This window comes from Nyctereutes procyonoides, unplaced genomic scaffold, assembly GCF_905146905.1.
Source record: "Nyctereutes procyonoides isolate TBG_1078 unplaced genomic scaffold, NYPRO_anot_genome, whole genome shotgun sequence".
NCBI lineage: Eukaryota > Metazoa > Chordata > Mammalia > Carnivora > Canidae > Nyctereutes > Nyctereutes procyonoides.
The window spans coordinates 18,962,644-19,106,822 of NW_026575142.1; the positions used below are offsets into that span (position 1 = coordinate 18,962,644).

The 144,179-nt window shown below is 37.3% G+C and overlaps 1 protein-coding gene and 1 pseudogene across 2 annotated transcripts; both read right to left on the bottom strand.

Annotated features, from left to right (window-relative positions):
- Positions 1–38,922: 38,922 nt before the first annotated feature.
- On the bottom strand, positions 38,923–113,358 carry XIRP2 (xin actin binding repeat containing 2). 2 transcript variants are annotated; one of them, XM_055308361.1, is made up of 9 exons: positions 113,224–113,358; positions 88,546–88,706; positions 83,285–83,422; positions 60,788–60,898; positions 60,337–60,409; positions 59,283–59,413; positions 49,408–58,645; positions 47,342–47,475; positions 40,903–41,038 (listed from the first exon to the last, which is right to left on the bottom strand). In XM_055308361.1, the coding sequence occupies exons 2-8, from the start codon at positions 88,600–88,602 to the stop codon at positions 47,381–47,383; spliced, it is 9,843 nt and encodes a 3,280-aa protein (XP_055164336.1). In that variant the 5' UTR covers positions 88,603–88,706; positions 113,224–113,358; the 3' UTR covers positions 40,903–41,038; positions 47,342–47,380. The 2 variants fall into 2 exon arrangements, with proteins under 2 accessions (XP_055164337.1, XP_055164336.1); XM_055308362.1 differs by lacking the exons at positions 49,408–58,645; positions 113,224–113,358 and having other exon boundaries at positions 38,923–41,038; positions 88,546–88,702.
- Positions 113,359–134,681: 21,323 nt separating this feature from the next.
- On the bottom strand, positions 134,682–135,253 carry LOC129498815 (cell division control protein 42 homolog; annotated as a pseudogene).
- Positions 135,254–144,179: the final 8,926 nt, after the last annotated feature.

Below are 144,179 nucleotides of genomic sequence, written 5' to 3' on the forward strand. Positions count from 1 at the left end.
TGCACTTCAATAAAGAGAGATAATGCCACCACATTCATTTTCCAAAGAGCTAGTGGGGGAAAAAAACATATTTCACATTATCCCTTCCTACTTCACTTCAACTTAACAAATTAACTCATATGCAAAAAAAAAAGGGGAGGCGGGATATTTTTCTCCTATTTTAGTTATTTGCTTTTTCTTAAAGATATACAACTGTTATGGGCAATATTATCTAGTGCCCATCTATTCCACAGGGTATGCCTATATGTCTGATATATTTGTTATGTCATTAATTTTTCCTGCATATATTTTAATGAAGAATGTAGAATTTAATAAAGAATTAGGAGACAGTCTGATTTGGCTTACAGTGTTTGAGAAGGAGAAAGACTGGCATGATAGAAGCTTGGTGAGCAGAGGGAAGAATGTTAGGAGATTAAGTCTAAGATGTAGGCAAAAGGCATGTTCAGGACTGTCCAAATTATCTGAATTTTTCTTCCAAAGAGAAAAAATATCTATCACAAAGAATGAGATTGAAAGGAAGTTCAGTGATTAAGGTATCTTTTGATATATAGAAGGGAGAGAGCACTTGTAAAGAAAACATGTATTGCACTGCACACTCCAGGATAAACTCACCTGTATATAAAAGATTAAAAATCTCACATCACTGAATAGTGGTAAAGAAGTTAGCCATCAAAAGCTATGATTTATATACAGTGCAAAACATCAAAGACAAAAGGGGAAAACTATGTTTTTTTTTTTCATTTAAAACGTAAAATATTCTAGAAAACTGAGGATAAAAAGGGAAAGACTACCTATTTTTCCACCATTTTATAACATTTATAATTTCAGTGTTGTTATATGTAGGTTTTATATAGCTATAGAACTAGTATGTAATTTTGTACCATGTTTTCCCCAAGAAACATTATAGCATATGTATTTTTATTTTATTATAATTCTCATATCTACTCTTAATTGTTGTATGTTATCCTCAACTGTACATGCCTAAATGTATTATTGGCCATTTGAGTTGCTTTTGATTTTATACTTTACATAATACATCCATCAACATCTTCAAACATAAGACCTTTTCCATATTTTGTACTATTTCCTTAGGATAGATTCCCAGAAGGAATATTAATGGATCAGACAGTATGAATATTTTTGTAGTTTTTTCCCTATATGCTGCCAAATTGCTTTTCAAAAGGGCTGTGCCAATTTTAATTGCAACGAATGATTTCTGAAAGCACCAGATTCACTGCATCCTTGCCAACATGGGACATGATTATTTTTAATATTGTCATTTAGTAGATGAATAGCAAGTGCTCATATTGCTCATATAATTTATTAGTCTAGTAGGCCAGAGGATAGGAAAAGAGAATTTTTGAAATTAAGGAACAATTTGACAAAAATCTCCCTATTTTAGTAGCTATCTTTGTGGTCAAGATGGTTAAGCAGATGCTGGAAGATCACCAAACAAGATTAGTTCACAATAAATTGCATACCTACAAAGCATGCCGATAGGTAAGTGTAAACCTGGGCAGGAGTCTCTAGGGAAAAGTCATGAATTGAAATCTTTGGTCCAGTCTAATTCAGCAGTATTAATCATGCAACTGAAGACAAGGAAAGCAAGATAATTAAATGAAAACAAATACACATACACTTTCAAAGGGAACAAACACATATATCTGAATCCAGTGACTCCATGTCTAGGACCTAACAGATTCTTGTACATGTGATATAAATACAAGAGTATTTATGACATTGGTTGTGTTGGCCAGAATATTTGAAAAAAATAAAATTGTTCCTTAGGAGGCCACTGTTTAATAATAAATAAATTATGGTAGTTTCAAGAAATGCAATATCAAGGAGCTTAAAAATGAATGAGGACACTCTTTATGTATCTACTTTGACAGTCATTCAAGGTTGTTGAGTTTAAAAAGTAGGAAGCAAAGTATGTATATAAAATGTCACCATTTGTATAAAAATTGAGAAAAGGAAAAAGCCTTTAAAAGGTTAGTGTTTGCATATGCTTGGCAATCCCTGAAAAGATACTAAGAAACAAATAAAAGAGATTATCTATTTGCGGGGGATGAGGACTAGGGGAGATAGAAATAAGGGAGAGAGAATTTTTACTGTGTATTTTTTGAACCATGTGTATATTATCCATTTGAAAATCCTATACATTATTCTAACAAAAGAAAATAATAACAACAGAATTGGCTCTAATCTACACCCTGGAATGGAACTAGCTATCAGATCGTACATTCCATGAACCACAGGAAGGCTATGGCTGTTAGAGGGAACCAATGATCAGCCAATTTTCTTTTTCCTTTTCTGTTCTTTCCCAGTTATTGTATTATTTATTAAAGTATAATTCATGAGATCATCAAAATCATTCTGTACAGAACTCAGTCAATATGCCAGAGTAAACTGTGACCCCAAAATGTATTATAATAATAACTTACTTATGCTTTTAGGAAAATTCCACTCATTGCTATCCCTAGACCCCTCTGTTCCTTAGCATGTATAATTTCTGAGCTGTAGGTATGAACCAAAAAGAAAAAAATTCAGACATTCGACTACATTTGCTTTCCAGTTTATATAAGGAAGCATGGTTTTCTGTCCTATGATAATGAAATTTAACAGAATCTTGAATTGTACTTAATAAATAACTAGACCAGGCTATCATTTATCTTCTTCTTCTTTTTTTTTTTGTAGTTTAAATGAGTTTTTTTTATAAATTTATTTTTTATTGGTGTTCAATTTGCCAACATATAGAATAACACCCAGTGTTCATCCCATCAAGTGCCCCCCTCAGTGCCCGTCACCCAGTCATTTATCTTAAGATACACTAGCGCATATTACCTCAATTTAAGCATGAGTTAATGAGAATTAGCAAGGAAACTGATGGGATAGACACACATATCTATATATGTAATCATTTATTTTTTTTTACTTCTTATGCCAATAAAAATTCTTCATTTGAACCATAAAATGCAAATACATTCCCAATACTATTATACTGAGATTAAGATTTGAAAAGCAAAGTCCAAAATGACTCCTGACTTTCAAAGTAGGAAACTTGGCTGAACCTTACTTACAATAACTTACAACGTGGAAAAAGGAATATTGTACAATTAGCTCTTTTCCTTTCAAAATTAAGAGTATCAGTCCAATGTTTTACTTCTAACATAGTTGCCTGGAAGCCCAAAGCTACTATCATTTCTCTAATTATTCTTTTGTTTATTTTAGTATAGATTTTTGTGTGATTATTAAAGCAGTGCCTGCTCCTGGCAAAAACATATTTTTCTATGCTTAAAAGTAAAACTCCCATAATCCCAGTATCCCCCCCAAAACAAATGTTAGTATCTTACTCAAGCTTTTTCATATACGTAAATGTCAGTTCTTCCTGCATAATAAATTTTGCATTCTGTGGTTTTTCACTATTATTTCATCTACATTTTTCCAAAGTTACTACCAACCTTTCAAAATCATCATTCAATGGCATAAACCATAATTTAATCATTCTTCTCTTTATGGGCCAAATAGATTATTTTTACCATCAATCTTTACAAATGGCATTTAAAGAACACTGTATTTCTGATTAATGATATGGCATTAATTCCTAGAAGTGGTATTACTAAAACAAAGGGAATATTTTTAAGGTTTTGATACATACACTGGAAATCTGTTGCTTTTCACCTGTCCAGTATCCCTTTTCCCTTCTACTGGTAACAATGCCTTGATTTTCCTTTGAATGTGTTCTTGATAGGACTCCCTAGTGATTCACTGACTAAACTGTAGGCATGAAATGTGAGCTAGGTCATACTTCTCATTCCAGGAATTTCATTCTGGAGCAAAGTGACACACGGACAGGAAAGAATTGATGCTGATTCATCCCAGGGATGGTACCCGGGATTCCATCACCTTCTTCCATGACCTCTGTAGCTATTCCATTTCCTCTCCTTTTCTTTTGATTTTATAAGCTACAAAATACCTTCCCTTGTTTTCGATCTTATTCCTTAAGTTAGTCACAGGTAATTTCTGTAGCATGTAACAAGAATTCTGTAAACACTAAATGGATAGCCTTACCAGAAATTTAGGAGAATCTGCAGTTTACCTTCATCTTCATCATCTACATCAACTTTTTTTTTAAATCAATCAATTTCTCTTGTAATCTTTGCTATTTTGATGAGCTAAAAAGTACTGCCATTTAAAAAATGTGTTCCTTTTCTTTTTATCCTTAGTTAAAACTAGAGATGCTTATTACCCTTATATATTTCTGGGTTTTGTAGATTATTTTTCCCATTTTCTACTGGTATACTTTTAAGTTTTTACTAGCCACTAACAATACCTATTGCTCCCTAATTATTGTTCAAGACACTGGGAAGAATGATGAATAAAAACCTCTTTTTCAAGAAGTTTTCAGGTATGAAGGGAATGGATATAAACTGGGAATCACATTTTGAGATAAGTCCACTAGCAGAAGAAAATACTGAAAGGTTTCTGTAACAGTGAATATGAAACTGCTATTAGCAATTTCTGGTGAAAATATTTCCTTGATTTACTTTTGGCATTCCTGACTTAAAACGGTCAAATTTTATAAGGTCATATCTTCATATGTGTCCCATTATATTTGTGTTTATAAAGTATCTATTTTCTTCTAACTTGATTCAGAGTTTCTATCAACTCTTTGTTTCATCTGACATTTATTTTGGAATACATTATGAAATAGGGAGTGTATATTCTTGACAAATAATTACTCAGTTTCCCCAGCACCATATATTTTCCCACAGACTTGTAATTATTACATATTATACTTTATTCTCATATATCTTAGAGTTTGTGTCTAGGGTTCTCTCACTTTCTTATTTGTCTATATATTCATATACTGTGTTAATTACTGACATTTTTAATATTTTTATTTGATAGCTCAACTTTATCTCAATGCTTTATTTATTTAAACAGTTTTTTGGCTATTATAACCTATTTGATATTCCATAGGAGCTTTAGAATCTCTAAATTTTGCAACACTCTCTTTGGACCCTAATTTGGATTGTCTAGATATGTGAAAGTCTATATATGTGTACGCATGTACGTAATGCTATCACCATTTTACCTGACACAGAAAACTAAAGTAGTGATGGGCTAGGGTGGGAACTCACCAGCCCTCTGACTGGCATAGACAGATGTACAGTGGAATCTATTAGTTCATATACCCTATTCATAAAGCCTACCCACATAGCACTGTGTACATCTAGTGTAATTTTTCTCGTGTACTAGCATTTAAATTACAGCTTATTGTTTACAATCAAACTCTCCCTCTGGCAATTGTTTCTGACTAAGTGCTAAGGGCCCTGAGGAAATCACCCACAAATGTTACTGTCCCACAAGGAATTGAATTGGCTCTGACGTCACCTATATATGCCATGAAAATATTTCATTGTCTAAAATCAAACAAAATGCTAACTGCCATAACTCAAAACCAAGTACAGTTTTATAACTACATGATTTATACCATCTCTTCAGTTGCAAATTTGCATTTTAGGATAATGAAGTATCTCTTCCAACCACTGTGGGAGCTGTTTTCTGATGGAATCTAGCAGGAGGGTTTTCTTATTCTTTTTCTTCTTGGATCAGAAAAGTACTAGTTCTTTAAGGTCTCCTCACTATCCATACAGGTTCCTCTTTCTGCCTGCTTTTTGTGTTTTATATATTTACGTATTTTTAAAGATTTGTTTATTCGAGAGAGAGAGAGAGAGAGAGAGAGAGAGAGAGAGGCAGAGACATAGGCAAAGGGAGAAGCAGGCTCCCTGCAGGGAGCCCAATGCAGGACTCAATCCCAGGACCCCAGGATCACAACCTGAGCTGAAGGCAGACACTCAACCACTGAGCCACCCAGGTGCCCCTGGGTTTTTGTTTTAATCTAACTTAAAGCAGTAGCTTTTAAGCTTAACAATTTTTTTCCTTACTATGGAATATTCAAAAATGAAAAAGCTTGCAAACAATTTGGTATTTCTTGGAGTCCCTAAAGCTCACCTATTGATCACTTTGAAGCCAACAGACCTTTGGAAATGAAAAAAAAAATCCTGTTAGAGACATAAATATTTAAAAGGAATTCAATAGACACAACAGCTGAATTGAGTACAAATATTTTACATGCAAACTTACCCCCAGCCCTATAAATCTTAGATGACATCTCTAAATGCATCCCAATTTATCATTTTCTTGATCCTAACGTAATATTAATACAATTGCAGTATCATGTCAGATATTAAAATACTTCGATATACAAATTGGTAGATGTAGTCATTCTTCTTAACATTACTATTTCACAAAACGTAGAGCTGTTTAATGGGCAACTGGCACGGAGTTAACTTACACGCTTAGTAGTTGACACACAGTGTTTCTAGATCTGGCTCTACTTTCAACGGACTTTGGGCAATTATCAACTTCTGGAGTAAAGTTCTTCCTTTCTCATAGGAGAGGTTGGGTTAATAACCTGGATTCTTCCCAGGTCTAAATATCTAATTCCTACTTAGCTCTCATCCAACATTTTCATAATCAGCCAGAGCTGACTTTGTATGCAAGGTATGATTACTACTGGTTGGTTTACTTGCTTTTTTAACACACTATTTCCCTAAAGTCTTGCATTTTGAGAAGAAAGAAAAACCAGGCAGAAAAGGTAAAGGCTTAAACTGGTAGTATATACATTTTTGAATCTAGATAAATAAAATATTGAGATAGTATTATCAGAAGAGTTTTCCCCATCTCCTAAAGCTAGACTGTATAGCAGCAATCTTGAAGATTTTTCTTAAATGATGGAAATCCACTCAGAAATGACTGTTAGCCTTGTGTTAGTACTAATATCTTGTTATAACAGAACTTGTGAATAAGTTGGCAGTAGTTCATTACGTAGTAGGGCTTCTTGCGTATACAATTTCATCCTTCCTCTAATATGAAAATATTGTTCACTTTTGTGAACAATAAGGAATCAAGTAAGATTCCTGACTTTCTTCACATGAGGGTAAAAATAAAAATAACAAACCCTTGGAGCTGTAAGCTCAAGACCCTGAAGAAAATAATTACATGGAAAGCACTGAAAGTGAAACTGGAATTATAATTACACACTTTTATGCATAAAATAACCTGGGAAAACATCACAAAGTTTTATCTGTAATTGGGCTTACTGGATAACCAAATTGATTTTGAATTAAAGACAAAGTTATTTTGAAATTTTTGAAATATTTCGGCATTTTTTCATTAGAGAGTCGGATCATGAATCTTTTTTCTGATGCATCAACTTTAGGGAAATTTTGACCTCAGATGCTAGGATTTTTGATCAACTTTCACAGTTGTACATGAACATGTCACTCTCGATTTGGAAGAAGCAGAAGGTTTCTCATTAAAATTATGCTTTTGGATCTTTCCTTACTACTTCTAATTCACTCATCTCCTTTAAATGAGGTTATGTAGATTTGACCTTGATAGTCACAAATGCCTTTTAAGATGTTGTTAATTTGAAACAAATTTGTTAAAGGATAATATTTCCCATTTTAGTTCCACAAAAAAAAAAAAGTTTGATTTTAAAGAATTTTTAAAAGGCAGATATTCTGTTATTTTATTGCTTAATCATCTTTGAATCCCTCTCTTACCTTCAACCCTTATCTTAGTGCTGTTATTGTTCATATATATATTGCCTCAGGAGTGACATGTATTAGATTATCAACATGATTACTTTCCAGTTCTTAGATTAATTTGAGTATATTTGTGTGGGTGTGTGGCTAGGTGTATATTTACTGGAAAGAAAATGAGATGCAAAGAGACCGGGCCATTGCACGGAGATTTAGAAAACAAAGGTCAGTTGGAGAGATTCTATACACTTTTCACATACGTTTTTTGTTTATGATCTATTTCACCCCTATAGAATATAAGCTTCATAGGGGCAAGGGTCTTTGATTTAATCTCTGATATAGTCAAAACAACTACAACAGTGTCTTTGCACATGGCAGGGACCCGCATAATTTGTTAAATTTTATGTGAATAAACCAGTATCATAATTAATTAGTAATGGATTATTTAGGCAGACGAGCTTTGCCTTATAAAGTACCTTCATCATTCAGGATAGGTGGCTGAACTTGTTTCTAATGCAGGGTGGTTGCATTCCTCTTGAGAGACTTTCCAGTATACGGGTGTATATGCGACACAGAGAGATAAAGCAATGAATTTCTGACGTACTAAACTGGCTGAGGTTTCTCATTCTCCTAAATGTGCTAGTTTCCAATTAAAAACTGGCTCTGTCATTACTTAAATGAAAACAAATTGCTATTAATAAAATTAAATAAGCCTCACCATCTTACCTAACAACGCAGAAACTCTAATCATGACTATTTGAGAAATTAAATGTTTATTTAATAAGGTCATAGTATTTTTGCACTGCTATTTATAGTAAACGTGATCTTTTTAGAAAAGTTATTCAGTGTTGAAATGAAAATCTGGCCCAGGTCAAAAAGTGGATTTAGTGGCCTAGAGTCTTGACAAGTTGACATTTACTTGAGTTACTAAAATCCGTGTAGAAAATATGGCAGTCTGAGCCCATGGGCTGCCCTGCAGCAAAACAAGTCAAAACTGAAGTGAATTTGCAGAACTGGCAAAACTTCAATTGCTTGTGTGAACTAAGTGGCTAGCACTATCTATTACCTCCTTTAAGCCTCTGCTCTTCCACCACACACATACACACACCCTGCATCATTTCTGCTTTTACTCAAACACAGACTTTGCTGCTTTATCCTAATATTTATGTTCTTTGATGCATTTCTCTGCATTTGATTATATTATGCCCTGATGGTTTTACAAATGTATTTAATTATTTTTTTTAAACCCTCCCCAAATAAAAGATCCACAGGCTAAAAATACCCACACTCTCCTTAAAATGAGTACAAAAGCTGTGTTTCTGTCTAAAGACTTGTGGCTTTCCCCAGTACCTAACGCAGTGGCTTTACAAGATGTTACTTGACAGCAATGTGAAAAACCACTTTCTTAGCTAAGTGGTTAAAATCTTCTGTAAAAGTTCCAGTTTTGGGGATCCCTGGGTGGCGCAGCAGTTTAGCGCCTGCCTTTGGCCCAGGGCGCGATCCTGGAGATCCGGGATCGAATCCCACGTCAGGCTCCCGGTGCACGGAGCTTGCTTCTCCCTCTGCCTGTGTCTCTGCCTCTCTCTCTCTCTCTCTCTCTCTGTGCCTATCATAAATAAATAAAAATTAAAAAAAAAAAGTTCCAGTTTTGTTACCGATAACTTGATTTTAACTTAATTTTAAGATGATTCATAATTCATAGTCCTATTTCCTCCATACCAACCTATAAAGGAAAATGATTTTTACCAACTCGTAGCATTGCATAAACGGAACACAAAACTAAAATCAACTGCTTAACGTGTTTAGTAATAACACGTTAGTAATAAACTTAATAAAATCCCAAAAGTTACAATGACTAAAACATAGCAATGTCAAAAAAAAATATAGCACCTGGCAACAGGTAAATTTTATATTGAAACATAACAATCGCAAGCTATGCTCTCTTTAATCGTATCAGAAAATTGGACTTTTAAGCCACATGTGATGACTACTAGGGGGAAAACAAAAACAAAAAAAAATAAACATTTACTACCGATTTTCTACTAGTCCAACTGCACAGTATAAGCATTCGGCTGTATAAGAGCATTAAAAATTCCATTTACCCGTTCATGAATCAAGCGATGAAAAATGTGCAACCATCGTCGGACACAAAACTAACATCACTGCTAGCTGACCAGTAAGTTCCTCATCTGCCCCAGAATAATTCACATTGCGAAGCTGGGAGAAAATGGAGCTTTTACAATTAAAAACGTGAAAGATGCTGACATTTTGGACAGCTCCCTCCTGATTTTTTTTTTCCCCCCCAACTGGCTTTCTGGATGAGGTGTCTCAGTTTCATTTCTCCTGCTTTCCCAAATCAGGAACGAGCCCGGCCAACGTGGTTCCTGCTGTCTGGGTTTCATCTGTCGTGCAGCGCGTGCGGGAGGAAGACGGCTCCGGGGGAAGAGCTCAAGAAGCCGCCGGGCAGGGAAGGGCAGGGCAGGGCAGGGAAGGGAAGGGAAGGGCTGCTCTCGGCTCGGGGTCCGGCCCCCCGACCTGAGCGGGGGTCCCGGTTCCCCGGAGCCCGGCGGGCAGGCTGGGAGCGGCCCCTCCGGCGGCGCCGCAGGTCCCGAGCACGGTCCCACCGAGGCCCCGGGGGCTCCGGCCGCGCCCGCAGCGCCCGCGACACCAAGTTTGCGCGCCCGGGAGAGGGATGGAGACGCCGGCCGGCGGGGCTCCGCGGGCCCGGCCGCACCGCAGCCCCGGCGCTCCCGGCAGCGCAGAAACCCGCCTCGGCAGGGGGGTGCGCGGCGCGGGTCCCCCTCCCCGCGGCTACACCGGGAAAACGATCCAACAAAAAAGAAAAGCAGCGTCGGCACTGGAGGAAGCCGGGCGCGTAACCCGGCCGCACTTTGCGCCCCGCGCGCCCCGGGTCGGTGGCCCCGACCGCAGCCCGACGAACTTTCCCGGAGCCCCGGGCCTCCTGCGGGGCAGCCGCAGGCCGGGTCCCGACCCCGGGGGGGGGGGCGGCGGGGGACCGCACCCGCACCCGCACCCGCGCGCGCCCCGCCCCCCGCCCCGCGAGCCGGCCCCTCTCCAGCCCCACGTCCGCGCGCCCCAAAAGCGGAGCGAGCCTCCCAGCAGGAGCGACGGACAGGACGGAACGCCGCCCCCGCTCGCGCCCCCGCGCCGCGCCGTCCCTCTGCTCCCGCCCTCCGGCCGCCACTTTCCTCCTTCCTCAAGTCCCCGCGCGCGGCGGGACTTTGGGGAGCCCCGGGGGACGCGCCCGGCCCCCCGCGCGCCGGGTGCGCGGCGCCTCCTTCCCCTCGCGGCGGGAAAGTTGCGCCCGCGCGGCCCCCGGCGAGCCTCGGCGGACCTCCGGGGGCGCCTCCGCGGGGCTGCCCCGCCGGCCGCCCCGGCCCCCGCGGCCCCGCGCTCGCCTCCGCGCACACAATGCCGTCCCCGCGCCGGCAAAGTCCGGGGACCCGGGGGCCGACGCGCCAGCCGGAGCCGGAGCCGGAGCCGGAGCCGGGTCCCGAGCACCGCGGCCAGGGCGCCCCCCGCCGCCCCCGGGGGGCGGATCTTACCCGCGGGACGCGCCGGCTCCCGCCGCTCAGCTGGCCCGCGGGCCACGGGGACGCCGCAGCCGGGGTCCCGGAGACGCTGCTGCTCCGCTGCCGCTGCCCGGATCCCCGGCGCCAGCATCACTTCTCCGCCGCCTCCGCCTCCCCGAGCTCCGCTCCCGGCCGCGCGCAGGACCCGCAGCCCCGGCGGCGCGGCGGGCTGGGCAGCAGCGGAGGCGGCGGCGCCCGCACGAGCTCGCCCGGCTGCACCGGCTCGAGCAGCCGCCGCGGCAGCCGGAGCCCCCGAGCCCGGCAGCGCTTCCCCGGCGAAGGCTCGGGCCTCGGAGACTGACGGCGCCCGGCAGCCAATCGGCGCGCCGCCCCGCGCGGCGGGGGAGGCCAATCAGGGCGCAAGGCCCAAGGCCCGCCTCCGCCCTCGCTCCGCGGGCTGGTTTCCGGGAGCGGCGGCGCTGCCGCGGGGTCTGGGCGGGGGGCGCGCGGGGCGGGCGGGCGCGCGGGGCGGCGGGGGAAGGACGCGCCCCGGGGCGGCGGCCGCGTGCAGGACCCCCGCGCGCCCCGGACCGCGCCCGCCCCGCCCTTCGGCGGCTCCGGGGCCGCCGCGCCTCGCCCGCCCCAAAGTTGCAGGTGCACGGCCCCCCCGGCTCTCCCACCTGCACCCCGCGCCGGGCGCACTCCGGGAGCTACGGCTCCAGAAGCCACGCGGAAAGATGCTTTAAGCGTAAGGCCATGTAGCTGCTTGGGGCGTCTTTTTCTTTTTCTTTTTTTCCCCCTTTTTCTTTGGAAAACCACTGCCGAGCGATCCGGTAGAGGGGTGGGTGTGTGTGTGTGTGTGTGAGCGACACAGACACCGGGTAAGTGATGTCATTTACGTTCAGCCACGAAACAGAAAAAGAACACGGAGGAGGCAAACTTTGCGCATCACTCTCTGCCCCCCCCCCCCCACCACCAGCCCCAAAGCTGCAAGGATCTGCCTTTGTGAAGAAGCATTTCAGTGCCCTCCGTGCAAATGCATCAGAATGGTCCAGGGCCCTCAGTCTGTAAAGCTATGTTGCGGTTTAAAAGAAAAAAAGAAAAGAAAAAAAAAAAAAAGGTAACTTAAGTTCTACAAGAAGACTTTAGTATGCGTGGGTCTTTCCCCAGGTGACCGGTTCTGTCCTCTGCTCTCTCACAAGGTTGCTGTGAAGGTCAAAAACCAAGTGTGTGAATCGGCTACATGATTGACAAATCGTTGGAATCAGTATGTATTAGCTATGCTGCTGCTGCTGCTGCTGTTTCGAATTATATTTTAAGTGATCCCTTTTTTTTTTTTTTTGGTAATAATCACTCCCATTCTTCATCTACCTTCTTTTTAAGATAACTCAATGAGTCCTGTGATCCCCAAAGTAAACCCTGCCTAAATTTTATGAGCCCTGGAAGCAAAATTTCATTGCAGAGTAGAGTGGTGCATTGCCATCTCGTAGTAAACCAAAACGTGCGCACATCAGCACCATTCTCCCCAACTTTCCTGTGCCCCTTCCTCCCACCTTCAGTCATTTGACCCATCTAGTTTGGGGGCTAGACCATTTCTTCTTAAGGAACCAACTATGCTGAAAGAAGTAGCGATAAGTTTATTTTTTAGGCTAAAACCAGAAATATGTACCACATCACTTTGAATTTTTAATCAAGAGAAGGTTTTTAGTTGCCATTATTAGGATTTTTATAATTATTTGTTGTTTAGTATTTCTGCTGTTGTGTAACTTACAATCAATCCCTTCAACAACTACATGAGGTGATTAATAATGCAATGAAGTTTAACTCTGGTAGAAAAAGAAAAAAAACAAATGTTTTATTTAAGCTTCATGGGGAAAAGAGTGGATATTTGAAAAAAGTACGAATATTGGGACGACTGGGTGGCTCAGTGGTTGAGCATCTGCCTTTGGCTCAGGGCATAATCCTAGAGTCCCGGGGATGGAGTCCCACACCAGGCTTCTTGCAGGGAGCCTGCTTCTCCCTCTGCCTATGTCTCTGTCTCTGTGTGTGTGTATGTATGTCTCTCATGAATAAACAAATAAAATCTTAGAAATATTAAAAATTATTAAAATTGGAAACTGTAATGACAATTTAGATCTCTGATAGAAGATAAGTTTAGGATTATCAGAAAAAACCATATGATAATTGTCTTTCTCCGATTGACTTATTTCACTCATCATAATACCCTCCAGTTCCATCCACATTGAAACAAATGGTAAGTATTCGTCCTTTCTGATGACTGAGTAATATTCTATTGTGTGTGTGTATATATATATATATATGATATCAGTCATATATATATCAATCTATATATATATCTCACATCTTCTTTATCCATTCATCTGTCAAAGGTCATCGTGATTCCTTCCTCAGTTTGGCTATTGTGGACATTGCTGCTCTGAACATTGAGGTGCAAGTGGAATATGTGGAATATAAAAAATAGTGAAGGGACTATAAGGGAAAGGAGGGAAACCCAGTGGGAAAAAATTAGAGAGGAAAACAAACCATGAGAGACTCCTAACCCTGGGAAACAAACAAAGGGTTTTACAGAAGGGGAGGTAGTTGGGGGAATGGAGTAACTGAGTGACGGGGACTAAGGAGGACACTTGATGGAATGAGCACTAGATGTTACATGTTGGCAAATTGAATTTAAATAAAATATTTTTAAAATGATAAAGAAATGACTATCTTACAGAAGCAAAAAAGTTAAAATGAACAGCCTACAGATATAAAAGTAATATCTCATAACACTAGTGCTATAAATAAGCAGCTCTGAGCAAAACAGACCTGCACAATTAACAACCTACTATCATTGAAAAGCATGAAATATTTCAAATGAATAAAGATAAAAAAATAAGAAAAACTTATTAAAGTAGCTAAAAGATTGATTGCATGCTGATGCCAGTTTATGTATTACTATGAATTTCATGGGATGTATTGGTTAGAAAGTCTAGTGTTGGGCAGCCCGGGTGGCTCAGTGGTTTAGCGCCGCTTTCAGCCCAGGGCCTGATCCTGGAGACCTGGGATCAAGTCCCACGTCGGGCTCCCTGCATGGAGCCTGCTTCTCCCTCTGCCTGTGTCTCTGCCTGTCTCTCTCTCTGTCTCTGTGTGTCTTTCATTTAAATAAATAAAATCTTAAAAAAAAAGTCTAGTGTTATTTAATTACATGACTAATAGCTAATTATGTTGAATTAAATGATGTTTCCTTTTTGGGGGGCCTGCTTACGTATATCAGTTTTTCTCCCCATAATGGGAGAACTCACTCATCTTGTTAGTGGAGGAGGAGAAATTTGTGTGGGCACTCCTTAAGTCAATAACTACTTGCCTAATTTTGGAAAATACATAAAATAATTTTATATTAATTGGTGCTAAAACCTATGTTTATCAATAATAGAAACTACTTCATTGGAGTGAGTTCTGACAAGACTTAGATCTAGCATGCAGAGAACTGAATAAAAAGGAAAGAAATCAGTCTAGTTCCAGTTCTGATTATGACTGGGTGAGTGATTGCAAGTCACTTAAACTTCCCCAGCATTCCATATCTGTAAAATAGAGATTAACAACAAAATCAGACCTATAGCTGCTTTTCTAGATGTGAGGATTAATTTATAATTGGAACTTCAAACCACAATGTAGCTTGTTGCAGAAAAGCCCTTCCCAAAGGTAGAGCACTGGACTTTAAAGATGCTATTATCCTCTCTCCAATGGGACTGAGTTTGATTCTCATGATGGCCTGTTTGTCGTGGATATATGATACCTTTTTCTACAATAAACATATTAAGTTCCAAAGAGGTTCTTTTACCAATTTTGTGATAAATTGACTATCAGGTACATTCATTTATTTGTTAATGTTGTCCAGCAGGAATGTTTTTCCCATGGTTCCTTCACTATGCCGCTTCCAATATGGTTGGAAGTTTAAAGGCTGGCCACTTAATTTAAATGAAGGACAACCCATTTCATTTAATATTAGTGAAGGACAACCCATTTCATTTAATATTAGAGGTCAGTTGAGCCTGGGATAAAATCTATTTCCCCAAATAATATCATTAATTAGGTAACTTAAGCCACATAAAGCCTGTTATCATATTTAAAATTCTAAAACATCTATAACAATAGATATTGCTCATGTTTATGTTAAAAGATTACTATTTAAGTGTTTGGTGTTAAAAGATTGAAGCAAAATTAAGATACAAAAACCACTAGAATGGAACTGAATTCTATTTAGCTCATCACAACTAGTATTTTGTTTTAAAAATACTTTATACCAGGACCATTGTGTTCACTCTCTCTCACATGCACACACATATGCATACATAAATGGAATAAAGTCACTCATCAAAATTTTATAGGGAACAAGACTCCAAGCAAATGTTCCGATTCCTAACCCAATACTCTTCTCACTGTATAATACCTTTCTCCTGAGATTTGAGAATTATCAGTAGAGAGGGTGTCTTTGAAACTAAGAGAATGTAAAAAGATATTTGAGGTAAAATGTAGACAAAGCAGCAAGCGTAGAAGACCATTAATAATTATGAGAAAGTGTTTCGTTGTTATTGTTGCTGTTTTCATTGGGAGCGATGGCAAAATTTAATCTGAAATCTAGGAAGATAATTAAAAGTAATTTGGTATCATGGAATCCAAGAAAAGATAAATTTGCTAAAAGAATGAAAGTTGAGGGATCCCTCGGTGGCTCAGTGGTTTGGCGCCTGCCTTGGCCCAGGGTGGGATCCTGGAGCCCCAGGATTGAATCCCACATCGGGCTCCCGGCATGGAGCCTGCTTTTCCCTCTGCCTGAGTCTCTGGCTCTCTCTCGCTCTCTCGCTCTCTCTTTCTTTTCTGTCTTTCATGAATAAATAAATAAATAAAATTTTTTTTAAAAGACTGAATGTTGAATATATCAACCTAAGTACTGAAAACACATCATGGATTAATTGAAATCTTTGGTTTCTTTTATTTTTATTTTTTTAAAATTTATTTATGATAGTCACAGAGAGAGAGAGAGAGAGAGAGAGAGAGAGAGAGAGAGAGAGAGAGAGGCAGAGACATAGGCAGAGGCAGGCTCTATGCACCGGGAGCCCAACGTGGGATTTGATCCCGGGTCTCCAGGATCGCGCCCTGGGCCAAAGGCAGGCGCCAAACCGCTGCGCCACCCAGGGATCCCTCTTTGGTTTCTTTTAAAAGGACAGTTCCGGCAGAGTGATCAGGATGAAAACCATTTGATCCACACAGAATGAGGAAAGGGTAGTTCCAGTGGGTATATTTCTAATATATTAGGAAAAATTATGTGATTTTAAGTTCAGTATTCTGAAATAGAGGTAGAGTCCATTTATACAAAAGGTTGTGTAAAGAAGTGTGATCGACAAAATCTTAAATTATTGAGCCTGTATTGTTATTATTAAAATAATTTGCAAATATGCAGCCCTTTCGTGGGTACATATGTTGTAGAAATCAAACCATTACCAAAATTGAAGAAAAGATATTTAAATACCCTATAGATTCCATCTTCAATTATTAGGATTTTAAAGTAAATTATTTGCCTGAATAAGAGAATCCAACCTCTTTTAATAATGAGTTTTAGCCTTAATCATTAAAGAGCCCTGTATATTACACTGGTCTATTATGCAATAGAAAAGTGGAAAGGAGACTGGTGTGTGTGTGTGTATTGGGTAGGAGAGGAGCAGTAGGAGCTGAGAAGAATAAAAAGGAGAGGGGGAATAGAGTTTTGAAGCATTTGTGTAGCACTTCTCCCTGGCTTCGTTAATCGATGCTTCTTTCAGAAGCCACTTAAAGCAGAGGATGGTAAAAAATTAATTTTAAAAAATTAATGGCTCCTACATTACCACAACACAATGCTATTTAGGTGCCTAGTATAGTGCAAGGAGCTCAATAAATGTTTGATCAAGGAAAAAATGAATGTATAAATGTTGCATGGGGATTTTTTGGGGGAGGAAGGGAGGGGTTGCTGAAACAAACTGGTAACACTTATCTTGGTTCTTGTAATTATGACTATTTTAAGTTTACACAAATGAAATCTTAACATGTCATTTTATTTTGCAGGATTTCCAGGGCTTCTGGTCAGATTACACAATAGAATGTGTCCTCTCCTTACACTGAATCTTCATTTTCCCTTAGCATCCCAGTCCCTCCCCATCAGGCTTTTAACTAATTCTCCAGGTGTTTTAAGGTGATTAGGAAGTGTGCCTGGAGAAGGATCCTATCTGCTTGGGAGAAGAGTGCTAATAAAAGGTCAAAGCTGAGTTCCTAGGGACTGTGACTGCTGAAGCTAATAGCATGAATCATCATTAGCTCTTACTGATGCCAAGTCATGCAAGTCTGTGAAGTTCATACAGAAAGAGAAATTTCGATCAATAGGACTTTATGCTACCATGCAGCTTGATAATTACTTTCTAGAAATTAAGTTTGTAAAGCTTTTTTCTTTCTTAAAAAATATTCTTTGTTCTGAAAGCCTGCCTTAGTCTTTGTAACTACAGTGCAAGATAAACCAAAGTGTCTTCCTTTAGCAACCTTTTTTTTAAAAAATGTTGCATTACTATGGAGGTTGGCTGCATGCATACTTTATATTCAGTAACCTTTGGTGTGTATTTGACAGTGGGATAATAGCTCATACCAGGACTGATATTTTAAATCCACTTCTCTGCGTGTCTGTCTACAATGCTAAGTCACAAGCATATTTCAATATTCTGTTTGCAGTCTGTTAGTATACTGGCTGTTGACCTGGTAATTCTAGGGGTAGGTAGGCTACGTTGTTATGTTGGTAAGTGAAGCGTGCAAACCATCCCTACTTCTGTTCTACTGTATGTTGATAACACAGAGACCCATGAGCACAATGGAACACCTTTGCATTCACTGGGAAAAACATAATACACTTGCACATCTCAGTGTCAAAGTCCTTATATAAAATACCCAAGAAAAGGGCAGCCCAGGTGGTTCAGTGGTTTAGTGCTGCCTTCAGCCCAGGGTCTGATGCTGGAGACCTGGGATCGAGTCCCACGTCAGGCTCCCTGCATGGAGCCTGCTTCTCCCTCTGCCTGTGTCTCTGCCTCTCTCTGTGTCTTTCATGAATAAATAAATAAAATATTTAAAAATAATACCCAAGAAAATATTTTATGCCTTACTATGTCAAGAATCTTTAAGGCTTTAAAATGAACCAGGGAGGTGAGAGCATGTTTATGAGCCTAACACCACAGAATGTAAGTTACTTTGCATATAGCTGCAGTCATGCCCATTTGCCTTTAGCTACCAGCAGAAAGGACTTTAACCTGTGATGAAAGAAAGAAGCGGATGTAAATTTAAGTGATAGAAAAATCTAATTTCCTTATTAGCATTCATTTAATCATGAAGTGAAACTCTGCTTTCGCATTTCAAAACTTTCTTAAAATCTAGCTTACATATATACTAGAAATCTTATAGTCTAGATTTTTATGTCCCAGTCTTACAATCCTTTCTAAAATACTTACAGCTCTATTCCTCTATAGATGATTTTTCTCAATCAAAGAACCTGAATCCTTAACAATTTATGTGAATGTCTCTGAATAAAAAACTCAATTTAAAAAACATAATAATGGCTTCTATTTTTGTATCCTTCAGTGCTTTAACCGAGATTTTACGTGTATACTCTGTATTCAATTTTTTTCTTCATTACACTCACCAGTTAGACCTATCTAGTACTTGACTTGAGGACTTCATTCTTAGAGAAGCAATTCTGATTATATATCAAGGACTTTTCAACTGAGACATTAATTATAAATATTTATACCCTGGACATTGCAAAACATGGCTGCACAGGGTAAGAGACTTCAGATTCCCAACATGATATACATTTGTAACATCTCTTTTAGGCTTTAGGTACTCTAGAAATATGTTATATTAGATATAATGTTAATACAACTAAGAAAGATAGATGACAACATATTTTTACTTTACTTGTATTTAACTATCTCCCCCTACTGCCTCCTGGGTGGTCAACTCTCATAAAGCCACTGACCTGTGATTTTTAAGTCTGTAGTGTAAATCTCCCTGAATAAATCCAGTGCTAAGCCACATGCCACCTTAAACCCTTCTAACAGCACCCAGGGTTACATCCTCTGGTCAAGTATACTAAGGATACTGTAACAGGACAGCCCATTAGATGCTATATAAAGTCCCAAGCATTTGTAGCAACTTGGAGATCCCTTAACAGAACATTTAAGTCAAGTACTTTAATGTAACTGATTAGCGTCTTTTTAGTCCTTGAAAGAAATGTTATGTCTGAGAATTAAACAGGAGACCCTGGAATCTAAAAGCAACAGATCGAATTTGAACAGGAAGATAATTTCCAACAGCTGGTATTGGCACTAGACCATAGATCCTTTTTGTTGGACTTTAGCCTCTGGGGGAAGAACATCATGATTTTCTGAAGAGTAATAGGATAATTGCATGAAACACAATTTTAGATCAGCTAAAGAAGAAAAGAAAGACCAGAAAATGTGCAAGTATCATTCTTTGCTTGACTTTTAAAGAGAAACTAATGAAAATTAACCATAAATTCATTACTCTGTTATATCTATATTCACTGGGAGTGGCTAGTATACAATGATATAAACACAAATAAGATATAGATTTTTATGGGGTTTTTTGGACATTAACGGTGGTATGAGAAGACAAATGCTAGTTTTGGTTAACAAAGGAAAATGTATTTAACAAAAGCACAGTTTGGATCATTTTGGAAAACTAAACCACAAAACCTCATCCATCCCATGCATGCTTTCATTTATATCAAGTGGGTAATGGCAGGGAAGTTTAGAGTGTTTTGCTTTCTAAGAAATAGAATGAAGTAATTAAGAATGGGGAATTTTAGGGGTGCAACAACTAACAGAAAGTTGAAATTCTAGGTCTTCTTATGGGATGTGTGACCTGGACACATTATTCATATCTTTGTGCCTTAGTTTCCTCACTTATGTAAAATAGGGATAATAGTAATATCTTATTCTTAGAGCGACTTTGAAATTTAAATGAGATAATAGATTCTGAGAGCTTAGTATCTGAAAGATAACTGATCGATATATATTAGCTACATAAATTGTCATTGTTGTTAATCAGATCCCCAACATGATACATTTGTAACATCTTTTTTATTGTCAAACCAGCATTATTATTATAAAATTGTGGTGATTGACTTGCCTCAACTTCCAACCATTCTTTCAAAGATCGATCTAGTCTTACAGCTTTTGCTCATGCTTTTCCCATTAAAGCCCATAAGTTTCTACATTGCATGTGAATTTCAGGAGCTGTTTCAATTTCTTTCTTTCTTTTTTTCTTCTGGGAAGTCTTTCCTAAAGTATTTGTTAGGATAGCTATCCTGCAACAGATAAACCTCAATATATCAAAAGTTTACTATAATAGAAATTTATTTCTTACTCATTCTCATTCTATTGGTATTAGGAAGAGAAGAAACAAAGGGATTTGCTCCACACAGTGCCTTTCATTTTCAACACATAGTTTTCAAAAGCTATCTATGATTCTGGGAGTCAACATGCAGATTAAAGTTGTAATATGAGGTAGGAAGGATTATTCAGGTGTAGCACCTGCCATTTCCATAAACATTTTATTGGACAAAATTTAATGGCATAGCCATATCAATTGCAAGGGAGCCTGAGAAAGGCAATCTAACTATGTACCCAGAGGAAAAATAAATGCTTTTATTAAACAGTTCATCAGTTTCTCCCACAGGTTGCCCCTTTTATAGTTTTACTCAAGCCTCACTATGATCAGAAAAACTAATTCCCAACCCGATACTATGTCTGGCTCAAAAGCAAGTTATATGTGTGCTGCATGTTCTTCTCATAAACTATCAACCAGAAGACTAGTTATCTACTGTCCCCAAACCCAGTGAACAAGGGCACGCTTAAAAACTACTTTAGAAATGAGAATAATGGGAGATACTGAGGGGACATTCATTGACACCAATCAAGAAAACTTTATTGTAGGTTTTGTGAAGGTCTACATATTACAATGGCTAAAATCCCCAAACCAACAGCTGGTGAGAATCTGGTATAACAGGAGCTCTCATTCATTACTGGTGGGAATATGGAATGGTTCAACTACTTTGGAAGACAGTTTGGTGAGTTTCTTACAAAGGTAAACATTGCTATGCTTTGTTAGATGATATTTGTAAACCACATCATCAACAGTTATGCTCATTGGTATCTACCCAACAATTTTGAAAAGTTATGCTCACACATGTTTAGGCCTACATACAAATGTTGATAGTAACTTTACTTATAATCACAAAAATTGAAAGCAACCAAGATGTCCTTCAATTGGTGAATGAATAAGCAAACTACAGTAACCCATATAATGGAATATTATTTAGAGAGGAAAAGTAAAAGTAATGAGCTATCAAGATATACAAAGACACGGATGAATCTTTAATGCATAATGCCAAGGGAAAGAAGCCAATCTTGAAAAGTTAAAATACAGTGTTATTTCATTTACATGATATCCTAGAAAAGACAAAATGATGGAGATATTAAACAGACAGATAAGTGCTTGCCAGAGGTTCAAGGTGGGCGGTGCAGTAAAGGGAAGTGCAGGGAAATTTTAGGTTGGTGAAACTATTTTATGTGACATTACAATGGTGGATACATGACAGGATGATTATTAAAACTCATAGAATTTTTTAAGGTTTAATTTAAATTCTAGTTAGCTAATATACAGTGTAATATTAGTTTCAAATGTACAACATAGTGATTCAACACTAATCTAGTGCTCATTGCAAGTGCCCTCCTTACTCCCCATCACCCTTAAAAGGTGCTCCTATCTCCTATCTCCATACCTACCTACCCTCTGGTAACCATTAATCTGTTCTCTTAAAACTTATAGAACTTTATAGCAGAAAGAGCCAAACTTAGTATATTAAACTAGAAGGAAATAATTTAGGGGGGTGATGAATCCCAGGATGAAAGTTATATAAATATATACTTGGAAATAGCAATTACCTCTTGATTATGAAATTACATTGACTTTTAAAGAAAGTTATTTTAATTATATCAAAATGGGGGTAATGGGCACCATTATATAAATTCCAAATCTTGTTCAAGGCTTTTCTTGACTTATACAACTTCCACTACTCAAAATTCAGGCTTGCAGAGACTTCTTCCAACCTCATCATTACTAAAGTATAATGCCTTGAACACCTTCCTCACCAAGATCAACACTCTCAAAGTAAGTTTCCACGATTAGAGCCACTGCACACCTCTCTCACTTCTGTCTATGCCTTCAAAAATCACAAATCAGGAAATGGTGTTCTTCCTACAAGTTGTTCCTTCCAACTGTCACCACTTAAGGCCATCATCACTTAGCTACCAAGTAAATTCGTACCAGGCTCCTAGCTTGCTTTTGGTGCAGAGCAGCAAATAGCTGTTGCCAAGGTCATCCACGCTTTCCTTGGCACCGGAGCTGCTGGATGTCTCCCTGCTCTGATCCACCCGGACTGCCCCGCAGTTTGGACAGGAAGGATCCTCACTTCATTTTATTTTTTTTCTCACTTCATTTTAAATGCCCTCTCAGCTTAGAGTATAGAATTCACTTTATTTCTCTTTTATTTTGCTCTTATATCTTAAAAATGATGCCAATTTTTGGATTGAAATATTACAACACATCCCTATTCTACTAAGGGATTTATTGCTCCAGAGTTGTTTGTCAAACACATCTTCAAGACCAAAATATTTTTAATTCTTTCATTTTTTTATGAGTTTATTTTTAGAAAACTATCAAGAAAAAAAGATCTGCCTTACTGGTGTACCTACATCCTTTTCTTTTGTTAGTTTTGTTTTGAAGTGATTATGAATACTACCATCAGGGTTTCCATCAGAAAATCTAGAAAAGGAGATATGAAGGAGGTGCCATCTTTTTGGAATGTGAAAAGGGCAATCTATAGAATATTCCATTTTCTACTCTCCTAGCAAGCACTCAATGCTTTCACATCCTTTCATTTCCAAACATTTTTTTGGCACATAAGTCTAGTACTATCACTGTCCTTAGGCTACAGCTGAAACTAGAAACCCACGATGGACTCTCTCTGGTTTCCATACATGTTTGCTTGTTCAGTATCTTAAAACCCTTTAAATGCTGACCCCTAACATTTGGGAGATTTAACATAGAAATTCCAATTTCTGGCTTATCTGTTTTTTTAAAGAGGGCTGTCTGTCCACACTGTCCACATTCTCCAAAACAACAGTAGCCTTGTACTAAGAAGCAGCTGCCCCTTCTGATAAGCTAAGCACACTCCAGTTTGACACAGGGTTTGCTGCTCCCTTTTGCTAGTCATGGAAGGTGAATGTTAGTTAGTTACTACTCATTACTGAGCTTACATTTTCAAATCAGCCCTCATCATATTTAGAAGTCCTGCTTGATCTCATGGGCATTTGTGTTTGCTACCCCTGACTTTACATTTTCAGACCTATTGGAGACAAGCAGTGCACCAAGTCTATACCAAGTTTCTATGTCCTGTGTCTCCTAGGCTAGTCTGAGCTTCACTTGTAAATCCAAAATCTGAAAGGGATAGAAATGTGTTCAACCTCTGCAGTTTCATCTAAAATGAGAAATGTATTTAGGAAAAATATAATGATGGACCAACCACCTAAATTACCTTTTTTTTTTTCTGCAAAATGAGAAATGTCTGGTGAATCCGGGAACTTTTCTTTCTTTCTTTCTTTCTTTTTTTTTACTCACAAGGAAAAGTTATAGAGTAGTGGAAAAAATACTAGATTTATACTTAGAAAACAAGCAAGTGGTATTCACTAGCTGTGTATCTTTGGGCAAGTCACTAAACACATGTATGAACTTATCTATAAAATGCATACAATATCTTCCCTATCTCTCAAAGAATTCTTTCAAGGCTCAGGTAGGATTATAAGGGTGAACAGGCCTTAAAAACATGAAGCTCTTAATGTAAAGCATTGTTTTAAAATGAAAAACAGACTCTCAAATGTAAATGAATGAATGAAATTTAGGCATTTGTCTATTTTTTATTGCTTTTTGACTGCATTAGGCAGAATAATGTCCTCCCCAGAGATAAACACGTTATCCTCAACCCCTGTGACATGGCTAAAAGGACTTTGCACATGTGAGATGTTGAGATGGTGTGATTATCCTGGATTGCTATTATGCTGACCTACATGAGCCAAGGATTGTATGAGGCTTCTAAAAGCTGGAAAGGGCAAGGAAACAGATTCTATCCTAGAACCGCTAGAAGGAACTCTCTCCTGTAGGTATCTTCATCTGGGGATTTCTGACCTCCAGAAATGTAAGAATATAAGTTTGTCTTGTTTTAAGCCACTAAGTTTGTGGTTATTTATTAGACAAGCAATAGAAAACTAATGCATCTTCACAATATTCGGAGTCTAAATATTTAAAATGAAAGGGAAGCATGCCACAAGCAATATCGTATTTCCTGTATTATATTATTTGGAAATTTGATTACTCTTGCTTTAATCCTGGTCCCACATGCCTTGGGCACATTTACCTCCGCATACTTGTTCTTTATCCGATTATCCTATTCCAATTTTCACGATCAACATGTTCCAGAGGCATTATTTTCCCTCTCCAGTATCTTATCTAACTCTCCTCTTCTTGGTATCTAAATATTTCCCAAAATATTGCTTCTTATTTTGTTAAAGTGAAACTAGAACAATAATCTCTGAAAGCTTTTGGGTTACTCATATTCTTTTTGACTTATGCTACTTGTTGAACATTTATTTCCATGGTTCTCTTCTATATAGTTGTGGTTGTTTATTAGTTTGTCAGCATCAAACATTGTCTTAAATCCTGAGCTCATAGGTACTACATTCAAAATTCAATCATTTAATTTGAAAACTAAACGCACTGTCATGCTCATGCACAATTCTGATGTTTTCAATTCATCAGTCTTCATATATTCTGTGTAAGCAATTTCAGCCATATCCATATCTATTTTGTGTGGTTGAAACCCAAGTCAGTGCCTCTGGTCTTCTAGCCTTTAGCTGCTTATATTCTTATAACTGAGAATACAGACATGATAAAGACACATTTTCACAGCCTCAAGATGTTCGACAATTTGTAGTGTTTCCAAGCACAAAGGAAATAGGAAGTATAGGCACCTGAGTCAGTCTAGGCTACTGAGAAGGATGTTTTCAAAATGACATATGGTGATTGAATTGATCTTGAGAGTCACACATGAGATATGAGTTAATCTACAGAAAGGGTCTTCAGGGAGAAAAGATGGCAATAGGAAAAGAGAGATAGAGAATGAGGGAGAAGGAGTGAGATATGAAACAGGGAAACAATAATAGAGAACAAAATTAAGGATGATCATGAGATTGCTGAATTGAGTCTGTGGCCATCCCACTCATTTAACACATCTCAATATGTAGACATACAAACATACACAAAAGGGCAATGTTTGTGGAGAACCTCAGCCTGCTGTATTTAAGGTCTTTGTGGAAGAGCAAAGAGCAAACAAATTAAAAACAAATAGCCAGAGCTCAAGAGGAAGGTCCAGACTCTAGAGCTAGGGACATAGCAATGGGATTATTCACATGAGGTGAATATATGGAATATATAATGACAGAAGGAAAGAGGGCTAAAAAGAAAAGTCTAAATTCCAAAGAAAGATACTGGTGAAGCTGCCATGGCAAATGCAAAGAATGAACCACTAGAGTTGGAAAAGAACCAGGAAAGATGTGTATCAGTGAAGCTAAGGTAGAAGATGGTTTCAAGGAGGGTGTAGTCAACAGTGTCAGATATTGCAGCAAATTGAAGTGAATTGAGCCAGCCCTCCTATTTCAGGGGCTATTTTTGAAGTAACCAGATCTGGGAAGAGTTTGAAGGTCCCCAGTTGGGGGACCAGGTCAGTGACCCCTGGGTGAAGGAAAGGATCTCCAACACAAAACAGGAGGTAAAAACCAAAGACCATGAAAAGCACCAAGATTCCAAATACTGGAAACAATGAAAAACATTATCACGTCCAGGAAGGTCAATAAAGGGTATGAAAATATAGTCATAGAGCCAGGAGGACAAAGAAAAGTGCTCTTAGGACCTGGAGACAGAGCGGTATTGAAGTGTCAAGGATCAGAGACAGATTGAAAGTGGTCTTTAGGCTCCATAATGAAGATGTCACTAGTAAGAATTGAATGATTCCAGGTTATAGTTGGCTGAGCAATCTATCAAAGATGAGAATCAACTGCAACTAAAAATTGTTTTCAGGAAGCTTCATTGTGAAAGAGAGGAGACACATTGGAGCTAATGGAGTGTGCATAATTAGAAAGTGTGGTTTTGGGATCCCTGGGTAGCACAGCAGTTTAGTGCCTGCCTTTGGTCCAGGGCACGATCCTGGAGACCCGGGATCGAATCCCACGTTGGGCTCCTGGTGCGTGGAGCCTGCTTCTCCCTCTGCCTATGTCTCTGCCTCTCTCTCTCTGTGTGTGACTATCATAAATAAATAAATAAATAAATAAATAAATAAATAAATAAATAAATAAATGAAAGAAAGAAAGAAAGAAAGAAAGAAAGAAAGAAAGAAAGAAAGAAAGAAAAAGAAAGTGTGGTTTTTCTTGAAGACAGTAGTGTTCAGGATATGGAAAAACAGGTAGAAGTTCTGGGAAATAGGAAATATAATTATGGCGTAAGATCTCTGAAGAGGAGGAGGCAAAAGGATGAAATCCAGAAGAGGGGAGGCAAGTTCAACAATAATTTAGTTTCTGAGATTTCTGATATTGGGGAAAAAAGAAAAAGAGAAACTTGTAGTTCCCGTATTTTGTCCACAATAATGATGAAATGAAGTAAAATTTAAGTGTAGTATGAAAGCCGTGTTGCACCATTTAGAGACGTTTATGCACAACACATTTATACCTATACAAATAGTTCAACACATTTTTCAAAAGTCTAAGCTCATTTAGGATGACAGATCAACAGTTTATTTTTAAAATCAGCTTAGAAAAAGTCAACTCTATAATAAGGTGACACCTGAGTCTATTAATTATATATCCTATTTAGTGCATCGTAAGTCACTTATTTATTTGATGGGGAAAAATAAACAGCTCCTCTTTCATAGGCAGAATTTGTTCCTTTGTGTTACCTAAATTCTTTCACCCTATTACTCAGTGGGTGCTAGTAATTTCATATCCAATAGAATTGAATTAACTTGTTAGTTAATATGTTTGAAGTGTAGTTCAACAATTAGAATTCAAATAGGCTTTAGAAAACACCTGTGTCTGATTAAACATCTAAGCCAGGTTTTCCTATAAATATAATTGCATTTCAACACTTGAAAGAAAAAATAATTTATCCATTTATATATTAACACTATCTATATTCTGCTCCACGCACCCAGGTTCTAAGGGACCACTTTCTTGTTCTCTTATCAAGAACAGAATATGAACCATCTTTTGACACAGAGGAAGGCCTGGATTGAAAGTAAAGACCACACCGGCCAAAGCATCCCTAGATTTTTGCATCCATAAGCTTAAATAGGCACCCGATTTGAGTAAATGTGAGAAAAAAATAGGGAACACACAAAACAGAGAGAGAAAACTGTAGGGCTAAATTAACTTGTCTTAGATGGCCAGGTACCAAGAAGTATTTTTGCAAGAGGTGGGGGCAGAGCCATAGCATTTGGTGGCAACTGCAGTAACACGTTATGTGATCCATGGCTGTGTCATATACCACAGCCTGCCTCCAAAAATGTGGAGTTTCCCATAATCTTCTCCAGCAAAAAAGCAGAGGTCACAGCTAATACAAAGTAGTAGATACTGCCAATACCAAACCATTTGTGTTTGGATTTAGAATGCTTTTTGCCCAGCACATTTATCTAAAAACACTAATGATCCACTTGTGGAAATTGTCCCTTTTTCCCTCAGAATCTGGAGCTAGAGCTATAGCTTTGCCAATCCATTGGTAATCTGTAGTCTTACCATTTTTCTGCTTTCCACAATTCTTGTAGATTTAGCAGCAATTAATTCTCCAGTCTCTGGCGTGGCATCTTGAAAAACTTCCACAAGTAACTCTGAGAATAGTAACCAAGTCAGTCGTATCCGCAGAGCTCTCACCTAGGCTTTCAGCTTGTCCTAAATTCTCAAAGCTGAATCCTGTTAGTGTAGCCTCTCGCCCACCTTGAGTCTCCCACCTGGGCAGCCTCCTTATCCTTCTATGGTTGAGGGCTGCTTTGAGCTCTCAGGTGTTGCATGGGTCTTCAAGGTTGATTGAAATCCACCAGCCTACATTCCTAAGTTCTGTGATGTAAGGTGCCTGCCTGCTTTGTCTCCATTTTGCCTGATGCTAACTCCTGAGTCTGAGTACTGCTGTACTTTTGGGAGTTCCTTGAGCTAATTGTTCAATCTCCCAGGTATTGCCTACAAGTTGGCTTTAACTTAGATTCATTAATACATATAAAAATATCTATGGAGACTTTCTAAATGAAAGGCTTAAGCCATATAAGTACAAATCTTAAAGAATAATATTTTTAAAAAAAGAATAATAAAAAGATACCAAAAACCAGATGTGGTTGGGTGCCTGAAAGTCTTGATTTTTTTAAAAAGATTATTTATTTATGAGAGACACAGAGAGAGAGAGGCAGAGACATAGGCAGAGGGAGAAGCAGGCTCCATGCAGGGAGCCTGATGTGGGACTTAATCCTGGGTCTCTAGGATCACACCCTGGGCTAAAGGCGGTGGTAAACCACTGAGCCACCCAGGCTTTTCTTTTGCCCTTGATTTTCTTTTCTTAAGATGTATTTACTTATTTTGGAGAGAGGGCATGAGTGATACAATGGGTGGGGCAGAGGGAGAGAGAGAGAGAATCTCAAGCGGACTCCACACTGAGCCCCCAGGGCTCGATCTCACGACCGACAGTGCTATCATGACCCAAGCCAAAACCAAGAGTCGGACACTAAACCACCTAAGCCAGCTCCCCAGTTGTCCCAGGTCTGGATTTCCTTTTATCTCATTGTGGCAGAAGTTCAGTTATATGCATATTTTATTTTTCCTCCTGGGCCTCAGATTGGCTCCATTTCGCAGGCTCCTTTACAGGTAGGTGTGGCCATGCCACTAGTTCTGGACACTGAAGTAGAGGTGAAAGTGACATACCCCAATGACAGGCCCAGTCCACAGAAACCTCCCTCTTGTGAGCCTCATTCCCTTCTCCCTCCCTGCCCACCAGTCAAGGGGATTCCAGGGCCTCAGAGGAACACAGAACCACCACTTGGAAGGACTGAATTTTTGAAGGAGTTTATGGAGCAGAGTCCTCACCAACCCACTATGGATTGTGATATAGCAGGAGTTAAAAATTTCTTGTCTTAAACTATTGAGATTTCAGGGTTTATCAGTTACACCTGGGGTTACTGACTGTTACCATTATATCTAAGGCCTTTCTTTGCTTCTAAGTTTTCAGTGCTAGAATCTAAACCAATCCATTTACTGATCCTCACTGATGGAGCACCAGTTCTGCTGTTAAACCCTTTACTTTTCCTCCATCTCTTCATTATCACCTTCATTTAAATGAAAAACAAACAAACAAACAAAAAATATCCTTTAAGCTGTTTCTCTGGATAATTTTCTCCCTACTACTTCCCACATATCTCTACTTCTCAAATCTCCCAGATTAATTTAGGCACACTGATTTTTGGCCAGGGTCCCCATGGTGTCTCACAGCTTACTGTGATCTGCCACTTTCTAAGTGGGTAACCATGGGAAAGTAGTTAAAGCCTTTCAAGACGTAAGTTCTTGGGACGCCTGGGTGGCTCAGTAGTTGAGCATCTGCCTTTGGCTCAGGTAGTGATCCTGGGGTCCTGGGATCGAGTTCTGTATCGGGCTCCCTGCATGGAGTCTGCTTCTCCCTCTATCTATGTCTCTGCCTCTCTCTCTCTGTCCCTCATGAATAAATAAATAATATTTAAGACATGAGTTCTTTACCTAGAGATGACGACATCTCAGAACTGTTTTCAAACCAAATGAACATCAGTTACCTTGATTATAAAATCAGGGTAGTAAGAGGCATTTCATATACTTTAATATGAGTAAGTATCAAATAGATATCAATATTTTGAAAACCTGAACTTTGGCAAAATACAGGCATTCTTTATAAGTTTTTCTTTCCTTCTTTTTTATCCCCTTGCCCTATATTATTACCAATGTTTGGGGACAAAGGACTGAAGATGTTTCTGCAAAGTGCTGTCATTTGCTGCCCACAGGAACCTCTGACATTCACTCATTCCTTCATTTGTCAAGTATTCATCAAGTACCCATCAGTTACTCCCCTAAGGAAGACAGAAGCAGGACGCCAGAGCTAATGAAAAAAAAAAAAAAAAAAAAGCTGGAAAAACTGATGGGGGAGTAAGTGGCTACATACCCTGAGGGCAGGAGGGAGATGAAAGGGAGGACCTTGGGGGAAAATCTTCCGCTGGATCTTAGTTGAAGATTGCATTGAAAGCAGAAGCTGCCCAAATCCAGGGTATGCCATTTACACTCACAACTCTCTTCCTCCTGCCTTGGAATAAAAATATCAGTGGAAATTATTCTGTAAATGTGGCCATTATGTTTTACTTCTGCTGATATTGAAGTTCGTTCCTATTCCCCGAGGACACAGGGAAAGGTAGAAGGGAGGCAGTGGTCTGGGCAGGTTGGAGACGCCTGCCTGGAATTTAATATTTTCTGTAGGCAATCTCTTCATGGGTAATTGAAAGTGGGCTCTTTGAAATGCTAGTGATTTAATACTTTTCTTATGAATTAAAAAGTAGGCACATGCTCTGCCTTTATTCTTTATAAAGTAGCCATTTAAACATCTTCCAGTGTTGGAAGTATTTCTAGCTTCAATATTTCAGAACTTTGAAAATTAAAAGGTTTAGTATTTAGGGCAAATAGTCCTTGTCCTGTTTCACATAACCAGGGCTGAACCACTAAAGTCCTGACATTTCCTGGCACAGGCACAAATGCTGCCCTGTTTTACAGCCACACGGAGAGTGAGGTAATCACTAGCAGCAGAGGCATTGATGTCTCTCTCTAAGTTATTCACAATCTTCAGGTCCCACATGTGCGGATCCTACCTGACGTCTCCTCTCTGCCACATTCAATTGCTTTTGTTAATTTCATCGATTTTAAAAAGAGCAGTTCTGCTTTCTGCTTGCCTTTAAGGTAGGCGGCCGGATTGATGTATTTCCTTCACTTCCATTCCCTGCGGTTGGTGACACTTTCAATAAATAATCTTATTTTTTTGTTCTCTACTTTGCATTATAAATGTCTTTGGAATGTACAGGCGTAGGCACCTGGCTGCACTCATGGTGTAATATATACGTGCACCTGTGTGTCCATGTACAAACATACATATACACGTAGATACACTCACACAGAAAAAATACAATGTGCACATACCTTATAAATATGTAACTTCGGTATGATATAAAAATTCATATAGTCAGGCACATTACTGGCTCATACTTATATGTACAGATGTGAACATTTCATGTACATATTTTTACAATCACAGTGAAGTGTTGGGAAGCCAGAAGGATGTAGAAAAGCCATATTTGATGAGTCTTTTGGTCAATTAGGACTAATATCAGTCCCTGTCTCCTCACTTAAAAGCTGGGAAACTTGGTAAACTCAGTCAAATAATTTAACTCCCTAAGGACAAACTTTATATGGTCTCATTCATTTGGGGAATATAAAAAATAGTGAAAGGGAATAAAGGGGAAAGGAGAAAAAATGAGTGGGAAATATCAGAAAGGGAGACAGAACATGAGAGACTCCTAACTCTGGGAAAAGAAAAAGTGGTGGTGGAAAGGGAGGTGGGCGGGGAGTGGGGGTGACTGGGTGACGGGCACTGAGGGGGGCACTTGATGGGATGAGCACTAGGTGTTATTCTATATGTTGGCAAATTGAACATCAATACAAATTAATTTATAAAAAAAAATAATAATAATAATCTGCATATTCTTCACCAGGGTTAATAAAATCTTACCTCTTATCATACCCCTGAGGTATTTGTAAGTATTAAATAAGATCAAGGACCACAGTGTTCATCCTTGCTGTGAGCTTGAAACGCAGAAAAAGAATGTTACCTGCTACTGGTTTATATTATTTTTGTACAGACATGCATAGCCATTCTCTAATTAATGGTAATTGGTTCCCTGCCTGTCTATAATTTCTGGTTAATTAATGGTTAATCCAGACCTCTGTGTTTTAAAAATTCTTGCTAAAAATCTTCCCAAACCAGTGGACTCTACAGGTTTTCTAAGTTTATTAAAATGATCAACATGTTAAGTTTCTAAATATACCGAAATTGTTTTATGCACAAAATCTAATAAATTATGATTTTTTTCAGCCAAATCATGAGTAGAACCTTAATTAATAGATGTTTCATGTGGTCATAGGACATATACATGTCTATGCATGCACATAAATGTACATATATGCTGAAGATGTATGCATGTACATAGTACAATCATATACAATGATAAATGCAAAAGCATAAAGATAAACCAGAGAATAATAATTAAATGCATGATAGCAATATCATGATACTTTCATAGAGACTGCTTGGGTGGAGGATAGCATATGGGACTTCAAATAATAACTCCTTTTCATGTCTTTGTGTCATAATACTTGAACCTGTAATCTTGGGCAACTCAGTATCTACAAATCTTGCTTCTACCTACTCAGCCTACATGTTCTATAAAAATGATTATACATTATGTCATATATATAACATATTATATATATATTATTATATAAAATTATTATTATATATATATATTATTATTATATAAAATTTAACTTCTAATACATGGGAAAATGTACATTTTAAGACTAATAGAGACTTCATGTCTATGTATCTGTATGTGTGTACTTATATGAATGAATTTGTATAACCTTAGATACTGGATTCATTTCCATAAACTTTAAGATAATAAACATATTTTCCTGTAACATCTGCCTAACCCTATTTGTAACAAATGAAATCTACCCATGCAGCCATTGTTCTAGACTTCTACCCAGGGGTGTCATTGGCACCTAGACATGCAATTTGGAAGCATAACTGCAGCTCTTTTGAAAGTATTATTTTTACATGTTATAAACATTATCTGTGTTTGATACTTAGCATATACTCAAAAATCACTCCAGAAGATATCCTTATCAATTTTCACATGTGATTCCATGTACAATGGCTCAAATTTTAGATTTGTACAGTGATTGACTCTTCAAATAAAATTTACCAAATGCCTACCATATCCTAAACTTTTTGCTAGGAATAGGATTAATCTGGAAGATAGAATCAGATCCAGTTTCTATCTTTATAAAATTCCCAGTCAGTAGGCGGGGTGGTGTGGGCACTGATCAAATAACTTAACAAAAACATGTACAATTGCAAATGTGTTATGTTTTAAGAAGAAAAGATGAGAGGAAATATTTAAGTAGTAAAAATCAGCTGGACTTCGTGAAACATTTTAATTGTGAATGGATGAAAGAAATAAGGATATAAACTATGACTCTTCATTTTATGGTTTTAGTAACTGGATGGATAATGGTGTCTGAGATATGTACTACTAGAAGAGTACCAAGGTTGAGGTTGAAGGTGAGGAGCGAGTGATGCTCTGATTTTGATGTGTTGGATTTAAGGTGCCATTGAAACATGCAAGTGAAACTATCAAGTAGGCAGTTATCTATATGATTCTAACATTTAGAGAACTCAGGGAAGGTGGCATACGTTTGGAGTCATTGGTATTATGAAGATAATTGAAGCCTTGGGCATGTATAAAATTACTAGGAATAGTATAGATGAGGAAATAAAAGAGATTAGCAAAACATTTTGAGAAACTGTAAATGGTTATAAGAAATTATGTAAATGGATGTGCATTTGTTCATACATTATATCAACAACAAAAAAAATCAATGCAGGTATTATGAATATCACAACTGGTAACATAAATGTTATCCATTTGATAATAAATATTTATCCAACTAATGTTATTAACTTATGACAAATATGTATTCAGAGTTGATGATTTTGATGGCATTAAAATTGAATATGTTGGTTTGCTAAAATCAGCCTGAATAGCACTGAAAACTGCTGATATTAATGTTTTCATAATTTGGACATTAACTATTAAACACATACACACTAACATTCACACATACAAACATATGCACTTAGAGTATGAAATGTAGAAATTAAGACTTAAAGAGATCAATTAATGAGCTAAGGCAGAGCACTTAATAATTTTTTTTCAGTATTTGTCCTTAGACATTGCCAGCATTAATTGTGTTTTATATATCATCTCAGTTACAAAGTCACTGAAATTTTTATTGAACATAAATATTTTCGGTTAGATGAATTCAGGAAATAAACTAATTTGAAATTGGCTTTTTAATTAATTTGTTTGAGGAGATTTCTATATAGGCAAATAATGATAATATAGAAAGGTATGTTCAACAGAAATATCCTTTCACCAGTCTGTCCTTCTCCTAAAGGAAATGGTTTAATGGGGATGAAAGGAACATCATGATAATTAATAAATAAACATCTGCCGCCATCTTATAAAACACGCAGTAAATTAGAGGGTGGACGCAGTAGTAGTCATTACCAATTACTTCCTCTTTGAACCTTTTAAATCATCATTCATCAAAAACAGTTTAACTTAAAATGATAATGAGATGGATGGATCCAAGCACAGCTGGACACCTTCCCTTTGTTCCTGAAAAGAACCTGTGCTTGGTAAAAAACATGCTGGCAAGCTCACAAATCACGTTGCCTGCAAAAAGCTCAGAGCAAAACCAGTACATTCCTGTTTCCTCAGTATCTGGCACATGTAAACTTTTCTTGGAAATGCTTAGCTAAAGCGCATAAATGGCTCTTAGGCACTCCCCCGGATTTCTGTATTTTAGATCTCACAAGATCAGGGTTAGGGTCCAACTACAGGATGAAGTGGGATGCCTGTGGCCATAATGTCCACTTTGGCTGTTGAATGGATCCACCAGCCTTGAAGAATTACAAGGGCTGGATTCTGTGTACAGTGTCTTCTTGCTATAAGTAAACACTACACCACCAAAGCCTTCCAGCGCTCTCTCTCACTCTGATTCTTTGAAACAAGACTTGCTCTATTTGAAGGAGAAGTAATGGGATGCCAACATCTCTCTTTCTTTTCTTTTACTTCTGCCTTCACCATGAGGAGGACATGCTCAAAATAGCTCACTGGTCACAATACTTTGGATGAAAAATAATCTAATACAGAGCTATTCTAGCTAATGTCACCCAACCAAGCACAGCCTAGAACACAATTCTCCACAGACTTGCTGATGCTTGGGTGAGGCCAACCAAGACCACCAGGAACACCCAGTTGAGCTGGAGAGAGGTGTCTCCATTGTTTTTGAACAAAAGTGTGGATACTTACCCTTAATAGACAGGAACATGTTGCTTCTATATAGGCTCAGAAGGCTGAGAGGATTTTAAGGTTCCAACATTTTTGTTGAAAACTTATTTCCACTCACATTCTGGAACCCATTCTTTTCCAAACAAGTCCCTGACTCTGGCAAAAACTTTGATTCCCATGGGGTTCAGGTACTTTTACAATTAAATTACATTTAGCCTTTAATTGTTGATTCACACTTTCAACTTTTTTGTTAATTTTTTTCCTAAAGTGATAGGGGTTAGCAATGGGCATTCAATTCAATGTCTCCTCCATGTCTCAAATATTTGATACATGGTATCAGCTACACATTCGCCTCAACCATTATAGGCATCCTAGTTTACCACTGCTGAGAATTCTTACAATTGTACAGCCATCTTGTGCCTCTTATCAGCTGGCAGCAAATAGAGCAGCTCTAAAAGATCATCCCAGTGTCTACTTTCTTGGGCCACTCCCAGCATCAGGTTGTCCAGGTTGGCTTCTCAAAGATGTAAATTCTGAGACAGAGATTAATGTAGAGGATGTCTACCAGGGTGTGCTCTCGATTTCAAGGGAAAGGAAGAGACATAAACAAAGCTAGTTTGGACGTAAGGAGAAGTTCAATGGTGACAGAGGCTCAGTGGAGGCCTCAGCCAACCCTCCTGGGATTTTTGACACTTCTAAGGGAGTTTGCCTTTAGTGATCACTTATTGAACACAATCCATATGGGGGAAGTGGCTCTCTTCAGCTAAAGTGATCTTGGTAGGGGGCTGAAATTTGAGGGTTTTCTGTGGGCAGCACTTCTGGTATTTGGGAAGTAACTCCTTGTCCCTGAAGGAGGATCTTGATTGTGCATTATGGAGTCTTCAACCACATAATTACATTAAGTAAATTATGACTATAGCAAAATGAAGACAGTTTAGTTTTTAAACTGGACTTTTTTCACCTATTTATTATTATTCTGAAGTCTTCCAATTTAAGAGAATCCTTTGTGGCTATACATTTTCCTGCGTTGATTCCCTCTATAGACTTAAGTATCAACTTTGATTAATTTTGTTTGAATGCTTCTTTTTCTAGTCTGAGAGATTATATGGAAGATGCCATTATTTATCCTTTTTAAAAAAAAAAGTCACTCTGCCAACAAATACTATGGGCTCCATAATATTTGTTGAGTTGCCGTTGACTGGATGATGTCAGGCTTTCTATCTACTAGTTTACTTTCCACAAAAAGATAGTATATCAAAAGATAATGACCACACCGTAGACATTCTACTACCATTATTTTTCCTTTACCATTTGAATACCTAAAGTTTTAAAATTTCTTGTGATATTTTAGGGGAAATATTTACAGCAAATGGACCTTGTTAAATAGATTGAATTAGCCTTTCCAAAGGACTCTATCAAAGCTGAGATTACGTTACTTTTATATTTATCTAAAAATATTTTTAGTCTTCTATTAGAGTTAATTTCCAGGGGATTGAGGCTCTGCACTCATCAGCACCTCTCATATGCTCTCAAAGCTCTTATTTTGAATCTGGGTATCACACCATGGCCTATTTCTGATCTCCATGTAAATTCTATTTTTCTAAAATAAGATTTTACATTACTGTTAATACGTGCAGATTTTAAAACTTACATTAGATTTGGTTCTCAATAACATTTTCAGAGAGAGAAGGAGAGAGAAAAAAGTTTTGCACTTCTCTTTCACTTCAACATCTATGGTTATCTTTCCCTAAGTTCATTTTCTTGGCAACGGGAAAATTTTCTACCCCTCAATTGGATAGCACCAGTAGTCAGTAACTATCAAAACACAGTAGAGAAAGTATTCTTCTTCTATCTTCCAGTTCCTTAAAAAATTGATGTGCCTTTAGAAATTACTCTAGAGATGTTTATAGAAAATTGTTAGTTTGGGGAAAAATATGCCAGATGCACATGTTGGTTGCACATTAGGGAATGGGTGGTATGTTTGCATTCTATAATTTTATTGCACTGTTGGAAAACTATTGTTCTAATCCAAAAAATGTGCTGCCCAGAGCCCCAAATCTGTCACAAGGATTGATTGTGTGGAAGCTGCAAAAGACAATTCAGCACAATTTTCTGGGGGATAAAACATTTTTACAAGATTCATTGGAAGGCCCAGTCTCAAATAAATAATGCAAAGCCCCTTACATGCCAAGCTCTGCCATGACACTGCCTCCTCTAGTAAAGCATTTGGTCTATCATGGGCCCATTTGGACCCAGGAGATTATCTTCCTGGAAATAATATTTTTATAGCATAAATATAGATGGCACAGTTCTGTAATTAAATCCCAAGTGAAAAAAAATTGAGAAATTGTTTCAGAATATTAACAAACATCTGTAAAAAAAAAAAAACAAAAAAAACAAACCTGAAGGTAAAATGTGGTTTCTTGCTGTTATGGGCTGAATTGTGTTGTCCTAAAAGTAATATGTTGACGTCTGAACCAGTATATCTTAGAACAACTATATTTGGAGATGGAGTCTTTAAAGAAGTAACTAAAATAAAAAGAGGTCACTAGGGTGAGCCCTAATCCAGTATGACTGGTATCCATTATAAGAGGAAGAACTCTGGACTCAGACCCATACAGAAGGAAGACCAGGTGCAGAGAGAAGCTGACCATCTGAAAGTCACGTAGCTGGGCTTCAGAAGAAACTGACCTGCCAACTTGATCTTGGACTTCTAGCCTCCAGAATTATGAGAAAACAACTTTGTTTTTTATGGCAGCCCTAATAAAACTAGTAATGTAAGTCTCAGATCTATCTGGTTGAGAACATACTAGCAAGAATTTGTTATACTTTCTAAGGAGAAATAGTTTTCACCATTACATTGCATTTTCATACGTAAAGTCAGTGGTCTGTGTTTATGTAGGAGAAAAGAGGATAAGGCCTTCACATATGTATACTCCAAATTAATGTGAAGCTACTCATTTATATTCAGATTATATTTTCCTCTCAGAATCATCAAATGTATTTGCAAGAAGGTAAAATCAGCAGAAAATTTAGAAGACAGATTTTGCAAAGACTGTTTTGTAATAGAAAAACTTAACATCCATCAAGTATGATTTAGAAAAACCTGACAAAACGTAGTAATGACTTGTATATTTATTACATATGATAAGCAACAAAAATGCAATGTGCATAATTTATTTAAGTAACTTCTAAAATATTTGTCATTCAGTTGATTTCTGAGAATGGGCTCCACATTATTTTGAAGAAAAATTGATATTTTTCATTAAATGTTTATAAACATATTCCATGATAGTCTAGTATAGGTAATTATTTAAAAAACATAATAATCCTCCTATCTTTAATAATACAGAGCAAACAAGAAATGACAATTTTATATTTTCTAATAATACTGTGGCTTTGATTTAGTATTTTTTCTCCAAGATTATTAGCATGCACGTGTGCGTTTGTGTAATGTGCTTGTGTTAAATACTTGCCCCTTAAAGACAGTTCCCAAATTATGGAAAACACATATACTTAAAATGTCAATATATTTGGAAAAAAAGTTACGGAAGTATTTTGATTTGTACCCCAGGTGATTTAATTTTATTTCAGCAGAAATTATAGAGAAGGTATAAGACATTGTGATACAGATCAGCAGTACAGAATCTTGCCAGTGATGTTATCCGACATGTTGAAAAACAGAGCGATATACTTAAGTGCCATTTGACAGGAAACCAGAGCCATATTTTTCATCTTTTCATTCCATTCAGAATAAAAGTAGATTCAAACCGATTATGGAAAACATTGTATAGCTTAATACATGGAAAATCCGTTGTGATAGACATGAAATTTCTGAGCATCAAGTTTACAAGTTCGACAAAATGTTATCAAAATCTCTAGTCTTATTTCGGAACATCAGTGTTTCTCAGTGCCCGAGTGTGGACTACAAGTGGCCCTCTAGGATGTTTTACTCAGTGTCACTGTAGCACCTGTTCCTCTTAATTTGCTCTTCCACAGTGAGTTGTTCAGACTGGACCTCCACTCTGGGAAATGAAGGTTTAGCTGCACATTCACTGCTCTGGGCATCAAAACTCATATTCCCATTACTATGGGCTGTTCCTATTGCTTCACCATGCCAATGTTTGACATCCTTCCCCAATTCCCTTAAATACAAACATGGCATAGTTTTAATTTGATCTACAGAATCGATGAAGTCATGTTCGAAAATGTTCTCATTCTTTTTGGAAAAAGCAGCAATTTTCATGGTGTTGGAAAAGAAGAAGTGTAGATTTTTGTTATTTGCATGGTTTCTTTTGATGTTCAAGATATTTGTATCAGAAGAAGCTATAGACCTTTCCTCCTTTCCTCTTAACCCAGCACGGAGGCCCGATTTGGGAGCAGACTGCAGGGTACTGCCAGCAGTGGCCCTGTCAGCCTGTTTACCGAGTGCCATAGCTAGTACATTCCTTGAATATGGCTTTTCAGATTCAAATATACCAAGTAACTCTGAAATTCTAGATGCATTTTCTAAACTTTCAATTTGATATTCACTTGCGGTGTAGTTTGCTTCACTTGACAGTGGTAATAGATTAGGAAATTCTAAAATAGATGTCTTCTGCCTGAAATTATTCAGACACGAGACAGCTACATAATTGTTATTATTATTCTTATTCAAATTCTCTTTACGATTTTCTGGCACCACCTCATCACCAGTGTTAGTAACCTGTAAAACTTCGGCACCATCAGGTTCATTAGTTTTTCCATTTTTCTCATTCTCAGCACTCTGCACAACCACATTATTGTTGTCATTAAGATCCATTTCACTTTTCCTTTTATTCTTTGTATCTTCAGCCTCATTCAGCTTATCTTGCACATTCTTATTTCCCTCCTTCTTCTCATCTTTTCTTGCTTCGTACATTTCCATTTCTTTGGTTCCTGTAACATCCGCTTTCTGACATATATGGATGGACTGCAGATATGGCTGCAGGGAAGAAATGTTATCTTGCTCTTGTCCTTTATTTTCCAGAGTTTTAATGTGTTCTACTAGTGATTCACTTTTGAATTCAGCGGATGTAGCAACTGTTGTTTCTGGTGGCCATTTAGGTTTACTCATTTTGAGCTCTTCCTCAAGGAGGAAGGTTTTCTTAGGCATCTCTCTGGAAGGGGGCCAAATGATTTTTAATTTTCCCCTCTCCCTGAATTTTCTCAAATCATCTCTTTGCCCTCTACTGTTAACAACATCTAAGTGTTTATTAGGATCTGCAAGTATGGCGGTGTTTTCTGCACTATTTTTACACATATTTGTTTTTTCGTTAGGAGTAAAGTCCACTGAGCTGCTTTGATTTTTGCAATTCCATTGATCTTTATGCTGTTTGTGTCCAAAACCTTCATCATAATTTCCTTTAGATTTGAAAAGTTGGCTAAAGTGAGGTTTACAATATATTTGTCCGTGAAGTGATGCATAATTTCCCAAACTGCCAAAAAGAAAAAAAAGAAAAAGAAAAAATATTTAACATTCCGTATATATACTGCAAATTCTTAGGGAATTAGGTTATTAATTATTTCAAGAATGAGTCAGAGATTCAGTGCAATTAACTTAACTGGCAATAGGGATATGCTTATTAATTGAACATTCTTGTTAGATAATAGTTATTGCTAATACCCCACATGATACATGTCTTATAGTATTTAGAATTTCATACTGTATGTCAAGTGTTGGTATGATAGGTATTTTAGTATAATGCATGTGTAGTTATAGTGCAAAATGATAGGACTAAATCTTTGGTAACTGTGATTTATGTGAGGGGGCCCAGGATTTTAAAAAAATCCTGAATAGCACACACACACAAATCAACTATTTAAATTTCCTTGTTAAGCAGGTTTTGAATGAATTAGAAAGCTTGCCTATACAATTGTTTATTTGGCCTCTTTGGGGATATTAACAAGTAGAGTGTCTGTTAAAATTAAAATCAAATTTAATCAAAGGCATCATTTTTTAATATTTGAATCTCTGCATACAAACAGATCCACCAAACACATAGCAAAACCTAAAACCCATGGATAAAATTTATAACAAAACTAAAAGACAAGGTATCCTCACCAACCCCCAAAACACAAGAAGGTAAGAACAAACCAACAGTTATAGTGGCATCTGTATGAGTGATAGCAGAAGGAGCAAGGAAGGTGTCTAATTGTCCAGAAAATATAAGACCACAGGATAGCCAGCCAGTATTTCCTGGAAAGTATCACATGTCAACCAGAGAATAATAGCTGAAATGGGGAAGGGTTTTACTGTCTCCATTAGCCAGTGACTGCAAGGGCCCTGTGGTAGGAAAGTCTGAAGAGGATAGAGAAGTCAAACTCTCAAAACTGAACTAAAATCAAGATCCCTTTTTAGGACAAGACTTTATACTGACAAAAAAAAATTGAGAGTGGTATCAAAATGTCATTGGATAATGATGACAACAATGAAAGAGAAGGTCTTGACTAACATGGGGGAGAGGACTCAAGATAGGAAATCCAGAAATCAAGCCATTACAGTTTTTTGAACAGTATATGAAAACTGGAAGAGGTAGCTCTGTGAAGTTTGGGAAAGCCAGTCTGAATTTTGCCTCCTTCTAAGATTTGGGAAAACTAATGCCTTACAAAAATAAGCAACAGAAAAGTACTGAGGCCATATATTATATAAAGTCATTATAAGAAAAAAGAGTAAGGAGCATTTTTAATATCCCTATAGACAATGAAAACATGCTAGAGAAACATGTTCTCAACATCAAAATTTTTAAAATGGGCTAAAAGATATTAAAACATGATAAAGAGACTTGAAAGAACAGCATGAATTGTAATTAGAAAATATCATAAAGGAGATGCTAGAAATCAGAAAAAAAAAACAGAAGCAAAAGAAAAAATTGAGTAATAAAAACTAAACTAAAAGAAATATAAGAGTAAATAAACACACTAGAAAGTATGTTAGAAAAGAAATAAGGGAATGAAAATTTACAATCAGAAATGAAAAAGGAGAAGGATTTGAGAGAAAGACAAATATTAAAGCAAGGCACAAAATATCCATGTACGGATAACAGGAGATCCTGAAGTAAAAAAGAAAGCAATGAAATAGGTTAAATACTAAAAAGCTGTAATTTAAGGAAACTTTCCCGATATAAAGAGGTAAGAAACTGCATGTTGAAAGAGCACACTAGGCAACGGACACTGTTGACCCACAATGACCAACGTCAAGAACTATTCTGGTAAAATTATTGGACTCTATTTTTATTTTTTATTTTTTTTGACTTTAAATAAAAAGAAAAAATCCTTTGTGTTTATCTAAAAAGAAAATAAAAGAGAGCATATGATTGAGAAGGGAAAGAAAATTAGATTATTATCAGTCATTTCCAATACTTTGTGCCAAAAGAAAACAGAATAATACATTTAAGATAGTTAATAAAAGAAAATGTAAGTCAAAGATTTTACTTTCAACAAAACAGACTCCATTATCAAGCTCATAGAATAGACGTTTCTGACGGAGGTACTAGAAAATAAGCTTGCATAACCAGAAAGGCTACAGAAACATCAACATAAAGGTTGGTGGCAAGCATTCTATATACTGTTACCTATAAACTAAGATGAGATGAGAACAATGAGGGAGATGATGTGACATGTAATGGCTGTGGACTATGACACCAAAGATACAGCACAATTTTAAAAAGGGGGTGTGGATGAGTGGGGAGCAAATACCATTTTTTTTAAGTTTTCATTATCAAATTAGGGGGGCTGATAGTTTTGCTATTCTAAAACTGTTGTTCAAATGAATATGGGATATTTTAATTCTTATATCTCCTTTGTCTTTGAGAACTAGAAGTCCTGAAGTGAAGGTCCATATGGAGACAGACCTGGCATGGAGAAGAGGCAAAGGCAAGAGCAATGCAGTTCTCAATTCAATTTGGAACTATTCCTACAAATTCATGATATATTTTTTTCTTTGTATAAAAATATTTGCTAGCTCTTACCACTAATAAAGCCTCAAAATAGTGACCAACCCAGTAAAAAGAGAATTGAGGTTATAGTCTTGAAATGCCATTTCTCACATAAAGAAAACAGGGCTTAGGGAAATGACTAATTCCAGGTTCATGGGAAGTAAATGCACCAAATGAGCATGGAACATCTAGTCCCATCAGACAATGAGGAGACTCAAAGATTACTTAGGTCTTGCCAAAAGGAATCAGGAGACAACCAGAAGAGGCCAAGACTAGAAAAACTTGAACTTCAGTAGTGATAACGGCATCTGATTAAAACCAATCAAATAGGGAATCGCTGGGTGGCTCAGTGGTTTAGCGCCTGCCTTTGGCCCAGGGCATGATCCTGGAGACCAGGGGTTGAGTCCCATGTCAGGCTCCCTGCATGGGGCCTACTTCTCCCTCTGCCTGTGTCTCTGCCTCTCTCTCTCAACTCTGTGTCTTTCATGAATAAATAAATAAAATCTTAAAAAAAAACCAAATCAATCAAATATATGTAAACCTATGAGTTTATTTTATTTTATTTTTTAAAGATTTGTTTGTTTGTTTGTTTGTTTATTTATTTATTTGAGAGAGAGAGAGAGAGAGAGAGAGAGAGAGGCCGAGACACAGGAGTAGGGAGAAGCAGGCTCCATGCCAGGAGCCCGATGTGGGACTCGATCCCGGGACTCCAGGATCGCGCCCTGGGCCAAAGGCAGGTGCTAAACTGCTGAGCCACCCAGGGATCCCCAACCTATGAGTTTATAATTCAAATATTTTATAATTGGTTACCTCTAGGCTATGATAAGGAACCATTTCATTACACTGTTATATAAATAAATGATACATTGGCGAAGCAAGTAAATAAAGGGAAAAAGCTATGCATTTATTTTTCCTTTCCTCCACCAACTGCATTACCAGGTAACCAAAGAGTAGATGAAGGGAAGCATCTTCTGTAAAAGTATTCGAACTAATAATGAAAAAGAAAAAAGAAAATGGGAATATCAACATTTTGCAAACAGCAATGAATGGGTATAGATATTAAGCTTCAATATCTGCTATGATCACAAAACCAGAGGCAGCCAGACACTATGTGCTTATTCTCTTCTTGCCAACATTCCCTATGTTCTTGCAAAAGGTATCAAACCTTAGTTTACACTACTTTCTAGATTCAGCTGACAGTTGGAAATGCAGGGGAGAAAAGGAGTATGTGAACTGCACGACTAGTGTGCAATCAGCAAATCCAGACTCTGGAAAATTCTACACATCAGATATCTTGGGCTCTTCACAAATAAATTGCAAGGAATGAAGGAAATGGACAGAAACTCTATAGATTTAAAAGAGATGTTAAAGTTGAAAAAACTGAGCAAAACTATAGTATCTAGGAGAGCATATTTGGATTTAAAAAAAACTATAAAAATGCAAGGAAGCGATGATGAAAAAGAATGCTGTTTACTCAGAGAGAGAGAACTGGAGTTTGGGCACATGGAAGGAGCTTCTGAAAGGGCTGGCAATGTTTATTTCTTGAACTTGGTACTGGTTACAAAGTGTTCACTTCATAATCATTCATTAAGCCATACAGTTGCTATTTTGTTTTTCTATAGTTGTGGCTTTTGGTACAATGATTTTTTAAAAATATCAGTCATTAAATATTTTCGAGTCCTTACTAAACGTCAGGCTTTACTAGGTATTGACAGTCAAACATTAACACATTTCCTACAGCTGGAAAACAATTACATTAGACAGTGTTAAGCACAGTGGGCAAGCACAGGGGATGCTCTGGGAGCACACAGGAGGGACGCTGGATCCATATGTGGGGCTCAACGCAGGTTTCTTCATAGACATGAAGTCTCAGTTGAGGTCTGAAGAATACTGGCACATTAGTCTGGTGGAGAGGTCTGGGGAAAACTCCTACAAGGAGCGGAAATGACACTTGGGACCAGTTAGATATGAGAAAGATAATGATTTTGTGCAACTGAAAGAAGTGAAGTCTTCATGAAAACTAACATGTAATGGGAGGAAGAAGTGTTGGGAAAGGAGCTGGGACAAGATTCTAAATTGCCTGTTAACTCATAGTAAGATACTAATATGACTTTGATAGAGGAAACCATATGTTTCAAACAAGGAAATGACCTCAGATTTACATTTTAGAAATATCATTTTCACTACATCATGGAACATGGATGGCATTGGGGCAAGCTGTTGTTGGTGGTGATGGAGGTAAGAGGTGGTGGAAGCAGGGAGACTAACTTGCTAGAAATACTATTGCATTAGTGCAGATAGGAGGACACTTGGAGGGTACCTGGTCTGCGGGGATGGAAAAAAGCATACAGTTCAAGAGGCTTTTATGGGACCTCCATTATAGGACTTGGTCATTGCTTGGGCATAGGGAATGAAGAAGAGGAAAGAGCCAAAGGTAACTTCATGTTCAGTCATTGAGCTAATGCTAATGTCTTTTATTGAGAGAGTATCATACAGATCATAAAGTCAAGGAAGGAATTTTGGTAGAGAGAAGATAATGGGGCATATTGAATTTGGTGTACTTATGAGAAATATAATTGGAGATAAATATTAATAATTGAGATATAAGCATCTGAAAGAGGACAGAACTGGGCTACTGAACAGATTTCAGAGTTATTCCTCATAGATAATGATTAAAGTCATGGGAGTGGATGCGATAAACCATATATATAAAGAATACAAACAGTGATGAAAATAAATGTCCATAACAGAATTCTAGGGAACATTTCAATGATGGACAGAGAAAGAATCACCCACATAGGAGTCTGAGAAGGAACACCCAGAAGGTAGCAGGAAACCATTATACTCTGGTGTCATGGAAACCAAAGGAAAAAAATGTTGCAACAAGGGGTGTTTGACATTGTCTATCAAAGCCAGGAAAGATATAATCTGATACACACTAGATTTAGCAAAAATAATTACAATTTCAGCATCTCAGATTATAGCTACACCAAATGCCACACTCATTAAAATTCATTTGTAACTGTGTTGATATGGTGCTTCTGTTGCACTAGAAGGGGAGGGAAACAGTATATCTTACCTGACACTGACAATACTCTACAATTATTATGATTTTTACATAGATGAAACACCCAAACCTAGGTAAACTCCAGCCCACCATCTGATTTTGTATGTGAAGTTTTATTGGAATACTCTTGGGCCTCTCAGTTTACAGCCACACTTGTTTGTTTAGTTATCTGTGGATGCTTTTGTACTCAACTAGAAGCTGACTAGTGACAGAAACAGTATGGCTTATAAAGTTGAAAAGGTTTACTATCTGGCCCTTTACAGCAAAAGTTTACTGAATCCTGATCTAAAAATTTAGATTTTAGGGGTGCCTGGCTGGCTCGGTCTGTAGAGTGAGCAGTTCTTGATCTCAGGTTTTTTTTTTTTTCAGGGTTTTGAGTCTAAGTCCCACATTGGGCTTACTTCAAATAAGGTCAAAAATAGAATCTAGACTTTAGATAAAATAAGAACTTAAAAACCCTGACTTGCATAGCACTTCTTGATTTTTCTTATCTCTGTGATCTCCAGGTTTGGACAAAAGGGAACTTTCTGGATTTGATCAGTTAAGCAATATTTCAAAAGGAAAAAGGTCATGGCTATCCTGAGAAAAACATAACAGAACCTGACCACATCCCCTTTTATAGTTGTTTTAAACTCATGGCAACAAGATCTAGAAAAATCCATAGCTTCTTTTGTACATGTATGTGTACATGTACAATATCCTCCAATATTTGTGTCGCAGCCCACAAAACATTTTACCTCAGTTTACTGTTGCAGTGGTGGCATCGGAAGCAGGATTTATGAAAGCTCTGCTTGTCTGCTACTAGGCACTCCATTGGATAAACAGTCTTTTGACAAAGTATACATATTTCCTTGTCTTGGGGTAGCAGCTTCTAAAAATAAAAATATGCAGAAGTTAATATGATACTATCTTCAATCCCATTGTAAAACCCAAACAAACAACAGCCTATAGACTGCTATGCAGTTAAGAAAAAGCTCTAAGACTATTGTCCTAATATTGCTTCTCTGGACATGAGCCTACCATCAGGTTTGAGGGTCTGGTACAATCAATATGCAACGTTTTCATTTTTTAAAGCATTCTGGAGAGATTTTTTTTCAGAGTATCTACATACTTGTTAAAGCTGAGGATATTGTATTCGTTTAAATATTTCCTTGATGACTTAGTGTTGACTCTGTGACATCGTTTCTTAACGTTAATACAGTGAGACTCCTGAATACATCCTGAGATGTTCAAGGCCATTTCTTCTCCGTCTAAATGGCTTTTTTGGACTCTCATGTTTGCCTTTTATACTTTTCCTACCTCCTCCCTTGCTTTAGAGTATCGATAGCCACATGCTGCTGAGCTCAGGTGAACGCAGGCTCCTATAAATCACAGTAGTTATATTGCTAACCAGTGTTTAGATGGTGGTTCAAAGCTGACATAGAATTTTTACCTCATTATTTTGATCCTCACCACAATCCCACGAAACTAACAAATTAAGCTTTCATATTAGTTCTGTATAAAAGCATATATGCTCAGTGTTCTTTTTATAAATGAGTATGTACTTTAGGCCTCTGATGCTTGATTCTAACTACTAAGAGATCTCCTTTGTATTTTTTGTTTGTTTGTTTTTGGTTCTAGTAGGACGCATATTTCTAATATAAATACTGGGTGGTTTTTGTTTCTGCATTTTCTGTATGCTTTTAGTTATCTTAACAGAAACTGAGCATTTGAAATTAATCAGACAGCTTTGCTTGATTATGCCAGAAGCAAGCACAGTAAGAAATCATATTAATCTGATAAACTAGATACATATGTTACAAATATGATAGAGGCATAATTATTAGTTTCAGCATTTTTTATTTTCGATCTTGATATTTCTTTCAATCTGTTTAGAAGGATGGACTATGCTAATGGTGCACATTAATTATGTCAAATCCTTTTATAGCAAAGCCTCATTAATTATAAAAGGTAGGGAAATATAAAGAAATAAAATGTTCTCTGGTGTTAAAAAATAAGTACTAAGTTTGTGTGTTTTGAATCTTCCTCCTTCTAAATATATAATCAGATTTTTAAAATGTATTGTCCATGTTCACCTGTGAATGAGGCCAACCAAGCTATCATTTGGAGTTTAAGAAAGGTAAAATAAAATTAGTTTATAGGGAAAAAAAAAAAACAACAACAGTGGCGTTAGAGAATGCTAACTCCACCCAGATTAATAACAATAATTAAATGTACAAATGGTCCAATTCCATACTCGTACTTGTGTCAAAGATATCAATCAATAAAAATCATTAAGGCACATATGAAGGGTGTAAATTGCTCCTTAGATCATTACCAGGCTGTATTGAATTCAAATGCGAACATAATTTAAGTCAGTTAAAAATACGTCAATAGTAGGTCAATAGATATTATCTAATGCTGTCTTGGGCAAGTGGATAAAGCATGAACTTTTAATAAAAGTCTTAATAATGGGCATGCCACTTTTAATAAATACACAGTTATCATACAATCATTAATACTGTTACGATAACAGTTATTCTCTCTGCTACTTTACCCAAAGTCCTATTTACCTTGAAAAATACAGGTCTCAATAACCTATAGGAGGGCAGTTGTTATTTTCACACAGTGCAGGTGAGTCCTACGTTAGATGCTGTTGTAAAAAGAAAGCGGTGGGAGCAAGCGTCGCCCAGAGAAGGCCACCCTGGGCCTGGGAAGCTGTTAGCTTTGGGTTATTTTCAAACACTCCTTCAACCGTAAGTCGCCCCAGCTGGGCCCGTGGCCTCCAAGCGGGTTAGTCCGCACACCCTGCAAGCTCATTTACCGCGTCTCCATGCAGATGCCTCTGCGAGGTGGAAGGTGGCTCTGGTCTCGGTGGCCGCAGCATCTGAGGTCGCAAATCCCAGGCTTTGAAACACGTCTTCGCCCTCCTGCCACGCCTTCTGCAACTTGCTCCTGAGCTCTTTGGGAGAGTCGGCGAGATCCAAGCTGTGGCCCGCGAGCACGTCCTCATAGGTCGGAGGCGCGTGCTTGAAGTCCAGGCCGCATCCCGCGGCCCCGGGGCTGCGCGAGGCGGACGGCCCCGCGGACGGTCCCGCGGACGGTCCCACGGACGGCCCCGCGAACGGCCCCACGGACGGCCCGCCCGCCTGCCGCTCGCGCGCCTCCGCCCCGGGGAGCTGCTCCCGTGGGGACCGCGCCGCGGGGCTGCTCCCCTGCAGCTCCCGGGGGCCACCGCAGGAGAAGCCTGCAAATCTCGTATTTTCTAGGGACGTCCATCCAAATTCCTCCTTACAGAACGAGTGGCTTTCGTGCTGAATATCGTGGGCGGCTTCTCCGTTTGTGTCAAGTCTCCCGCCTGACGCGGCCGCAAAGGCGGCGCCAGCCTCCCACTCCCGGAGCCACCCGTGCGCCTCCCGCCCGAGGTCACCCGGGGGCCGCCCGGCCGCCCGGCCCGCGCACTGCGCCTCCGCCGGCCCCGGCCCCGCGTCCAGGTGGACGCAGGCGGCCCTTTCCTCCCCCCGCCTGACTTGCCCCTGCGCTCCCGCGGAGGCTCCTCCGAAGGCCACGCTGATGGGAATGGTGATGCTGGGAGCCGAGTCCCTGGCGCGGGTCTCTATCTTAATCTGGCGCCGGAGCGAGGCGGGAGAGGGGATGATCTCGGACCTGCGCTCTGCCCTGGCGGCCGGGGCTGCTGCGGGACACGGGGCAGCCCCTGCCGCTAACCTGGCGGTGGCGTCTCGGAGCTTGGCCAGCTGCTCCGAGCGACCCCCGGGGGCTGGGGCCGGGGCCGGGGGCAGGGGCGCGGTGCTGGCTGCACCTGGCGCGGGGGCCTCGGCCGAGCCATGCGCCTTAGGGACCCGGGGCAGCTGGTCCCCGGGGGGGCTGCGCGGGCGCCGGGCGCTGGACTCGATGGTTATGAAAGCTGGGGACCTTGGGCGTGTCTTCAGGGAGCCCGTGGGGCCCTGGCCGTGGCCTGCTGGGCCGTCGGGATGCGCAGGCACGTGGAGCTGAGCTGCGGGCACGTGGGGCTGAGCTGCGGGCACGTGGAGCTGAGCTGCGGGCACGTGGGGCTGAGCTGCGGGCACGTGGAGCTGAGCTGCAGCCCCGTCTCCCCACGACGACGTCCCCCGAAGGCCCGGGGGTTGGCTCCCTTGCTCCTCTGCCCTGGAGGACACCATGGCCCCCTGGATGGTGCTCTCACAGGACACAAGCATACCCTCCACTTGAGTTTTAATATGCGTTACTTCTTCCCTGATTTTTTCTAGATTGTTCTCCGCAGCAATGCAAACGCCACGCTCCCTCTTTTCTTCACTTAGGAGCCATCCTGGCATGACCTTTAACAGCGTCTGAAAGGCTTCAAGGCCACCTTTACCAGGCTCTGCCTCCAACTGTTGTACCCGAGACAAAATCTGTTGCAGTTCTTCACGTTTTCTCAAGGATTCCAGTATATTGATTGCACGTTTTCCATCATCCTGCTGGGATTCTTTTGCGGAGGAAAATAAAGACTTGTTGGCTGTGATCTCTTGCTTTGAATCTTTACTGTGTGAAAAGACTCGTTTCTGTTGTATGCCCTTGACCTCAAGACATTTTTCTTCTTGCAGATTATTAGACGGCTGAGGTGCTGTTTTACGTTCCACTTGACTTTCAGAAGTCTGTGTTTGCTGAAAATTCCACGTTTGTGAATCAAGATGTACATCAGTGACCTTTTGCTTGACTACCTGCTGTGCTGATTTATTCAAATGTCCTTGTTTTCTTTCAACTCTTAGTCTCTCTTCCTCTGGACCCATCGCTGCTGGTTCCTGATCTGTTCTTTCACTTCCTGGAGGCTTCCCACTCGCAGATTCTCTAAATTCTCTTTGCTTCTCAGGAACGATATGCAGTTTACTTTCATGGCTTTTCCCTGGGGGGTCTGTAGGCAATGTTATTGTCACTCTTTTCTCCTTTTTGGGTAGTTGATAATATTTTTCAGCTGCCGATTGCTTATGACTATATTCGGTGCTCGCTTCAGTTTTCTCGGTTTTCTGGTATTGTTGCTTGCTAATGGTTTGATCGTCACAGTCGGGTTGCTTTTTACAGCTTTGATACGTACGGTCCGTTTCATTGCATTTGTGATCTGCAGTTGGAAGCTTGATCGTTTTGACTTTGAAACTTGGAGGCCCTGGTTTTCTTGGGGGCAAGTGCAACTGCTCCTCCAGACACTCGTGTTGTGTTTGCTGTGTACTGCATTCCTGGTGCTCCTGCTTAACTTCGCGAGCTGATGCAGATCGTAACATGTCCCGTGAGCTCCGTAAGACTTCCGTTTTCATCACAGCCTTGTCTTCTGAGGCTGCTGAAACATGTTGGAGCCCCTTGGCGGCGGCTGTCACTGGTGCTGTGGTAGAAAGCTTGTCATCAGTACACGCTCCTGGCACTTGAGAATGACTTTGAGGGTTTGGGTTTGGTTGAACCAAAGTGACCCCTGACTCCGTTCCAGGTAGGGGAGCCTCCTCCTTTGTTTTCTGCAGCACTGACCTGTTTTGATTTGGGCTTTCTGTTTTGACTGTGTTGTAGCAAGAACTCTCATGTTTCTGTCTTTCGAGCTCTTCTCTTTGTTGTCTGTACTTTTCCTCAGCAATCATTAAAGGGGTCTTAAATTTTCTCATATAAGGTTTTGGACTTTGTGGTCCTGAACCTGCTGAGAATGAATGAGATTTTAGAAGAGGCGCCATTGTTTTTTCCCTGGGTAGTGAAGTTTCTGGAACTGTCTGTGAGAGACACCTCATAGAGTCCATAGATAATTGTTTTCTTTCATCAAGACTTCTTCTAGATGTGCTCTGTTTCACCTCTGTGTGTTCACTGCTAGTCGGCATTACTGCTCTTTTCTGATCCGTTGAGGGAGTAATTTTACATTCCACATCTGGCAGGAAATTTTCCAGTTCAACTTTTGGGGAACTGTGATTCTTTTTGTCTTCTCTCTGTTTGGGAAATTTGGGTTTGGGGAGTGTGGGAGGTGGCAAAAGTACTCCTGATTTTCCTTTCAGGACTTTAGCCTGAGAATGAGTTTGCTGCGAACTGAAGGCTTCTTCCTGGGAATGTTGTATGAAGGTTCCAGTGTGCTTTTCTTGAACAGAGGAGGAAAGGAGATGTGCTGGTTTATGAGATGGAGTTGGAGGAGATAGAGGTGTTGGAAACGCTGACAGACAATCTCTTTCAGACTTCTCATCTTCTGGTGGTGGAGGAAGAGGGAGGCCTGGGAAACTTTCAAATTCAGCCTTTATCATCTCTGGGGACAGTGATGGAGGAAAAACATTTTTTTCAGGCAGCATCATTAAAGGAGGTGGAGGAGGAAGAGGAAATTCAATTTCGGATGATGCATTAGAAGGGGGAGGAGGAGGTGGAGACGGAGGTGGAAGAGAGCACTCACTTTCCTCTACATTATTTTCAGGGTTACAGTTGGTTGAGTTCAAGGACATTTCCATTGCCATTTTTAAGTCTGCGGAAGTATTTGTCTTCATGAGAAAGTCCTGGCTCCTCAGATGAACGTCAGCCTGCTTTTTGTCAGTTGCTTTAAATTTACTGTGGCTTTTGGGGGAGACTTTCACTTTTGTTATATTTGCTATGTCTTGCTCCATAGGCAAAGTCGGTTGAGGGTTCATGTTCTTTTTCTTCATATCTTTATGAGAACATTGTATTTCTTGCTTTAACAAGGTTTGCTTCTGGAAGTCCTCTGAAACTTCATAAGTTTTCCCAACTGTCTTATTGACTGGCCCCTGGGTTGAAATGGGCCTAGGGCTTTGTGTATCTGTTGGTATTTTCAGGTTTGGGGTACTTTTAGGACTCTTTACAGAGAAAGACTCAGTCTTCTGGTGGTCATTCCTCACTTTGCAAGTTTGAGTCTGTTGCCTTCCCACTCTTTTATCGATAGATTGAGTAGAGTGAAAGACAGCATCCTTCTGTTCTCTCGCAGTCTCTGATTCCTCAGTTTTTAGATATTCCTTAGCTGACACAGTTGAGGTCAACTGTCTGCTCATATGCTCATCACTACGATGCTGCTCGGTTGTGGTATCAGTCCGGACACCCATTTTGTCCCCCGATTCCAACACATTTTTAATAGCCTTGTGGTGTGAATTAGATAGACTTCTAAGGCTTTTCTCAAGAGCATCATTGTTTTGTTCACGATCTATGACAATCTTTACAGTGCCTTTGGGGGCCTTTGGAAGAGTAACTTCAGTTCTTTCTTCTTTCAAATTCCCGTGACAAGATTTGCCTGTGGTTTGATCTGCTCCCCCTTGCCACCTGGCCACTGGCTCAAATGGTCCTGGTCTTGGCTGAAGAACACTTTTTGTGTCCCTCTGGACAGCCAGCTGATGAATCATTTTCTGCTCTTCTGAAGATCCTCCCATCACACTTTTCACATCTTCTTTCATTACACCTTTTTTATCCACCTCTTTGAAAGCTCCCTGGGCTTCTTTCAGATTCCTTAATGATATTTCAAGGTCATCTCGGATAAGCTCCTTTTTCAGAATTTCCGTTCTTGTGCTTGCAGTCTTTTCAAGGCATTCAATAGCTTTCTCGATGTCACCAGGGATGGCATTGGGCTGTTTAGATTCTCTCCACTGGTGGCTTGATTCTCTAAGTGACTTGAGTGTGGTCAGCATGTCACCTTTTATAGTTTCTTCTGTTTTAGCCACTGTTTTCTGATTTATGGCCTGGCTGAGGGAATTTAGGGTTGATTGCAAATCACCTTTGATAATTTCTTCTTTGGGTGTCTTGCAAAATGTAGGTTGAGGCTCTGTCATAAAAACCTTAACTGTGTTCTGCACATCTCCTGGGATGATGTCAGCCTCGTTAACAGTACGTCCCACCTGAGACTGCCTTTTCTTTAGTAAGAGTTTTGTGCCCTCCACATCACCACCAATAATTGTTTCCTCTCCTTCTTGTTTCCTAGCTGTCAGTGTTTCATTTGACCCTTCCTGGAGTTGTTTAAGATAATCCAAAGCTCCAGTCTCTATGCATGTTGTGAAAAACTGAACATTTCCCCTCTCCGAAGCATCGATTTTTGCCCTTTCGGATATCTTATTGTTCGATATGGAAGACAGCAAATTGTGAATGGTACGTTTTACGTCACCCCCTATTATTTCTTCACGCTTAATTGTGTCACCAGTGTTTTCATGAAGAAGACAATAGATAGTCATATTAACATCTCCTCTTTCATCTTCCTGAATTAAAATGCCTTTCTTTACAGACCTGTCCTCAGAGAACAGGCTTTTTATTGCTTGTTGGACATCACCACTCACTATTTCTTCTTTTTCAGCATGAAATTCTGTTGATCGGTTTAATAATTGAGTTTTGGTCAAATTAACGTTGCCCTTCTCTTCTTCACTAACCCAAATCTCCCTTCTTGTGCAGTCTCTTTTTGAAAGTAGGTTCATTATTATATTTCTGAGATCAACCCTGATAATTTCTTCTTTCTGTATCTCAGGAGATGCTTGATTCATTAACTTGTATTTTGCCATTCGAACATCCCCAACTTCACCAGCTTCAATGATGATTCCAGGAGCCTCAATGACTTTTTGAGAGTAGAGTTCTTCTAATGTTTCCTTAATGCTCTTGCCAATAATTTCTACCTTCTCTACTCTACTTTCATTGAATTCGTGAAGGGGTGTGGTTTCAAAGAGCCATGTAGTTGTCTTGACATCAGAAGGAGGGATTTCCTCCTTGATGACTTTTGTGGTGCTTTCCTCGGCTTCCCTAATGGAATCCAAAGTTTGATTTTCAAAAAGCCATACCGCCTGCTTAACATCACCTTTCTGCATATCTTCCTGGGTAACTGTTTTGATATTTTCATATTCTGACCCTTCTCCTCTCAGCTCATCTATGGTGTGGGTTTCAAATAGCCAAGTGGATGTTTTAACGTTGCCCTTTTGTATTTCACTGACACTTACTGTTCTTACATAAGTATTCTTACCACTGTTTTCAGACTCAAAAAATTGTCTACCTGCCTTTACATCCCCACCTTGAATATAGTCCACAGTGGGCATAGCATCACGTGATTCTTCTGAAATCTGATCCAGTGGCTGGGTTTCAAATCTGTATCTGACAGAACTAACATCTCCCTTCTGAATGTCTTCTTGTGTGACAGATTTAATAACATATACAGTCTCTGACTGATTAATTGAGTCTAGTGGTTTTGTTTCAAAAAGCCACCTCGTTCCTCGTACATCTCCATGAATCACCTCTTCTTTTTTAACTGTTGTCACTTCATGATAATACCCTTCTCGATCTTGAATTGCATAGAGTGGCTGGGTTTCAAAGAGCATTCTGTAGCTTTTTACGTCACCCTTCATTACTTCTTCAGTAATTGTTTTCTTGGTGCTGATACAGTCAGATTCTTCTTTAATCTCATCTAAAGAAAAAGTCTCAAAAATAAAGCACCCCTTTCTTACATCCCCACCTTGTACGTCTGTCACTGTCTTAACTAATTTGCCACTTTCGTGGTTCTCTTTTATCATATACATTGGTTGGTTTTCAAAAAGCCACCTACAATTTAAAACATTGCCTTTCTGAATATCTTCAGTCTTTAGGGCTTTGATCTTTTTCAAAACTTCCTCTGAACTGGAACTTATGGAATCTAAAGGTTGGTTTTCAAATTTATGCCGCATGCTGGAGACATCTCCAGCTTGGATATCCATTTCCACAGCCTTGATTTCTTTTCCTTCCTCTCCTTGTATGCTGTCCAAATTTTCTGTCTCAAAAAGAAAACATGCCGTACGAACATCCCCACCTTGGATCTCCTCCTGTTTTACAGTTTGCAATTTGGTGGTTGCTTCAGAGTCATCCTTTATGGTATCAAGTGGCTTAGTTTCAAAGAGCCAGGTACAGGCTTTGACATCTCCCTTGTGAATTTCTTCACTGCCAGTCATTAAGGAAACTTTTTCATAAAGAGACTCCATTGGTTGGGTTTCAAAAAGCCACCTGCAAGTTTTGACATCCCCTTTAACAATATCTGTCACTTGTTCAGTTTTACTTTCTACTTCTTCCATATTACTAAAATATTTAATCGAATCAAGAGGTTGGGTTTCAAATAGCCATTTAGCAGATTTCACATTTCCGGTCTGTATTTCTTGAGCAGATATTCCTCTGATTATCTGGAATTTATGAATGCTTTCATCAAACTGGTCAATGGGCCTTGTTTCAAAAAGCCACCTACAACTTCTTACATCACCTCTTAGGATTTCTTCTTGCTGCACTGTCTTGACTTGATGATATTTTCCAAGGTGATCTTGAATGGCATAAAGTGGTGTTGTTTCAAAAAGTGATTTGTTTAACTCTACAGCCCCTCTTGTGACTCCTTCCACCTCTATTTTATGTGATGCATCAAACTTAATTAAATTGTTTGATTCAAAGATATGTGTGAAATTCTTTACATTTCCTCTGTCAACTTCTTCAAGTTTCACTGTTCGTATGTACTCTTTTTTATCTTCTCTAATGTCTTCCAGAGGTTGGGTTTCGAAAATCCATTTTTGGTGTCTAACATCTCCCTTTTCTTCCTCAGAGGCAGTGATTTTTTGAAGTTTTCCTACATCAGGACTATCTTTTAAAGCCTCTATCGGAAGTGTTTCAAATAGATGCTTAGTAGTTTGTACATCACCCCCTATTATCTCTTCAGATCTTAGAGGCTCTGCATCAGGAACATCTTTTAGAATGTCTAATGGCTGCGTTTCAAACATCCAACACTTTCTGGAGACATCTGTACCTATTATTGTTTCCTTTTCAATGATGACCTCTTCTGACTCTTCTTTGATTTTTTCCAAAGGTTGAGTTTCAAATAACCACTTTGCCCTACTCACCCCACCTTTGACATTTTCTTCCATAGATATTCCTCGGACAACTTTAATTTCTGTGATATCCTTGTTAATTGTGTCCAAGGGCTGTGTTTCAAACATCCAACGTGCTGTTCTCACATCTCCCTTTTCAACGTCTTCTCTGTGAACAGTTTTAATTTCTAGCATTTGACCTAAGCCATCTCTAATAACATATAATGGTTGAGTTTCAAAACATTTTATACTTCTCTTAACATTTCCCTTAATTTCTTTGAGCTCAGACCTGAGTTGCAGTAGGTGAACTTCATCCACTGAATGAAGCTGTCCAAGCTGATCCAGATGTTGAGTTTCAAACATATATCTCACAGTCTTGACATCCCCACCAGTTATGTCCTTTGTGGCAGTTACCATTGATTCTTCTTGATGCATTTTATTCATTGAGTCTAATGGCTTTGTCTCAAACATCCACCGGGCAGTGCGGACATCTCCTCTGGCTAACTCAGGAATTTTCTCAGCATTTTCTTCAGTGCCAGAAGAATGATCCCCCAGAGTATCTATGGGCTGAGTTTCAAACATCCACGTAGTATATTTCACATCACCACCAGCAATAATTTCTTGACCAGCAATGCCCTTATTGATGTTATCTTCATCTGGAGAGCCATTGTTGATGGAATCTAAAGGCTGATTCTCAAAGATCCATCTCATGGACTGCACCTCCCCCTTCAGAATTTCATCCCACTCCAAGTGTTCTCTTTCTGAGTTCAGAGTTTTTTGAGAACTGTCATTTGTATTTTCAAAAACATACCGGGCTTGTTGCACATCTGCTGAAACTGAGCTCCCTGAGTTCACTTGGCTAGAGACAATTTCAGAAACCTCACTGATATAATCTTTTTCTAAGTTTTTTCTTAACTCAGGATGCATGTGTTTATATAAACGGTTTAATTCATACAGATTTCTTTGCTTAGAATATAATTCTTTCGGTACTAGTGGTATTCTAGGAGGGTTGGGGAATTCAGGGGACTGGGAAAATGCTGTCACATCTACTGGAGTTTGAAATATATCAGGTGGGGGAGGAGGAAATTCTTCTGTCTTTCCCATAGGAGTCGCATTAACTTGTACCAGAGTTGAGGAAGAGGCACTGTGGTCACTATGTTTTGTGCTTGATGTTTCCTTCCTCTGGCTGGTCGATGTGCAGGAAGTGGAAGAGGTACTCACAACTGATGATGGTTTTAAAGTCTCTTCATATTCACTTATGATCTTTAAGGGAAAGAAAGTCAAAGCTTATAAAAACGGGTATAGTGGCAAAGACTTCCTAGGTACTGCCCCTCACCTGTCCACCTGCTATGACATCTCCTTTGGAAATAACAGGTAATAGACTCCTTTGAGAGACCTATCTGGGAGCAATATTTAGTGTTTGTTACTATCTTTCTTATAATTCATTGCACTTTCAGAGTTATATTCCCCATTCAATACATCAACAGCTCAGTACTTTAACATTTTCACATAATCTTGATTGTTCTTCTTCCTTTACTTAATATGCTATGCTGAGTAATCTAGAGGGAAGCAATAAAAGTCTTAAAGTACTTTTGAGGGTTGTTTTGTTTTCCTTGGAATTTTAAGCAGAGTATCTGACATTTAAAATTGACTTTATTATTTTATCTAATGCTAGCTATTAAACTTTAGAGCACATATAATTTTTTCATTTTTTTCTTATGAGAAAAGTTCTAACTCCACTGCTTTTCTCATGTAGAATAATATCCTCCTTATGGAACAGAAAAGTACTGGCTCAGGATTTAGTTGGAAAACCACATCAAACATTCAATAATTTGAAAATGCTACGCATTTATATCTGGCTTTTCACTTAAAATGTTTCTATGTAGAGAAATTGTCTTACTTTAATCTGCTTGGCTGGGGTCATCTCTTTGTCAGAATAAAGGACCTTTTCCTGGGCAGACTTTTCAAACTGCTCTTTTAAAAACTTAGCTGAAACCTTCGGGATTTCTTCATCCTCAGCTGTATCAATGACTGCAAACAGAAAAGAATACCAGGGATGTTATGTAACGAATAGCCATGATGCTTGAGAAGGAAACTAATGCTATGGGAAACTTCTCACAATATATGTTAAATAAAATGTTTCAAGGTACAAATGTATATATATGGCACTCTTTCGTTATGTAAGTTAGTATATGTCAAGAAATATTGGAAGAACCGTGGGGAGTCATAGTGATGGGAGTGTTGTTTAATTGTATATATTTCTCAAGTTTTCCACAAGCATGTTTTATTTTCATGCTTAGGGAAAATAAAAGTTATAAAACAAGAAAGGAACAGCAGAAGAACAGAAAAGGAAGACCTACTTCCTTTAGGAAAACCAAAATAAAACCAAAATACAGATAGGGTCAAGTAATGATAGGGTCGCAATTGGCTTAAATCTTCTCTTTTAGCTCTTCAAGGCAACAAAGCTTCTCATTCCCCTTTTATAGTCAAGATAACCTGTATGGGTCTTATGCAAACTCTCACAGATTTGTCTGTAGTTAAATCTCATATCTTTAGGTTGAAAAACTGTATATAGAAATGTTTAAATCTGTTATTAAAAGAAATACAATCTAGGAAACATTTCTGTTCTCAGAGAGCTTGTTAAACATTAAGTTTTATTCTAGGTCCCTACGGCAAAAAGCAATTCAGAGGTGGCTGGCGTATCACCTTCTAGGCTTTTAGGATGAATTCATAAGGCTGATGGGCAGTGAACTATTTTAGAAGCTTATTGCATCCATTACCACACACAGAACCTAATTATATATAGAAATACTACTCTGTCCCCTTTGGGACCATGAGTCACAGTTACTAAATTTACTTAGTGGGAGGGATTGTGCTTTGGAAGGCTTCCATTCAAACACAGATATATCAGCAGGAGAAAGGTATATTGGGGTCAAATAATAACAGATTCTCACCTGTTTCTTGAACATACTGATGGAACTGAGAAGCTTGGCTTCTTTCCTCAGTGTGTTTTTCAAGATGAGAGGCCTATGTTTTAAACAAACAGTTGTCTTTAAGAAGTCAGTTATTTTAGTATTATACAATATATTTTTCATTTCACAATGATTTTCATTCAAGACTCCAACAAACACTAAGAGATGCTAATTGAACTTCTATCCCTTATTTTAATGCATGGGCTCACGCTATAACAGAATATATATGAATTAACATCTAAAATGCACTCATATTTTTATGGTGCTCATCTTATTTTTCAAAGAACATCAGTTCCAAAGTGAGGAAATAGACACTGATATGTATTGATAGTAAACACATAAAGGACATTAAAAGCAATTGCTTACAATGAGGTCAGAATTTCCATACAGCTCTGTAAACTGTTTGGAAAGTATTGTCTTTTTAAGTAGTTACCATTTCTGTTCCAAGAACATCACTTTTGTGTGCATTGGAAGCTTCTTGTTCAATTCTTTCCATTTCCTGGCTGCTTCTGGAAATGTCGACCTGACTGCTGTGGATTACCTCCTGAAAATAAATGAATGAAGAAATATACAATGTTTTAAGAAAAGTCTGAAAATTTTAACTGTTTTATTAATGCAATCTTAGTGACAGAGTCTTCTGAAAAAAGTTAAAGTTTCTCAGTGTATTAGTTTTCTTGGCCGCTATAACAAATTATCACAACTTAGTGGCTTGTAACTGCACAACCTTAATAGTTTACAGTTCTGTAGGTCAGAAACCCTGACTGGGGGTGTTGACAGGTATTAGAAGGTATGTATTCCTTTCTGCAGCCTCTAGGGGAGAATCTATTCCCTTGCCTTTTGCAATTCTAGAGACTGCCCATTTTCCTTGGCTCATGGCCGCACTCTTCTATCAAGCTGAAGTTTTCTCACACTGCCATCTCTGATTCTCTCTTCCAATTCACTGCTCCATTTTTAAGGAAGCTTGTGATTACATCGGACCAATCTGGATAATCCAGGATTCCCTGTCGGAAGCTTGTGATTACATCGGACCAATCTGGATAATCCAGGATTCCCTGTCGGAAGATTAGTAGCTATAATATTATTTGCAATCTTAATTCTCCTTTGCCATGTAACTTACATATTCACAGATTCTGGGAATTAGGACATAGATATCTTCAGGAGCTATTATTCAATCTACTACCCTTAGTAAGCTACAATATGAGAAAGATGAACGTCAAAAGGAAAATGTAAGTCTTGATGAAAAAGAAATATATTTTGTTGTTTATAAGCCAACTTTTCATGTTATAGAAAGACATTCCAGTCTTCAAGTTGGCCACCTAGTTTGATGACACATCCAGAGTTCAAATGAAGACTATAGGGGAGCCTGGGTGGCTCAGTTGGTTAAGCATCTGCCTTCAGTTCACGTCATGATCCCAGGGTCCTGGGATCAAGCTTCACAACCGGCTCATCATTCTGTGGGAAGCCTGCTTCTCCCTCTACCTCCTTCTCCTTCTGCCTGCCACTCCCTCTGCCAGTGTGCTCTCTCTCTCTCTCTCTCTCTCTCTCCCCCTCTCTCAAATAAAATAAGTAAAATCTTTAAAACAAAATCAAACTAAAACAAAACAAATGAAGACTATAACCATTAAGTATAACCAATAAAAACAGACCATATTATGTTAGTGTGTATCTCTCTCTCTCCACACATGGGGCTACTTTTGATTTTGGTTAATTGATTTAAGTGACCCTGGCTGAACTGAATGCTTTGAAGACCCTGTTTATTTTGGTGATCCAGTCCTGTTCTTACTATAGGATGTGATCTGATACAAATATATGATTGATTGGTTGGTTGGTTGATATGATGAGTCAGTTGGCATATTACTAAAAATCTTAACATCAAAAACTGAGGATGTGAAGAGATTACTCTTTAAGAACACATGAATTTGAAGTCGTTTGAAGTTGGGAGTTCACTTTTATCTTGATATCTACTTGACCATCAAACACTATTTTTGAGATCTGATTTTTAAAAAATTTGTCTTTGTAGAGAATAGTCAGGTGAACAAAGATCCATTATTATTCATCAAATAGGAGCACTATTTCTCTTTTACAGAAAGTTAAATAGTTTGACTATTTAAGAGTTCGACTATTTGAAAGTTTAAAATTAATTGAGACCTTGACTTGTTTTTTTGTTTTTGTTTTTTTGCTAGTGGACTTGTAGTGTGTGGCTTTTTCCTCCTAAGGTTATTTGGTATACAGGGTAAAACTTCTGATTAACCAAGAGGCAGTAGACATCTACTTAGAGATAGATATACAGTATGGTCTGATCTTATACTTTTCTAGGAAGTAGAATTAAGAAGAAAAGTTGACATCTTCCTAAAAGTTCCACAGAGAATTGAAGGCAAAATGTATGTTTATACTTAAGAATGTAGATTATATTTTATTAGATGTATTAGTTACCCAGATATCCGTTTACAATGTATACATATATCAAATCATCATGATATATATTTTAAATATTTTATAATGTTAACTATACCTTAACCAAGATGAAAAAAATGTAGATTGTATCTCATTAAACTGAAGACCAGTATAATCTTTTTCTCTGAAGCAGAATGGTTTTCTAGACTGAGTTAATAATCCAGATATATAAAATAATACTTAATAAGATGCTTGACACACGATTTGTGCTAAGAAAAAGTTTACTTAATGAGTAGATGACTAAAATAGCAAACTCCTATTAAAAATGATTTTCGGGCAGCCCTGGTGGCGCAGCGGTTTGGCGCCGCCTGCAGCCTGGGGTGTGATCCTGGAGACCGAGGATCGAGTCCCATATCGGGCTCCCTGCATGGAGCCTGCTTCTCCCTCTGCCTGTGTCTCTGCCTCTCTCTCTCTCTCTGTGTCTATGAATAAATAAATAAAATCTTAAAAAAAAATGATTTTCATTTGATCTTCTGTTTGCCAGGGAAGGTCCTAGAAATGGGATGGAACAATGAGTGAGCCAGCCATGTACTTTACTTTCTCAAGAGGGAGTATAGAAAATAAATAATCCATATCCTTTCCTTTAAGTTCAAATAATCAAAATCTGATTTAATAGGAAGCGTTACATAATCAAATTTTATTTGAGGAGATCAGTAACATTAGGCTGTAGGGAACAATAACAATCACTGAAGACTACAAATAGAGAAAAGGCATGAGCACAAATAACAACTCTTTCTGGGACAACTGTTTACAACTGTGACAATTTTTCCATCTATAAAGATATGATGGAAATATTTTCTGATATGATACTTTCTTATGATACTGATGAAACAAACAATGAAAGAGCTAAGGACAGGGATCCCTGGGTGGCGCAGCAGTTTAGTTCCTGCCTTTGGCCCAGGGCGAGATCCTGGAGAGCCGGGATCGAATCCCACCCACGTCGGGCTCCTGGTGCATGGAGCCTGCTTCTCCCTCTGCCTGTGTCTCTGCCTCTCTCTCTCTCTCTCTCTCTCTCTCTCTCTCTGTGACTATCATAAATAAAAAAAAAATTTTAATTCATTTAAAAAAAAAGAAAAAAAAAAGAGCTAAGGACAGTGTGAACCTGATCCCACTTTACCAAGATCCTTATTGAAGGGTACCATGATCATTACCATGGAATCATATCTCTACTTAGAATTCCATGTGACAAGCTATGGTGCAGAGACATGTTCATTTGGCTCAGCTGGTGTTTTTTAAATTTGGAACTAATTAATACCTACAAAAATCAAAATTCCTCCCTGCTTTTGTAAAATTGGAAGATTTGACCACACAGGGTTCATATTCCAACATGTAAGTTGCTTGCCGGAACAAAGTAGTGGCCAAACTTTTTAGTTGGGACACGTACTTTTCAGTCGGTCACTGTTCCCATCATTCACAAATAAGTAACAAATAAGTGGACATGTTTAAAAAAACCTGCCTGGAACCTATAGAAATTTTGGTTTCTTATACATGCTGCTAACCATCAGGCTGAAAGAACAGAGTTAGTGATTTGAATCTGTATGTTGAGAAAGACAAATGCAAACATTGAGTAACAAACATTAAGTAAATGTATTTTTGACATATTTTGAAAGTTATCATTTTCTGGGCACACTATACTGAATATGTATCTACTTGAGTAAAAACAATCCATGCCTGTCGGATCTAAATATATTTTCTTGTAGGAGATGACACAGCATAAACAGTACGAGGGTACATAAATTTCTACATAAATTTCGTTTAGAGTTGTAAGTTTCTACTTATGTGCTACTACTAAATAGAACTGTAATTGCTACATTAGTTTGGTATGTAAGTGTCAATGCATCAATTTTACTGCCCCCAGGTTGCTGTAATTTATATAAAATCTGTCTTAAAATATGCCAAGATTTTATTTCTGTCATTATTGTGTTTCATATTTTGCAACTAGTTTTGTTTGGATTTTAAATCAGACTTTCATTCTTCTCAATTACTGGTGTCTACAAAGTACAGGGATAGGTAAAAGGATGGATCAGGATAATGCTTAGGAGAAATCAAATTATACGAATAAAATATAATAAAGAATTCTGGCAAGAACACCATCCATAAATTCACTCAAAACAATTAATAAAATTGGTTCTTGAATATTAAATTCATATATAGCTCTGGTTGCAAGAGTCAAAATGCAGTTTCGTTCACAAGTTGCATCAACCAGGAGTCAGAAACAGGGACTTTGTACTAACTTTCTCCTCTATTAGGTATGTCATAATCTTGGGTAAGTCACTAAATCACACTTAAACTTTTTTTTTATCTCATTCATCCATTTATAAAAAGTAAAACAGATGATATGTGTGCTCTAATATTGGAACCTAAGGGAAAGAATGTGGCACGATTGAAAGTAATATGATGTTTGTATAGCTCTCACCAATCTGATGTCAGTGCATAAATTAGGCAATCTATCCTTGATATATACTTCTAAGGAGATTTCTCCAGCACAGGAAAGACTTCACATTCTACTTACCCAATTTGCCATTGTTATTATCATTATAGGAGAAGGCATTGTGCATTTCTACCAATAAAAATTCAAACTCATTCTAGCACAATGAGTAATGAAAGAATAGGACCAACTTTTTTTATGGTGACCCACTATTAGTGTGACTCTTAGAAGTATACCCAATAGGAAAAAATGTCATAAAACAGTAGAATATTACATGATAACTGTTTTACTAGAGTGGAAAAACAGTTCATGCTCAATGCCAATCATTCAGCTGTTTTACCTATCACTAATCTCATTTTTAATAAAACTAGAAATAGTTATGATGTGTTAATGCTATTTGCTTCTTTGTCAAACAGACATAAATAATACCAAAAAATGTGCTATTTATGTTAGCAAAACTGTCAGCAGATTCAAAGTTTGAAAGAATAAACAGTTCTCTTTTTTAAGTGATGAACAATGATTTCTGGTTAATATATTGTATTTCTCTAGATTTGGTTATATTCAAATTCAAACATGTTTGTTTTGCCATTGGTTTCTTTAAAACATTTAAAAACATAATTTACAGTATAAAGTTTGATTTTCCTAGGGTTTAAACTTCAGGTTAAGGTTTTTTACATCACTATGGACTTTTGAAGTCATGGCTCAAAAGTTATTTTCTGTTTGAAAACCTTCCTGACTTTTCTATAGAAATTTTCCTATCCCTGCTTTTTTTTTTTGTTGTTGTTGTTGTTGTATTCCCATCCTGCCAGAACACATCTTTATTTAAACCTCTTTAACTGAACTCATGCATTCTCAAATCTCAGTGTTTAGCATCCTGGCAGATAGTTGATGACTCCTCCCCACCACCCCATCCCCAGCCTTAAATATCAAGGAGTAAGTGCATGGGCAAATTTTTTCCAAGAGTGTGAAAATTTTGTGATTTAAAATCTAGTTTAAAAATTGAAATTCTAAAATGTTTCCACATAATCCTATGGTTTTATTTTTTAGTCTTTTAGCTAACAATCTTTGATATTGAACATTTCATAATTGGTCAGTGGAATTATTGAAGATAATGTGTATAACAATAATGTGTTGATCACTTTACAAAGTGTTCTCTGAAAGAGGCCTCTTGACAACATTGCAAGGGGTCAGAACATCTATGGATGAATATGGGCAGTGCTGTGATGCTAGGAGTAATTGGCATCATCACAGGGAGGAGAAGGCTGAGCCAAGAAACCAAGAAATGCACAAAGACAACAAATATACACAAAGGGAAAAACACCTTTCAAAATAAAAAAATATATTTCCAATAGCCTTTCTATAAAAAGATCTACATGGTGCTGGCCTACCTGAGTGTCTCAGTTGATTGTCTGCCTTTAGCTCAAGTCATAATCCCAGGGTCCTGGGATGGAGCCCCAAGGCTGGCTCCCTACTCAATGGGAAATCTGCTTCTTCCTCTTCCCCTGCCCCTCCCTCCTGCTCATGCTCTTTCTCTATCTCAAGTAAATAAATAAAACCTTAAAAAAAGATCTTCATGGTGCTAAACAGACTAGTTTGTATTTTTTAAGTGAATTAGTATTCATTGAGTTGAAATTGAAGTGTTGTCAAGCATCATCTAGAAACAGCAGAATGCATTGAGCAGAATTACTATGACATGAAGAAATTAAATTGAGATATTTATGATGACAATGAAAGACAATACTTTATCCTAACTTTTAGTTTACACAAATGGGGAAAGATATCAAGGGAGAAAGGAATCAAGGCAATAACTCACTATATTCGGAAATGAAGCCTCCAATTTTATTCATCTCAATAGTAAAGCTATGAGCACGTACTAGTTGGATTGTCGGATCCAAAGAGACTGATGATGCAAAACACTGAACAACATTTTAAAAGGCAAGGTAGTGACATTTTCCTTTGAAATCATTGCATCCCTAAACATGAGTGATCTTATATAGATTCACCTATGCATTTATTCAACCAACAGCTCCTGAATACCAACCATCTCCATCACATTGTGTTAGGCATGTCCCTGTTGTTTTAATAAAAGTTTCTATAATTATATCTCAGTCCACTTAAATGCCTATCAATCATCTATCTATCCATCTGTCTATCTCTGTATCTGTGCAATATATAAAATTATATACATATATATTTAATGGAATAAAAAAGTTCAGCTTGAAATTCTCTTAAGGCAAGATTTGTAATAAATACAGGTACATGAATTATGTAGCTTCACTACATAAATCTCTGGGAGAAGTATTATCATTCAATTAATTTAAACTTTTTTTCACTGAAAATAATTATGCTTTGGTCACATTTAGCTACAAAGAACAAAACTTATCTTTTCTAATAAAAAATATTTAATTTAAATGTGGAAATATTTTTTGCTTCAAAAAGGTTTTTGAATAAGAAACATCAGCTTTAGCTGCTAGAACTCTGACTGTCCTCTTCTTTCCCCAAAATTTTATTTATAGAGCCATAACCCTGCGTCCAGAAATGCTAAGATTCATAAAAAGAACATATAAAAGATGCACTCTCAACTGCACCATTAAACATATTAGTTATATAAATAACAATATTTATTTGACAAACTAAAAAAGCAGGACACATAGAAACATTCAATTTGCAGTAAAGGATGCCCTCTAGAAGTTTTATGTAGATGCGTCTTAAAGATTGACATATGTATGCAATATTTCAATCCAACATAGACATAAAGCATCTTAAAACCAAAGTGGCATGGGGATATAAACAAACATAAAAGTATAATAAAAGAGGCTAAAACTTAGAGTCTCAAGGAACAGTGATATTATAAATAAAAGACTTGCAAGAAGAATGAAAATATTTTAAAGAAAAAGAAAGCCAGAGGCTACATGTATCTTATGTTAATTAATGCAAACCAAAATAAACAGAAGAATCCTACCTCTTCATTACCACCCTTCCCTCACCAATACCCACTAGATTTATAAGCCCTGCCAATTCTATGTTTAATTATCTCTCAAGTCAATGCCCTCTTTACACTAAACTTCTGACCCATGTAAGCCCATATGTATTTAATCTATTTCAGTAGTCTCCTAACTTTTCTTCTTCCATCTAAACTTGACCCCCTTTGTTTCAATACGGCCAGAAAAATGTTTCCTGCAGATCTATTCATCTTCCTCTCTTAAGTTTCTACAGTGGCTCCTGATTGCCTTAGAATAAAATAACAGTTCTTTAACATATAGAATTTTCTTATTATCAGGGCTTTGCCTACATCTCCAGCTTCATGCCTCAGTTGTGGCTCACTATATTCACAAATATACTATTTTATCTTTTGGATAGGTGTTCCTTTTGCCTAGAATGCAATTCTAAATTCATGAAAAATTATTTCAAATCTTAGCTCAGCATTCTCTGCTCTCATATGTCTTCCTTGACCATCTTTCATTCAGAGTAAAGTTTAGCACCAACTTGTGTCCCAACAAACCTCATTTATATTTTCTATCATAGATTAATTGTACTTTAATTGTTTGTTATATGTCTATTTCTCTGATATAGTGAGCTCCTTGAGGGCAAAATAACATACTCATCATTGAATTTTTGTGCCTGACATCTGGTGGGTGCTTGATGACTATCAGCTGAATAAAAAAAATATAAGGCACAAACTCCAGTCATCCACTTGAGTTAGGATCACTTCTGCTCACTTTCTTTGGGCAAGTTATTCAGTCCTTCAGTGTGTTTATGTCTTATCCTCTCCCGCCCCCACAATAAAAAGGACTAACCAGGAAATAATAACAGTGTCTATCTCAGAAGGTTATTATGAGGAAGAAGTAAGTTAATATAACTGAATACCTGGCTCATAAGTACTATATTAGTGTTTGCTATCTTTACTTAACAGATATTCAATGCACACTTACTTTGTGTCAACTATTCACACAGTAAACAAGGCCAGAAAAAAAAATAGATGGGATGAGAGTAGATTGTCTATGGCTCTATGAATTTTATCATTGAAGTTTACCATGAATTTTTCATTATAGAACTAAGGCCAGAAACCAAAGAAGAACAAATTCTAAGACATACATTTTTTTTCCACCAGAGAATTAGTAGATTTGGGGGGGGTTATTCAAAGAGAGAGAAGCAAAAAGGTGCCCATGCATATTGTGTCTCTTCCAAATTGCTCTGGCTGCTTGCACATGGGAAGACTCTACAGAGGCATGGAGAGAGAGTGGCTTTGTGATCACTTGTTTACTTTTTCTATGGTTCATCTTTCTTGAACTAATACCTAGTGAAGAGTCACTCCATAGTGATTTAATCTACAATTACAGATTTTCCCCCATACTCTTTCCTAAAAATCATGTTGTATGACTATCATTTAGAAAGTATATTAAGAATGTTAAGATTTGGGGCACCTGGGTGGCTCAGTCAGTTAAGCATCTGCCTTGGGCTCAGGTCATAATCCTAGTGTCCTAGGATCAAACCCCTCATTGAGCCCTGCATGAAGTCCTGCATGAAGCCCTGCATCAGGCTGAGCAGGGAGCCTGCTTCTCCCTCTCCTCCCCGCTTGTACTCTCTCTTGCTATCTCTCTCTTTTTCAAATAAATAAAATCTTTGAAATAAAAAGAATGTTAAGATTTGTATATTACATATTTCTAAATTTAGTGACAATACCCGGTTTCCAGCAGCAGTGTCTGAGTGATTTAAACAGGAAAGGTAATTTGTGAAAGAGACACTGAGCAACAGAGGTGGGGAGTGGAATTCATGGAATCTCCAGAGGTTTTGTGGCCATTGACAGAGCTGAATAATGCTGCTGAACCATCTGGTGAATGTACCCATGCTGCTGACATTGAACACCAGACACATTCATTGCTGAAGCTATCAATACTATATAATGGATGTTGCTTCTAGAATAGTTATTTCTTGAAATTAGATGTTGCTAATCTCCTGACATCAACCATAATTAAGATTAATTCCACAAAGGCCTTGCTTCTCATGTCATTTCATTATTTCTTTATACAAAATCTGAGTTGGGGGTGTCTGATTGGTACGATCTAGTTCATAGTTCTGGGTCTTAGTTCATAGTTCAGGGAGTCTTAGGAGAATAAGTGTATGGTATTTGCAGCTTCTCTTAGTGGAAGCTGGTTCTCCCTCACTAGGCACAGGAGTTCCGAAGTATAGAAGCAGTTTCAAATGTCATAAAGAATAAAAAGTGCCCATTTACCTCTGCTAAAAAATATTATTCATGAACATGAAGTCTTCTTAACCAAATGGAAACCAGCTAAAAATATAAGTAAAGGTGTTTATTTTTGACAACAGATGACATAGTAGAAACCAATGTTCATGTCTTATAATGTAATTGATTCAGGCCTATTTCTTGGCAATATATAATCCACGTGACATTGCAAGTACATGTAGAATGACTCTGAGACAGTACAATTTGCCTGCTGAGAGGTCAGAAAGAGTTCCTGCTATATAAGCCTCCCTCCTTCTTTTACTGTCCCTCTGAATCTCTATGGCCATGGGTCTTGTTCACTGGGAGGAATGACATTTTAAATCTTTATGTAAAACCCAAACAGAAGGAAGAAGCACAGTAAAATAGATTTGGCTCTGATGCAAGCATTTTAGGGTTATTGGGGGCAAACAAGGCAGTATAATTATCAATTATGGCTACAAATGAATTATTCTGATTACTCGGGTTTTCTTCAAAACAAGGAAAAATGGGGAAAGACAAAAGGGTAACTAGTTGCAGTTTCACTGGGGAATGTATCTACTAGCAACATGGGGAATGAAAAGAGATTGAAGTGGCAGATAGGAAGATTAGATTATGGCTGGAGTTTGTCATCAATTCAAGTGAGAAATCAGGTAAATAAGTCACAACTAAGTTCAGTCTCACTTAGAATCCTCATTTGTAATCTGCTGGAACAGAGAGTGGGGAAGCACTGAAGGAGACAGATATGAAGGGCTACCACAGACTGAGTATTTTACACATCAGGAAGTGTACCAGGCTGTTCACACTTGTATAATGTCTAATTTTTTTAAAACTCTACCATTCTTAAATTCTATATGTTGATTACACATAAAAGGGATGGAAGGAAGAATAATATGCAAGATTTTAAAAACATCAAACATATACCATGAATATAATATTTTAATAAGAATTCCATCACCCAGTTATTTTGAACTAATGTTTTTAACACCTAAAAGCAGTAAGTGATGTATTTAATGTGTACTTATTATGTGTTTAGAGTGTATTTAAAGTACGGACAAGAGAAAAGGAGGGCCATTATCCTCAATCAGTTAAATATGCTGAAGAATAGCACAATTCTGAAATGCCTTTAAAGAATCCAAAAATTAATCATGTGCAGTAATTTGTATTGTGCATTATCCCTTAAAAAAACACTGGGTCTGTTGCTACAATATCCTTTTCACTACTATAGTAGGTAACTATACATTTTTCTTTCTTTTAGGGCTGGTGATTCAGTGAAACATCTTTTCTCTCAAGGTAATATTGGTCATTAAGTGCAAAGTTTTGACAAATACAAAATACCAATGCCAGAAGTTCAAGGAGTCTCGAAATTGAAAAGAGGTTGTTACTAAAAAGGACCAAGGAGTATGTGCTTTAAGTACATGCTTAAATAGTTTCATTTTACATAAAAAATACCAACAGTTAATAAAAAAACTGAGCCATTTAACTCCTACAGATTTATAGAAAAGAAATCTGATGAAATAAAATTAAAGGACATATTCTCTAATCTATTATGGATTCCCTCCCCATTGAGCTTATCAATACCAGTGTACTGTAAAAGACAGAAAACCTACCCGCTTACTGGAGGCTTATATCTGAAGATCAGGTTTGTTCTTTAAGGATGGATCAGAGCAGATGAGTTTCAAACAGGCATTGATTAGAAGGAATGATAGGTCTTTAAAACTTACTACAAGTTTAGTGGTCTATGAAATACTGAAAGATAAATAAATATTTGATCACATATCTCAAGATTATATGAAGAGGGATTATACTGAGCGCAAGTGCCAGACATAGAGCCCATGATTATTAAATGATTTAAACCTACATTTTGTGTGAAAAGATATTGTCTGTCTCACCACTATTTTTATAGGAACAAGTTAACATATTTGCATTTAATTCTGATATAGAAAAAGTAGTTCTTTTGTATCCATAATTCTCTCATGCATAGTTTTTTTCACACTCTCTCCTCCCTGCAAATGATTCCTTCTTTTCTTTGTCTATCTTCTGTACCCTGACTTGATGGTATACTTTGTCATTATCATCATTTCCCCTTGTAATGAAAAAGGTTTAGAAAAATAAGGAGATGAAGGGAAAGGAGTTGAGGGGGAAAAAAAGGAAAATACATTTTTGATCCTCCAAAAGAAAAAAAAAACAAAGACAATATAATTTGGGGGGAACTTTTGATATTTTTAGAATTATGGCACAAAATATTTCTGATAAAAGACTCACAAACTGAACCCCAGCCTAAAGTACTGACTTCATCAAAGTTCCCCCAATGTCCCCAAAATGTTTCTGAACACCATATGATATGATGAATTCTAGTATTCAATCTTTTTAATCTGTACTCTGAAGATAAAGAATGAATTTCAAATGCCATAGCAGGATGAGGTCTTTAGCACTCTTGGTATTTCCCCCAGGGTAAGGAAGATAGATTGAGCGCTTGGCTCCCCCTGTTGGTATCAATCTGGTGGCTGGTATACAATGTGCCCCACAAATGATGGGGTAGGATATGAAGTTGCCTCATCTGGTTCCTAAAGAGATGAATAATAGCTTGCTTCTTACCATGGTAGATGACTCTGGGCAGAGACGGAGAAAGAATAAGCACAAGAAAAGGCTGTTAGAAGAAGATGTAATCTTATTTCATGTGCTATGGTCTTGAGATCTGCATAGAAGCTGGAAAAAATAAATTTCCCAAGCAATATCGCAGACAGTATCCCTGCAACAGCATGGCATTGAGGACAGAATGTTTTAATGTTTCTTCCTTTTCTCAGGCCTTGTATTTTCCCAGTTTTTTGGGGTGGAGGGGAATGGGGGTTATGACAATTTATTTGTAATTATACAAAGTAATAAATTAAATGAACATGTAACAGAATATTTACATATTTGTTTAAATATGTCTCAATCTAATCATTTTCAACGACCCAAGAGGATGGGTTTATTTTGGGAAATAGCAGGCCCAGAAGAAGTAGAAAGAGATAATAATATCTTACGTCAAATGCTAAGAGAAAATACCCATTTTCATAAAACTAACTGTGGAAAAAACATTTTATAGCTTCTACTAAGTTCTACAAGTGTAATGATCCTGTAATGTTAAGGTTTCTTTTGTTTTAATTTTCCTTGCTCCTCAAAAACTAGCAAAGTCTATGAACCTAAAATTCCATAGCTTGCCATTCTAACAATTCAAAACTAAAGCAAATGTAGTATAACATATTGTTTCTATATTTAAGAATTCTACTGAGGGATCCCTGGGTGGCGCAGTGGTTTGGTGCCTGCCTTTGGCCCAGGGTGCGATCCTGGAGACCCGGGATCGAATCCCACATCGGGCTCCCGGTGCATGGAGCCTGCTTCTCCCTCTGCCTGTGTCTCTGCCTCTCTCTCTCTCTGTGACTATCATAAATAAAACAAAACAAAACAAAACAAAAACTTAAAAAGCTTTAAAAAAAAGAATTCTATTGAGTATAATTATACAAAGAGCATATTTCTATTTTTAAACTAATATGAGACTTCAAATTGAAGGAGGGGCTACACAAATGCATTCTTTCTTCCAGCTTTCCCTCCTTGTCTACTACCTCCCATATAAGATGACATAAAATTCCATCATGTTAAAAATATCTGTGTTTTACATTTTCATCAACATCAGATGCTTTTGGGGATCACTGGCAACATGAAACTATGAGCCGTACTTTTGTGTATTGTAGGAAAGGGTCTAGGCGACACTCTCTCAACAACTCTGGGCCCTGAGATAAGAACAAACAATACCACTCCTTTTCCCCTAAAGTAATCCCAATTCATTTTACTTGAAAGTAGTGAAGGGTGTATCTGTAAGTGCCCTTGTCTTCTGCAAATGAAATTGAAAATGGGTTCTATAAGAACAAATAGGTTTACAGAAACAGAACACCCACAATATCATTAAGAAGAAAAGCCGTGGTAGTGGTACTCCAATAATTGGGGTAAACATTGCTTCTACAAATTCTATTTTGGAGAATGAGTAAGATGAATCATAGAAAGAAAAGCAACTGATTCAGGATTTTTTGAAATCACTTGAATCTGTGCCTGCAACTCAGTCTTACTAACGGGTTTTTGTACTAACTACTGAGGTTCCAATAGCCTGAGAAATAGTGCCAGGGCACCCTTTCTATGATAACATTTCTAATCCCCGCCCCCAAGTCACCAGGCAGATTAGCTCATTTAATTATTAAGAACGGAGTAAAGGAACCCAGGCTTAATACACACATTGGATGGACTGCACACCTCACCAAGAAGACAGTTTCCACAAAGGACCAAGGCAAACATCTTGCCAACGTCTTCAGAGTGTGAGGTTAGAATGAGTTTCCCTTGATAATGATGCACTGCAGATTCTCACAGTGCTGCAGCAGGGGAGGGAGGAGTGAATCCCTCAATGTGCTCATATATCAAGAGTTTCTGTGGAAAGAAGGTGAAATTGGAAGTTGCAAAGGGACCATGACTAAGACTTTATGGTCACACCTCAGCAGGCAGCTAGCAATTACCATCAACTTCATTTGGGAAGAGCCAACGTTGAGAGTCATAGTGTGTGGCTCCCAAATAATGCCATTGATGTCAGTAGATCACAGACCTTAGTCCTAATTTTACTTTGTGGGCAGACCTTATGTCTTAGGGAAAGAACACATGTTGGTTTCATTAGGTAAAGAGCCAAATGGCTAGGAGCAGATTTGCTACATTATTTAATAAAGTCGATCACTGACTGACATTTATTATATTCACCATGATGTCCTAAGCTCTTGCTTTGTCTGGTTTACACAGTCCCTGTTCTATTCTTTGGTTGCAAATGTAGTCATATCAAGAGAAATGCCAATAAAAACAGAAAGGCTTCGCTATCAGACTGCAGAAGAATGAAGTGGGTGGAGGAGAAGCCTCGGTGAGAAACTAAGAGGCAGATTAATTTAGTTAATCTGGAATGTTCATTGCTACATATCAGAATCACCCAGAGAGTTGAACCATTCCCTGATCCCTGCCCACATGCCAGGACAATTTAATCAGGATCACCTAGTCTCTCCAGGGAGGTCCAGGGTACTAACTTACACTTGAAGGTTCAACCTGAGGACCTAGTGACTCAGGTGACCCGAGTTCCCTCAGAGAATCCATGTCTCAGCCTAACAGGGAGACTGGCTTGGTTCTAAATCCTTATCTCGTCAGAGAAGAGGTAGGAGGGGATGGACGAGTCAAGGGCACTGAAAAGATGTCCTCTTCAGGTTCCAGATGATGTAGAAACCAGTAGACAGAGGACTCACTGAAGACCCATGACCATTATATTTCTGTATCCCCAAACATGGACGCCTTGAATGGAAGCATGTAGTAGGGGTTTCATGAGGAGTGTGGGGTGCACTTCTAGATGAATCAGGCCAATGTGGGCCTTAAAGAAAGCAGGGTTTGTTGGGGCCTGAAGGAAAAGCCTTTCTTTCTTTCTTTCTTTCTTTCTTTCTTTCTTTCTTTCTTTCTTTCTCTTTCTTTCTTTCTTTCTTTCTTTCTTTCTTTCTTTCTTTCTTTCTTTCATCCTGAGAAACACAAGTTCTTATGGAGTTCAATTTGTGTTTTCGCTTTTGTTTTCATTATAGTTGGTGCAAGTAGTACTAACTGCAGTTAATTTACCTTGCAACTTGAGCAAGGACTTTTTAAAATTTTTAAATTTTTTTTCAAAATAGAATTCTTTTCGATTTGATTTCTCTAGAAAAAAAAAGTACGGGCTTCCCCCAAGACCTACAGAGCTATAGAAAGGTGGACATGGATAGGAAGAGAAGAGACACAGATGGAGATTCAGTTGATGGGCAGCTCACCTGTGGCAAGGCAGCTGGTGGCCAGGGCACAGGTGTGGAAAGCAGTAATGAAACGGCCAAGTGTGAACATACAGAGATAGTTTTGAATGCAAAAGCAGAAGTGAAAACGTCCGTTTATCAAGTGTGCATCTACAAACCCACAACTGGACCAAAGTTTGCATTTCTACTTCTTGCTGAATTGAAAAGGACACTGAGTTATTAGTGCAGAGCAAAGCTGGTTTGCTGTATGGCATCAGGAACTGGGATGCTTTGGCTAATAAATAACTCCAGGGAAGTGAACTCTGCTTAAACCAGCTTGTACAGGTCTGGCTGTTAGTGCGATACACACCTCAGTTGGTTGAGGCCATTGTTTTATTGTTTGCTTTATTTAGCTAACTCTTGGTCTTCTGATTCTGAGTCAGCATTCAAAAATTAATCTGATTGTGTTCTTCTCATTGCCAAAGCTCACTCAGCAATAGGCACTGAGACAGAGTTGTAGAAGGTAGTTTAAATGGTTTGGCCAGTGGGAAACTTATGCCCATTCACTGGCCCATCTGGAATAAGGTCAGGATGGTTCCCTGGCTGGTGTCAGGAAAAGAAATGGTTCTCTGGCAAAGAGGGGCCCTTATTTCTTAGTATTTGTACATATTAGCATTGTATGTTGACAAAACACTTGATATATATTATTCAGACAATTGGAAGAATGTATTTTAACTTCATTGCGTTGAAGCACAAACCAGAAAATGTCACAAGGAAGGTTCTACACCTTACACATGTTTTTCTCTCCTTTCCACACATCAGCTAAAATAAGCCGAGAAGCCACAGCACTTGTAGAGATGGAAAAAATCAACACGACCTCAACTCTTTCTCTTTTCCTCATTTATTCAAGCAGCGTAGGCCTTTTTTCTCTCTTGCCGGATTCAATTCATATATTAATTATATTTTCCTCTCAGTACATCGTGTCACAATACTGTGAATAAAGCAGTCTTCAAAAGCAAATGCTATGTTACTCATTTGCTCCCACTTGAAAAACAGGCTTTTATTCATAACGGCATCCCAGGGCTGCAGCGTACCTGCGCAAAGGACCTTCAATACATATTCCTCTCTTTGGCTTTCCCAGAGGTCCCCCTCGTCTTGTCATTTTCTAGAGTCGTAGTTAAGCATTTTTTCTTCAAAAGGAGACCTGCTATTATAATGTTTTAAATATGCACCAAAGTTACTGACTGCTCCAGAACAACAGATGCCCAAAGCATTCAGAGGGATGTTAATTTAAACTAATCTTTAATTACTTAATGAGCTCCTAGGAAATTATTCTGTCAAAGGGCCAAAGAACTGGGGAAAAAAAATAAAGTTGAGGTGTGTGAGGTGTGAGGCATAGAACAGTGTTATCCTTCTTTGTCTTTTTAGATATACATAAAATGTTTATGAATCATATTCTCCTTTGAGAATAATTACCACTTGATTATGCTCTCTTAGCTTTAGTGGCAATACTGCTGATGATAATAGCTGGTGTTTACTGAACACTTCTGTATATGCCAGGCATTTTAGTAAGAATTTTACATAGACCCTCTTATTTTATTCTTAAAACAGATCTGTTACTTCATCCTCATTTTACAGAGATGAGGTGGTTAACTCAGAGGATTATAATCCGGGGTGCCTGGCTTCGGAGCCAGCAGGCCTAACCATCACTTCCTGTTTGAGTGAGGTTACTTTAAGGTGTAAGAGTCATTTAAAAGTAGTATACAAATTAAAAGACAAAATGAGACACACTTTTGATCACAGCCTTATGCGTTAATAGAGATCTAGGTTCAGTTGGGGCTGCCAAAGAAATCTATGCCCTTGAAAATTTATACACACGGCAGAAAGCTAAAGGTAGGTTTAAAGCACTTACATGAGAAATGCTTTGCACTTGTGGACATTTCACTGATAAAAAAAATAGGTTTAGTCTGCTAGAAAATAATTATGGGTCACCTTTAAAGAGTCTGAAACACACAGATGTCAGATTATATCTGTCACAAGCTGTCAAAAATGTTTTCTATCAACCAAAAATTGTCTAGGGATTGTTTCAGATCCACATAATTTTACTCAGTGCTAATGTTTACATTAGGATTTTTGAAACAGCAGATATATGCATAAGGATACATACTTTCTTGCAACTTCCCCTTGGTCCACATGAGAGGTGGCTGCAGGGAGCGAAGGTCAGGAATGCTTCAGGCTCTTGACATGGATTCAGTGCAGCCATTTTCACATAAAAGCAATTACCTAAGCACTGTATTGCACTGATTACTTCCAAATTTTTTGGAGCTCCATCTACTCTTTCCTACTTAAGCCAGTTAGAAAACAAAAACAAAAACAACAAAAAGAAAAAAACCCAAACCAAACCAAGCAACCCCAGAAAAGTATAGGCTTCCAGGACTTCAAAATTAATAAGTAAAGAGCTTCTCAGTACTGCATAAGCATGGGGGAAAGAAAGCAAAGATATTCATATGAGAAGATGAAAGTCAAGCCCTGAGTGTGAAAATATGGCACAGAAAGAAATGTCTTAGACTGCTAATGGGTCCAAGCCTTATTTTGGGGGTGAAGGGGAATGCTGTAAAATTAGATTGCAGTGACACTGCACGACTTTGTAAATCTACTAAACAGCCATGGAATTGTCTACTTAAGATGGGTGATATTTATGGTATGCAAATTATATCTCAATAAAGGTGTTACAAGAAGAAAGAAGAAAAAGAAAGTCTTGAAAAAACAGAAACTGTAGAATAGGCAAGTGAAAATGAACTCAGAAAAGAGATGATGGCAGTTTCCCATCAATAACACATTTATTTTAATACCTTCTGCATGTACTTCAAGGCACCCTTTTAAAAATGCGGGAATAGATTAAATAAAGTTTCCCCAACACATTCTTTTAAGAAGCTGACCCCTTGCCCTGTGCCTCCCTCACACAAGGGCTCTGATGGTCCAGAGTGGCTCCTTTTTCTAATTTACATAAGGATGCTCCACAGGCTAGCAGTGATGCTAACAGGCAGAACCAGGAAGCATGACAAGTCTAGAATATATAAATAAGACATTATCTCAGAATTTAAGTGTCTGGCATAAATGAGAGTTCCTATATATTATATCTCTTTTTTTCTATTTTAGAACCTTTTTGAATAAAAAATAGTCTGATAAAATAGTCGGATCAATCAGCAGACAGAAGGGACCTTTAACCTGAGAGATAGCTTAATTTTCAAAACTTGTCTAGCCCTGTAGCTGATCTTCCAGACAAATGATTACCAGATAGCTAATTATCCTGAAACATCTGACTTCAGTATATTAGAAAAGAAACAGGCAGATTGAACTTAATTATTACACCTTACAAGATTATTACTAATTGTGACATTAAATATTGTCAGAAATCAAAAACAAATGTTCTTTCTTTTAACTCTAATTAAACTTGATTTTCAAATTAATATTAATTTTTATATGTTAACAAAATAAGGTTTTTTTTTCTGGCCAGGGGCAGACTTAGCAGAGAAATAAGTCTCAAGTACTTTGAACAAGCAAAGACTGAAAACACCATCTGGGTGGACAACAGCTTAGGTAAGACAAAATTAACTTTCTGCCTCTACCTGTAAATGTCCTCAATCCCTGCTGATAAGAAAAGCAATTTTTAGAATGCATTTAAAAGCTTGAAAATTTTAAGTGAGTATCTAAGACGTGATTTTTTCTACGTTTTCCCCTTTATAACCAGATTTGACAGGTATCTCAAATTTCTAATAAGGATTATAAATTAGTTATTTCATTTTCTAAGGTATGGATGACTTTTTTCTTTCATCTTCCCCGAGACTTCAGCATGCAGTTCAGTAAAAGATATTTACTAGTTTATTCTAACATGTTTCCTTTATATATTATTTATATTACATGGCATTATGACCTAGGGTCGGTCATTCCTCATGGAATTATTGGATATTATTAGCATGTGTAAAGGTAGATAATGAAACTGAAGTTCAGAGAGGTCACTAAAGGCCCGGAGTCCTGCAGATATTCAGATTTCTAGTGCATGGTTTTATTTATTACACTCACATGCATTAATATTTCATGTTCCAGAGTAGGGACTACAGCTTATAATAATAGATTATATTTGGAAGGAGCTTATAGCAAGTGCGTGTGTGTGTGTGTGTATAACATTCATATGTTGCTGCTGTTTGGTTTTACTTTTACCCAGTATTCATTTATTCTCCCTTGAAAACTGAATGCTGAGAACTTCCACTTAGGTCAACAGGTACAGAGGCTTCACCCAATCAGTGTCCCCCAGCTGAGAAATTAGTTCTAGGAAGAACATCAGTGTTCCATTTACAGCCAATTAGATGCAGTAAGGTTTGTTCCCGAAACTTCTGGGAAAAGGATCTCACTTTTTCTCTGCATCTTTTTTACTATGAACTGGGGGAAAGTTGGGTGAGAATGGGATCAGCCCAGAGGAAGTGAGGTTAAAAAAAAAGAAATATGTTCAAGGTAATAGTTGTTTTTTTTTTTTTTTTTAACACCACACTGTGTAGTGCTTACAATGGGCCAAGCACAGTCTCAAGCACTTTACAAATATAATTCATTTAATCTTCTTAACCTTATGAGGTGGGTACTATTATAATATTGACTTTATAATTGAGGAAACTGAGGCACAAATAGGTTAAAGAACTTGCCTAATGTCACACAACTAATAGATGAAGGAGTCGGGATTTGGACATAAGTGATCTGGCTCCAGTTTCTGTGCTCTTAGCTATTATGCTATGGACATAAGTTGAGTCCTTACATTAACAGTAAGGAAATACATACTTAACAATGGATTCTCAAAGAAAAAAAAAGAGAAAAAAAGAAGGAAAGGAAGAAAGAGAGAAAGAAAGAATCTGCCAATTTCTCTAGTATAAATATTCTCGCTATGGCGGACTTTAAGCTATTAACATGACATTATTTGGTTTGCAATATTCCTAAAAATTTAATAATCAGAGAGTTGGTACAAGCCAGATGCACTAGTACATCACTGGAGCTGACACCAAATTTCCCTTCCACAAGACTGCATTTTTGTGAATCTATAATGTTCCTTTTGGCTTAAGCCACTTTTGGTTGGGCTTTCCATCTCTTGCAATATTAAGGAGTCCTAAACTGACTTCAAGTTTCATGGATAATGGACTACCTTCACGGAAACTGCTCTTTGTCGTATTAGAGCCCTCATTTTTAACCTCATGAGATGGGCAAATCCCTCATCAGTTGCCCCATCTTAATCAGAAACGGAGGGTTAAGGGGTATTGAATTCGGTCTGTGTGGCACTGACTACATAATTTGCCAGACCTAGTGCAAAATGAGAATGCTAGACCCAGGCCTCTTGTTGCAAAATTATTAAAAATTTCAAGATGAGGGATGCCTGGATGGCTCAGCGGTTGAGCATCTGTCTTTGGCTCAGGGTATGATCCTGGGGTCCCAGGATCAAGTCCCACATCGCGCTTCCTCCATGGGGCCTGCTTCTCCCTCTGCCTGTCTTTGCCTCTCTCTCTCTGTGTCTTTCATGAATGAATAAATAATATATATATATATATATTTAAATTTCAAGATGATGACAGCGAAGCACAAGCCAAGTACCGTGCCCTTTCAAATTGGGGCCCTGAGTGACTACCCAGGGCCATGTGCCCTGAAGGTGACCCCCGTGTCTGTGTCACGCAACTGGTAAGTGGCAGAGGCGCCCTCTGATCTCAGATCTACAAGTCCCATAGCCCTTACACTCTATTACAATGTTTTCCTGAAACATAAGCCATGTGTTCATACATGTCTGTCTGTGTGGAATTTGTTACTTATTAATGATAACTAACTACATTTTGTATTGTTGACTAATTTCAAGTAAACACACAATTGACTCATTTAAAGACTCTTATGTTGCAACAGCTATATATTAAACCACAACTATATCCAATCTTAATTACTTATTTACATTTTGTTTCCTTCAGCAAAGTTAAAACAGATCTTACCATAAATTCATTGAACTATTTATATTGCACAATTTTTACTTTTCAGACAAAGCCAGAAATGGAAAACAAATACTATTTCACATATCAGATTTTTAATCATTCTGATATACTTTCCCCATTTCTCCCCTATCCATATTATGCACACACAATTGCCTTAATTTTTAAAACTTAGGTAACTCCAAATATCCTAGGGATTTTTCTTAAAAACTGACCAAACAAAAAACTACCTTTTATCTTCCACAACCAAATTGTAAAAGTACCCCACTTACTCTCTTCCTTATGGAAAACATGGACCCTCTTTTTCCTCATGGAAAACATGGACCTAAATACAGCTGTGTACAGTGCAATTACTATTTTTCAGAGTGCCGAGCTCAGTCTAATGGGTTTTATTACTGAGATTCTCACATTCAAAAATCATTATAACCCATGATAACATTTGGTGATATATGATAATGGAGGAATGAAATGGGGGGGGGAATCTTTTATATAAGATAAAACGCAGAAGTTGCATTATGCAATTTTATGCAACATCTGGGTTCTACTACTCAATTTTTGATGATTTTAAAGAAAACAGAAAACTCACCACAATGATCAGCTAAATAATGCTTCACAGTTAATCTATACAAACAACCAGCACAGAGGTTATCATGAATTATAGCCTAGAAGCAGAAGCAGAGGCTCAATATAAATGTGGCTCTCAACATTTCTATTTACCTGTTGACTAACCGAGTCTATTTAATTTTCATTTATGCTTGAAACATTAGAAGCTGAGAAGAAAAATATTCCAGCATGGTTCCCTAGAAATATGACGAAATGCTCCAAGTGATAAGTTAATCAATACATTGGTATGCTTTAAAGATGATTTTCTAAAGCATCTTAAAATTACAATATTTGTTAATGAGTAATGAAAATAAATGTACCACCGAATAGGGGGCTTTCTGAATTGGCACTGAAATGAGAACACTTACACCACACGTGATTTATCCATTACCTGCAGTAGCATTACCTGTTCAGATCTTTTCTCGTGCTGGTATTGGTACTGAGACAAGGTATTACAAGATGAAGCAATTTTGTCCTTTTCAAATTGTTTCTTCACTCTGGCCAAACCACCAGGCACTGTGCACATTCTGGATTCCTCCATTATCTAAGACAATTTAAGGAAAAGGAAAATTCAGCTTTATATCTGCTCTAGATGGGATTTACAAGCTATTATGCTTTATAGTTGACAATTATTGATGGGTGGTATATTAAAAAATATGAACATATGCAATTATTTCAGTAGGCCTTTACAGAAAACCTTAATAAAAAATAATCTCTCCATGTTGTTTTCTCATTTATCAGTCTTTGATATAAAGTCAGGAGGAGCTTCAAAATATTGAGTTAATTCTTCTTATCTCAGATAGGTTTTGATATTTAGAGATTAGACCTGTAGAATCTATTTCACTAATAATACACACAAACTAGTAGAAATTAGAATAATGGACTCAATTTTAACCCACAGTAAGGTTGTCATTAAAATTCCAAATGTCTACATAAGCAACCCATTATTAAGAAAGAATATTAAAAACATTTAACTCCTTTCAAAATGTACTTGAATCACTAAAGATGAATAAAATAAGCCCCTCTTATATGAAAATCTCAATATCAGTAATAGTAACAACTACTTAATACTAGAGCTGAGTGATTTCTATGTGTTTACATATATCTTGTCACTTGACGTTTCTCCATATTCTGTGAGATATGGACATTTATTCTCATTTTAAAATGAGGAAATTGAGGTTTGGGCAAGTAAGGCAAGTTATTAAGTTCTCATTGCTGGGGTGTGAGTAGGAGCTGGAATTTGAACCAGGATCTGTCTTCATGATTGCTTCTGCCTTAATCACTAGTACGAAAGGACAAGCAAAGCAACAACTACTCCAGGGTTGGCAAACTCCAGGACTTAGATTAGAAGGTTTAAGGTTAGAAGCATTCTAGGCTATTGTTGGCATTTTGGAGAACAGAAAGCTTGATTCAATAGGCTTCATTTGGAGCAACTTGAAAAGCCCGAGGAGCCTGGTCAGATCTTATGCCCCTGTGGGAAGTGCAGTAACTTAAGGACTTTGGTTTTGATGATTCAACACTCTCCCCAGCCCAGCAGGCACTCAAGCCCAGATGGGATGACAACTCTCAAGCAAACAGGCCTCATGCCAACCAGCCCTCCTCCAGGAAGCTTCTAGGACCGCTTAAAACTGGGAAGAGATTCAACAACCCTTCAAATCGCAGGAGGTCTCCTGAGGTCTGGCCCAGTCCTGACATAACCCTGAAGCCTTGAAACCTGAAGGTAACTGGATGGCCGTGAGCCGAAGTTCCCCTATCATGGATAGGAAACTCCTGGGATCATGAAATCATTACCCAGCATATAGTTTCTCAAACAGATCCTAAAAATACAACTATGATCTTGGGGTTTCCCATATTCTAAAATACTGGAGAATGAATTAATACTCCAGATTATCTGAAGTATTAGCAAACTCAAGTGGCTGCTTTTCCAAATTCATAACCTTTCCACAATTCCATGCACTGTGCGATATTTAAAAGTATGAAAAGTATGAACATTTCCTTCATGAGAAGAAGGGATGAGAATGTACACTTATATGGTTTAGATATATATATACCATCAAATCTTGCAACAAATTTCAAGAGGAAATCCTGGTCAGTTACTGCCATTTGATACGTGTTAAAGTCATGAGAAAGTGTGGCATCTATTTTAAAATTTAGGATAAAGAAGGGAAAGGGTGAATTAAGGCCACAAGATTTCTTGTACCCTCCCCTAACATTTAATGTACATAAATGGTGTTCCTCGATTGATCATATGTAGATAACATGTGAGTACTAAATTATGGAAATTAAGGCTATTATTAAGAAGCCTACTCTTTGTAACAACTATAAACAATGTCCAAATCACGTGCAAATTAATCTAGCAAGCCTCAGTAATTATGCCAATGACTAAATACTTTCCTAGTAAGTGCATTTTCACAAAAATATCAGTTCCTAGACCAAATATGTTGCCTCTCATCTACCAAGTGAACTAAAAAACCAAATATACCCACTCCTTCCCTTTAGCATTGTGCTTTGGAATCAGACCATATGGCACATGCAAAAATGCATATAGTTAATTATTTTTACCAGTACTGCTGCTATTACACCCTTATGGCTGCGCACCCACCGAAGTGAGGAAGTCCTTTGAGCTGTAGTTTCATGGTGGTGATAGAGTGTCTTTATTCAGCGCAGCTTGTAAATGGAGATTTACATATGTGGGATGGCAGGACTTGCTCAAGGAGCAGCCTGTGGAAGGATGGAGCTGGAGTGATGTTTCCTTGCTCAGACGGAGGGCTCGTCTGTGACTTTGCCTTGTTTTGCCCCATGTGCTATACATTTCAACTAACCCATGTTATTGTAAATGACCATAAAATGGGTTGCTTTGTGTTAAGCGTTTTTATATTTATCTTTATTTAATGTTTCTTATTCTTGGACTCAGAAATAAGATTTGGAATCTAATGGTATGCCCATAATAATTAACTCATTTTACATTTATTTTTATATTTTTTAAAGATTTTATTTATTTATTCATGAGAGACACACAGAGAGAGGGAGAGGCAGAGACACAGGCAGACAGAGAAGCAGGCTCCATGCAGGGAGCCTGATGTGGGACTTGATCCCGGGTCTCCAGGATCACGCCCTGGGCCAAAGGCGGTGCCAAACTGCTCAGCCCCCCCACCCCCGGACTGCCCAAGTCATTTTATTAACAAGTTAATTTAAATATTTAACACAGGACCAACTTAATATTAAATTATTTTGATAATAAGGTAATTATATTACACAGTTATCTACTTTCATTATAAAGAACTGTCCTTGGGTCCTTGGGCATAGGAGAAATAACATAATTTGAGGAGTTGACCAAACAGTGATTCTAATCCCCAGTTCTAACACTTAACACCTTGGACTAGAGTTCAAGTTTCATTTCTTATTAAACTGAGAATAACACTATATTTTCCGCATATTCCTTGTGTTAAAAAAGATAAAGGAAATAAAATTGCCAGCACAATCTGGCATCTTAATTTACTGCTTAACAAATGTTACCTCCTTCTTTTCTAGGACGCTCCTGCAGACCACTGCCTTTCCATGGGCATGACTTTTATTTAGGTTCAACCAAATGCCATCCGGCTGAGGCTAGGACCAGGAGAAACTGATCTCAATGCAACTGAAATATAATGGATTCAATTTTTCCCAATCAGAGACCTCCAGATTTTACATGTAAAATACTGGGGTTATTTGTGTAAATAGAAATGTCGTCAAAGGCAGTTTCCATGATTTCATAATCGAATAGACATTTGATGCATCTGACCCGATAAGGCAGCGAGGCAGTTATTTTGCTTTTCTTTAGACATTAACCAGGATTTCTTGGAGATAATACATGTGCTCTTCCTCCCCTCCCACACAATATTAACTTAGGACTAAACCAAATAATAAGGCATTTGTTGGGCCACAGATGCTTTCTTGTATGAGAGAGGAGGCAGCTGAATTCAGTAAAAAAGAGGACAGGAGTCCAGAGACCAGGAATTTAGCCTGGCTTTGTCAGTAATGCATGATCTTCTGTAAGTCACTTCCCCTCAGTTTGTTTTGCCTGCAAATGGGCAGGAGAAGAGAGAAAGATTACTAAATTCTTTATATGTAGGTTATCTTCATAATAGTGTTAACATTTTGTTTTGTATTAAATAGTGGGGATAATTTAGTTTTCTTAGGGCCCAATTTAAATATTTTCTTTTTAGCACATTATAAATAAAATTTTGTCATATGGGGACACCTGGGTGGCTCAGCGGTTAAGTGTCTGCCTTTGGCTCAGGTCGTGATTCTGGGGTCCGGGGATCGAGTCCCACATTGGGCTCCTTGCAAGGAGCCTGCTTCTCTCTCTGCCTGTGTCCCTGCCTCTCTTTCTCTATGTCTTTCATGAACAAATCAATGAAATCTTAAAAAAAAATTGTCTTATGGTGTATTCTCCTACTGCCTGAAAAAGTCAAAGTGTTCCTAGATTTAAAAAACTGTTTACTAAATAACCCATCTCTTGCTCTGTACTTTCAAAATCTGTTTCCCCAAGAATCTTTTCTCCAATTTGAAACTACTTTGTAGTAAAGTTCCTTAATGATCCAGCAGGGGGTGCTATCTAAGAAGACTGGCAGGAGGCGCTGAAGTGGTACTATTTATTTTGGAAGAGAGCTAGCTACTTCTGTGATTTCTGTACATTCATTCAAAATCCACGCTGCTTCTAAAATGGATTTTAATGACTATGTAAAAACTTAAATGTCATTTGGAATTACAATATTGTTAATGAGTTTGGCACAGTCATCCTTGTCTCTAAATAATTTGTAAAGAAGAATGTTAAGAGTAGCTATTTTAGAACACCACCCTTCTTGACTATTCTTTCCCTCTCTTTCTCTTTCGGTTAAATGAACAACTTTGCTAATTTGGAGATTATAATTATAAAAGAGTATCCTTATATTCCATTAAGCTATAAAGCTGCTACTAATAAAATGACTCATCAAACCCTGTGGATTGAAGGCCACAGATGATGGAACCCAACAAATTCTTTTGAATATGACTTTATTATGCTTTGGCTCTAAAAATTGGTGGTCCTACTGAATCCTGCTGTTTCCTATAATCATAATTGGTTTAGCAGAGTGCCTACATTGCTAATCTCCCTCATTTCTATGTTGATTAAGCTACTCCTAATGGATTTAGTGCATACAGAGAAATGAGAAAAGCAAAAAAAAAAAAAAAAAAAATTATACTGCCAGTGAATTTAAATGAACTATACATGAGACCAAAGAGGGCGGCATGCAGACCCATATTATTAAAATCTGAAATTAATTCCCAACCTTCCTGAGGAGAATAGCTATAGGTTAAATGATAATGATGGCAACAATAACACATTTATACCCTGCCTTACGGCTTCCACGTAAATTGTCTCTTTGACTTCCCCCTAAGACCCTCTGTGGTAGATGGCTATTCCCATTTTTCAGTTAAGCAAACTGAAGCTCAGAGAGGGGTTCAGAGAGTAGCCCAAGATCACACAGAGAATAAGTTGCAGTGCTGAAGCTTCAACTCACATCCTCTGACTTTGATTCATGCTATGTCTGTGCTTTCTGTACTTTATCCCCCTGCCCAGTGTATCGCAATGGAAGGAGGGTGTGTGAAGGGCAGACCGAAAGCCCAGAACCACCAGGAGCAGCTTACATCGGCGGAGAAGCTGCGGCAGTCACCCCTGGAAACAGCTGCCTGGTACCTCGCCATCCGCTCCTTCAAGGACACCGCTTCCTGGAGGTCTGACACGGCCTCGCTCTGTGCTGCACCGTCCTCTGCAAATCCGCTCGCAGGCTTATTAGGGCCAACAGTCACTGAAAACAAACGTAGCATGCTCAGATACGTGTTTCAGGCTTTGAAAAGAAAATAGCATCAGCTTATGAACAGTAAAGGCATTTTAAATATCTGCTCTCAAAAAACAGACTGCAACATTTCACAGTACTGGGTATTCAATGTCCCACAATCACTCTTTTTTCTTCAAGCTTTCAAGCAAAGCTACAAAATGCCTGTATAGGAGCATATGCTCATGTGAATGCCAGGCAAAAATACCGTCTCCACTCCTACTCCTATGATTTTTTTGATGAAAAATAGTTATTAAGAGCTTATTGATGTTAATAATGAACTTTCCTGAGGCACCGGGTGTTGAATTTAGGTTAAATGCTGCCAGAGCACTATCTCATTTACTTTTCTAACAACCTCATGAGGTAGGTGCTATTATTTTCTGAAATTTATAGATAAGACCATAGAGAGTCACAGTGGTTAGAAAACTTTCCCATGATCACACAATTAATTAGAGACAGATTTGATAGGTGGACTAAATCGTAAGCAAGTCTAAAAATTGCTCTTTGGTTCTCTCTCCACCTCTTAACACTCGAGGAGATAGGTGTAGCTAAAATAAATGATTGCCATGAGAATTATAGACTGTGGCTTTATTTCTTTATTCACAGAGACATGTGTTACATGAGAAAGAAATAATAGTACCGTTAGAAAAAGCTTTGTCAGTCACCCATTTCAGATGGCCTGATATTTTCCCATTTAAGCCATCTACCTGACAAAAATACAGGGTAATAGGAATTACATGCTTGGAAACAGAGTGAATGACTGACTGAATGATCACAGGATAACAGTTGTTAGAAACAGAAAGGTCTTAAAGATCATATAGTCCAACCTAATCTAGCCAGCTCCTTTTAGGCATATGGAAACATGCCTAAATGTTCCCTTATGTGAAAGGAAGACAAGGGTTCTCCATGGTTTAGTTCTCTTTAGACCAGAGCTGGTCTCAAAACCAGATTTCTTATTTGATCTAGTATTCTTTGCTATTATCACTTTGCCTGATGGTTTACTATTCACTCTTAAAGAAATCTAATTCTGAAATCATTGCAAGGGCTCTTTCTGGGCCCAATCAGTGTATGGTACATATCTACATATAGATACATACATACATACATGTATATTCATAGCTCATTCATACACCCCCTGCCTTTCACTTTAGGACTCATAGTTTCTGGAACTCATAGAATAGGGCTCTTCCATGTATTTGTTATTTGGATTGGCTTGATTTAACCACTGTAAACCAAGGCCCAAACAATCTCAAGTGACAGATAACCAAGCTGTTTCCTTCCCTTTCCTCTTCTTCCTACCTCCTCCCCCAGCTCCCACATTGAACCATCGTTTTCTATTTTTAGTTTTCTTATTAAATATTTTACTTATTTATTTATGAGAGACACACACAGAGACGGGGAGACATAGGCAGAGGAGAAGCAGGCTCCCTATGGGACCCCAGGATCATGACCTGAGCCAAAGGCAGATACTCAACCAGTGAGCCACCCAGGTACCCTGATTTTTAGTTTCTTTTAAGCTTTATATATAAAATAGCAGATAAGAACAAATTTTGTGACCCAGAAAAAAATTAAAAATCATTTTTTTGGCTCCCTGTGTGTGTGGTTTTCCATAGGAACTCTTTATTTTATTTTTTTTTATTTATGATAGTCACACACACACACACACAGAGGCAGAGACACAGGCAGAGGGAGAAGCAGGCTCCATGCACGGGGAGCCGGACGTGGGATTCGATCCCGGGTCTCCAGGATCACGCCCTGGGCCAAAGGCAGGCGCTAAACCGCTGTGCCACCCAGGGATCCCCCATAGGAACTTCTTATTCAAATAAACATTTTCACATATTTCGATTAAAATTGTATTTATTTTTCTTACTTAACATGCTCTCAAAAAACCCCACAAAATATACAGGAATACAAAGTTGTGATATATACATGCTATGATTTGTACAACATTGACTTGTTCATAACAAGTGTCAGTTATTTTTGAAATTCACCTGTCATTCAAAACCTCGTATCCATACAAAAGTATATTCCTCCAGTTGATTTTGATAAAAGACATTCTCACATACCACTGCAAGTCTTTCACATGATAAAGAAAATATATCTCTGTTTTACCCTGTGGGCTATCTATCTATACAGATGGATTCAGTTTCTATTCAATTGTACTATTACTTTTTTGTGAGTGATCACTACATAGATTTTATTGGACATGATTCTCTAAAGTTTCTCCACATTAAAATATAAATTTCATTTTGTATATCATTCATGAAAAGACGTCATTTTCTTATTTATCTTAACAGAAAGTCAGCAGTTTATTTTTGCTAAAATTTGCAGTGGTATTTATTTTTAAAATATTTGATTTTTATCATTTTTCATCCTACTGGGAATTGCCCAAGATTAATGGTCAGGACATCAATGTTTGGATTATTAAGAGATTTGGATTCTATCACCTTGTGGGCTTTCATTTTGGACAAAGAAAAGACATTATATTTTAATTTCTCTCTCCTTCCCATCAATAACTTTGCCTACACAGGTAGTCATAAAGTAGAAAACTTACCTTGAGTTAACAAGATGCGTCCATATTGGTTTCCTAGCCTTCTAAACCAATGTCAATCCATTGCTTCACCTGATAAACAAGGTGATGTTTCTTGCCCAGTGTACTATAAGGTGATGTATCTATCTGCTCCTACCTTGATGCTGATGACACCTGATATAACTTTTTAGTTGATAAGACAGCCTCCCCCTTCCTTAAGATTTATTTATTTAAGAGAGAGAATGGGGAGAGGCAGAGGGAGAGAGAGAATCTCGAGCAGACTCCATGCTGAGTGTGGAGTCTTACTTCGGACCTGATTTCATGACCCTGAGATCATGACCTAAGTCAAAACCAAGAATCAGATGCTCAACCAACTGTGCTATTCAGGAAGGAAGCTCTAGAAAGTCCCTTTCTTAGGGATAGGTGGAGAAGGAGACAGGGACATTGGTCCCCTGACCTGGTACTGTGCTATTTCAGAAGGCTTGACTGATAACTGAGGTTGGAGAACAGTGGGAAATAGGTTTAGGTGACATAGAAGAACAAATAAAGATGCTCTTGTCACAAAATACCTATGGAAAAATAGGGAAAATTTTGCATACCTGTAAGTATGGAAATCAGACTGTGAAAGAACATGCCATAAGTCTAACGTGGTCTGTGAAAAAGGGAAAAATGAACTTTTCGAATTATCATTTCTGTTAGAAAACATTATAAATATTATCGCAAGATTTTGTACTTGAACTGATTTGTCTCTGGGGTTTAGGGACAAGTCATTGTGTAAGTAAGTAAATTAAAATCCAAAGACGTTCAGTGAATTCTCCCAAATCTCTAAAGTTAATGGCATAGCTGGACATAGACTCCATTGTACCCTAAATATAAAATGTTTTCTTTTGTTTTCTGATGAGAAAATAATTGCTAATCCACCCAAAATATTCATTCTTTGCTTAACAGAAGAAATCCTATAAACCAGAAAGAACATGTAAGGAAGCATTTTGAAAGAAAATGAAATACTAAAAAATATAATCTGTTATCATGAAAATGATTACATATTAAGGGTAAGAATGTCTTTTAAAAGAAGAATTCTGAAGTTCTTAGGGAAAAGATTTATATTATTATTTTTTGTAATATACCACAGATAGCTCTAAATTATGTCTACTTCTATATACTTATGTTTGCGTGTATATACATATATATGGATGTTAAGTGTATGTATATATTTCTATTTTCTTAAATCATGAGAGATTGTGTGACTACAGATCTACCCTCTTGAGTTCAAAATATATTCTTTTTTTCTGTAGTTTTTGAAAAGTAACTAAATCAATCAATAAAATTTGCCCAGTTATAAAACTCATTATGCCTTCCTGAATTTTACTTTTAATGGAGAGTACATGTTTAAGGAATTTTTAAAAAGCAAAGTAGTACAATATAAGATAGAATGCTCTTCCTTTCCTGACCAATTATTCACATGCCTGTAGTCAGTCACAGAAGGATTGCATGAATAGTCACCCTTCTGTGTTTCTGTGGAGTAAAATAATAGCTCTAAGAAGTCAGATATAGAAAACAATGAGGAATAGTCAATGTAATTAATGCACTCTGGGATTTTCTAATTTCACAACTTCTACTATAAAGGAAAGAATTCTTAGAAATATGCACAGATTAATATTAACAGACATTTCAAAAGAATTCATTATGAGCCATTCTTCTAACTAGCTGTTCAGGAAATTTTAAATTTGGAATTCAGTGGTTTATAAAAGGATATGTTCTTACAACATTGACAAATAACAAATCTATCTTCATTTCCTATTAAACAAATAATTGTCTAGAAATCTGAAGTAATAAATTGTATATATGATCCTAAGGTCTTCACAGAGTAAGAATTTGGAAGTAAAGTTCACTGGTTTCATACCATAGTGCTGGGATCAGTGAGTTGCTCAAAAATACAGTTAGAGTTAGAAAAATGTCTATTCAGAAAAATACTCAGTGTGGCACAGTTCACAAAGTCAATTGCTCTGTAATGATCTTATTTATAAAGCAAGATTCCATCTCCAGACATTTTCTAAATGTAAATATTTCTAACTTTCAAAATCTAGGAACTGTAGCAGTAGATAAAGTTTTATAGACAGGATGACCATCTAACAATATTATAATGGATGTAACTGGATGAAAGGTAGATATTAAACACCAGTGCTTCAAAACTGTCTTAAATTTTTGTGAATTTTTTTTCTTTTGCCTATCCAATATGGATTATGTGGAAGTAATTAAAATAAAGTAAAAGGTATTTTGACCTCTGCATTTCATTGACAGACCACTTGCTAGTGTTGCAAACCTGATATTAGCTGTGTCTGATTTTACAACAGGCACCTGGCCGAGGTAAAAATCAGAGGAAAAGAAAGCTGTCAGAGATGAGAAAAGAACTAGGGGTATTAAAGTTTATAGAAGAGTTTAAATACACATTGAAGGCAGTAAAGAGAATAATACATGCTGTGGAAGAGAAATCACTAACATCAACAGTAATGTGAAAGGAGATTTCGGAGAACAGAGCACAAAATCCAAACTGTATGTTGATAGCGTTGCAGTGAGAGGCTGGGTGGGGATGGGGAGAGGCAGAACAAATAAGATATATTAGAAGAAAAATTGCTGAAAATAAAATTTAGGCATAGATTTAAAATATTTACCATAATCTAGAAGTAAAATTAAAATTGAAACACCGATGTAGCAGTAAATCCTTGTAAAACTTGAATACAAGGAGAGAGAAAAATTCTGCAATTATCTAGATAAATGAAGAGTTTCTGCAGTGGGGAAACAAAATTCAGACAACCTTAGATCTCTTCTTTATAACACTGAATACTAAAAGGAATCAGAAAATTGGTTACTGGTTACTGGAGTTTTAGTTCTGTGAACTAGAGCCTGTATGAATCCAAGTTGGTACTTGTGTGAGAAGACGGCCCATGTAACAAAAGTCAGCTGAAAAGAAAACAAAGGGCCTTAACATATAATACCTAAGCAAGAAGGTAGAAATAAGATCAGATGTAACAGTCATAAAAATAAACAGAGGTCAAACTCCACACTGAAAGACAAACAAATAAATCCAACCATATGCAACCCCCAAGAAATAAACCTAAAGCAAGACACAAAATTTAAAAAGAAAGCGTTGGGGGATCCCTGGGTGGCGCAGCGGTTTGGCGCCTGCCTTTGGCCCAGGGCGCGATCCTGGAGACCCGGGATCGAATCCCACATCGGGCTCCCGGTGCATGGAGCCTGCTTCTCCCTCTGCCTGTGTCTCTGCCTCTCTCTCTCTCTGTGACTATCATAAATAAATAAAAAAAATAAAAAAAAAAGAAAGCGTTGGGTAAAAATGTAATAGGCAAATATAAAATGAAGAAAAGTCATCATGGCTATATTCTTTTCATGCAAAATATCATTAAAGACAAAGTGTACTAAATGAGATAGAGGGCCATCAGCAGTTGGAAGATACTAATCGACCAAGAAGCTGTAACACTGTAGGTCTCTACATGAGGATTAGCACAGTACAGAAACATAGAAACACCATCAATAACCAGAAAAAGGAGAACTTTATGGGAATCTAATTGCTGTGGGTGACATTCACATATCTCCCTCCATCTTTACCACATAAAATTTCAAAAGGAAATAATTCACATTATATAATTAAGACGGCTTCTTTAATATATTCCTTCATTATCATTAAACAACTCTTGGTTTATCTACAGCAAGAACATGACACATTCACTCTGCTCCTGAGTTTTCAGTCTAGTTGGAAAGAAAGACGGGCACTTATAATGCAAGAGTTAATGGGTTTGCACCAGCTGGGTTGGGAGTCTACAGGGGAGGATATAATCCACTCTGGCGTGTCACCAAGCAGGTGTCAGGAAAAGCATCCTGAGAAGTAGAACATCTGTACTGGAACATGAAGGAGGTGGCCACACGAGTTTGTGGAAGACCAATGGCATGAGACAGCAGCATTACCGATGAGTCATGTTGGGAAGTTGGGTAATGATTTTGTGGAAAACATGCAATGGTTCCTCACCTCATGGCATGTTACAGAGTATTAGATAGAGTAGAGACCTCAATGTTTTTTAAAATGATGAAAAATCTTTAGAGAAGTAGAAAATTATTTCAGTTGGACTTTCTAAGCATAAAAAAGCATAAAGTAAAATATCTTCACAAGTAAAAATATAATAGCAAATATATATGAAGTGTTTTCTATGTGTCAGACATTAATCCATTTAGCGCTCTCAACTACCCTATGAGGTAGAGACTATTTTTATTTTTTATCTCCATTTTACAGATAAGGAAATGGAGACACAGAAAGGTCACAAAACTTGCTCAAGGACAGGTGCCTGGTGCGGTTCTGAGCTGGAAGGGAAAGCCACACAGGCTGGCTCAGGTTCTGTGACTTTCAAAGTCTGTGCTGCTTCTCAAGGAATGCACATGTCCAAAACCCAAATAATCACTTCCCAGTAAATAGACAAAGGAAACTTCAAACAACAAAGAGATGCCTTTTTCTGTTGTGACCTGACTCATGCTGTATATACAATAAAAACATAAAAAATTGTCCTAGATAGCTAACTCAGCTATCTTATGACTCAAAAGAAATTCTAAGGTTTAATAGTAATTTGAACTCTTGAGCAAATAAATGAGAATTTAATGATTTTTTTCTTTCAAATTTTCTAAAGTCAGTCCAAGAAATCTTTATTTAGTCCCAACTAAGAGCCAGGCAGAAAGCTGGCATGCCATGCGGAAGCCCACAAAGCTGACGCAAACACAGATATCAGCTTCAAGCAGGCGAATGCACTTTCAGTGACACATCCATAGCCTTGCTATTGCATTTCGGATGCATTATAAAGAAGTAAACTGCTTAGTACTCAGGGAAATTGATTTAGAACTCAATTGGGCGAATGATGGACTAAATTCCATCAAATCTAAATATATGATCTATAACCCAGTTCAGATCTGTGAACAGGATATCATACCGATGGACATAGCATTGGCTCACAGCCATTAGCATGAATAAGTTTTCTATAATTCTTAATATCTGCATATCCCTCAGCTAATAATAAAATTCATCTCTCTTAAACATTCAGAATGCTGCTGCCAAGTCAAATTTATAATCACATTTTAAAAAAGATTTTTATTTGTTTATTTTAGAGAGAGAGAGAGAGAGAGAGAGAGAGAGAGAGAGAAAGAGAGCAGGGGGAAGGACAGAGGGAAAAAGAGAGAGATAATTTCAAGCAGGCTCTGTGTCGAGTGCAGAGCCAGATGAGGGGCTCAACCTCAGGACCCTGAGATCATGACCTGAGCCAAAATCAAGACTCAGACATTTTACCAACTGAGTCACACAGGCACCTCAATTTGTAATCAATTTGAGTTTTATATATTTTGATTCATTTGAATATTATAAAACCAAGAAATAGATGGAAAATAAAATGAAAGAGTAAGTATATAACACAATCTTACATTAATTTACAGTTCTTAAAAACAAAAAAACAGAGAGAGGAAGGGCAAAGAGTAAACTGAATGAAAGTGTATGCCATGACAGCACAAAAACTGTACTGTGGCATCCATCCAGCTTATGGGCAGAATGAACCAGATTCAATCTTTTAACTTAACCTCCTTATAGTCTTATTCCCTCCAAATGCTCTATGTTGTTGTATGTACACTTGTCACTTTCCTCAAAATCCATTTGTTCATCTGATTACCATGCGTTATACCTTAACACAAATAGATAATCTCTCAGGCTAATAAAAAGAATTAGTTCTTGCCTCCTTACCAACACTTCCCTAACCAGTACTCTCCCAGTTCACCAGATATTGGAAGAGATCTTGTATTTCTAGTTGCCTGTTAGAGGAAGAAGACAAAATTCAGCAATTTTGTAAGCAAAATATTGGTCCTCTAAAGATGTTTACATCCTTAGCCTCAGAATCCGTGAATGCATTATTTTCGTTGGCAAAAGAGACTTTGTAGGTCTGATTAAGTTACTGGTTTTGAGGTAGGGAGATAATTCTGGATTATCCAGGTGGGTTCCACGTAGTAGTCTCAAGGATGTTCATAAATGAAAAAGAGAGGCAGGAGAGCCACAGTTGAAAGGAGAGATGAAGACAGAAGCAGAGATAGGGGTGAAGGTGAGGGAGTGGGAGGGCAGTGAAGATTCTATATTATTGGCTTTGAAAGTAGAGGAAAGGTCCCGTGAATTAATGAATGCAGGCAGCTTCTAGAGGCTGGAAAATGCAAGAAAGCAAGATTTACCCCTGGAACTTCTGGAAAGCTCTTGGCCCAGCCAGCACCTTGATTTTGGTCCAGTGAAACCCATTTTGGAGTCTGGATCTACAGAACAGCAGTATAACAAATTTGTGCCATTGTAAACTACTACTTTTATGGTAATTTGCTACAGCAGCAATAGGAAACAAGTATGCAAATGTCTCATGTACATCTACATGCACTGCCCAAGTCAGATATCACCACAGGGTGGATTCTTTCTAAATCATATTAGTTCCAGTTCTCCCAAATCACAGCGATTGATATATACAAAGCACCTTGTGATAGAAACATCCTTAAAGTTATTCCTTATGCCCCCCCCCAGAAATATCCATCTTCTTATATAAGACTAGGTTTAAATGTCCATTTAGATTTTAATCTCTCTGGGTAAGAGACCTGCCATCTCTAATTGTAATGACATATTGTCATATAGACTCGTCCTGTTTTCTGCAGCTCCTATCACCTCACAAAACTACTTCTTGTACTAAAGCAGTTATGAATGAATAGAATTTAGTCAGAAATTAGATAATTATCAGTATAGTAATATTTCCAGCTTGGGCATATTTGGAAATTTAATCATATTGCTATTAAATATTTTTAAATTAATTGTTCAGTTTAGTTAAAGAATTGCTCAGTTACAAAAATCAATAACTGAATAGAATGACTTAAATTTCTTTGAAATGGTCAAATAAATTGGAACCATTAAATGCCTATCGATGGTGCATATTTTTACAACATAAGTCTCTTGTTAGACATTCCCCTAGCATAATCAAGTTTATATTGCATTATAACAAGGATAACTGTCTATTAATGAATATTGATTATGTGTTAAGCATTTCACGTATACTCTGATTCATCTACATTTACATCTAATTTTTACAGCAACCATATCTGATAGGTGGTATTTCCACTTAACTGATGAAGAAAGTGACACTCAAAAGAGAAAATCATATAATAAGTGGCTGAGTCCAGAATTGAGTTCAGGTATTTCTGAGCTACTTATTCAACTCTATCTACACAGGTCTCTTATGTGAATATTTTTAATTGAGATATAACATTTTATTAGAAAGAGCATTTTTAATTGAGGTTTATGAATCCTCCTTTCTGCTTCCTAAACATCTATAGACAAATCCTTTCTAAACATTTATTTTAGTGCATGTAGGCATATGTCAAAGGGAAACCAATAAAGTTGAATATCTGTGACTCTAACTGGCTCTTTTTACATCCTCATAAGCTTGAGTTTAGAATTAGAAATGAAAGCAAATTCTTCAATTATATTCCCTTGGTCACTTCAGAGATCAAACTGGAGACAGGTTTAGGTATCCATTCAAACAAGTAGAGATAGGAATTTACTCTAAGGGAAGAGAAATGCAAAGCAAGGATCACTGCCCAAATTTTCTATTGATCTATTCCACTCCAATATGGGAATTGGTATCAGACTCTCATCACAGTATCCTCTTTGTTTAAATCTGCATCTGAGATATACAGTAAAGGTATTTGGTAAACTCTCTTCTTAAGGCTTTAGTCATGCATTCAATAAACATCTACTGCCCATCTACTATGGGCCAAGCACAGTGCTCAAGGCTGGGCATGAATTATATTCAGCCCTACTCTACTTGAAGAGAGAAGAAAAAAAAAAACCACCAGAGAGATCCTCAATACAGTATTCTAAGAAGCGTTGATCTGGCCTTATCTCTAAAAACAGAAATACAACAGGTTGCATCATTTCAGCATGCTGACTTCTGAATAAAACAAGCTTCCAGATGGCTGGTCCTGCTAAGGAAGTTGGCTTGTCTGAAGATACACCAAATGCGGCCCTCCTAAGGAGGAGACTCTTGAGGAACTTGGTGGCATACACTCCATATCCCCACCCCCTCCAAACCACATTTATTTATATCAAGATGGAATAAATTAAGATGGATCAAGCCAAATCCTATTTAGTGGGGTTACCTACCTACCTACATTGCGGGTAACCTACCATGAGGCTCCATTTCCCTTCAGATTTCTCCCACTTAACCCAGGCAGTGAGTGAGTCGCTCTCTGGCAATGCTTCTATTTGTATGACGTTGCTTTTTAGTGTATCCTTGAGTTTCTTGCCCCCCAGCCCTGCCCCAACTTCTGTCACTTTCCACCAAAAAGCAAGTCCCTCCAGCCCAGGGTAGAGCTAAGTTAATTTTGTAAACCTGTTCTACTCTGGGCTCTGTCTTGGGCTCTTAACCATCAGGAGGCAGACCCACATGCAGATTAAACACCCACTCTGGACCCAGAAAACCCACTATTTAACCTATTTCTGGCACTCATTTTTTACTTTAAGCAAATTGTTTAACCTTTCTAAGCCTCTTTCTTCTTCCCTGTATCATAAACATGATAACAGAACCTGTGATTGCCTGAAGGGAATCTTATAAAAGTAGAGTTTACATAATATCTTGCACATAGTAATGATAAATACTCACTAGCTTCCACTCTATGTGTTATTATATCTCCTAAGTGTGATCATGCAGATAATCTGAACCAACACAAGTCAGAGGATAGAAAGGTTATGAAATTTCTCAAGGCTTAAAGTTGTAAGTGAAAAGGATAGGGCTTGACTCTGATCCACCTAAACCTAAAGCCTTCTGTAAGGATATTCCATTCCTCCTTATAAATCAGATATCTACCATGTTTCCTGAAACAAGGAGAACACAATAAGTCATGAAGGAATGGATAACTACACGTTGAGAGTGAGGCAAAGAAGTTGGCATAGTCCTACTCATATGGCTACAGAGATGAGGAAAATCTATAAGGAGAAGAAATTGCTAACTCAATGTATGTGATATTCAAAGTGCCAAGACTGAATATTGATGTGTATTTGAATACTGATGAATCACCATCTTTTCACCAGTGAGCAATGAAGTTGTACTCTGAAAATGTAAAGTTCATAGAAATCACCCTAGTATATCACATGATAGGGACAGATTGATTCTATTTTCCCCCAAAAAACATTCCTCATATTTCTCTCTCTTCTATGCAATGTAGGTAAAATCATGAAACTATCACTCAGTTATTTAACATTTTTCATTTCCTTATGCAGCCTCTGAGCAGTGGTCATGGTGCAGCAAACCCTGGTCTGGACCAGCCAGGTGGCAAGGATGGGGTCACTTCCTACATCTCTGCTGCCCCGTGGCTGCCTACCACAGGCAAGGAGAAGGGTCCTAGGTTTCCTCATTGGGATCCATTCCAGAGTTGCTCTGCTAGGTACCTACGCGTTGCTAAGTACTTCTAAATACCTCCACCAAGTACCATTCTTTAAGTGTTAAATAACCCCTAAGTAGAACTGTCACTATATTGATTTAGTTTGAATACAGACTTTCTTCCTCTTTGCGTATTCCTTCTATTTAAATTGAATTCCGTCCTTTTCTTCTCAGTCCCTATTCCAGAAAATCCCCAAATCTCATATCATTCTACATTATTCCATGTCTCTGTGAGTTGCTATGTTTTTGATATAACTTCTTTTCCTCACTCCTTATTTCCTCAAGTACTCCTTCTTTATTCCTACTGCTTTTTCTTTGCCCAAACTCCCTATGACTGTCCCGTTTCCAAATCTCCTTCAAGCCTGGCTCAGTTACTACTGGGCAGTGCCTTTGTGACAAGAATGCCATCTTCTTTCTGTTGTTGGTGCTTTGTTTTGTTTTGTTCTGTTTTGTTGGCTGGAATTTGAGAAGTGGCAAGCAAATATAATCACTTCTCAACCACAGAGAGAGAGTCCTCAAACTCGGTCCGTGATTAGCAGCAAACGTTACCTTGGAAAGGCCGTGCAGGAACAGACTAGTTAAAACGTCCACCAGCACCTCTAAAACCATCAGGACTTCCAGACTACACAAAAGTTACTTTATCCTGGGGTCAAAGCAATTTGTTGATAGATGGAGATGACTCATGCACACTAGCTTAGAGTCTATCTTTCCTGAAAATCGTCTGCTTTTTTTCTCTCAGAGGCTTTGTAAAAATCCATACAAAGCTAGTTCACGTGCCCTGAACTGCCCTGTTTAGTTCTGAGTATGCTGTTGGGCACTCAACAGGTCAAACATGAGCAACAGTAATATCATGGGAGATGATGACGCTTTCATAATCTGTAGCTTCGAGAAACATCTCCCTTCGAGAAACACCTCCACCTTTAAGTTGTTTGCATGTAGGCAGAGGCAGGCAGTTTAATTACTTCCCAACTATTATTTTAAATCATTTCTGTGTCAACTGCATTCTGGATCAGCCAGAGGTTTCTGGATCTGTTTTAAGGAGTTCCCTATACTTTACCCTCTTTCCAACTTTCAACCCTCTCCTTAGGTTAGCATGTGACAAAGGATATTAAAAGAAAGTCCAAATCATAAAATTCTGACTCCAACTTAGGCAATTGATGCTGTGGCAGCTTTTCTCCTACTGATCACCCTTTTTCTTTGAGTAGTAAAATATATTTCAGCATTTTGTCTTTCAGAAATTTGGTCTCTGAATCTATACAAACTCTTTTCAGTGACCTTAAGTCTTTGTCTAAAGTGCTTTTTCTGCCCAAGTCTACAAACAACAGATCCTTTGATATGTTTTTTTTTCTTTTGAACTTAATGGGTGATAGGCTTGATCAAAGAAGGGAACCCACACTAATTCTACACTTTCTTTACTGAACATTATTTGGAAAACCTAAGCAATGGAGGGAAAAGAGAAAATGCTGAAATAACGTAACATATTGCTCATTATGATTCTTCTGGAAGTGAATTGACTCTTTCAGAGAGTCATGTACTTAGAAAAATTCCACCTAAGAAAATGAACACTGTAAAAAAGATATGGTCTTTAATCATTGGATCTTGAGGAGGAAGACAAAAGGGCTAATGTTCAGTAGAGTGTTAAGAATCCATGTAGGATACCGTCTTTCTTACCAAAGCTATAGGTTCTTCTAATGTGCTCTAAAATGAAAGGTAATCGGCATCTTGTTCAAACATTTGTACTATCCCAGATGCTTTCTGGCTCCTGTCTCCATAGTTGTAGGGACACCAGAAAATGCTCTATAGATTTTGAACAGTCTTTTAAATAGGGAAGAGGGGTGTTTATAAGTTAAAGTGTAATAATTTTAAAGTATCACAACTCGGAATCAGTCAGGTTCTGGGTCATTCTCCCTCTCACCATTAAGGTGCCCTCCACGTCCTTTGCATATAAATGCAGACTGTAACTTCAAAAGAACAAGATGATGTCAGTTTCCTAATGATATGCCTGTACTAGGAACGGTCCAAAGAGCGGACGTAATTTAATAGTCTGCCCTGCTTAAGATACACATGAAGAACATAGTTAGTCAGTCTCATCATCCCTTAATTTATTTATACTTATTTATCTTTACAAATTTGGCACTGGCATTTGTTTCCTTTCTCTCAGATTCAAAACCTAGTCCTGTAAGTGTGCCATCAGTTTATGCTGCTTATTTCACTCCTGTTTTTTAAAGGGTGAAGTGTAAAAATCACCCTTTAAATGTTATTCAGATTAAAAACTTGCTCTTTCCACGCACATGAAGGCAGTGACATCTGTGAACAACAAAGAATTTAATTAAAACTTGCAAACAAAAGTTTTCCTAGACCAATGGTATTTAAACTCAAGTGTAAGAGAAGGTGAGAGGAGGGAGGTTGAGGGGAGTGAAATGTAAAAAAGCAATTCAAAATTTAGAAATTGGGCTTTATCGTAAAATTCCACATGAAGCTTTAAAATAGAGTCACTTTTTAGGCACCAAAAGCCTTGGGCAGATGGACAAGTCATTTCAGCTTAGTTTGGCCTGTTGCTGTATTAGGACAACTCACCTGGAAGGGGGAACTCAGACTGTAAAGTAAGCATCTCTTTGGTTGTCTTTAAATATTAGTTTTTAAGTTTTAGACACAGAATGACAACTGCAGGTTATCACCCACTAGCGAGGAGCTCAGCATCTGTTTCCATCTTTTAATTCTTACGGTGGCCTACATGGGCTTACCTATCATGATTTCAGTCAGAGAATCTGTTAGCTTCATCGATTTACATACATTGTGAACATGGAAGGATGGGTACCACATGGTGGCCAGAAATGTTCCTTATGTGCCCTTCCTTTGGGGTAGGAGGAATATAAAGCATTTCTAAGGACGATGTTTGTGCTTTCCCTAACAAGGAGCAGTGGGATCTATCCTAACATTTTGGTAGAAGTGGCTATTAAATTTTTATTATTATCTGAAGCCAAAATTCTTAGATTTTGAAGAAGCAGATGGACAGTTGAGATGAAGACAACCAACTTCACAGGTATGTAGCATCTGACATCATGACCGATACACGCTAGACCATCAGTAAGCATTTACCAAATGAATTTGTCTTGAAATCATAGTGCAAGATTCAATGCCCATCTTTCGATGGTTCCTATTGAGAGATTTTGTTGCTTTCTCTCTCCTACTTCTTTTTAAAGAGTAGAAAACAAGTTCCAAATTCTGCAACAGAAGTTATTTAAGCAGCCCGGAGATGTGAAAGTTGGGATTAAAGCTTCCAGGAGGGAGCAAAAATAAACTTCTTGCCTGTGAACCTGTGAGTGTCCCACAATGAAATCCAGCTCATCACCAAAAATGCTCCGCAGGACACCGCATGAGCAAGTGAAAATGAGAACGGAACAAAAATGTTTGCTTGGGAAGCGAAACCAGTCAACTTCAGGCTTTCAGCCAAATTAAATTTCTGCCAGAAATTCTCCTGTTATTACATATCTGCAGAAAGCAATTAGTAAAGTATTGTAGCTAAAAAATTCCAGATACGTTCATGTCTCCATCACAGTTCAGTCCAGAAGAAAATAATAGCCTCCCCGCGCAGTGGGCCAAGCACAAGAGTATAGGCAGGACATGCAAACAAAAATGATATACACGCATTTTTCCTTGGAGGACCATCTAATGACAAGTAGTATCCCGTTTGTTTTGTGAGAGCTAGGAGGAGGGCCTCAGTAGGTTTTCTGGAGGTCCCAGTGCACTTCTGAACTGGCAGCTTGCCAAGGAAAGCAGATGTGACAGCAAGCCCTAGGTCCCACTCAGCAGCAGCGCAGGGCCTGAGGAAAATGTCATAAACCTCACCAAGCCTGACACTTGCCATTACAGAAAGTATCTCAGAAGAAGGAGGAATTAAAAATGTTGATGCTTCGCAGCACTCTGCGTTGTTCTTTATAAAATCTCAAACCTGAGTACGGAGTTGGTGAGTAGCTTAGACCAGACACAAGTAACACTCATCTATCATGACCAGTCTCCTGAAAAATTCCTGACGCCCAACCATGTGTCGTCTCCTGGGCTCCATCCCTAGTCTTCTGATTTTGTCTTACCATACACGCTCCATCAGCTCTCGGCTTCGTCTCTATTATACCCAGTGCATACCTCTGGGGACTATTTTAGCCCAAATTTTACATTGCCAAGCCTTTTAAAATCCAACATAGCCTTTCTTAAAAAGTATTACCGACACACTTGTTCCCATTCTCATATTTTCCAGTTGTATCTTAGTGTAGAGAACATCTGGATTGTTAGGAATAATGGTGAATGTGATGAGAAGTTAGTATATATGTATTATATTATATATTATTTATAGAGAGAGGCAGCCTCGGGATGGAAACAAAAATTGTAAGCAACAGGAAAATGTTGAATTGGTTTTTGGTGAGGTGAATTTAGCTCAAAAACGTGTGGACAAATGAAACGGGGGAGGGGGAGTCAAAGGAAGCTGTGTTGTTGAAGCTGACAATGGGATTGTGGCTGAATGAGCATTAGGCCTAGCACGGTTCCTTTAAGCTATTCCTGAAGCCTGGAGTCAGGAGTCCTCAACTCCAGGCCTCCAACACTCCTGAATTGTTCTTGGCTTAGTTTGAAATGCACGCCCAAGTCCAGCACGGGCTCCAATCCTATCTTGTTTCTAGTCCTCCTTACTTTTGACCTTGCCATTTATTTTCCTGTTTATAGTTTAGCGTCATCCCTCAAATATGATGCATTGCACCATTCATTGGCTCATGATCTTTCACTCTTTTAGTTTTTAAAGATTTATTTATTTATTAAAGATAAAGAGAGAGAGAGAGAGAGAGCATGCATGAGTGGGAGGATCAGAGGGAGAGAGAATCTCAATCAGACTCCTCCCTGAGCAGGGAGCCCAGCACAGGGCTCCATTTCATGACCCTGGGATCATGACCTAAGCTGAAATTGAGAGTTGGATGCTTAACCCACTGTTCCACCCAGGCACCCCGGTCTTTTGTTTTCTTTTCAGGTGTTGGATTCTTCTTTGCCTTTGCTGCTCAGATTCCCTTGATAAAGAGTCTGTTCCCTAAAGCCCCATCTTTTAGTGCCTCTCTCCTGCGTGAGTGTTCTCCTTCCATCTTCACTCAGACACTGCAAGTGGATCCAAGATCCAGAGCCATGAGGCAAACAAAAGCAGAGAGGTGGGTGGGCAAAATGTATTGAGGATGGGAAGATTATGCTGAGGGTCAAGATCAGTTTTAGCAGAAAATAAAGAAAACCATGGTCTATATTTCAAGAGTCTAAGAATTAAGTCAAGGTAATAACAAAGTCCGATAAGTGGCTGGGAGCAGCTCCATCAGAAAGGAGATGGTGTCATTAGGTTTGAAGGTAGTTGAAAAGTTTGATTTCTTGAAGTAATGTGATGTTGACATCGAGAATAACAGGAAGGTTATTAGTTTCAAGAGTAGGAATTATTATAACAGAAAGAGGGCTCTTAATAGCTTTCTACAACTCCAGAGAGGACAGAAATTTAATTTGAGCTGAAAAGTGCATCTCTGCAAGGTAAGGATGCCTTTAACAACCGACCAATAACTCAGGTAGCTGATTTTCTCTCTTAAACAGTTTTTGGGGTGGTGGGTTTTTTTTTGAGTGTTCAGCATCTAGGAAAACTTGGTACTTTATTTTCTTATCTTGCTTTCTAGGAAAGAGATAATGGTTCTTATGTTGTACTAGCCTCATGTATTACATAATAATAAAAATGACAGTAATAGCAAGAGCTTATGTGACATTACTTACCAGGTGCTATTGTTTTAGTCATTTTATAAATATGAATTTATTTATTTATTTTTTTAATATGAATTTATTTAATCCTCAGAACAAATCTATGAGAGAGATAGTAATAGTACCTCCATTTTCAGATGAAGAAACAGACACAGAGATATTAAATAATTTACCTGAAGTCATCCAACTGGTAAGTGTAAGAGCCAAAATTCAAACCCAGGCAGTTTGTTTCAAAGTCTTTGTTCAACTTACTAGGGTTCACCTGAAAGTATTTTTTAATTTCGCAATAAAGTGTTATCTGGGGTTCATTTGGAACCTCTTCTGGCTCTAGGAGATGGTGTTTTATGATTCTGGTAAACTGAGGGCACTGCATACAACTTAAGGATAATATCAGTTTTAGGGGTAAGGAATTTATTCCAGAGGTCTTTCATAGAAATGAGATTTTTAAAAAAAAAGGAGGAGTAAAGACAAGGAGAGAGAACATTCTACATCATTTGAGAAATCTTGCTGATTTCAGGAACTATCCAGATTGATTAAAATGTAAAGATGATATAAATAATGAAATTTTATACATCAGCTCCTAGAGCTTTAAAAATAAATCTATCCATGGGAGAACAATCCTGCAGAAAATGTTTATGTTCATTATTGTTATTGCTCTTGTTATAAAAATGTAGTTTGGCACTTTCTCAATACAAATGTTCACAAAATATTGTGTCAGGTTCTTCACACAATGTTATCCAAAGAATAAAAAAGAAAAGTCATTCTGGATGATATTGTGGTTACTGGTTTTTGTTTAAAGATCACTCTTTATTTGAACATCCAAAGGCACTTGGAGAGTGTAAAAGAAATGGAGGGGCAGCCCCGGTGGCCCAGCGATTTAGCGCTGCCTTCAGCCCAGGGCGTGATTCTGGGGACCTGGGATTGAGTCCCATGTCTGGCTTCCTGTGTGGAGCCTGCTTTTCCCTCTGCCTGTGTCTCTGCCTTTCCCTCTGTGTGTGTCTCTCATGAATAAATAAATAAAATCGTAAAAAAAAAAAAAAAGAAATGGAAAACAATACGGAGGCACCAGTGACACCATACTTTACAGAAGATAGTATACACATACAAATACATATATGTATGTATATATGTGTGTATGGATACATATATGCATATATATGAGCATAATGGAATGTAATGGAAAGAAATGGTAATAGCATAATATAATGAATAGTCAAGAAGCTGGGACCAGTTGGGTTGAAATGGTGAGGTAAATAGGTGAACATTGAAGTCTGAGGTGATTTACTGCTTCTATTTGAAGGTGGAGTATTAGAAACTATAAATAGTAGTTTTGAGTTGATAACCACAATAACTGGACTGGATCTTTCCAGGAAAAGAAAAAAAAAAGGAATCGTAACTTAAATACAAACACCTGCCTTCCTTTCAAATTTCATTTCCCTGATATTTTATAGAGTAAAAGTCGGGACCATTGTCCAGCTCTGGATGACAGATGGGTGATGCATCCTAAAATTATTCCCACTCCAGAATCAGTCAGTGACTGAAGTGGACATGCACTAATACAGTTACATTCCTAAATATATGTTTTTGAGTCCTCTGGGACTCAGGGGGCTAGCATAGTCTCTACTGGAGAAGGTAGGGTGGTAATGAGATTCTGTGCCCACTCCGAGCATCCTGGGATGGTTCAGAAGACAGGAGGGGCTGAGCAAGCTGCTGCTTGCCAGCAGTTCTTCCTTTGGCCTCCTCAGCTCTAACCCCTGTGTTTCAATTGAAAACTTGCGGCTGGGCTTCACCCTTGCAGCAAAACAGCAGACTTCCACCCTATACAGCACTCAGGAAAATGGCTTGGGATCCAACAGAAGCAGACACAGCAAATTTTAAATAGAACTTCTAGCTGGAACTGACAACCTTTAATAACATGAATCAACTCAGTTTTTTCTTGTCTCTTTCCCAGAAATATTCCAACTTAGCAATACAACACTTGTGTGGAGAGTCAAAAATTCTAACTTACAAAACATGCACAATAAAAGGTGATCCCTAGCTTTACAAAAAGATTTTTCATTGTTTCCCTGGACAGGGAATTATTTACTGTGTTACCTATAAACCTCAAATTATTTGACAAAAGGCTTACTAGCTAGATAAGGTAAAAATAAATTCTTGCTATGACAGTATTGACTAAAAACAAAGCTATCATCAACAACAGAGTAGTGATAAAGGCACCCATAAAGTTATAATGTAATTTAATGGGGAAATGTGACTCTACTTATCAAAATTTAATATAGTTAAAAAACCCTGTCACTTTATATTGTAAATTCTACCTACATTTTATTCAATGCAATTAAGTTCCTATGAGTTAAATAATTAAGTTAAATGATATTTAAACATTAGTTTATATACAGTCCACATTTACTGGACTTTAAATGAAGAACACTGAGAACATGTTTGGAAACCATTTATAATGCTGGACTTTGCTTGTAAAATTAATGGTGATAGATTTTTTTTTTTTTTTGGTTTTCAATGTTAGTAACTACCAAGTTAATGCATTTAGAAATACACATGCTGATATATTCAGGTTCTTTAGGAAGATGCTATTGGATCTTTTACAAACAGAGAAATTTCCCAGAATAAATTCTTTTAGTATCATATTTATTTTAAATCATGTGTATGCCTGGAGCAATTTGGCAATTACTTACTTTTGAACAGTCAGATATATCTAAAGTGTTCAGTTCCCTAAGCAGCAGGATATATCCTGCATACAATTAGAAAAATGTAGAAGACAAACTACTCAAAGGTCTGCCAAAAAGAGCAATGAAAAACCATGTGCCAATGAGAAGACCATGGGAGATGGGGAAAGAGCTCATCTAACACAGAAGATGAGCAAACTGGGATGCTTAGTAAAATTTAAAAAATAAAGCAATCATCATATTTTGAATTTTCACTGAATTGTATGTGGATATCTCCTTTTCCACATTTTTTTTCACAATTTTAAGAGAATGGGAAATACAAAAGAAAAAGCAACAAAAACCTACTGCTGGAAAAAAAGGACTTTATCAAGGTGTACCTCGAAAACGTATGGCAAATCATGGGAGTGGAATGGGATTGGGTTGATGTTATGACATGAAGCTTTGTAGAATGACATACAGCATTGAAACACAAGTCAAGAGAGTTAGCTTCTAGTTCTCTGTGTTTAATAAGAGTTACTACTTAATGTTCCTTTGCCTCAGTGTTCTTATCTAGAACTTAAAACTGCCAAACTAAATAGTCACTGAGGTTCTTTGTGTTATCTGTGGAATAAATTCCTCTTATCCTTGGCAATATTTTAAGAAGTACAGTTACTCTACCAGGAATTTGGATTACCTACTGTATTGCTCACTGGCAGATAATTTTTATGCCATCATTTAGGCTCACAAAATGTCATTATATATAGCCACAGCATCATCTATTGTATCTAAACTAATGTGAATGATTTGTTGAATTTGCTGATTTTCAACATTTTTAAGAAAATAAAATCTTTGCTCTTTTTGTTGCCCAATTGTTATTGTCCTCTGGCTTTTACTAATTTTACTGTACAATTCAAATATACGCAGGTTAGTTAAATTTGTAAGAGATGGAGTCCAATGATGAGGAAAGTAAATCGTATGAAAGTTTTACTCTGGAGTTCACAGGTAGCATTTCAAAGGAGAAGAGATTTTGTGAACATATGTGATATAATAAAAAATAAATATTTGGTCTTTATCCCTGGCTCCTGGCACACAGCTCCTACACCTCTCAGAATCTCTTGATTGGCAGTGTCTTTAGTATACTAATAAGATGATTCCTGGTCTCTTGTGCGGGTTGAGGGGGAATGGAAATGGCTTGAGGATGGGTGTTGACTGCCAGAAAAAAACAACTTAATGATTAAAGAGTTAGGACATTCAACCCACTTCCCACCTTTGAGAGGGGTGAAGGGCTAGAGGTTGAATCCAATAACCAATAGATAGTGATTTAGTCAATCATCCTCTGTAATGGAATCTTGATGAAAGCCCAAAACAAAAGGTTTGGTGAACTTCTAGGACAGTGAACACATTGATGGGCATGGAGCCCAGACAGAGTGTGGAGCTCTGTGCTACTCTCCATTCTCCCTTGTCCTATGCATCTCTTCTATTCATCTGTACCTGAGTTAGTGGCTGAAATGGGGGCAATCTGTGGGGTCTGTTCTGACTCTGGGAATCAGAATAAAAATTGAATTAAATTGTATACCCAGTTGGTGTTGGAGAATTGGAGAATTGGTTGGTGCCAGAAAACACCACACATTTGTTGTCAGGAAACAACAATAATACAACATATCACACCATCATATAAAGATCATGAGTCTATATGGCATAAATCAGTGTTCTAAAAAAGTTTTCCAAATCAGAAAGAGCTGAAGTTACCCACTATTCTGTGAGGAATGAGCCTGTAATTTGAATGAGGAAGTGTCTGCTTCAGAAGCAAAACAAACAAACAAACAACAAATTAGAATTTAATTAAATTTCAAACTGTAACTTGAATGCTCTCAAAATAGGAGATGGGAAGCAAATAAAAAGGACAATGTAATGTCAATTAAGTACTGTCCCCCAAAGATTGTTCAATCAAAAATGTTGGAATTACACTGCCTGGTACTTATTAATTATCTGCTCTGCTCTATAAATTACTGAATCTAGACATGACTCCTAGCTATGAAACAGGTCTTATAAAACAGTCACTCAGTGGGGCACCTGGGTGGCTCAGTGGTTGAGCGTCTGCCTTGGGCTCAGGGTGTGATCCTGGGGTCCTGGGATCAAGTCCCATATTAGGCATGATCCTGGCATGGATCAAGTCCCTCATTGGGCTCCCCACAGGGAGCCTGCTTCTCCGTCTGCCTATGTCTCTGCCTCTCTCTGTGTGTCTCATGAATAAATAAATACAATCTTAAAAAAAAAAGTCTCTCAGTGACCAGGGTTGTGTGTCTGTGTGTGGGAAAGACAGAGCAGAGAGGAAATAGTTCCCAGGATCAAACTTAGTAGGAGAGTCCAACCCCAAATCCCCTCATCATAAGCAATATTTTACCAAAGGAATAAAAAGAATACTGACGTGTATTAGTTGTTCAATTGTGGTAAATGTGGGAGAAGAACAGGGATGCTGGCCGACTACTGACAGCCATCAATGGTAGACAACTACAAATGACCTCTGAACTCTGTGGGCTTTTTTACCCAAAAATAAACCAGAGGAAAGGCAACCAACCCTCTCTTCCTCTATAATCACAGAAGACTTGAGGCCTGGGCTAACATTTTTACATGAACATCTTTTGAATTAAAGCCCTCTGCGATCATTAAAGAAAGTCTACTTTTATTTTTCAAGTGGTTGAAGGAAGCTGTGTCTTAAAGATGCCCAACACCGGATGAAAGCAGAAACATTCACTCCAAACTCTGGACTACATTTTCCCCAAACAGCTGGCACTTTGCCATATTTGCAGACATCCGAAATGCTGACTCTAAAAAAATGGGACTAGTTGTTCATTTACATATTAATAGTAAGAAGGTAAAATATTCAAAGATTAGGCAGAGAGGTAGAGAAATACTTAAGCATAGAATTCAAGACTCCTTCATTCCTGATCCAATATTTTGCCACTGAATTGTAGTATCTTTAAAGCTCAAAACAGGTGCTCTTTCATATTAAAATTCATGGCTCTGAATGTAGCTGAGGTAAATATTTTACTCTCCTTTGGCACTTGCACATGAAATTTTAAAATAATTTAAACAACCTACAGCTCGTCAGTGACCAAATGGAGCTCTGGTAAAAATAAATATCTTTCAGTTCAGCACCAGCTGGCTATATTTAAACCCTGTATTATGTAATCTTAAAGTGTCCTTGCTTTTAGTTGGTGTCTTAAGATATTCTGTTATAATGCCTGTCCCAAATTGCTTCAGTCTCTAACATCTAAACACTTAAGGCACAACAGGACCAAATTAAAGTGTTCACAGGCAATCGAAGACAGAAAAAAATCCATTTGAAACAGTATATAGGCCATGATACCTTTAAAGTAAAATCTCAGTCTTCTCTCTTTAAGTTTGTAGTTACTATAATTAGGACTGGCAGATCCAACTGGCAGTGCTTTTCTTAATTCTGCAAAACATCTAAGAACCTGATTCTTTAATCCTTACTCCAGTAATACTCCCAAAGGAGAGGAGACTGTGGCTGGGGCAAGATGTACAAAATCAAACTCAGGCTGGAGAAAGAATAATTCTCAATACATTCCTCTGAGCAAGCTGCAACAGTTGAATATATTTTAAATTCTTCCCCCCTCCCCGAATTCAAAGTAACACAATTTATATTTTTTAGCAAATTCATTGTATATTTTATTAATTTATGGTCATAGATACAGTATTTTTTTTTTAGTTTTCTTGTTTAGCTCTAGGTTGAAGTATAATTTTCACTCATGACTTTTTAGCTTTAAGTTTGATTCATTATTCTTCAACACTAAATATGAAACACTCTAACCCTTTGGCAGAGATTAATATATGAAGCCTTACACTTAATAAAGTTGTGCTAAATATTGTCATAAAAACAAAATCTGACCAGATATTTTCTTTTATAACAATTGCAATTTGACCTATGGTCTTCATCAATCTCAAGCAATCAGTAAGAACATATCACAACCCAGGAAGTGGGTAGGTATCAATGACTATATCACACATACCTTTTGTAATAGTAAGACCAAACTCCAAGTTTGTGAAAATATCATATATCTTTACAGTCCTTCACAGACGAGCTTCCTCCCTTGTTTTGTGGACAGCAAATTTCCCAGTCCCCTGAAAGCAATCGGGAAGTGGAGGCCGGCTCCACTGAAGGGTCTATCAAGCAAGTAGATGGGACGGCTGAATTTATTTTAGCCCTGCGTCTAAAGGATGCAACTTGGCACCTATTTTTAGGAACTGAGCTCTGTATAGGTGGGGCCTGAGTCAACTACTCTTTTCAGAAGTGTGTCTCTGAGGGCACTCTGCCTCATAGTGCCCTCAGTAATGTATGCATGGCTTTAACACATGTGCAGTCAATCAAACCCCTTTTTGCAGCCACAACCATCAAGCCAATTGTCAACTTCGAAACAAAGCCTAAACAATAGCACCGATAAGGAAAAGGACATATTAAAGGCTTTAAATCATTCCCATTTTTTAATGACTTCAATCTTTTAAGAATCAAAAATATGAAGATAAATCATGTGGAAGAAATTCTAAATGTATTCCGGTAGAATTCGGATCCTCAGGAAGAGGTAGCATTATTTTTACTTAGAACATGTTCTTAGGTATGGAACATGTTTCTGTGCTTTCTGAGGCTTCACATACAAGGCAAAACGCTATTGCAGTGTTGGTATAAGTAAAGAAAGTGCTCTTTGGTTAAGAAAGTGAGGAAAGAAGGGGTAAGAAGGAGTTCTAGCATAAATCATTTGGCATGGGGAAGAGCAGTCAGGGAAAGGAGTCACCTCACATGCTCCTGAGATAATAATATTAAATGTCCTTTGCTGCCACCCTACTTACTCAGCATGACCTGACCTGGAAGAAAGTAGAACTCACCAAGAATTGCTATTTAGCTCTACAATGCCAAGACCTAACACATCCTAAGTAAATATAAAACCACCAGCTTCCCCTATGTTTCCTCTCCCCTCGTATTTTCTTTGTGTAGTGTTACATATGTGTATACTAATGGCCTCACAGCAAATGCAAATAAAGAGGAAATTACCCTTTGACTGAGGGAAACACTTGACATATGCATATACTGTTTATTTTGTACAGAATGTTTACAAGTGAGCTATCTCCCGTATCATTTACTAAGAAAGACCAGATATACCTTATAATTTTTCACGTACAATATTGATTTCTATTAAAAGTAGGTCAAGGAGTGATATCCCTGCTGATTAACTCCAAGAAAAGCCTTCTAAAATGGTGTTCGTGTATACTCCCCAAGATCTTGGAGGGCCAGGAGCCAGTCTAATCTCCTTATTTTAAAGTTGTGCTCTGCTTGTGTGGTAGCCACTAGCCACACGTGGCCATTTACATTTTAATTGATTACAATTAAATAAAATTAAAAATCCAGTCCTCATTGTGGCATTTGAAGCCACATTTGAAGTACTCAATCACCATATGTGACTAGGGGTTATGCATCCGTGCATATATAGCACTTTTCTATTATTACAGAAAATTCCAGAGACAATGCTGATTTAGACCACAGGATTTCAGCACAGCTTTCCTGGTAACTAAACTCTGTGACCTGGCAAGTTTCCTATGCTGTGAAAGCTTCACTTTACTCATCTGTGATTACACATGACTAAGTTTATCTACTTTAAATGGTTGCTGTGAAGATTAAATAAAATAATATATACGGGTGCCTGGGTGGCTCAGTCCCTTAAGCGTCTGCCTTCAGTTCTGGGTCTGGTAGTGATCTCAGGATTCTAGGATCTAGCCCCACTCTGCAGGGAGCTGGCTTCTCCCTCTCCCTCTGCTGCTCTCTGTGGTTTGTGCTCATTCTTGCTCTTTCTCTATCTCAATAAACAAGTAAAATCTTAAAAAAAAAATATATATATATAATATTCATTTCAGTCTAAATGTAGGACAAAATATTTATTTAAAAATGATTATTGTTGGATTACTTTGCTATATATTTAAAGTGGCACTAGGTCAAAAATAAAATAAAATAAGATAAAATAAAAATATAAAATGGCACTAGATCTAAAATCACAATAGTTCGATTGCAGTTGAGGAGACGGCTCTTACAATGTGTATGCAGTCAGCTTCACTCACTTTTGCATACAGATGCTAATGATGCTTATGGTGGTTTTATTCTTCCCATATATTATTAATTACTCAAAGACATAACTGATAGCTTCATTTTCTCTTCTTATTCAAAACAGCCTGCTTTCTCATTGCACTGTGTGTTAGATTTCTTCAACTGGTTCTTTAATTTTACTTAGGTTGACCTTTCTCAAACCTCCTGTTGTTACCCTTTCAGGAAAGAAATATATTTGATTTAAATACATATAGATAAATAAAATTGTATTTTCATATTTTTCTCATTACACATTTTCTGATGCTTATAATCATCAAAAACATCAATGGTTATACATTGTTAAGAGGAAAAAAATGGATAGGAAAAGAAAACTTGGTGAAACATGATAATATAGTTGGTAACGGATTAAGAGCAATAAGCGTCAGGATATATGCGCTATAGTAGCTTGCATAAATTAATTAGCCTAAAATCAAGCAAAAATTTGTAGTTATAGAATTAATTAGCTATCATACAATTTGGTTTACTCATTTTAGTCCTGGAGACAATGAAAATATCAGCACTTAGATTCTTTCCATTTATTATTTTAGTTGTTTCAGACACTGATTTTCATTCTTCATTTGAAAACAATCTAATCAATTGTTTTAAAATTACTATGAAGTAAGATGGATGGATAGGTGGGTAGGTGGATGGATAAATGGGTAAATGGATTATGAGATAGATATATAGGTAGATATATAGATGATAGACAGGTAGAAAGATTTATAAAAGTGATTCCTTGCATCAAAAATCTTAGAAAGTTGAAGTGGAAAATTTTGCTCTCCCCCCAACACACAAATATACGTTAAATTATCTTCACAGTGACTGGTACTTATACCTATTAAAACCTGTATTGTACTCAACTGAAACCTACGTAAATAAGACTGTTGCTTCTGGTGAAATGGAGTAGTTAGCATCAAACCAATGCTCCCACTGAAACCAATTTAAAAAGCTGGATATCATCAGGGATCAAGAAAGGCAAAAACTTTCCAAATATGAGCTGAGGATCTGAGGTGATCCTGGAAGTTATTTGTTGATTCTGGGTGTAGCCAAATGCCGAGAATCCATGCTGAGCCCAGGAAGAGCACTGCTGCAGGGGAACAGGAAAACACAACTTTTGACAATTTCACTGGACTAGAATGACAAGATTGGAGAGTAGTGGGACTTCAAATTCAGTTTTCTTTCCAAGATATTTGCTAAGTTCCAACATTTCACAGGATAGCAGGTATAATCATAAGCCCAAACACAGAAAAAAAAATGGAATAACCCACATGTTCATGATACTTAGGAAATAAGATCTACTAGGAGAACATGACAGTTCAAAGTCCTCAAGGGAAAGGAGAAATGACTAAAATAATCTGCAATAACTGCTTTGTCCCTGGAGGTGCTTAATAGTGTGGAATTAGCTAGAGGCAGAATGAGGATCCTGTCACCACCCTGGAAGATGGGAGACAGATGAAACAGCAAAGATTTTGGAACTCGATCAGGCTTGGGGTGATAAAATTGGTGGCTTGAGTACACTCAAATGCAGCCAGTCTCCCACCTCAAGACATTTATCAAATTCTGAAGCTTCACAGGGTGTGAGGCTAAATATCCAAGCTGAAGACTTCTGAAAAGTAGAACAAAAATAGCATCTGACAGATTCTCAATGAAACCCTAAATTAAGGTAGTCAGCCTCTTTCCCTTTCTACTCTATCTGCCTCACAGAGGAAAGGCTGAACCTCTCTGCTGAAAATAATATCATCTGGGAATTTTTCATCTTTGTTTTTGAAAACACAATGCCTGATTTTCCATTTAAAAAATTGTCACTAGTAACTGAGAGAAAAAAAAAAAAACAGGGAAAGGAAGCAGATGTTGTAGATATTTGAGCTTGCAGATAAGAACTTTAAAATAATAATGACTGATAGATACATTTCAGAAAATAAAGGAAATAACATGCAAAGTATATGAAGAGATGGGCAATTTTATAATAAAGTTCCAAAGATACTGAAACGGACATTCTGGAATTGAACAATACAATTATTAGACATTAAGAACTCAATGGAAAGTTTTGAAGTCCCACTATTCTCCAATCTTGTCATTCCAGTCCAGTGCAATTGCCAAAAGTTGTCAACGGAGACAGCAAAGGGCAAGACTGGTAATCTGGAATATGGGTGGGTAAGGAATAGAAAGATTTGATTTGGATATTTTATATTGAATATCAAAAGTGCTCACTAGATTTTCAGCAGCAATATAAGATTGCTGGATCATACAGCTACAGTCCATAAAAATCTAAGTATTTTTTGCATATGTTACTGAAAAGCTACATCAACAGTTTCTTATATTTGTTTAGTTGATGCCTACGTGAAGGGCAGTAGTGCCCCCCCCCCCCGCCCCTTATTTTGGCTTGCTTCGGCCATCCCTTAGAGTTGCCTGTCTTCACAGCAGGCGTCTTATCTAAGTCTGTGATAAAGGATATTGAATAGAATGGAGCCAATAATATACATAAAGTCGGACCGACTACTCCTAAAGACCTCCCCCTGAGGGAAAACTCATACATGAGTTTAGGTCTACTCACAGGTCTGCATTTCTAGGTGTTCTTGATAACCTGAAATAAGACATATCTGGTTAAGGGATTTTGAAATTCTATGTGCTTCTTTACTAGGTCATCAGTCATCTTGAATTTGTTCCCTTTTCTGCTTTTGCTGGCACTACCATTTGTGACTGAAAGCCTATTCTTCTTGACACAAAAGATAAGAAATCATCTAGGAATTCATTTGGTTCACTTTGTTTTCTTGTTCATTAATATTAAGGCTTTCCAAGAAAAGCTAATGAATCTTTTTACTTTAATTTTCCCTTAACAATAATGTCTATACTTTATAAAGGAACTCTGCCAGGGGTTTAGGTAGGTGAGTTACATCTTGTTTCTTTGTTAGTCACAGTAACCCCAACATGGTGTAATCTCCATTTCATATGCGGAAGTTGAGGATGATTACAGTAGATTGGCTCTGGCAAGGCCTTTATTGTGTGTGGTAACAAAGTGAGCGACGAGTGGACACTCTAGAGATGAGAAGAATGGAAGAGTGAGGGCTTTAAAGTTGGGACAACTATACTTCAGCCATCTGACATGTGATCCCTGGACCAATGGGGTCAATCTAACATCTTTTGAAGAACAAAAGTTCTAGAATTTTTAGAATGAAAGAAATTGAATATATACTCAAATTCTACATTATTGTCTAAGCCTACCAGTTAGGGTTGAGCAATCTGCTTCGGACACTGCTGGTGGCATGAACCATTCAGCTGTCATGAAAACAGAATTAGAGTATTAGTAACTGAATTGTAGTTGAATTTAATTGTATTTTTCACCTGTTCTAGTGTAATTCTATTAAAACCATGTCATTCTATTAAGGACACATGAATGAGGCCTTCATATTTAAATCATATCTCAAAGTCTTTTGTAGGGTGATCATGTGATTTAGCACACAAACTGGGTGCTTTGGAGGGTGAAAGGAGCACTATTAATAATCAGGCTAGTACAACAGCACAATCTGGGACAGTCCAGGGAAAATAGGGATTTGGAATCATCTGACAATAAACCAAATGTGGACTATCTTGATTCACCATTGATGTCTACATGCAGGGACATTTCTAGTGACCTGGTTTCCAGCATAAAAAAGAAAAAAGTTCTTTCCAAGGTACTTCAGTGTGTGGATAACTCCTATCTTTTAAACATAATTTGGGTTAAACTTGTCCATTATAACAGAGACTGGAGTGAATTAAAGAGTTCCAGGGAATCTATAAAATTTGTTTTTTTTAAAAAAGATAAGTTATAGGGAACTAACTGGTAAAAAAAAAATTGACAGAGTACTAGACATTCCTGACAGACTTCTTATTGAATTTTAATTAAAATAAGAATAAGAAAATAAGTAAATGAGAAAAAGCAAGCAGTGCAAAATAGCATGAATTGCTAATAATCGGAGATAATTTGTGTGTTTTATATTTGTCTAAGAGAGAAAATGAACACAAAGAAGAAAATGAGGAAGAGAGAGGAAAGAAGAGGAGAAAGGGGAGGAAGAGAAAAATATGCTGAAGTTTTTACAGAATTTCCAATGGTGGTTATCACTGTGACCAAACATGAATCTCTTTTGGATGACACACTGTGTAGAGTACCCTCTGAATCAGAAGGGAACACATAGCTTTCCCAGATAACAGATAAAGACTCTGACTCATGTTGCTATGATCAAAACTATGAGGTATTCCCTCAGTACCATGTGAGATACCTTCCGGACCAAGCCAAGCTATAGTCCTAACTCATCTCCACTCCTACCCCTCTCAGTATGTACCTAGCCATGCACCACATCTCTCAGAACAGAAGGAAGAGGATGAAGTGGGCCCTTAGGTTCTTAAGGAAGCACTTTAGAGACGTATGGTGGAAAGCTGTATAACTTTTTAATGCTTTGTACTGTACAAATGATAGCTTACACATTTTACCTGAAAACCTACGTCAATCCTGTAAGGTATGAGGTAGAAGTTTCAAGCTCTACTCAGCAAATTTGGATAGGGCCAAAAATTAAAGACTTGAGATGTAGTTCAGAAGAAAAAAGTAAAAAAAAAAAAAAGGGAGAAAGTATAAGAGCCAAGTGTTCAGTGATGGTAAAAAAAAAAAAAAAAAAAAAAAAGGAAGAAAAAAAGAAAAAAGTGCCTGTCCTATCTGAAAGAAATGCCACGCTTACATCAATGACAACACAATGCAAGTTAAGTAAATAAGTCAAGATATCATAAAGAGGCACTGCTGGAGGATGGTAAGGGGCACTGATTTGAGGCAAACTGATAACATAGCCTTTAAAATTATTTCATTTTTGAAGTAGCTGAAAAATTTACATGTAATATTCTTGATGAGTTCAAAAAGATTCAGGAAGAGAAGCTTCTACAAAACTGTTAAAGGTGTTATTCAAGAGAGAATAGGATGAAATAATGGGAAAAAAGAAGGCTAAAACGGGTTGTAAGAAAATGCAAAATTTAAGAGAAAGGTTAAAATAGAATTTGAGATAGTAAAGAGCACTTGTGAAAAAATTAATTCAGCGTATTGAATTTATTCAATATGGGAAAAAACTTGAGAAATTTTTCCATAATGCAGGAACAAATCAAAACATAAAAATGATGCCCTGGATAATGATGGATATGAAGGACTGAGATATGATCAAAGAAACAGAACTGTTTCAAAGGAAGAAAGGGAACAGAGCAAGGACATATACAATTAAACTTAAAAGAAAAAGTTTTCAAGCTGAAGAAGGATCTGAGAGGATAAAACCAAAGGTGCATCATGACACCTGGATATGCTCTTATAAATTTTTGAATTTTAAAGATAAAAAATAAATAATAAAAAAGACAAGCTGGTCTCAAGGTTCTTCAAAGACATTATATCAGTATATATGATAGAGTAGAATATTGCTTATAAGGCATTTTTGTTTTGTTTGTTTTCATGATGGACATAGAATGAAGAATTCTCTTTATAGACAAGATTCTGTTATTTATGTATGAAGAATTAGCGGCATATTTTTCAATATATAAAAGAAGTTCTCAGATAAAGAAAATGATTAGTATAGCCACTCTGGGGAAGAAACTAAGATGTGTGTCTACAAGCCTTTTGCATGCGAGTGCAAAAGATGAGTCAAAATTAAGAATAGAAGAATAGAAAAATTTTTGTATAAAAATGCTTATTGAGTGCCTGGGTGGCTCAGTAGATTAAGTGTCTTCTTCAGCTTGGGTTATGTTCCCTGGGTCCTGAGATCAAGTCCAGCATCGGGCTCCCCACTCAGCAGTGGGTCTGCTTCTTCCTCTGCCTCTCTGCCCTGCTTGTGAGCTTCTCTCTCTCTTTCTCTCTGTCATGCTCTCAGATAAATAAAACTTTATTAAAACCAAATATTATAAATAATATTATTTATAATTATATAATATAAATATATAATATTTAATGTATAATATATAAAATATATAATATAAATATATAATTATCAGTTACAAAACTGAATGTAAATGCAAAAACACTTTAAAAATGTATATGGAGGGGGATCCCTGGGTGGCGCAGCGGTTTGGCGCCTGCCTTTGGCCCAGGGCGTGGTCCTGGAGACCCGGGATCGAATCCCATGTCAGGCTTCCGGTGCATGGAGCCTGCTTCTCCCTCTGCCTGTGTCTCTGCCTCTCTCTCTCTCTATCTCTCTGTGACTATCATAAAAAAAAAAATGTATATGGAAAAGAATATATTTTAGATATTCATGACATTTATCTTATCTCAATAATGCAGTAATTCAGGGCTCTAATCACAACTTAAAATAGATTCTGTAAATGTTGAAAGTGAAGAAAAGCAAGGAAAATAAAATGAGTTAATTTTTTTGGAGTTTAATGAACTTAAACATTCATACATTCATTCATTGAGTGAATAAGTCATCAAATATTTATGGAGCACCTGTATGTCAAGTTCTGTGCTAGATATAGTGTTAATAATATAAAAAAATTCCATGGGACCAAGTAAATATACAAATATATATAAAGTGGGATCAGTTTATGAGGGAGAAGAAATCAGTGGTACAGGAAGAGTAAACACTTTAATTTGAGTAATTAGGGTAAGCACCTTAAGGTGTTGCCCAAATTTAAAATTTCATTAGAAGAATAAATACAAAAAAAAAAAAAGAATTAGGCAGAAAAATTTGATAAACCAATATGGCGTACTAGCTTTAACAAAAATTATAATTTACAAAGTTACGTTAATTCAAGTGTGGCGAAATTAGCACTGAAATAACCATTCCTTTTAGCAGAATAAAAATAATCATTCTGAATTAAACAACAGTGCTTAGTAAATGTAAAAAAAAAATGGATGTTATTACCCAGAGTTTGGAAACTCAATTAAATAATTGTGTAAAAAAAATTATTTCAAAAGCTTACCTTATACTTCAAAACATATTCTAAGCTAATAAAATACTTAAGTGTAAGTGCAATAAATAACAATAAGAAATAGATGTGCTTTTTTTCAAAGTTATATATAGTCAACATTTCACACATTTCACAACATTTCACATAAGAGTATGCATAAAATAAAAACTTTCTCCTAGCCCAGACACACAATGCTTTTTCATATGCAAAGGAGACTGCTGTTAAATTTTTCACGTATCTCGAAATGTTCTCTGTATATAACTGCATACATATGTGTTTATTTGTGCATAAAACACATGTATAGAGGGATCCCTGGGTGGCGCAGCGGTTTGGCGCCTGCCTTTGACTCAGGGCGCAATCCTGGAGACCTGGGATCGAATCCCACATCGGGCTCCCGGTGCATGGAGCCTGCTTCTCTCTCTGCCTCTCTCTCTCTCTCTCTGTGACTATCATAAATAAATAAATTTAAAAAAACAAAAACAAAAAAAAAACCACATGTATACATATATGTCTCTATATAAAACCACACTTTTCATTTTTATACAAATGGGAAAAATATATACCCAATCATCCACATTTGCTTTTTGTTTTTACTGAAGAATGATGCAAATCCATTTCCATCACCAAAGCAAATAAAATTATTCACCATAATTAAACATTTAAAAATCTTAGTTATTTACCATTTCAATAACTGAAGAAACATAGTTGAAAATATTCAATACCCACTCATGACTAAAAACTTGCAATTAAGAATAAAAGGAAACTTTAAACTTCACAAACAGCATGTGCAGAAAATCCTATAGGTAATAGCACATTTCATGATAAAAAGTGAATACTTTATATTTATTAAGAATGAGATGGGGGCACCTGGCTGGCTCAGTCGGTAGGGCATGTGACTCTTGGTAATGGGGTCATGAGTTCAAACCTTACACTGGGTGTATAGCTTACTTAAAAAAAAAAAGCCAAAGATGTCTCCTCTTGCCCCTTTATTTTGGCATCATATTCCTGCCAGTATAATAGGACAAGAAAAGAAATATGAGACATAATGAGAAAGGAAGAAGTACAACTATCAGTATCCACAGACAACAAGAGTATATATTTGAAAAACTCCAAAAAATTACTATACCTAGTAGAAGCACAATCAAATACCACCACACATCTACTAGAATATAGAATATACCACAACACATTGAGTAGAACACCATTTTTAAAAAACGAATATTTCTATATGCTTACATGTGTGTACAAGCACAGAGAGAGAAAAAAAAACTAGGAGGAAATACCCCTGTTTCTAAGTAGGAATATCAATAATTTTTAAATTTTCTTTAAATTTTCTATCTTAATAGAAAATCATACTGGATTTATAACAATAAAAAAACAATAAACCCCGTTTAATTTTTTTCAAATAAGAAACATGCTGTCATTTGTCATCAGACAACATGTTTCTATATGTAGATGAACTTTTCGCAGTCAGATATCTTTTATGTCTTATTTTTCTGTTGTCTATATTCATAAGAAACAACTAGATTGTTTATAGAATTATTAATAATCTCCTCACCCCCAAACCTGCACATGTTATTCTACTATTTTCTAGCATTTTATAGGTTGGAGAAATACTCTGGACAGCTTAGCTTTTGTTGTTTTGTATATGACTGATTTTCTTTCCAGGATGCTTGTATATTTTTATTCTTTATCCTAGATCTTTAAGATTTTTTTTAATGGAAGAAGTAACTCAATGCTATACAATAATAACAACAGTAGCCTACAAATGAACATTACATATATGGCAATTAAATTCCAACACATTTCAAACATCCTCCAATATATTCCTAAGAAATATATAAAAAAAGTCCACCTTTTTGTTTTTTGGTTGTTTTTGTTTATTTTGGAATGAAGAAGCAGAGATACAGGGAGGTTAAATATTTTTCCCAACCCACTTTCCTGAACTCCAACAGTCAGAAATTAGATCCAAGCAATTTGGTGCCAAATTCAATGCTTTCAATTGCCAGGTTGTAAGGTTTACTCTTTATAGCAAAACATTTACTCTCGAAATTACTCATCTTTTAGAAATAATTACATAAGATATGTTTTTAAATGACTTCACCCATGACATAAGAATAAAATAGGCATCCCTATAGTGCAGTTGTTATCAATAAATGATGTGATACAATTCATCTCAGTGTTCTTGATAGACCAGTGTGCCATTTATCATTCTATTCCTCTAAGCTACAGATCCACCCTCTGTGGCTCTGCTCGGGATCCTGGAACATTTCTCCCTTGCCAGCTGGCAAGATGGTAAGTTTCATCAGTGGAGGACCCTGGAGGGATCCTGAAGGAGAAACTGTGGTTGGTTTCTGCTCATCATCTCTACTGGCAGGCTCCTGTAGTGCTCTGTGGCCAACAGCACATGACACCTCTCCATGGGACCTCTCTCTGCACCCTAGAAGCTGATTTCCCAGCCAGTTTCTCAGTGTAGCCTCTCAGTGAATTTTTTTGCCTGCTATTCCTTAGAGTCTTCTTTATCCCTTTGTACCCAATCTCCTGTTACTCCCATTTCCTGTTACAGCTAATGATTCTTTAAACTTTCCCTTTTTGAGTTACTGTATGTTTCTTGTCTCCTCATTGAATTCTTACTGGAAAAAAAAACCTTAAGTACTACAAAATATAAGTGGCTTTTTTCGGTTGAGTATCATGTATATGTATTCGTGATCATCTCCAAACCTCCAAAATTTCCAAGTTTCAGTAATCTCATTTATACACTAGAAGTAATAACACATATCTTAAAGGATGGAAGTAGATAAACACAAATGTTTATAAAAATACTTGACATATTGTGAAAACAAAATAGAAATGTAAGTTATTATGACTACATAGTAAGCTCTGTGAGGGTGGGTCATTTCTATCCTTCTATTCCTGGGTACCCACTGCCTTTCACAGAGCTTGGTACACTGTGGGTGCTCACTAAATGTTTTGATGAGCATATGTATAAACACATGTTTATACATATGGAGTCTATATTACTCCATTTCATGTTTGTTAAGTCTATTTGAACTGAATTTCAAAAATGTCACATAAACAAGTCAAGTGCTTTCAACTTTGCAAAAGGTAAATAATAAATCACAAAGATATATCTAATATTCTTCAAATATATCCTCGAATCTTCTGGAATCTTGCCTCAAACATATTTGTTGTTATAAACAAGGATAGAAAATCTGCAACAAACTATGTTACCAAAGAGACTAAAACTTTGGTGCACTATTTAATTAGCTATTTTCAGGTACATTTTGTGAGGTTATTTATTCTTTGTCACCTGATAAGATACATATAATTGAATATAATTCTCCTTTTGTATTCTGTAAGTGCAAAGGTTCTGATGGCAAACTTTATATTATGGCATAATTTGAATACTGCTTAAAGCATTTATTAAGTGGATAAATAACTTCATAATTGATGCCCTTTATTTTCAGGGAGAAGAGAAATGACTTTCATAAATTGTTTTGCACTCTCAATAGTCTCTCCTACAACATTTTCACCAAAAAGCCTAGAAAGATATCAAACTAAAATATGCCATTATGGCCAAGAGGAAGCTGTACAATTTTTCCTTCTTGCATCAGGACATGGGCTTGTATACACATCTACTATTTGTTCCTCCTATTGCAACATTTTTTTTTTCTTAATGATCTCCAGCAGCTTTGTCAAGGAAATTTAATTGTTTTTGTTTTTTCCCTAAGAGTGTAGAATTAGTAACACTTTACAAGCTGCTTTGATTGTAGGGAGGAAAGCAAGGCCAGGATTCTGGATTCCAAACACTTTTTCTAAAAGTAATTAAAAAATGCTTATTTTTAGTGGACTTCCCTGGTGTGTGTGTGTGTGTGTGTGTGTGTGTGTGTGCGCGTGGTGTTTCTAAAAAGAAAAGGGGACAAAGGAAAACCTCTGAGCCATTATATGTGTGTATTTATACAGTGTAATATATGTATAGACATTTTACTTTTGCTTCAGATAAATGAAGAACAATATCTGTATAAAGTAGATACTGACTTTGTGACAAAACAGCATTGCAGTGAGTGTAGGATCAAATGGTATCCCAAGCAAGAATAGTAGGATCTAATGCTATCCCAAGCAAGAATAATGAATTAAGCCAAAAATATGTACAAAGCACATATTTGCCTAATGAAATAAATAATAGGATAGATAAACGAATGAATGAATGAAGTTGAGTTTTTGAGGCACAGATTTAGCAATACATAACTAGAAACATTGGGCTCTCTCATGAACTGACCACTTTTTTCAAGAATGTCATAAACTGCTTTGTGTGTCTATTAAGAATGTTTGTTTCCATTCTTCACTGCACTTAGTGTACTTTGTTATTGTAAATAACAAAGCTTAGTAAACATTTCTAAGTAACATTTGATTTGTTTATATTGAGATTGACAGAATGTACAAGAATGGCCTATCATGGGTATTTTCACTGTGAATTGAAAAAAATAAGCAAGAAGAAATAAAACTCTAAACAAAAATCCAGTGGGTCATGGAAGACAGAAATCAGAACAGCTGGTGTCATTTTCTTTGAAGCTTTAACTGAGCACTGTCTGTTTCCTCATCTGTTTTTATTGACTTACTAAATAGCTAGTCATGCTTTGCTTCAATTATCATTTTAGATTGATAGGTCAGTTTCTCTTACTCTTCAAGTCTCATTTTTTAAAAAAAACAATAATATTCTATTGACACGTCATAAAAATGTGGATATTGGCAGCTCTGACACAAAGTTTTTTCAGAGCTCATCATTTAAGTTGATGTATTAGAAGCACAATCCATAGCTGATCACCTCACCCCAAAATGGGAAATCTCATATTCACACAAACAACATTCTTTGCCTGTCTGCTAGGCACTGAGTATGCAAGTACAACTTGTCTTGCGCTTGATGAACTTACAGTTGTTTATTGATTCAAAGAACTTGGAAACAAAAATCTTACAGAGAGACTTTAAAATAGTTCACTCTGATTATAAATATATCTTTTATAGGTTTTATAGAGTGCACTTTCCCTAGCTGGCAAACAAAACCTGTGTTTTAAATTTCTACTAAAACTAGTGCCACTTTGAGTGCTATGCAGCATACTTCTCATGTAATATTCCAAGTAATACCCACAACATGTCCAAGAGATACCATTATTAACTTTATTATCTTAAAGTAATATCTTAAAACTAAAGCCAAGAGTAGATAAGTAACTTACCTAAGACTGCACAATTTTTATGTGCCAAATACAGGATTTTTAGGCTGGACTTGCCTATCACCAAAGTATATATTTCATCAATTTTATCACATGAGTCTGTATATGAAAGAGCACACTCTCACAAATTACAGCTATGTTCAATGATTCTCAGCATTTCAAAACTATTAAGTAATGTATTTTGGATCTATATTCCACAAAGGGCACATATTTTTTTTTATTGGAGTTCAATTTGCCAACATATAGCATAACACCCAGTGCTCATCCCATCAAGTGCCCCCCTCAGTGCCCGTCACCCAGTCACCCCCACTCCCCGCCCACCTCCCTTTCCACCACCACTTTTTCTTTTCCCAGAGTTAGGAGTCTCTCATGTTCTGTCTCCCTTTCTGATAGTTCCCACTCATTTCCTCTCCTTTCCCTTTTATTCCCTTTCACTATTTTTTATATTCCCCCAAATGAATGAGACCATATGTTTGTCCTTCTCCGACTGACTTACTTCACTCAGCATAATACCCTCCAGTTCCATCCACGTTGAAGCAAATGGTGGGTATTTGTAGTTTCTAATGGCTGAGTAATATTACAAAGGGCACATATTGATATGTAACTGTGAATAATACAGACAAGGAAATCATAGCAACATGTAGAACACGTAACACCATCACAGGGACATATGTAGAGCCTGACTCTGCATTCGAAGGAGGGGTTGCATTTGAGGGAGCAGCAAAAGGAGACATCTGGGATCATTTTATCTGTCACTCTAATGCCAGTGGCTCAGAACACCAACTTCCCTTTAAGCCATCTAGCATTTTCTGTTTTGTAGAATCCTGTACTTCTCAAAGTGATTACATAGGGGGACATCAAAGAGGTGAACAATTTTCCACAGACTCATGTCTCTTATTGAAATAGCTATTCACATATCTAGAGGTGAGGTTTCTCTTAGACTGTCTTTGCAGTCCTGATTAATGATAGTTTGACTTGTCTTCTTGCACTTCAAGTCCAAGATATTTTGGGTATAGAAGACATATCAAATCTATTGTTGTGAGGAAGTAAACAATTATAAATACGAAAATGAAGAGTGTAAAAGACATACGCAATAATACCAGCTGGATTGAAAAAGTAAGCTTGAGCTGAATGAAATGAAAGTACGTGGTTGGAACAGTCCTGCCACAGAAAGAAGTGTCAGGCACAGGAGCTCACTTCAGGAATTGCTGTAAATTGATTTACAAATACGGCAACAGGAAAAGAGAATTGATACGACTTCTACAATCACCTGACAGCCTACTAACACATAAACAATTCGGAAAATATCTTGCCAGATTCAAGAGCTAATTCTATTTAAATCCAGTTAGAAATTGAATTTTAAATTACATTTAAATGATTCCTTTGTCCTTAATACTCTTATAGCCGCTCAGGGCATCCAGTTTTCTTCCTTTATTCCCATAGTTCATAATTGTCTATTTTGCTATGGGATTATATATTTACTATCTATGTTCTCCACCGGAATGAAAGTCCCATTTGGGAAGGAAACATATTTTTATTCACCAGGGTATAGCTGGTGCCTGGTTTCCAGGGTTACCCTATGAATTTGTTGCTTGAATAAATGAATATTAGTTTTATAGATATATTAGCATTTATCTCAATATTTTTGTGCACATGCCCCTCTTCTCCTAAAGAGGAGCTCCTTGAGAGCAAGACTATAATCTTAACTTGCATTTGTGTCTTCTCAGTCTAGCCTAAAGAGATACTCAACCAGTTAGTGCTAAGTGAATTAATCCTACCCAGATGTTGCAATATCGCTTCACTGACATAAACAACTCCAACATAAAACTTCCTCAAATGACTATACTGGAGAGAGGGAAGATCCCAGGATTTACTTCAGAATAGTGTTCCCTATTGCTGTCCAAAGAAAGTTTTCGTTGATTTGAATTTTTACAGTACTTTTCTGTATTTCTGTGTCATATATTGTTAGTTATTTCCATGCTGACTGGCCTGTACCCAAAACTTGAAACTTTGATCCCACTCCAGTCCAACTCCAGCCTCTCTCCAGACACAGGCTAGATATTGGTACAGATGAGAATTCAGTGGTATTTCCCTTAGCAAACAAATATCCAAGACAATACACTTTAGCATATTAGACCTGAGTGCAAGAAATCACTCAGGAAGTTTCTTAAAATGCACTGATATTCAGAGAGTCTAAATCAATGAGAGTAAGCTACATTTGCTCTAAACTGTTAAGTTGCACAAAGAAATCTGAATGTTAATAAACACGCTAGGAGGGTGATTTGAGAACCTCTGGGCCAGATCATAAGACTTGAGAGTTTAAAGAGGATGTTTTATGTATCCTTGCATTGCCAGGGCCTATGCCTGACACATAATTGGTGTTTATATCCTTCCTTAAAATGTAGATGTCTATGCCCCCTAGAGAATATGCTTTTTTTTCAGGATATATTTTCTTTTGTTAAACTTCTGCCCTGGAATTCAGTTCCTATTATTTCTTGTCCTATGCTTTGGCTTGACCTCAATAGAAATTCAACCTCTTGGCTTATATTTAACGAGAACCTTCTTTATAACATTAGCAACTCCCAATATCACTTAAGATATCTGAATTGTTTAATAGCCAGTTGAAACACAAAAAAACTTAGACAAAGTCCTATAGCCACTGGGACCCATCCAAATTTCCTAGTGATAAATAAATAAGTATTGAATTAACTCCTTTACAAACTAGTAAAAGAATCTAGGTTTTGTTCTTCAGATAATGCAATGTTCATAAATTAAGCTGTATTCAAAAATATTTTTTCAAGTTATGTGATTTTATATTACTTCTCCTAAAATACTTTGTTCACTACTATTTTTAAAATTGCAAATCTGTAAAAATCTTCCATAACATTGAACAGAAATTGAAATAATGGTCTCTAAAAATATGTGCAGTCAAACAACAAAAGGCCAGTTTCACCACCCAAATGACCATGATGGTTTTTGTTGACGTTGCTATTATAAAATTTAAACTTAACTTTTTTACAGCTTTTTACAGTTCTTAAGCACATAGGTATGGAGCCTATAAAAACTTTACTATAGTATTACAGAAATTTTAGTATCTTTTAAAAAAGATTTTATTTATTTATTCATGAAAGACACAGAGAGAGAGAGGTAGAGATACAGGCAGAGGGAAAGCAGGCTCCATGCGGGGAGACCGATGGGAAACTCGATCCTGGGACTCTAGGATCACACCCTGAGTCAAAGGCAGATGCTCAACTGCTGAGCCACCGAGGCATCCGAAAATTTTAGCATCTTAACTTCACTTAATCAGAAAGTTGCAACATGCTTAGAGATTTTTCTATTTTAAAATTTGTTAGTAATACATGAACAATGCTTTCTTGCTGTAAGATCTAATAGCATAACAACCTAATGATACATCTTAGAAAGCTTTCTATGTCAGTATCAAGTGAACTATCCCATTTATCTCAATCCTATGTAATATTCTGTGGTACAGGTGAACCATAATTTATTTAGTAATTCCCCTATTGATAGGCATATAAGTTGTATCCAATATTTTTTAATAAAATCAATACTATAATAAATATCCTCCATCATTGATGGTTGTACTCATGCTTAGGGTTTATTTTACATCAATAGATAAAAGTTGACATGGAATTTTTTGGTTGATATTTTGAATTTTATTTAACACTACGAAGTTGTCTCTCCAAGAGATCATACCATTTCTGTACTGCCACCAGCAACATATGAGGGTCTATTTCTTTATATATCCTACAAATGCAAATTGTTACACAACTTTTGTTTCATTTTGATGAAAAAATATTCTTATATTAATTTTATTTTCTTTTTTTTTAATTTTTTTTTATTTTTTTTAATTTTTTTTAATTTTATTTTCTCATTCATTTGTAATGCTCTTTACATTTTCTTTCTTTTTTTTTGCTCTTTACATTTTCATATGCTTATTACCCATTTATAGTTTTGCTTCGGTTCACACACTTTTCTCCAATTTTATTTTATTTATTTATTTATTTTTCTATGCTTTTCTCCAATTTTAAATTTGACTATCTCTTCTTTGTATATGCTTCCTACATATTCTGGACATTGACATTTTGTTGGTTATATTTGATACAGTATTTTCTTTTTTTTAATAAGTTAATATATTCTTCATAGAACAGAAGTTTAGTATTTTTGTGATATCAATCTCATATTTTCTCTTTCTGGTTTCTGTTTTTAGTGTTTCTTATGAATTCCTTTCCCTCTCTGAAAGCTTAATGAAGATAACTTCTACATTTTTCTAATATTTATTAGAGTTTTGAGTTTTATGTCTGGCACTTTAAAACACCTGGAAGAGATTGTGTGTATAATAAAACAGGATTTTTTAAATTTATTTATTCATTTTTACAGACAATTATCCAAGTACTAGTTTACTGCTAGTCTATCCATTTTCAACTAACTTGAATGCTAAATGTGTGGCAAAATAAATTCCACAGGATACAGAGTTCCCTTCTGGAATCTCTAATTCATATCTGATGTCTATATAGGTACAGTCCTGCCTTATTATACTTATTGGCTCCTGCGTAGCCTTATTTCTTATCTATATTGTGATTTTTGATTGTGAACTCATGTTCATTGGAACTTTATCTTCGGGATTTTATTGAAGCCCCAATTGAAGGTACATTCCTCCAGAGAGGATTCAGATTTTGCTTCTAAGCCATTTACCAAATTAGACCCATTATAAATTAATATTAAAATTCCTAGTTTCCTGTCTGTAACATAAATAAAAGTAATGGGCTACATGTTCTGATACCATTTCCCATAGTGCAGTATGTCAGCCTTAGGAAAAGAGAATGAAGATATTCAAGCAATGAGTCAAAAGCACTGTGAATTAATGGTATAAAATAGGTTTGGAAGTAGTGTATCAAATTCTTCCCTGATGTTTATGAAAAGTAATGGTCCTACCCAGTCACTGGAGAATGATTACATATCCCCTAATAAATCTGGAACTATCTAGAATGTTAAATGCTAAAATATTAGACCAAATAAACTATTAAACAGAGTTTGGCACGAAAGGATTTTTTAAAAAGCAAATGGAACAACTAGTTCTTTGTCTTATGCAATACAAAGCCTGCAATATTCTTTAAGACCTTCTGAGACCCTCTGGCTGGGACTTTGTGTACTCTTCTAATTGAGGCCTCATATATTATTTCATCAGTTTGATGTTGCAAATAAAGAATCCTAACCGTGACATGCAGAATTTATTCATAGAACATTATTTTAGCCCCATCCCCATATTTATAGATGTGGAAAAAGAGTCAAATATAGAAACATGTAGCTCTTCCCAAAGAGAAAGTTTCATGTGCTATTATTATTTGTGTTTCACATTTATTATTAATAAGTTGTTATTCTTATAATTCATCATGGACACTATATATTTTAAAGGGCATGTGAAGCCACATTAACAGGAATAAGAAGTTATGATTATATGTTAAATATTTATAATTAATTTTGATTTCAAGTAAATAAGGTATTTCTAATATTAAATGTCCATAAAATTTGAACAGAGAAAATGCAGATTTTTAATGAAAGTATTTGGCTCAAAATCTGAAAATATAATTACATTATAAAATTCATATAACTTGAAAAATGGATTTAAAAAAATAATTGTTAATCAGTGAATATGCTTGGTCGCTCCCCCCCCCCCCCCATTTCTGGGGATACCTAGAATTTAGGATTGCCCTAGAATGTTAGTTTTCTATCATGGTGAAAAACAGTCAAATACTCCACTCCTTCAATTTTGTAAATATTTAAAAAAACATGTCAATGAACATTTTAATCACCTCTGAAAGCACAAAAGTCAAGTGTTCCCTTTTCATTTAAACCTGACATCCTTTTTAATCTAGAATCTGAGTGTAATTAACCTGAATTATTTTACTCCCAACTTAGAATCTAGAGCTTTCTCTTGCCCAACCTCATGGGGATAAAAAGACATTTATTGAATTGGTAACATTCAAACATATAAAAACATCCTTATTTCCTCCCAGATTCCTTACTTTCAATGCTCCTTCATGATTTTGCTAGATCTACCTGGAACTTTCACCCTTCCTGTCAGTAAACATTTGCTGAATTTATGGATATTGCTACTACTTCCTCTCTGTTTTTATTTCTGATACCAAAAAGTAGTTCTTTAATAACTGGATTCTAGCTACTTCTCAAAAGCTTCATAGAACTACTTTATTGTTTTTTCCACTCTCTTCTCACTTTTTTCCCTCCATTCCTATTTCTGTCTCCCTTTGTCTCTCTTCTTCCCCGTATCTCCTCTCTCCCCCTCCCTGTTGCTTCTTTTCTTCTTTCCTTCTTCCCTTTCATTAAAAATAATTGCCTCAAAGTAATGCATTCCCTTAGTCATGTGCTAATACTTAGTGAGTTTTTTGTCTTTAAACCCAACTAGGATTGCCTCACCAACACCTGTCACCAAACTTGTCCAGTATGGACCTACTGCATTCATAAACCTCTAACGTTGCCTTTATTTTGGAACACTGATGGTCATATGAGCGGTGCCAACCTGGATAAACACATTGAATCATAAACTCAGTTTAAGATGTGGGGTTCTTGTGTTTCACCTTTGTGCTAACATTCTAATTTCAAACCTATTAGGTAATTCTCAAGTCCCTTTCCCTCGAGTAACCAATTCCTTGTTTGGCTTCCATGTATGGACTCCAAGACTTCAGCCAGCCCTATGAGTCTACCTGGACTCCTTGCCTCCTATCTGGATCTGTCCTTTGGAGGCCAGAATAGAGCAACAAATACACCAAATGTGCATTTGCATTTGCATTTCACTTTGCACTGGCGACAGCAGTAAGGTATAAGCGTTTTATTGATGTGTATCTTTCCTCTGCTTTAAGTAACTGCACAGACTAGCCATATAGTTTCTCCAATCATGGGAAAGATCACTCAGGGAGGATTCTGCTCCAAATCTTCCTGAATATATTTATCTTGAGTTATCTTGAGCACATCAAAAACATAATTTTGTATGCTTTTAAGAAGGAAGGAAAAGAGAAAATAGTTTATTCAAGTCTTAGCTTAAATGTCACTTTTTTGTTGTGGCTGATCATAACCATTTTTTTTCAGAAACGAATTTTAATATTTAGTTTAACATTGCTTTTAGTACAATGCTGACACCGGCTGTGTGGAAAGGGTTCTGGAGAGATGTTCATAGCAGCACACACCTGCGGCTCTTCTTTGGTTCTGGAGGCTCCAGGGCAGCCAATATTGCTTTGTCAAAGCCATTCTTTAGGCCTTTCCATGTGAATGCAGAACACTCCCCATACTTGACCACCTTCAGGTCACTGGCCAGCTTTTCAGCAGTCTCTGGAGTGATAGACTTCTGTTTGTTCTTGGCGAGTTCCTCAATAGTAGAGGGGTCATCTCGGAGATCAGTTTGGGTCCCAACAAGCAAGAAAGGAGTCTTTGGACAGTGGTGAGTTATCTCAGGCACCCACTTTTCCTTCACATTTTCAAATGAGAATGGAGAGACACTGAAAAACAGACTAGAAATACATCTGTTTGTGGACAACTCAGCGGTTGTAATCTGTCATAATCCTCTTGCCCTCCCTGTAGTATCAAAAAGTCCAAGGGTGTATGGCTCTCCACCAATCATAGTCGTGACTGCATACTTGTCACAGTCAGTACATACTCAGATGGAAATTTGTTTGTTGAGTAGGATATCAGGAGACATGTTTTACCAACGGCACCATCGCCTACAACGAACTTGATTGTCTGCATTGCTGAAACAGTTTTGTATCCACTTTAAATATTTCAAATTCGATGATGACCTCAGCTTCTCCACCGGGGTGCTGGAAGCACTCTGATCATAACCATTTTAATAAAAAATGAAAACCTCCATCATGCTCCATCCCCTCTATCATAGTCTGTATTTTCCATAGAACTTATTACCTTCTGGTGTGTAATTTACTTCTACAGCATTTTTATTGTATATGGTTATGTTATAATATAGGCTGCACAAGAGCAGGGTCTTTCTTTTCTTTCTTTTCTCTTTTTTCTCTGTTTTATTCATTGCTGTCCCCAAGCACTTAGACTAGTGCCTGGCAGATTTAGGCCCTCAATAAATATTTACTGATTGAATGAATAAGTGGATAAGTGAAAATACCACATCAAAAATGTTCTCTAGGAATAGATACACATTCTGACTCTATAATCAGAATATTTAAAGATAACAGTTCTTTCCAGTTGTAAGGAGATAAAATGAATGAATGAGTTTCAAGAGGGATATTTATATTTGTTGTTCTCTTTCTTTGATGCCATCATGTTTTAAAATTAAGTATGACCATACACAAGCTCAAAATGAGTTCCTGGGATTTTGATTATTAATCACTGGAAATTTTCCAGCATTCCAAGGTGCTGATTTATTGCCTCCATGTGAGAGACCTCATGAATAGACCTTTCATTACAATTTCCTCAGAATAGCAAACTCCCAGCTGCCCCTTCCAGTAGAGACCATGATTTAACTCTGGAATTTGTTTTGACTCACTGACTATAAAAGCACTGAAAGGAACATGTGGGAATCATTGAAAAACTGCAGGTAAAACCCACTTTAAGAAAAAGAGGGGGAAATGGCCCATCTGAGTAAACAGATGGAACATACCAAATACTTCTATGACAAAAAGGATTCTTCATTTTGTACAGTGTGTTATCTTAGGATTATTTTAAGTTCTGCTTCCCTGACATTTTTACTAATGATGACATTTTTACTAATGAAAAGTCTCTTATGTGAATTAAAATAACATGTCTGTTTTATAGGAGATTGTCTGGGGCATGAAATAAGGTATGGATGGGTAAAGAAACAAGTCTGGAGGCAGAAGCCTGTGTTAGGAGTCTTGAGTCCATCATGGTGTTTGTCCAGAGACTAGGTTTAAAGCTTTGGCTGAGTCTCATTAGACAGAACAAGCCAGTCAGAGCAGAACAAATGGTGCTGATGGCCTTCACTGGAGTTGCTCTGTGACTAAATGTCTGATTTATTTATGTTTCCAAATGAAGCCCTTTTTTATTAAAGGAATAGTTGTTAATTTTAAGGTATCCTGTATTGCACTTCACTTAACTTTGTTGACTTTAGGTATTTAGAAAATGGTTTGCTTCCTGAGCTGAGAGGATTCATTTTCCCAAGAAAATAAAGCCCTAGAAAAGATGTTATGGAAAAATGCATAGCCTCACAGGAGATATTTCTGTTCTAATGATAAAAACATTGTTTTTCAGTATACTGAAAAGGGAACACAGGTGAAATTCTATTTTCTTTATTTTAGCATTAGGAAATACTACAGAGAGGAGACCGTCACTAGCTCTTGAAGGCAATCTTTTTAATATATGGATTGCTTTTGATTTATTTTACAAACATGGATTATTTTTACATTTATCCACATACATTTTAATTAAGGTAAATTTGCAGAGAAAGGATAACATAAAATGAACAAGTAGCATCTGAGTCCCTTCCTATGACAAGGGTGGGTAAATTCTTTGGAGAAATGGCATCTTCTAAGACTAGACTGTCCAAAACAATGGCTATTTTGTTTTTATTAATTAGGATTCAACAACATCAACATGTTGCTTGGTCACACTAGCCATTTTCTTTTTCTTTTTTTTTTAAGATTTTATTTATTTATTCATGAGAGACAGAGAGAGAGAGAGAGAGGCAGAAACACAGGCAGAGGTAGAAGCAGGCTCTATGCAAGGAGCCTGACATGGGACTCGATCCCGGGTCTCCAGGATCAGGCCCTGGGCTGAAGGCAGGCACTAAACCGGTGAGCCACCCGGGCTGCCCATACTAGCCATTTTCTAAGTGCCTAATAACCACCAGTGTGTTAGTGGTTAGTGGTTAGCACATTGGACAGCAGACTTATGGAGCACTTCTATCATACAGAAAGCTTTTCTCCGAAATGTCTCTAAAATGATTTTAAATGAAAAAATAAGATACATAAACAACAATAACTCACACACAAATACATATATTGCACATACATCAATATTCCAGAAACACTGATGACTGAGAGTATCCCACCACTTAAAGAGTAGTAGAAGATTAAAAAAAGAAAAATCAGAACCCTCAGTTTGAGTTGTAAAATCTGTCAGAGAAGATGAATGGCCATTATAACAATAAAGAATGAATCTACTTTAATGGAGCAGAATAAAAAGAGAAATACAGCAGGTAATTTCTAAGGTTTATTACAAAAGCCTTGAAAGAGCGACGTTGGATGTATATTTTATCTGTTAGCATTTTACATGTTGATGACTTAGAAGATTAATATTAAAATTATGGTTTAGGGACTACAAGTGAAAAGCAGGTAATTGTCATATTTAAACATTTAAACTTGATGAACATTACCCAGTCACCTGTGCTACTTGAAGCATCCTTTGATCCAGAATTTTTCTGCAGAAAAAATAAATTTTTTACTCTACATACAGGTAGATCAAACTGAAGTAGATCAAACCATGTAAATCAGTATCTAAGACTCCCAATGTTCACTCTCCAACTTACTGGTTTTAAAATATCTAAAGGAAATTTCACAGATAAGATTTTATATCACTGTGGTACAGTTAATCAAGTCACTTATATGAATTTGTTTTTTTTCTCTTGTATGTATTGCATCACCCAGACTTGTAAAATTATGGATTTTTCATGCTTGACATTTAATTTCAAATGAGCCAAGTCTTCCTAGAATCATTGGAACAGCTAACAATTAGACTACATCCCAAAGAAAATGTGAAAGGAATGCACCAACATGCAGATGAAGGACTATGATTTATTCAGCACAAATACATCAGTAAAGAAAGCAGAGCAAACCTAATAAAGGGTGGTGAAAGCAATTAAACACACCCTGAGAGTAGATGGATCATCAAGCATAGAGAGAAGTCTGGGGGGACCCCAGTGCTTTTCTGTGCAGCACTTGAGAATAAGGCGCAGGCACTAATCCAACAGCCATTGCTATTCTCGAGTCCTGAGATGTATCCTCTGATCGATCTGCATTGATTTTACTAAATTCTAAGAATACAGGTCATTAGGTAGCTACATTGTAATGATCTATTGAAGTTTCTTTCTAAGATTCTACTGTTTATGAACGAGCTATAAATTAATACTGCCTTCAAGTATGAAACTCTCAAGGCTACTTAAGATGTTTAGTCTGTGAGCCACCAGTTACTCACGTAATCCTACACCCTGACATCTTTGTTACCACATTTTATTCAGACACACAGGTTTATCTTCTTGGAATAAATTCTCTTTGCAGCAGAGGTGTAACATCAATGTACTCTTTAGTTGTGTAGGTTTTGTCAAGCTCATACAAAGCCTGTCAAAACTAACTATAACTATTAAAAGGGCTCATCCTTGTCCTACCTACGATAGAAATTTGGGGCACCATAGAAGAGTTGAAAGGATCCCAGGATGAAGGAAGTTCCTTTCTTTTACAAGCAGTGACATAGAAATTACAGTTCTTGTGCATTGTACAGATAAAAGTTAGCTTCCATGTTCACCCCCCAGTGCAGTTTACCCACCCTGTGTTTTCCAGTTTAATTCTTGATATTTTCAGTATATCTGGAAATTTAAAACTGAGGTCACTCTTAAATTTAAGTCATATCCTGATATTCAAATAAAGAGGCTTTTGAAAATGTTTGTGTGGGAACCTAAAAAAGCACAAGAGAGAAGTGAGGAAGGACAAGCGAAGGTGTTTATCTCATGTAACGCTGGTCAGTTTGCCAACCTCATCTTTGCCTCCCTATGCAAAGATCTCTGCAGGCCAGCATCATCTGAACATAAATCATTCCTAAAGCTTTCCCTTTTTGGCCTCTGCTAATCTTATTCTATTGCATTCAGCCAAGTGCTCATAAAGTTGAATCATAAGCCCGAAATATGTGGGGTAAATTCCTCAAGGCTGATATGTAATCATATGAGGATATCAATTGGGTATACACAAATGAACTGAAAATGAAAACTAGAAATTGAGATCCCAGATTACCTGTCTTTAGAAATCCATGTCCATCCAGTTCATCATTAGCAAACTCCCCTTTATTCTTTCCACACCTACCTCTCACTCCAAATTATAATACATAGTCAACTGGAATCAGAATGGGCTGGATTATACATAAATAATTCAGAAGTTTATAAAGTTTCTCAAACTATAATGAGCACATGAATTATCTGAGGATCTTGTTAAAATGCAGATTCTGGTTTGATGGGACTGGTTGGACCTAAAGTTCTGCATTTCTAATATGCCTCCAGGTGATGTTGATACTCTGAGTCACAGATGACACTTTGGTGGTTTTTTAAAAAATATTTTGTTCATTTATTTATTTGAGAGAGAGAGATAGAAAAAGAGAGAGAGTATGAGCTGGGGGGAAGGGCAGAGACGGAAGGAGAAGCAGGCTTCCCAAGCTGGGCTTGACCCCATCCTGGGATCATGACCTGAGCCAAAGGTAGTCATTCAACCAACTGAGCTACCCAGGTACTCCCACACATGGCACACTGAGTAGCAAAGTTTTAAAGTAGAACATTATTGGCTTTCCCAAATTATGAACTGCCGGCTATATTCCACAGTGTTCATCTTGACTGGCAACTTGACAGTTTGGTATATACTCAAATGACATCCTAAAAATTGTACTAATTATGGCCTTTAACAAATATCACAAATACTATAATATGCATTACTGGGCTAAAATGAAAAAAACAAAATGTGACTAATCAGAAATGATAAATGATATCTGTATTTTCCAATAAATTATTTATATTTTGCACTTCTGTCATAGTTGAAAATTATATTACTAGTGCAATTTCTAACATATGAGCTATTAACTTTTTGATGGCATTTGTAAAACATTAATCAAATTTATGAGGTTTTCTCCTAAATTATGACACTCTCATGTCACTTTTTATTCCAAATTCATTAAGCACATTTAGTTTAATTGTCTGAAAAAACAGATGCTGAAGACATTTTTAATTTTTTTAAAAATTTTTCCATTGACAGGTACTTATATTTTATCCTTTTATTTTCCCACAAAGAAACAAATATATTTCCTTTTTTTTCACAAAAGGAAAAGTCAGATGATGGTTAAATGCATTGTTCAAAGAGCCTAATACTGAAAGTGCTTATTGTACTAGTTTAGAATCAATTAAAATATATTTTGTTTAGTTTTAAAACTTACAGTAAATATAATAGAGATAGAAGTATTTAAATAAGCTCTATTTTTCCTAAATTGTGCTTCTTGAGCTATATTTTCTCATATTTTTCTTCTTAATTTTTAAAACAAAACTTAAATATTTTCTTATTAACCACTAATGTTGTACAATATATGATCCCAGGAAATCACATCAAAATATTGTGCCAACCTTCAAAGATGTGGCTGTGACCAGTTTCAGGTGACATCTTGTCAAAAGATGTTTCCTCGCCTTTCTTGTCTGAATCATGCACAGAATCATCGGACTGGCTCCCAGGGTGACTCTTAAATGTTGGTGAACGTAAACTTCTCTCAATTTCTACTTCCTGTTAAAAGACATTAAAGGGATGCATGTTACAAGCTATCAGTGGGAAACAGATGTGGTTTTCAGGGGGTTTAGAAGGCAGGAATGAAAGAGAAGGGGGGCTTCCTATGAGTGATGTTTTCCAATATGCTTCGGGTAAAATTTTGATAACTTAGCCAAGAATTGCAAACACATATCTGACACTTAGTTTACTTTTCTGCCACTAGTTCCACTTCTGAATTAGCTTTTCTTTCATGTGGCTTTTTTTGCTCTCATAAAAGAAAGAAAGTGGAAATAAGGGTCACAATACAATGTAATATATGTTAATAGATGCAACTTCCTAAGACACGAGAAATGTTCATGAGGGACTTCAAAAAAGTAGCAATATATTGACATTATATGCTTAAGACAGAAGGAAATGAGGTGTTTTTTTTTTAATGCCATGCTCATCTTGTAATGATAATCTTAGTAATTACAGAGCTCCCAAATTACAAACCCATTCAGCCACCATATAGTAAGTATAGTTTGGCAATTCATAAAGATCGTGAAATTACTTCTTTGAAATAATGATTTAAATAATGATAAAAGTTTTCCAAAGGAAAAAAAGGATAAAGGGAATTTCAAATAAAGGGAGTCTAGTGCTCCTTATTTTATAGATTAAGTAATAGAATCTAATATAACAAATCATGTCAATCAGACTAATCGTTTTAAATAAAAAATTATAAAAACCTAGTAAATGAGTTAAGACAGCTTAAAAAGCAAAAGTATATATTTTTTTAAAAAATCAAGTAGTATATTGAAAATTAATAGCTACTCATAAATTTTAGATTTTTGTATATTAAGTTATATTTTCTAAGCAACAGTAATTCAAACAATGATGTAATTAATTGCTCTTCACTTTCATTACATTATAATCATGTAATGAATTGCTCTTCATGTCATTGCTCTGGAATGAACGAGTTCAGTTTGAGAGACAGCTAAAAACTCAAACATTTCTTAGAATAGATACACTTTCTATGTCTATGATAGGATGAAAGGCAAAGCTTTTGGAAAAATAACCTCTTAGCATGCTTATGTTTTCTAATTTTCACATCCATTTAAATATATATTATCATATATATATATAAATACACAATTTTCTAATAGTGGTATGCATTTAATCATCTCATCTTCAAATACCCTCCAAATACATTATGTATACTATCTTCATTACTGTGAACCTGAACTGGAAATAAAACATTTACAGGAGAAAAACAGAGGAAAAGGAGTTCCCATTTTTTCAGGGCACTGCCCTTAACATTTGTGCTTGGAACTATTATAAAGAACCCAAAGGTTCATAACAATAGTGATGTTGATGTTGTTGAGACACAGTTTAAGACATGCCTGGCATGTGGGTATGAGTTTCTTAGCTGGTGAACACGCAGAGTCCTCACCTCAGTTCATTCTGGTATCCTCTCCCACTGTCAAGTAAAGTGATTTCTATGAAATGGATGCAATATTCATTTGCTCTTGTTTCAGCAATTTAACCCAACTCCTAGCATCAGCAAAAATAAAATGAGATAAATAAAGAGAAAATGAAGATGCCTGAAAAGTAGTGATTCCTGCTCAGAAATTTTTCGTTTTCACAAAGGGCGGAATGCTAAATATGGTCCATGGACTCGACTGATGACATGGAAAGATCACCTCTCTGTTTCACATAGAAACATGGTATTGTGATTTAGTAAAATCGTTCAAGCAAATATCTCAGCCAGTGATGATACTAACTTATGCTATATTGGTGTTCTCAACTTCAAATTCACAAATACCAAGAGTACATCATATACTGAGGTGGTAAAAGACTTCACAGTCAACATATGAATGCAGTAGATCTGCTTCCAAGCCTTGACCTTCAGATCCAAGTCATTCTGTGGCAAGTTCCTTAGAATAAATACTTTAAGTTAAGTGGGAGGGAGGGGTTTTTTATAGGGACATAAAAGATCTTAGATAAGGTTGAACTGAGCTGTCTCTAATCACAGCAGCGATCTGCTTTAATCTCTTTTAATCTGTTTTATGCACTGTTTCCATAAAAGATTTACTTTAAGTAAGAATCTACAGGCTTAAACAAATGCACAAAATACCAGTGTGGAGGGAAAATATGCAGCACTTGAAGATGAGAAACTTGGATTCAAGCCCTCCTTTCACTATTTAGGAAGATGTGTGGCCTTATTTTGGTTCCTTGATGTATCTAAGACTAAGTTTTCTCTGATGCTATATAAAGAGATTTAGTCACTAAATATCTAACATTTAACAACCGACCATTTGTGGTACAATTTTATTTGAAATAAAATTTAAAAAAATAAAAAGTTGTATTCATCTTTTGTAGTTTCCATTCTAGTAAGTGAGGCAGTAATACAGAACATAAATCAATGTAAATATGCAACTATGTACAGATCAGAAAAGAGACATATAAATGCTGAGTGTCTAAAATGGGGGTACTAACCTACTGAGAAAGGTCATGCGAAACTCCCCCGGGGAAAAGATCTGCAGGCAATATTTGAAGGAGAAATGGGGCTTAACTAAGTGAAGAGCTTTTCAGGTAGAATGAACACGTGCAAATGTCCTGGGCTGTGAGGAAGCTCAGTGGATAGAACTGAGATTGAAGCAAGGAGCCTGAGAGAGAATAAGATGCTGGATGGTTTGCAAGGGTAGGTAGAGGCTAGAATATGATCAGGAGGGCCATATTAACTATTGTGGTCCTAATCAAATGGGAAATTATTGAAGAATTTTAAGCAAGTGTGTGTTTGTGTGTGCACAATCACACGCACACAGGACATAATCAAGTCTGCAGTGTGAAAAGCTCAGGGTACCTCCAGAATAGGTTTTTTTCAACATTGGCATCATTGATATGTTGAACTAAATAACTCTTTTTTTTTATGGGGGGCTATTCTATGCATTGTAGAATACTTAATAGTATTTCTTGTTTCTACTCACTAGATGCCAGTAGCACTAACCCCTGCAGTCATGACAATCAAAAGTGTGTTCAGATATTGTCAAATCTTATGCAGGAAGCAAAATCACCCCTGTTTGAGGGCCACAGTTCTAGAGTAGGATAGACCGGAGGAAAGTCAAAATATACATGGGAAGACTAGTGCTCCAGGCAAGCAATGTCCATCTTGGACAGAGTGGTGATGGAGATAGAGAGAAGTGAAC

Excerpts from the sequence above, each read along its gene's own strand:
- XIRP2 (XM_055308361.1), bottom strand. The coding sequence starts at position 88,602 with ATGGCGAGGTACCAGGCAGCTGTTTCCAGGGGTGACTGCCGCAGCTTC. Across the intron at positions 60,410-60,787 it reads ATGTTCTTGGAACAGAAATG|GCCTCTCATCTTGAAAAACA; the intron begins GTAACTACTTAA and ends TTTAAAACATAG. Across the intron at positions 47,476-49,407 it reads GGCATCTGCATGGAGACGCG|AAGCTGCTACCCCAAGACAA; the intron begins GTAAATGAGCTT and ends TTTTATTTTTAG.